The 144179-nt window shown below is 44.8% G+C and overlaps 1 long non-coding RNA gene across 1 annotated transcript; it reads right to left on the minus strand.

Annotated features, from left to right (window-relative positions):
- Positions 1 to 75918: 75918 nt before the first annotated feature.
- Positions 75919 to 79577, minus strand: LOC125522584 (uncharacterized). Its single transcript, XR_007289838.2, has 3 exons — positions 79426 to 79577; positions 78319 to 78364; positions 75919 to 78198 (listed from the first exon to the last, which is right to left on the minus strand). It is a non-coding gene; the product is annotated as an uncharacterized LOC125522584 (long non-coding RNA).
- Between the last annotated feature and the right edge of the window lie 64602 nt (positions 79578 to 144179).

A 144179-nucleotide genomic window follows, 5' to 3' on the forward strand; every position in this document is an offset into this window, starting at 1 on the left:
GATTTGCATAATGCGGGGAGTGCAACCACTTCAATATCGTGGGCACCCCTTGTGGTGTTTTAACGGGGTGGATGATGCCACCCGCTGCGGGCGTAAGGGTTCGGACAATGCTGCCGCTTTAGCAAGAATTCTGTCCGAATTGTTCAAGGGAGAGGAAGAGGAGTTCATCCGCATCAAGCCACGGGACAGATTCTCCATGTACAATCCTCCAAGCTGGGTAAGTTATATCTCCTTACTCCCATTTTTCCCGCATTATTTGTCGTAAATATTCACCTTGCCACTTTGCGGCAGGAACTGCGAAAAGCCATAAAGGAGGTCAGCAGCCCGTCTCCACAACCGGAGGACCCTGACCAGGCCCTCGACTCCGGACTTGAAGAAGATCCGGTTATATTCGTGGAGCTGATAGACCGGCAGTTCTATCAGTTAAGCTGCGATGATGCCATGGTGGCCATTACGGCCGACTATCCCGGACTGCTCCCTGCATCGCACGTAAGAAAAACCAAAAATCCCAACTCCAAAAACTAGGATCCCCTTTTAGACACTTCACCCACCATATACATATGGCATTTTTACAGTGAAGGCATCCAGGACGCCCTGCCGAACCCGGAGCAACTCGCCGACAAGAGGCACCGAGGCCGGGCCAGCCAAAAAGGAAGGCGGTCAGGACGGAGACGCCGGCGCAAAGGTATAACAAAAACCCCGCTCCATGGTTGTCGTCTTTCTCGAAATGTAATGACGCCCGTGTTTCTTTAACAGAAAAAAACGCTCGCCGGAATATGTTCGACGATGTTACTAATCACGCTTCCACCAGTCGGGTGCCAGGACCGGACATAGAGGTGGAAGCCGATATGGGGCGGGCGCCGGATAATCCCCCTACAGAGGATGCAGATAGATTATCCGCTACAAACTCAGAAGTGGAAAGCACCATGAATCATACGCGCCGCCGGGCCGTACTCCGTGACGCTTGTTTCTCACCAGAGGCATTGGATGCCTTCAATTCTGGAGAGGCGTACCTCGGTGCCGCTCAAGATGGTCTAGCCAGAGCCACGGATCAGTATGTGACGGTTGTACGGGTAAGTAAATCTGACGATTTATATGTATCAGTAGCCCCTGAGACTTGAAACAGTTAGCAGAACTGATTTAAGGATCATCTTTATTGTGCAGGTTCTTACAGAGAAGAATAATAGGCTATCACAAGAGCTAGAGGAATGCAAGACCCAACTGCGGGCCGCTGTTGCCGCATTGCAGGAACCGAAAAAGTCACCCGCTGGTAACATTTACTTTAAGGAATGATGGTTACCATATAGTGTGCGGCGTGGCTGCAGATCTAACAATAGATGTTGCAGATGAATCCGGAGAAAATCCGGAGGACCAGCATGTCGTGCGGCAGCTAGAGGCTAGCAAACGCGTGCTGACCGAGGTTAGGCGGGAGAAAAACAATCTCTAAGACGCCAATATCAAGCTGAGCGTGGAACTAAAAGACGTTCGAGCCCAGCTTGCAGACTCCGAGAAGGAGAATAAGCGGCTTCGGCGCGGCATTTCCAGTAAGTGCTTGAATGAATCCTTTTGAAGGAGTTCGGCGAAGAAGCCGACTGACAGCGTTATGTATGTAGGTATGCTGACGGGTCGTCCCGCGGAGGAAATGCCCGGGTCTGCGGGTGATCTTCTATCCGAGCTCTCACATCTGCACGAACAAGTTCGGCAGGTGATGCAAGGTGTTTCCCAGGCCTTGTGGCCATCCGTCTCCCTGCTAGAGGGCGTTGCAGAGCTTACGGAGAAGCTCATGGGAGCACGGCGGCGCTTCCGATTATGGAAGATATCGGCCTGTCGACAAGCTGCCAGAGAAGCCTGGGCCATGGTGAAGACGCAGTATACCAAGGCTGACCCAAATCACATGACCGAGGTCGGACCTGTGGGGCCCGACGGAAAAGAGATCCCCGTTAGCTTAGTTTATGGGCAAGTAGAATTAGCCACAAAGTATTCCCAACAGTATTGTAGGCTAGACTGCCTTTTGGATGGTATAGAAGAAGAATTTAGTCAGTCTGCATGACTATGTAATTAAATTGACATGTATAATGCCTTCTAGCTGGATTGTAGATCATTTGTCTTGGCGGACCTTTTCGCTTCAACCTCGGGACCCGATAGTCCGGAGTGTATCCGAATACCCGCTCAGTCATATAAGAACCTGGGTATGCGTGGATACCAGGCGTAGGGGTCATTAGTGCTTGAACGGACAAGTGCCCAACTAGTTATGTTATATTACATGGGTAGTAAGAAACATCTTCCAGGGAGAATAGTTCCGTTAAGGGTTCCTGTCCCTGGGTATGCATACCCTAAAGTGCATGTCCGGACTGCGATAAGAAACACAGGAAAAAAAACATATGGGGGCGGATATGGAAAATAAAAAATCATCTTTTGTTCACCGACCTAATATTCCCTTAAGAACGCTAGCTTTCGGCTTCACCCAGTCTGAGGTACACATCCGGCTGACTCGGCAGTAACAATCGCAGAGGTGCTCCCCTTTTCCCTAGACGAATTAACAGGAACATAGGTCATAAATACAAGAGCCAGGCAACCCAGCTTGGCCAAAACTTAAGTCATATCGATGCATATAATGGCGAAAAAAGGTACATGCGGAAGCATAACACATGTGCGGGGTATGAGGCCCAGATAAATAATTAAGCTTCTATGAAAGAAGGCCCCAGGTATGACGAGCGCGGCTAGTGCATCTATAGTGTGCAAGCGAGGCACAAGTTGGCCCTTGAAGGCCTAGAGAAAGAATAAAAGAAAGAAAGAAAGAAAAACAAGACAGATAATGTATATGCAAAAAATGGACAGAGGAAGGGGACGAACATAGAGTCTGGCCGCGTTCCATGGGTTCGGCTCGAGTCGATTAGTCGATGCATCCCACAGTCGGTACGCTCCACCGGTCAGAACTTGGTCAATAATGAAGGGACCTTCCCATTTGGGCTCGAGCTTGTTCTTTTTCTTATCCAGCAGGCATAGAACTAGTTCGCCAACGTTATAAGTTTTGGCCCATACTTCTCTGCTTTGGTATCTGTGAGCCTGTTGCTGATAAAATGCGGAACGGGCTTTTGCTACGTCGCGCTCCTCCTCCAGGGTGTCCAGACTCTCCTGCCGATTGAGCTCGGCTTCTCTTTCTTCGTACATGCGCACCCGAGGTGAGTCATGAATTATGTCGCAGGGCAGGACTGCCTCTGCGTTGCACACCATAAAGAAGGGTGTATATCCGGTACTACGGTTCGGCGTGGTCCGCAGCCCCTAGAGTACGGAGTCGAGGTCCTCTACCCACTGTGTGTTAAACTCCGTTAAGGAACGCACTAATCGGGGTTTAATGCCGCTCATTATAAGACCGTTTGCTCGCTCAACTTGGCCGTTGGTTTGCGGGTGATAGACTGAAGCATAATCGAGCTTGATGCCCATTTTGCTGCACCAGAGTTTTACCTCATCGGCAGTGAAGTTCGTGTCGTTATTAGTGATGATGCTGTGGGGGACGCCATAACGGTGTATGACCCCGGATATGAAGTCTATCACTGGTCCGGATTCAGCTGTTTTAACAGGTTTGGCCTCTATCCATTTGGTGAATTTATCCACCATGACCAGTAAGTATTTTTTCTTGTGGGTTCCCCCTTTAAGGGGTCCAACCATGTCAAGCCCCCAGACCGCGAAGGGCCACGTAATGGGGATTGTTTGGAGGGCGGTGGGTGGCATGTGGCTTTGATTTGCAAAGAGCTGGCAATCGGCGCAACGTTGGACCAAGTCCTTTGCATCTGCCCGGGCCGTTGGCCAATAGAATCCTGTACGGAAGGCCTTCCTTACAAGAGCCCGGGCTGCGGCGTGGTGACCGCCGAGTCCGGCGTGAATTTCTGCCAAAAGGTTCCGCCCTTCCTCTTCGAAGATGCACCTTTGAAGGACTCCGGTAGTGCTTTTTTATACAATTCTCCCTCATGGACCCTGTAGGCCTTAGATCGCCGCACTATGCAGCGTGCCTCGTTTTGGTCCTCCGAAAGTTCCCGCCTAGTTAGGTAGGCCAGGAATGGTTCTGTTCACGGGGCTATTTTGGCCATTATTACGTGGGCTGAAAGTGTTATTTCGGTGGCGGAGCCTCCGATTGTGTCAGAGTGTTCGGTATCCGGTGTTTTGGCCGGGTCGGGACTATTGTTACCGGTGTCCCCTTCCCATACTACGGATGGCTTGAACAGCCTCTCCAGAAATATGTTGGGGGGACCGCATCGTGTTTTGCACCGATGCGGGCGAAGATATCCGCCGCCTGATTGTTTTCCCGAGCCACATGGTGAAATTCGAGCCCCTTGAACCGAGCTGGCATTTTTAGGACGGCGTTTCGGTAGGCTGCCATTTTCGGATCCTTGGCAGCAAAGTCTCCATTTATTTGGGATATTGCGAGGTTTGAATCCCCACGCACCTCCAGACGTTGAATGCCCATGTAGACTGCCATCCGATGACCATGCAACAGAGCTTCGTATTCGGCTACGTTGTTGGAGTCTGTATACAATATTTGCAGTACGTACTGAAGGGTATCTCCGGTTGGGGACGTCAGGACGACGCCAGCCCCTAGACCAGCCAGCATTTTAGAACCGTCGAAGTGCATGATCCAATTGGAGTATGCGCCGTATTCTTTAGGGAGTTTGGCCTCCGTCCATTCAGCGACAAAGTCGGCCAATACTTGCGACTTAATGGATCGTCGAGGTTTGTATGTTATGTCAAACGGGAGGAGCTCAATGGCCCATTTAGCAATCCGGCCCGTAGCGTCGCGGTTATTTATAATATCATTAAGTGGCACTTCTGAGGCTACTGTAATCGAACACTCTTGAAAGTAGTGTCGCAGCTTCCGGGATGCCATGAATACCGCATAGGCTATCTTTTGATAATGTGGGTACCGTGATTTGCATGGAGTGAGGACAGTGGATACATAGTATACCGGCTTTTGAAGAGGGAATTTATGTCCGTCAGCTTCTCGTTCGACGACGAGCACTGCGCTTACAACTTGATGAGTTGCCGCAATGTACAACAACATTGGTTCGCCGATGTTTGGCGCGGCCAGGATTGGGTTGGTTGCCAAAATGGCCTTTATTTCTTCCAATCCGGCTGTGGCAGCATCCCTCCACTCGAAGTGTTCGGTGCGCCGAAGGAGGCGATAAAGGGGTAAAGCCTTTTCACCTAAGCGGGAGATAAAGCGGCTTAGAGCCGCCACGCATCCAGTTAAGTTCTGGATTTGTTTGAGGTCTGTTGTGGTAGCCAACTGTGACAAAGCTTGGATTTTGGCCGGATTAGCTTCAATACCTCTACTGGACACGATGAAACCCAGGAGCTTTCCGGCTGGTATGCCGAAAACGCATTTTTTCGGATTGAGCTTGATGTCGTATGTTCGGAGGTTGTCGAATGTGAGCCTCAAGTCGTCTATCAAAGAGTCGACGTGTTTGGTTTTGACGACCACATCGTCTATGTATGCATCTACTGTTTTGCCGATTTGTTTCTCCAGACATGTCTGAATCATGCGCTGATATGTTGCGCCGGCATTTTTGAGCCTAAAAGGCATTGTGTTGAAACAGAAGGGACCGTATGGTGTGATGAATGCTGTTGTGGCTTGGTTGGACTCTGCCATCTTGATTTTTTGGTAACTGGAGTATGCGTCGAGGAAACACAATGACTCGTGTCCTGCGGTAGCATCGATAATTTGATCGATGCGGGGGAGGGGGAAGGGATCCTTTGGGCAAGCTTTATTGAGGTCCTTGAAATCGACACAAAGGCGCTAGGATTTATCCTTCTTTGGTACCATCACCAGGTTTGCTAGCCAGTCCGGGTGTTTTATTTCTTTGATGAATCCGGCATCCAATAACTTGGCTAGTTCCTCTCCCATGGTCTGTCTCTTAGGTTCGGAGAAACACCGAAGAGCTTGCTTGACCGGCTTGAATCCCTTTAGGATATTGAGGCTATGCTCGGCTAGCCTGCGTGGGATTCCTGGCATGTCTGAGGGATGCCAGGCGAATATGTCCCAATTCTCGCGCAGGAATTCTCGTAGTGCGGCGTCCACGGCGGGGTTTAACTGTGCCCCGATGGAGGCTGTTTTTGTAGGGTCCGTTGGGTGGACTTGGAATTTGACTATTTCATCCGCTGGTTTAAAAGAGGTGGACTTGGATCTCTTATCGAGTATCACATCGTCCCTGTCCACTGTGGAGCGTAGCGTGGTTAATTCCTCGGCCGAGAGGGCTTCGGATAATGCCTCGAGGGCCAGTGCGGCTGTTTTGTTTTCGGCGCGGAGTGCTGTGTCGCGAGGGTGATGATTCCGTTGGGGCCGAGCATTTTGAGCTTCATGTACCCATAATGGGGTATAGCTTGGAAGATCGTGAATGCCTCACATCCTAAAAGGGCGTGGTATCCACTGCTGAACGGGGCCACTTGAAATGTAATTTCTTCGGACCTATAGTTCTCTGGCGTACCGAATACCACATCTAGTGTGATTTTCCCAGCGCATCGTGCCTCCCGACTGGGTATGATTCCCATGAAGGTTGTGCTACTTTGCTCAATGCGGTTCCAGTCTATTTCCATTTTTTGAAGAGTCTCCTCATAGATGAGGTTTAATCCGCTGCCGCCGTCCATGAGTACTTTGGTGAGTCGAAAGCCGTCCACAATTGGACTGAGGACCAGTGCGGCTGGTGCTCGGGCTGTTCGGAAGTTAGGTTCGTCACTGGCATTGAAGGTAATAGTCGTGTCACTCCATGGATTTATTGCTGCTACGTGGCAGATTTCGGCCATGCTGCGGAGTGTTCGCTTGCGCCTATTATTTGACGCGATGGTCTCAAAGACTGTTAACACCGTATTGTTATCCATGGGATGGTGCTCTGTGGCATTTGGGATAAGAAGATCCTCACCACTTTTGGCCACCTCCCGGAGTATCCAACATGCTCTAAGGCTGTGTGTTGGTATTGTATCCGCTGTACTATGAATTTTGCAGGGTCCGTTAAGCCATCCGTCTAGTACGGTTCCATGCCCTGTAGAGTGTTTTTGTTTCTTTGCAACTAGCTCGGGTGTCTTATGATAGTGCACCCTTTTATTTCGGACTGGGTGTATATTCGGGGCCGGATTATCCCAAAATTTCGTTTCGGTTTTCCAGGCGCTTTCCATCGCATAGTACTTTCGTACTATGGACGCCAAGTCAGCAAAGCGTGATATGTCACGGTGACTTAAGGCATTAAGGATTCCCTTGTCTGTGCAATTATTGCAGAAAAGTGAGACTGCATCTTCCTCGCGACAGTCCTTAACCTTGTTCATTACAAGGAGGAATCTGGCCCAATAATGATGTACTGTTTCATGGGGCTCTTGCCTGATGTGGGAAAGATCGTTATGTCTGGGTGGGTGGGTGGATTTGAGTCCGAACCCCTACCCGATCTGAGACCCAGGGGCCGAGGAGTTTCCAATCTTGGAAGTTCGCGTTTTGGAGTGTTGCCCGATAAGTCTGGCCTGCTGCCTGATTCTAGGTTCAGAGCTTGGGTGATGTCCTCCCGTAAGCGGGTATCTGGCTCGGAGAGCTCAGGAATCCAGACATAGTTAGTCCTCAAAATAGAGGAAGAGTTGCCGCATTGTTCCTCCACCACCGCAACATGATGGGTGACCGATGGAGAGTTAATCTCCCTTTGATCGGGTTTAAGCCCAATCCGATCATAGTCCGTAGCGACTCCCAAGGCGGCGATGTGATCCAAGAGTTCGTTCAGGGAAGAGAGCTCCATTGGATCCATCTGCTCGGTGAATTCCGAGCTGACATGGAGGCTGTTTTTTATGACCCGAGAAATCATCGTCGGTGCAGCGGCCGAACAGGCAGTCATGATGAAACTGCCTAGCCGGAGAGTTTGGCTGATAGCCAGAGCTCTCCCGGTGGTAATGTTGTTTTTAACAATGAGATGAGGCATCCTTCCTTACAGCGACGTCACAGAGGAACTCTCAATGAAAGCACCAATGTCGGTGTCAAAACCGGCGGATCTTGGGTAGGGGGTCCCGAACTGTGAGTCTAAGGCGGATGGTAACAAGAGGTAGGGGACACGATGTTTTATCCAGGTTCGGGCCCTCTTAATGGAGGTAAAACCCTACGTCCTGCTTGATTTATTCTTGATGATATGAGTATTACAAGAGTTGATCTACCACGAGATCGGAGAGGCTAAACCCTAGAAGCTAGCCTATGGTATGATTGTATGTTATCCTACGGACTAAAACCCTCCGGTTTATATAGACACCAGAGGGGCTAGGGTTACACAAGGTCGGTTACAAAGGAGGAGATATACATATCCGTATTGCCTAGCTTGCCTTCCACGCCAAGTAGAGTCCCATCCAGACACGAGACGAAGTATTCAATCTTGTATCTTCATAGTCCAACAGTACGGCCAAAGGATATAGTCCGGCTGTCCAGAGACCCCCTAATCCAGGACTCCCTCAATCCACCTGAGGCCGAGGGAGAGTTTCGTCAGCACGACGGCGTGGTGACGATGATGATGAATTTACTGACGCAGGGCTTCACCTAAGCACTACAACGACATGACCGAGGTGAAAATCTGTGGAGGGGGGCACCACACACGGTTAAGATCAACTTTGATGTGTTCTGGGTTGCCTCCCTCCCCATGTATATAAAGGAGGGGGGAGGCCTGCCGGCCCTCATATCCGCGCCAAAGGGGGAGGAATCCTCCTCCTAGTAGGAGTAGGACCCACCCCCTTTCCTAGTCCTACTAGTAGAAGGAGGAAGGAGGGGGGAAGAGAAGGAAGGAGGGGGCGCTTCCCCTCCCCCTAGTCCAATTAGGACTAGGTCCATGGGGGGGGGGGGGCGCAGCCAGCCCTTGGCAGCCCCTCTCTCTCTCTCCCCTAGGCCCAATAAGGCCCATTACTTCAATGGTGGTTCCGATAACCCTTCCGGCACTCCGATATATATCCGGTGACCCCCGGAACTCATCCAGTGTCCGAATATAGTCATCCAATATATCAATCTTTATGTCTTGACTATTTCGAGACTCCCCGTCATGTCCGTGATCACATCCGGGACTCCGAACAACCTTTGGTACATCAAAACATATAAACTCATAATACCGATCGTCATCGAATGTTTAAGCGTGTGGACCCTACCCGTTCGAGAACTATGTAGACATGACTGAGACTCATCTCCGGTCAATAACCAATAGTGGAACCTGGATGCTCATATTGGCTCCCACATATTCTTCGAAGATCTTTATCGGTCAAACCGCATAACAACATACGTTGTTCCCTTTGTCATCGGCATGTTACTTGCCCGAGATTCGATCATCGATATCATCATACCTAGTTCAATCTCGTTACTGGCAAGTCTCTTTACTCGTTCCTCAATGCAAAATCCCTCAACTAACTTATTAGTCACATTGCTTGCAAGGCTTATAGTGATGTGCATTACCGAGAGGGCCTAGAGATACCTCTCCGACAATTGGAGTGACAAATCCTAATCTTGATCTATGCCAACTGAACAAACACCATCGGAGACACCTATAGAGCATCTTTATAGTCACCCGGTTACATTGTGATGTTTGATAGCACACTAAGTGTTCCTCCAGTATTCGGGAGTTGCATAATCTCATAGTCATAGGAACATGTATAAGTTATGGAGAAAGCAATAGCAATAAACTAAACGAACATAGTGCTAAACTAACGGATGGGTCATGTCAATCACATCATTCTCTAATTATGTGATCCCGTTCAACAAATGACAACTCATGTCTATAGTTAGGAAACTTAACCATATTTGATTAACGAGCTAGTCAAGTAGAGGCATACTAGTGACACTCTGTTTGTCTATGTATCCACACATGTACTAAGTTTCCGGTTAATACAATTCTAGCATGAATAATAAACATTTATCATCATATAAGGAAATATAAATAACAACTTTATTATTGCCTCTAGGGCATATTTCCTTCAGTCTCCCACTTGCACTAGAGTTAATAATCTAGACTACATTGTAATGATTCTAACACCCATGGAGTCTTGGTGCTGATCATGTTTTTCTCATCAGAGAGGCTTAGTCAATGGGTCTGCAACATTCAGATCCGTATGTATCTTGCAAATCTCTATGTCTCCCTCCTTGACTTGGTCGCGGATGGAATTGAACCTTCTCTTGATGTGCTTGGTTCTCTTGTGAAATCTGGATTCCTTTGCCAAGGCAATTACACCAGTATTTTCACAAAAGATTTTCATTGGACCCAATGCACTAGGTATGATAGCTAGATTGGATATGAACTCCTTCATCCAAACTCCTTCATTTGTTGCTTCTGAAGCAGCTATGTACTCCGCTTCACATGTAGATCCTGCCACGACGCAACTGCACCAACTAATGGATCCACCAATCAATAAAAATATGTATCCGGTTTGTGACTTAGAGTCACCCGGATCAGTGTCAAATTTTGCATCGAAGTAACCGTTTACGACGAGCTCTTTGTCACCTCCATAAATGAGAAACATATCCTTAGTAATTTTTAGGTATTTTAGGATGTTCTTGACCGCTGTCCAGTGATCCACTCCTGGATTACTTTGGTACCTCCCTGCTAAACTAATAGTAAGGTACACATCAGGTCTGGTATACAACATTTCATACATGATAGAACCTATGGCTGAAGCATAGGGAATGACTTTCATTTTCTCTCTATCTTCTGCAGTGGTCGGGCATTGAGTCTGACTTAACTTCACACCTTGTAACACAGTCAAGAACCCTTTCTTTGCTTGATCCATTTTGAACTTCTTCAAAACTTTATCAAGGTAAGTGCTTTGTGAAAGTCCAATTAAGCATCTTGATCTTTGTCCCGATTAACCCCTTAAGCTTCCTAGTTGCGATGGCCCTACGACTAAGTCCTTTCGCTAGGACATCTGCTGTGACAATTCCACCACAGTTGGCGCCCAGCGTGGGGCCAGCGCACGGTGGATTTGAGTTCTTAAAGGGAAACTTCGAAGGGCTCAAGGGATGCGCTGTAGGCCGGATGACCAAGAGTCTCGCGGCAAGCTCTACATCGATGACGAAGGCTGGGGCCCCGAGGCCGGCTCAATTGAGTACGGGTACCGGGCCCCCTTCGGCGGAATCCACGTCTTCATCGGCCGGATCGGCGAGTCAGGCCCTGAGCTGGACGCCCACACCAACCTCATCGAAACGGCTCAGTGCGCGAGGACCGCCCGTGTTCAGTCTGTCGTGAAGCATGCCTTTGTAGGCTGCGTCCACGGTGGTGGATACTCTGAAGGATCGGTGGAGGGCGGTGAGACGGTCGTCTGTTCTGACACTGCATCATCAACGGGCGAGACTGGCTCTTTGTACCAGCTGCAGGATGGCATGCTCGGGGGTTGTTCCGATGGCAGCAGTATTCCAGGCCCCCTTGAGCCGCCGAATTGGGTCGGAGTCTTCATGGCAGGGACACAGCCCGGCCAGAACTCCACAGCAGTAGCGGCAACAGCTACCGGGTCGGCCGCAGCCGGGTCAGGAGATCCCGCGCGCCCCCCGGCTCAGATTCTAATGGACCTCATGGATAAACTGATGACTCTGTTGACTGTCGTGGTAGAGCTGGCGGATAAAGCCCAACATGATGCAGAGGTGGCACGCGTACGTGAAGAGATGGTGCAAGCCAAAGAAAATCTGGCCACAGAGGAAGTCAAGATGGCAGCGGAGCGGGCGGCTTTGGACGTTCGTGCTCAACAGCTTCAAGCAGAGACCTTCTGGCTCTCGGTGGATCTGAACGCGTCAAACAAGGTCATGAGGAGAAGTCATCAGAAAACTCAGTCATGTCTACCTCTGACGCTCGATCCTAGGAACCTTTTTCATACGCCCTGAGCTGGGGGAAGCAACCCGCCGGAGGCAAACCGGATCATGACACCCGGCGCGCCGGTCCAACCGCGTGCCATGGAACCACCTTGTGTAATTACCGCTCCACCTCATTATGTACCAACGCCGCCGGGTCACTTCTCCAATCCCTTGGAAAACCTCATTGCAGCATCGACTCGTTTGGCGGCTCTCCTGATGGAAGGTGACTCACTGGCGGCAGTCGAAACACGAAGGGTGAGAGAACTTCTTCAAACAGCTCTGGCACAACAGGATGCATACTCCTACAGTCGAGACCGGATCCATTCAACTCCTCGCCCGAGCCGGAGCCCAAGCTACAGTAGGCATATGGATTCAGCTGACATGTCAAGCAATGCTCAACGCCGCAACCGGCCGCACGGGTATGAGCCGGTGTAGGCTGGAGCCATTAACTTGGCGGATCAGGGGAGGATCCGACAAGAGGCGGAGCGAGTGGTTCAACTGGCAGCATAGCAGGCAGCTCACCAGACCTTTCCGGCTTATCCAGCAACCTCAGTTGAGGCAGGGGTGGCCACAAGAACCGGAGGTGTCCCTTGCCTAGTGCCGACCATACGTAATGAGTGTTTGCCAAAAGACTTCAAGGGGCCCCGTAAGGTGCCTAATTACACGGCCGACTTACAGCCTGGGGCTTGGATTGAGAGTTATGAGATGGCTATGGAGTTGTTGGAGGTCAGCGACGCGGCAATGGCCAAGTATTTCACTATGATGTTGGACGGAACAGCTCGTACTTGGTTGAAGGGGTTGCCACCCAATTCTATCGGCTCATGGGCAGAGTTGAAGGCCCGGTTCATCCAGAACTTCTAAGACACGTGTAAGCAGCCTATGTCGATTGTGGACCTGACTAATTGTAAGCAAGAGGAAGGTGACTCTACAACCCATTGGGTGCGCCGGGTCAAGGGGATAATACATTCGTCTGATAAGATGGATGCCGGCTCAGCAGTCTTGATGTTGGAGAAAAATTGTCGTTTTGAACCTCTGAAGCAGAAGTTGGGGCGGCTCAAGCGTGACTGCAATGACATGGGCCAGTTGATGGCGGCTCTCGTCAAGTATGCTGACTCTGATAGTACCAAAGACCCGGTGTCTGACGAAGAAAAGACTGCGAAGGGAAAGAAGAACGGCAACGGCAAGGGTCACCAGCATAACCTGGCAAATCAAGGAGGTAATAAATGTAAGGCTGATGAGTTTGTCGCTAACACCAATGCGCAGGGCGGAAATCAACGGCGCAAGGGCAGGCAACCCCCTCGGTCGGGCGGGTCAGGTCCCACCCTTGAGCAACTATTGAATGAGCCTTGTCCAAGGCACGGCACCCGGGAGAAGCCAGCCACCCACCTATGGAAAGATTGTACAATCATGAAGGCGTTTAAAAATTCAAATGTGTTTGATGGAGGTCACGGCCCAGGTGGCGGTTCAGATGGAGGCGGTTTCCATGGCCCGGGCGCCGGTTCAGGTGGAGGAGGATTTCACGGTCAGGGTCATCCTGGTAACCAAGGAGGATATAATCCACAACCCGTCCAAGGTAATCAGCAGCAACAGTCCGGATATCAGAGCAACCCAAAACAGCTGAATAGTGGGCAATACCATGTGTTCACCACTAGTTTATGTAAGAGGGACCAGAAGCTTCACAAGAGGGCCGTCAATGTCGTTGAGCAGGCGATTCCATGTTACTTACGTTGGTCAGAGCAGCCTATTGTGTGGAGCAGAGAGGATCACCCACCCCAGGGTGACAATCCGGGTCACTTGGCCTTGGTAGTGGCGCCTCAGGTTGGTGGATATAAATTCACTAAGACACTCATGGATGGAGGCAGCAGCATCAACATCCTCTACTATGAGACGTTCCGCCGGATGGGATTGACTGATAAGAATCTTAAACAATCCAACACTGTTTTTCACGGTGTGGTACCTAGCAAGTCGGCATACCCAGTTGGTAAGATTGAACTGGAAGTAGCCTTTGGAGATGAGTATGACTCCAGAGCAGAAAAATTAACCTTTGAGGTGGTTAAGATCAAAATCCCATATAATGCTTTGTTTGGACGGCCGGCTTATGCCAAGTTCATGGCCCGTCCGTGTTATGTATATTTGCAGCTCAAGATGCCGGGTTATAAGGGCACCATTACAGTACATGGGAGCCGGAAAATAGCCTTGGAGTGTGAAGAAGGTGATGCTGCCTATGCTGAGTCTGTTTGTGCAACAGAGGAGTTAAAGTTTTACAAGGATCACGTTGACCCAGCAGACATGACATCGTTAAAGAAACCAATAATAGAGCATGAGCCGGTGTTGAAGTTCAAATCAGCTGATGACACCAAGATGGTTGACTTTGTGCCTAGCGACTCATCCAGGCAGTTCATCATCAGTGCAAACTTGGATCCAAAATAGGAAAGCGCGCTCATCGAGTTCATCCATGAGAACCGGGACATCTTTGCATGGAAACCTTCCGACATGCCAGGTGTCCCGAGGGAACTCGCTGAGCACACTCTCAATATTGATCCAAAGTTTAAACCTGTTAGACAGTTTCTCCAACGGTTCAATGAAGAAAGGCACAAGGCCATTGGAGAAGAGGTGGCCCGGCTCTTGGCGGTCGGGTTCATTGTAGAAGTCTTTCACCCAGAGTGGTTAGCCAACCCGGTTCTTGTACTAAAAAAGAACGGCACCTAGCGTATGTGTGTGGATTACACCGATTTAAACAAGGCTTGTCCGGCTGACCCTTTTGCCCTCCCTCGTATTGATCAGATCATCGATGCTACGGCGGGTTACGCACGTTTGAGTTTCTTGGATGCTTATTCAGGTTATCATCAGATCAAGATGGCAGTCAAAGATCAGGAGAAGACAGCTTTTAGCACTCCTTTTGGAGCTTTTTGCTATGTGTCTATGCCTTTTGGGCTTAAGAGTGCCCAGGCGACTTACGAACGCAGTGTGCAGAATTGTCTTCATGATCAGATTGGGCGTAATGGTCATGCGTATGTGGATGATATAGTGGTAAAATCTAAGAAAGAGGAAACCTTGGTCGCAGATCTGAAAGAGACCTTCAATAATCTCCGGGTCTACAAAATGATGCTTAATCCGGCTAAGTGTGTTTTTGGAGTCCCAGACGGCAAGCTCTTGGGTTTTTTGGTGTCCAACCGAGGTATTGAAGCTAACCCGGAGAAAATCAAGGCAATTACATCCCTGGCCAAACCAACATGCATCAATGACGTTCAACGGCTGGCAGGTCGTGTTGCTGCTTTGAGCCGGTTCATAAGCTGGTTAGGGGAGAAGGCGATGCCTTTGTATCAGATGATGAAGAAAACAGATGATTTTGTTTGGAGCGATGCTGCAAACTCTACTTTTGAATATCTGAAGACACAGCTTGCTGAGCCGCCGGTCCTTGCTGCTCCAGTTGAGAAAGAGCCGCTGTAGTTATACGTAGCCGCCAACTCACGAGCTGTTAGTGTGGCGATTGTGGTGGAGCACAAGGAGGTTGGCAAGGAGCATCCGGTTCAACGGCCGGTTTACTATGTCAGTGAGGTGTTAATTGAATCCAAACAATGATATCCACATTGGCAGAAGCTCGTATATGGGGTGTTCATGGTGAGCCGGAAGCTTGAACATTATTTTTAGGGTCACCCAATCACTGTGGTTAGCTCTGCTCCTTTGGGAGACATCATTCAAAACAGAGAAGCCACTGGACGAGTCGCCAAGTGGGCCATTGAGCTTGGGTCTCATGGGTTGAAGTATGTACCACGTACTGCGATCAAGTCTCAAGCACTGGTTGATTTTATTAATGACTGGACAGAGAAGCAGATGCCGGAAGAGAAACCATACAACACATATTGGACTATTAACTTTGATGGGTCCAGACAACTGGAAGGCTTGGGGGCTGGAGTTGTTTTAACCTCCCCTTGAGGTGACAAATTTTGTTATGTGTTGCGGCTGATGTTTCCGTGTACTAACAACGCAGTGGAATATGAAGCTTTGCTCCATGGTCTTCGAGTGGCCAAAGAGATGAGCCTGAGCTGGGTCCGGTGTCTTGGCGACTCAGATTTAGTGGCTCAACAAGTCTCAGGTAAGTGGGATTCCAAAGATCCTCTCATGGCAGCTTATCACCGGGAAGTTGATGCTGTTGCAGGGCATTTTAAAGGTTATCAGGTGGAGCACATTGACCGTAGGAAGAACGAAGCGGCTAATTCTTTAAGCCGGTTGGGGTCTCAGCGAAAGCCGGTGCCACCTAACACCTTTTTGGATGTTTTGCATAACCCGTCTGTCAAGCTACCCACGGAAGAAGATCTAGCCGTTCCTGACCCGGAGGCGCAGTTGGTGGCGGCTCTTCATGTCATCCCAGATTGGACAGTGCCGTTCTTGGCTTACATGACCCGGGGAGAGTTGCCAGCGGATGAGACCCTGGCTCGACAGATAACCCGGCAGTCTAAGTCAATGCCGATTTCTGATGGAGAACTATACCATCGCAGCGTTTCTGGAGCATTTCAGCGGTGTGTTTCCCCTGAAGAAGGCCAAGAAATACTTCGTGAGATCCATGAAGGCAATTGTGGTCATCACGCCGGGTCAAAATCTCTGGTGGCCAAGGCTTTTCATCCCGGTTTTTACTGGTTGACGGCTTACGGTGATGCAGAGGATCTGGTCAGCAGATGTGATGGATGTCAAAAGTTCGCACGACGAGCACATGTGCCGGCTCAAGAGCTTTCGGATGATTCCAATCACTTGGCCGTTTGCGGTCTGGGGGCTTGACATGGTGGGACCTTTCAAAAGGTCTAAGGATAAAAACACACATCTTTTAGTGGCTATCGATAAATTCACAAAGTGGGTTGAGGAAGAGCCAGTGAGTAAGTGTGATGCGGCCACGGCGGTTCAGTTCATGAAAAAGGTGATCTTCCATTTTGGTTTTCCACACAGCATTATCACTGACAATGGCACTAATCTATCCCAAGGGGCCATGGAGGAGTTTTGTTAACGTGAGCATATTCGGCTTGATGTTTCTTCCATAGCTCATCCTCAATCTAATGGTCAAGCTGAGAGAGCAAATCAGGAAATTTTAAAAGGTCTTAAGCCCCGTCTTATGGTTCCCTTACAGCGAACGCTAGGTTGTTGGGTAGAGGAATTACCCTCGGTGCTGTGGAGTACCAACACCACACCTAACAGGTCTACAGGTTACACACCTTTCTTCATGGTGTATGGAGCAGAAGCAGTGTTGCCTAGTGACATCCGTCATGACTCGCCCCGTGTGGCAGCTTATGTTGAAGCTAATAATGAACAAGCCAGACAGGATGCACTAGACTTGTTAGATGAAGAAAGAGACTTAGCAGCGGCTCGATCAGCATTTTATCAACAGGACCTGCGCCGTTATCACAGCCGCAGGGTTAAGTCCAGGACTTTTCAGGAAGGCGACCTGGTGCTCCGGCTCATCCAGGATCTGTCAGATGCACACAAATTATCCCCACCTTGGGAAGGACCCTTTGTGGTCAGTAAGAACTTAAACAACGGGTCATATTACCTCATTGACGTTCGAGAGCACAAAGATTCACGTAAGTCGGAGGAGGAGACCCGCCGGCCGTGGAACATTGCTCAACTTCGGCCATACTACACCTGAGCCACCGGCTCTCATCATGTACATACTTTAACATTGTATGTACCATGATAAGTAATAAAGCAGGACCATCGGTCTCTTTTCTTTTCAAAAGATTACGCATCTTTGTTATTTCTTATTTTTAAATGACTATTAATGAGCTAATCATATTTGAATCAAGTCTAACCTTTTTTGGTCCGGCTTATGATCGTATTCAAATCTAGCTGCAACTATCATGGTCACTTGGGGGCTTCTTGTTCAAACATAGGTCGTATTCGAACCAAAGAGAACATAGCAGTCGTAACCCTCTTGATCGGCTCAAGGCCAAACTCACTAGGGGGCTTCTTGATCGTATCTGAATCATAGCTTAACCCCTTTTGGGTACGACTTGGATCGTATTCGAATTAGGGTCGTTAAAAACCTCTCAAGGTCATTTGGGGGCTTCCTGTTCAAACATAGGTCATATTCGAACCAAAGAGAACATAGCTGTCGGTACCCTCTTGATCGGCGCAACGCCAATGCCACTGGGGGCTATATGGTCGTATTCGAACCTTAGCTTAACCCATTTGGTCCGGTTTGCTGATCCTATTCGAATCAGAAACCCCCAACCTTTAAATACAGGGTTAAATCATACTTATTACCTGTTATTTGCCTTTTAGTTTTTTGTTGTCTTAATTTCACAAATAATTAGCATGATCTTCTTCGCCGGCTGGACTATTTGACAAAAAAGCCGCCAAGGTATGATGATCATTAAGTATTCAGAAGCATTGAATTCTCAAAAAGAATGAGTTATCAACTTCATCACCCGGGTTATTTAAACCGGTGGTCTAAGGATCAAAGGTACAAGTATGGCTATTGTTTATACGCAATTGCCTACTGCATTAACCAAAGGGTTAGTTTCAGCCTTGTTCCCTTTTTATATCTGTTTCTGTTTTCTATTATGGTAAACATATTGGCTATAAGCCGGGTGTTTTAACCCGTTCGGTACTAAGCGGCCAAGCCATTTTTTCTCTTGTATTTACATGAACAAAGCTGAAGTATTACAGGGACAACCATAAATATGATGCATATATTGACATCAGGAAACACACAATCACATACAAGTGTTTTATGCGCAATGGCATAAGCAAAGCATGCAGTGTTTTCACAGCTAAACTATTACAAGGCTTTTATAAACCCATGAAGATGGTTATTGCTCCTCCCTCGCTGGTTCACCGCCCTCTGTTGACTGGAAGCTAGGTTTTGACTAGTCAAAACCATTCACGGCGACAAATTCTGCTTCTTCGTCAATCAGGCCGGCCGGGTCAACTTCCGGGGCAAATGTATTTTCACGAACAGGCGAGATTAAGTCTGTCACCTTGTACGAGGGAGTTGCCATCTTCTTATTTTCAACATCAAAACCCGGCTGATACTTGTCGGTGTTGGTTCATCTCCAAGAATAGTCACCTGATGTCGGACTCCGTGCACGCAAGCCATGAAGTCATCCTGCTCAAAGGGAGATCCATCTTCCTTCATGGTGGGATATCCTCTGCCCACGTCCGCCGGGTCTAGATCTAGCAACCAAGCCTTGGAGCCGCTCAGGGCAGTCAAAGCTCCGGCTCTCGCACAGGAGCTCTTCACTTCTTGAAACCTGGCGGGTAGGATTGACAGTTTCGTCAAGACGTCGCTGAGCCGGTTGGGTCCTTGATTGGCAGGAGAGATGGCGGCAAGTGCCCGTTGTGCGCCAATATACAGTTGCTCCACTAAGGTATACACTGCCTTCAGCTTAATCGCATGATCTTGGCTCAGATTCTTGCTTCGTCGGCCTGCACATATTTTATAAACAAAGTCAGCTGGCGGCTTATATTCCGGATCATCATAAAGTACACAAGATTAAAGACAGACGGCTTATGAAAGATGGCGGCCACCATTTGAGACACCCGGCCCTTTAAACTGTTCAACTCTGTTGAAACCTCTTCAAGGGCTGCTTCGGCCTTCTCGGCGCATTGTGTCAGAAGTGTTTTTTCCTCTGCCCAGGTTTTCTTCTTGGCAGTGAAGCTGGTCTTTAAATTTTCCGTCTCAAAGAGACTTATTTGCAATTTGGAGTTAGCAGACTTGATTTCTGCCTCCTGGCCCGCTAGCCGGGTCTTCGCATCAGTCAATTGCGAGCTCAGTTCTGATAAGTCATTCTGCAAAAAACGTACCCAGATGAGTCAAGATTTCGCTTAAGGTTCAAAAATCAAGATTCAAGTTTCAAGTACTTTACAAAACCACTTGACACTTGGGGGCTAATGTATGCCAAAACAATTTCTTATGACTCTAAAGACATACTTTAAGTCCCAAGTACTTTACAAAGTAACAGCACTTGGCACTTGGGGGCTAATGTATACTATTCAGCAAGTTTCTCAAGGTTAAGCCGGATTATGAAGTTCTTTCAATACGGTACAAGACAATTTAAAGTACCGGCTCATTTTTGATCAAAATGAACCGGCCCTTGGGGACTACAGGTGAAGCTTTGTTCTATTTTATTGAATTCAAGAAAAGTTTCAAAGGTAAAAGTCTTGGCCTATATTATAAAGTCTACAGATCATTCCGGTTCTCTCATAATCTGAAGACTTGGGGCCTGGTGGAATATAGATAAGCCGGAAGAACATACCTCGTATTTTAGCTGCAACTGTTTGACCATTTCGATCTCTGAGTCACGACTGGAGTGCACATGGCTGACATAGCCGGATAAAATATCGTTGGCATTCAGATGATCATAACGTGCAACATCAAAGCACACTTTCTGTCTCTCCAATGCCTCTTGTTTCGCCGTGTGGCGAGACAACACGGTTGGATTCCCCGGCTCAACAAAGCGGTTCCCGGTGATCAAAATGTCTTGCGCAGACGGTGATGGCGGGTTGGCTGAGCTTGATGGTCCAGTTGTGGAAGGATTCACGGTGGTGTCATCAAACGACGACTCAGGAGGATTTGCTTCTGCATTGACAGGCAGGTCTTCTGGAGTTTCAATTGATGCAGGAGAAGGTGGCCTTGCCGGTTCAGGAGCAAGGACTGGCAGGTCTTCCACCGGTTTAGTCACCTTGGCCTTCTTAGACTTAGCTTGGCCACTAAGTGAAAGATTATAGTGTTGGGGAACGTAGTAATTTCAAAATTTTCCTACACACACGCAAGATCATGGTGATGCATAGCAATGAGAGAGGAGAGTGTTTTCTACGTACCCTCGTAGACCGAAAGCGGAAGCGTTAGCACAACACGGTTGATGTAGTCGTACGTCTTCACGGCCGGACCGATCAAGCACCGAAACTACGGCACCTCCGAGTTCTAGCACACGTTCAGCTCGATGACGATCCCCGGACTCCGATCCAGCAGAATGTAGGGGAAGAGTTCCGTCAGCACGACGGCGTGGTGACGATCTTGATGTTCTACCATCGCAGGGCTTCGCCTAAGCACTGCTACAATATTATCGAGGATTATGGTGGAAGGGGGCACCGCACACGGCTAAGAGATCAATGATCAATTGTTGTGTCTTTGGGGTGCCCCCTTGCACCCGTATATAAAGGAGCAAGGGAGGAGGAGGCCGGCCCTAGGAGGGGGCGCGCCAAGTGTGGAGTCCTACTAGGACTCCCTAGTCCTAGTAGGAGTCCACCTCCCATATGGAATAGGAAAAGAGGAAGGGAAAAGGAGAAGGAAGGAAGGGGGCGCCCCCCTTCCCAAGTCCAATTCAGACCGGACCAAGGGGAGGGGTGCGGCCACCCTTGAGGCCCTTGCCAAACTCAGGGTAGGGTATACAATAGGTCTGGTACACAGCATGGCATACTTTATAGAACCTATGGCTGAGGCATAGGGAATGACTTTCATTCTCTCTCTATCTTCTGCCGTGGTCGGCCTTTGAGTCTTACTCAGTTTCACACCTTGTAACACAGGCAAGAACTCTTTCTTTGACTGTTCCATTTTGAACTACTTCAAAATCTTGTCAAGGTATGTACTCATTGAAAAACTTATCAAACGTCTTGATCTATCTCTATAGATCTTGATGCTCAATATGTAAGCAACTTCACCGAGGTCTTTCTTTGAAAAAACTCCTTTCAAACACTCCTTTATGCTTTGCAGAATAATTCTACATTATCTCCGATCAACAATATGTCATTCACATATACTTATCAGAAATGATGTAGTGCTCCCACTCACTTTCTTGTAAATACAAGCTTCACCGCAAGTCTGTATAAAACTATATGCTTTGATCAACTTATCAAAGCGTATATTCCAACTCCGAGATGCTTGCACCAGTCCATAGATGGATCGCTGGAGCTTGCATATTTTGTTAGCACCTTTAGGATTGACAAAATCTTCTGGTTGCATCATATACAAATCTTCTTTAATAAATCCATTAAGGAATGCAGTTTTTTTTATCCATTTGCCAAATTTCATAAAATGTGGCAATTGCTAACATGATTTGGATAGACTTAAGCATAGATGCGAGTGAGAAACTCTCATCGTAGTCAACACCTTGAACTTGTCGAAAATCTTTTGCGACAATTCTAGCTTTGTGGATAGTAACACTACTATCAACGTCCGTCTTCCTCTTGAAGATCCATTTAATCTCAATGGCTTGCCGATCATTGGGCAAGTCAATCAAAGTCCATACTTTGTTCTCATACATGGATCTCATCTCAGATTTCATGGCCTCAAGCCATTTCGCGGAATCTGGGATCATCATCGCTTCCTCATAGTTCGTAGGCTCGTCAGGGTCAAGTAACATGACCTCCAGAACAGGATTACTGTACCACTCTGGTGCGGATCTCACTCTGGTTTACCTACGAGGTTCGGTAGTAACTTGATCTGAAGTTACATGATCATCATCATTAGCTTCCTCACTAATCGGTGTAGTAGTCACAGGAACAGATTTCTGTGATGAACTACTTTCCAATAAGGGAGCAGGTACAGTTACCTCATCAAGTTCTACTTTCCACCCACTCACTTCTTTCGAGAGAAACTCCTTTTCTAGAAAGGATCCTGTAACACCCTCGATGCGACTATATCTCCCACGTGTCGAGGCACGACTTAGAGGCATAATCGCATTGAAGGCATATGTCGCAAGTTAGGCAATCTTCACAACATCCCATGTAATATAAATCATAAAGGGGAGATAACATAGTTGGCTTACACTCGCCACATCAATCAAGTACATAAATAACATTACATCATCCAAACACTCATGGCCCGACTACGGTGCCAAAATAAAAGATAACCCAACATGCGACAACGGTCCCGTTCACCCCAACTGGGCACCACTACTGATCATCAGGAAAGGAAACATAGTAACGTTGAGAGTCCTCGTCGAACTCCCACTTGAGCTCATACGCGTCACCTGGAGCGGAATCATCAGGCCCTGCATCTGGTGTAATAGTAAACTGTGAGCCACAGGGGACTCAGCAATCTCGCACCCTCGCGATCAAGACTATTTAAGCTTAATAGGTATGGCAAGGTAATTATAAGTGGAGCTGCAGCAAGCGACTAGCAAATATGGTGGCTAACTTATTCGCAAAAGAGAGCGAGAAGAGGAGGCAAAGCGCGAGCGAGAAACTAGAGAGCAACCTGCACAAACATTACTCCAACACCGTGTCCACTTCCCGGACTCTGCCGAGAAGAGGCCATCACGGTAACACACTCAGTTGATTCATTTTAATTAAGTTAAGGTTTCAAGTTATCTACAACCGGACATTAACAAATTCCCATCTGCCCATAACCGCGGGCACGGCTTTCGAAAGTTCAAATCCCTGCAGGGGAGTCCCAACTTAGCCCATGACAAGCTCTCACGGTCAATGAAGGAATAGACCTCCTCCCAAGACGTTCCGATCAGACTCGGTATCTCGGTTCTTCAAGACACTTCGACAGGTTAAAACAAGACCAGCAACACCGCCCGAATGTGCCGACAAATCCCGATAGGAGCTGCACATATCTCGTTCTCAGGGCACACTCAGATGAGCTCTCCATACAACTAAAACCAAACCTCGAGTTTCCCGAGGGGGCGCTGCACAGGACTCTAGTTTGGACCAACACTCAGAGGAGCACTGGCCCGGGGGGGTTAAAATAAGATGACCCTCGGGCTCCGGAAACCCAAGGGAAAATAGGCTAGCTGGCAAATGGTAAAACCAAGGTTGGGCATTGCTGGAAAAGCTTTAATCAAGGCGAACTATCAAGGGGTTCCCATTATAACCCAACCGCGTAAGGAACGCAAAATCCGGGAACATAACACCGATATGACGGAAACTAGGGCGGCAAGAGTGGAACAAAACACTAGGCGAGAGGCCGAGCCTTCCACCCTTTACCAAGTATATAGATGCATTAAGATAACATGGCAATATAATGATATCCCAACAAGTAAATAAATGTTCCAACAAGGAACGACCTTCAATCTTCACCTGCAACTAGCAACGCTATAAGAGGGGCTGAGCAAAGCGGTAACATAGCCAATCAACGGTTTGCTAGGACAAGGTGGGTTAGAGGTTTGACATGGCAATTTGGGAGGCTTTAAAGCAAGTGGTAGGCATCGTAGCAATGGCATAGCAAAAGAGCGAGCAATCTAGCATAGGAAAGATAGTAGTGATTTCGAGGGTATGATCATCTTGCCTGCACAGTTGTCAGAGTTGACTGGATCCTCGAAAGCAAACTCAATAGGCTCCTCGTTAGCGAACTCGTCACCCGGATCTACCAAAACAAGACAAACAAGCAACAAGGATATAATCAACCACGTGCAAGGATCAAACAAGATGGTGCAAAGATGATATGCTATGCGGGATGCATATGCAAGATGTGACAAGGAAATGCAAGAACCTGGCCTAAACTTGGAAATCCAAGTGTGCCACTGGAAAGATGAGATGAAATCGCTTGAAAACGATATAAAGAACGCCGGAATCGGAGTTACGGTTTGGAAATGGCAAGCGATTCAAATATGACACCGGTCTGCGATTTAGAGTAAGTAGCCATCTAAATGCAATGAGATGAACATGTTACAGCACCCAAACATGACAACAAAATACATGGCAGGGATGCATTCAATATGCTTAACAAAAGTCTATCACTGAGCTACGACCAATTCATCCATTAACAGGTTCAAACAAGCATGGCAAAAATGCATATGGCAAACAGATCTCAGACTTTGTGAAATTAACACTTGTTTGGAATTTCAGATCAGGTAGCCCTCTTCGGAGCAACAAAACTATATGCTACAGGACCTGAACATGGCAAAGTAAAGCATGGCATGGAGCTACTCAAAGAGTTTAACAAAAGTCCCTTAGTGACCTTGAGCCAAAAGGGATCAGAAAATACAATTGCAAGCATGTGAACATAGCAAAAACATAATCAGTTTTCAGACTTTGTGAAAACTGGCACATGCTGAAACAGAACTCAAGTAGGCATGTTTACGAGCTCGATGCACTCACTACGGTGCAAGTCATGATAAGCTAAGCATACATCTATCAAGAACACACAAAATTCAAGCTAGACATGGCAAGAACAATAGCATAGCATGCACGGATCAACTACAACATCATCGGCAAAATTGCAAACAAGTTGACAATCTGCCCAGATTCATAAAGTAGCAAAAGTAGAGCTCGGTTGACTCAAGCTAGGGTGCTCCATAATTGCAAACAAAGACATGGATGAATAGAGCACTACAAGATTAACAAAACATCCTTACTGATCATCCTCAAAAGAGGCACGGATCACTAGGAAACAACATGAACATATGGCCATATGAGATAAACAGCTCAAGGACTTAGTAGAAATGCTAAGTCCCTGAAAACAGAATTAGCAAGTGCACCACTTTGCAAGCTTGCACAAGTCACCACACACATCACAAAAATACATGGGTTGCACCTCTAGAAAGATGACAAAACCCTTAACAAAACATATGTAGAGCATCCGGGCATATCATGCACACATTAATCATGGCAAAAATGACAAAAACCTAAATGGAGCAGCAGATCTGACAATTATCTCAAGTAGCCCTCTTCTAACAGCATTTCGGGCATCAAGATGAACTCAAATGAAAATGATGCAATGGAATGAAATGATGAACTCTCTGAGATGAACATTTTGATATGCTATAAGCATGAATCGGAGCTACGGATGCAAAGTTACGGAGCTACGAACAAGAGCACTTGGATCTAGAATTTCGGGACTTGGACGAAAAAATCACCCCGAGATCTAGGGTTTGACCCGGCACGGAAATCGAGGCGGGGTCGGGGCACTGTTCACCGGCGGGCTCGGTCGGCGGGAGAGGAAGAAGAGGCGAGGCCGGCCGAGGAGGCGGCGCGGGGCGGCGGCGCTCGTCGGCGACGAGGCGGCGCGGGGATGAGGCGGCGGGGTGCGGCGAAGGCGGCGCGAGGAGGCGGCGAGGCGGCGGCTTCACCGGAGATGGCGCACGGCGGTGGGGCGGCCGGCGACGGGTAATGCGCGGGCGGGCGAGGAAGACGAGGCCCAGGCGGCGGCGGCGGATGTCCGGGCCGCGGGGGCCGGCCACGTGCCAAGCGGGCCCGCGCGGGGTGCGGCGGCGATGTGGTCCGAGGGCGCCACGTGGCGGCTCCCGGTTGGCGGCGGCGGATGTCCGGCGCGGGGCGGACAATGCCCGTCGGCGGCGGGGTGGAAATTTAGGGTTTCGGGGAGAGGAGATCCGCGAATTTGGAGGGGGGTGTTTAAATAGGCATAGGAGGAGCTAGGAGAGTCCAAATGAGGTGCGGTTTTCAGCCACGCGATCGTGATTGAACGATCTAGATGATGGAGCAGGTTTAGGTGGGTTTTGGGCCAAATTGGAGGGGTGTTGGGCTGCAACACACACGAGGCCTTTTTGGTCCCTCAGTTAACCGTTGGAGTATCAAACGAAGTCCAAATGATACGAAACTTGACAGGCGGTCTACCGATAGTAAACCAAGGCCGCTTGGCAAGTTTCGGTCCAATCCGGAAACGTTTAATCCCCACACACGAAAGAAAGCTAGAAATGACCACCGGAGGAGAACGAAGCACCGGAATGCAAAACGGACAACGGGGAAAATGCTCGAATGCATGAGACGAACACGTATGCAAATGCAATGCACATGATGACATGATATGAGATGCATGACAACGACAACAACACACGGAGACAAAAACCCGAACCCGAGAAAATAAATTAACTTAACGCCGGAAACGGCAAGAGTTGGAAGTACAAATTGGGAAAGTTACATCCGGGGTGTTACAGATCCATTCAAAGCAACGAATATATTGCCTTCGGATCTGTGATAGAAGGTGTACCCAACATTCTCTTTTGGGTATCCTATGAAGATGCACTTTTCCGATTTGGGTTAGAGCTTATCAGGTTGAAATTTTTTCACATAAGCATTGCAACCTCAAACTTTAAGAAACGACAGCTTAGGTTTCTTGCCAAACCATAGTTCATACGGTGTCGTCTCAATGGATTTAGATGGTGCCCTATTTAACGTGAATGCAATTGTCTCTAATGCATAACCCGAAAACGATAGTGGTAGATCGGTAAGAGACATCATAGATCGCACCATATCTAATAAAGTACAGTTATGACGTTCGGACACACCATTATGCTGTGGTGTTCCAGGTGGCGTGAGTAGTGAAACTATTTCACATTGTTTTTAACTGAAGCCCAAACTCGTAACTCAAATATTTTACTTCTGCGATCATATCGTAGAAACTTTTATTTTTGTTACGATGATTCTCCACTTCACTTTGAAATTCTTTGAACTTTTCAAATGTTTCAGACTTGTGTTTCATCAAGTAGATATACTCATATCTGCTCAAATCATCTATGAAGATCAGAAAATAATGATACCTGCCACGAGCCTCAATATTCATCGGACCACATACATCAGTATTTATGATTTCCAACAAATCTGTTGCTCGCTCCATTGTTCCGGAGAACGGAGTCTTAGTCATCTTGCCCATGAGGCATGGTTCGCAAGCATCAACTGATTCATAATCAAGTGATTCCAAAAGCCCATCAGTATGGATTTTCTTCATGCACTTTACACCAATATGACCTAAACGGAAGTGCCACAAATAAATTGCACCATCATTATTAACTTTGCATCTTTTGGTTTCAATATTATGAATATGAGTATCACTACGATCGAGATCCAACGAACCATTTTCGTTGGGTGTGTAACCATATAAGGTTTTATTCATGTAAACAGAACAACAATTTATTCTCTTACTTAAATGAATAACTGTATTGCAATAAACATTATCAAATCATATTCATGCTCAACGCAAACATCAAATAACACTTATTCAGGTTCAACACTAATCCCAAAAGTATAGGGAGTGTGCGATGATGATCATATCAATCTTGGAACCACTTCCAACACACATCGTCACTTCACCCTTAACTAGTCTATGTTCATTCTGCAATTCCCGTTTCGAGTTACTACTCTTAGCAACTGAACCAGTATCAAATACTGAGGGGTTGCTACGAACACTAGTAAAATACAAATCAATAATCTATATATCAAATATACCTTTGTTCACTTTGCCATCCTTCTTATCCACTAAATACTTGGGGCAATTCCGCTTCCAGTGATCAGTCCCTTTGCAGTAGAAGCACTTAGTCTCAGGCTTAGGACCAGACTTGGGCTTCTTCACTTGAGCAGCAACTTGCTTGTCGTTCTTATTGAAGTTCCCCTTCTTCCCTTTGCCCTTTTCTTGAAACTAGTGGTCTTGTCTACCATCAAAAGTTGATATTTTTCTTGATTTCTACCTTCGTCGATTTCAGCATTACGAAGAGCTTGCGAATCGTTTCCGTTATCCCTTGCATATCATAGTTCATCATGAAGTTCTACTAACTTGGTGATGGTGACTAGAGAATTCTGTCAATCACTATTTTATCTGGAAGATTAACTCCCACTTGATTCAAGCGATTGTAGTACCCAGACAATCTGAGCACATGCTCACTGCTTGAGCTATTCTCCTCCATCTTTTAGCTATAGAACTTGTTGGAGACTTCATATCTCTTAACTCGGGTATTTGCTTAAAATATTAACTTCAACTCCTGGAACATCTCATATGGTCCATGACGTTCAAAACGTCTTTGAAGTCCCGATTCTAAGTCGTTTAAGCATGGTGCACTAAACTATCAAGTAGTCATCATATTGAGCTAGCCAAATGTTCATAACATCTGCATCTGCTCCTGCAATAGGTTTGTCACCTAGCGGTGCATCAAAGACATAATTCTTCTGCGCAGCAATGAGGATAAACCTCAGATCACGGATCCAATCCACATCATTGCTAGTAACATCTTTCAACTTAGTTTTCTCTAGGAACATATCAAAAATAAAACAGGGGGGCTAAACACGAGCTATTGATCTACAACATAGATATGCTAATATTACCAGGACTAAGTTCATGATAAATTAAAGTTCAATTAATCATATTACTTAAGAACTCCCACTTAGATAGACATCCCTCTAATCCTCTAAGTGATCACGTGATCCAAATCAACTAAACCATGTCCGATCATCACGTGAGATGGAGTAGTTTCAATGGTGAACATCACTATGTTGATCATATCTACTATATGATTCACGCTCGACCTTTCGGTCTCCGTGTTCCGAGGCCATATATGTTATATGCTAGGCTCGTGAAGTTTAACCTGAGTATTCCGCGTGTGCAACTGTTTTGCACCCGTTGTATTTGAACGTAGAGCCTATCACACCCGATCATCACGTGGTGTCTCAGCACGAAGAACTTTCGCAATAGTGCATACTCAAGGAGAACACTTATACTTTGATAATTTAGTGAGGGATCATCTTATAATGCTACCGTCAATCAAAGCAAGACAAGATGCATAAAAGATAAAAATCGCATGCAATCAATATAAGTGATATGATATGGCCATCATCATCTTGTCCTTGTGATCTCCATCTCTGAAGTACCATCATGATCACCATCGTCACCGGCACGACACCTTGATCTCCATCGTAGCATCGTTATCGTCTCGCCAATCTTATGCTTCCACGACTATCGCTACCGCTTAGTGATAAAGTAAAGCATTACAACGCGATTGCATTGCATACAATAAAGCGACAACCATATGGCTCCTGCCAGTTGCCAATAACTCGGTTACAAAACATGATCATCTCATACAATAAAATTTAGCATCATGTATTGACCATATCACATCACAACATGCCCTGCAAAAACAAGTTAGACGTCCTCTACTTTGTTGTTGCAAGTTTTACGTGGCTGCTACGGGCTTAGCAAGAACCGTTCTTACCTACGCATCAAAACCACAACGATAGTTTGTCAAGTTGGTGTTGTTTTAACCTTCGCAAGGACCGGGCGTAGCCACACTCGGTTCAACTAAAGTTGGAGAAACTGACACCCGCCAGCCACCTGTGTGCAAAGGACGTCGGTAGAACCAGTCTCGCGTAAGCGTACGCGTAATGTCGGTCTGGGCCGCTTCATCCAACAATACCGCCGAACCAAAGTATGACATGCTGGTTAGCAGTATGACTTATATCGCCCACAACTCACTTGTGTTCTACTCGTGCATAACATCAACGCATAAAACCTAGGCTCGGATGCCACTGTTGGGGAACATAGTAATTTCAAAATTTTCCTACGCACATGCAAGATCATGGTGATGCATAGCAACGAGAGAGGAGAGTGTTGTCTACGTATCCTCATAGACCGAAAGTGGAAGTGTTAGCACAACGCGGTTGATGTAGTCGTACGTCTTCACGGCCCGACCGATCAAGCACCGAAACTACGTCACCTCCGAGTTCTAGCACACGTTCAGCTCGATGACGATCTCCGGACTCCGATCCAGCAGAATGTCGGGGAAGAGTTCCGTCAGCACGACGGCGTGGTGACGATCTTGATGTTCTACCATCGCAGGGCTTCGCCTAAGCACTGCTACAATATTATCGAGGATTATGGTGGAAGGGGGCACCGCACACAGCTAAGAGATCAATGATAAATTGTTGTGTCTTTGGGGTGCCCCCTTGCACCCGTATATAAAGGAGCAAGGGAGGAGGAGGCCGGCCCTAGGAGGGGGCGCGCCAAGTGTGGAGTCCTACTAGGACTCCCTAGTCCTAGTAGGAGTCCACCTCCCATATGGAATAGGAAAAGAGGAAGGGAAAAGGAGAAGGAAGGAAGGGGGCGCCCCCCTTCCCTAGTCCAATTCGGACCGGACCAAGGGGAGGGGTGCGGCCACCCTTGAGGCCCTTTTCCTTCTTTCCCGTATGGCCCAATAAGGCCCAATACGTATTCCCGTAACTCTCCGGTACTCCAAAAAATACCAAACTCACTCGGAACCTTTCCGATGTCCGAATATAGTCGTCCAATATATCGATCTTTACGTCTCGACCATTTCGAGACTCCTCATTATGTCCCCGATCTCATCCGGGACTCCGAACTCCTTCGGTACATCAAAACTCATAAACTCATAATATAACTGTCATCGAAACCTTAAGCGTGCGGACCCTACGGGTTCGAGAACAATGTAGACATGACCGAGACACGTCTCCGGTCAATAACCAATAGCGGAACCTGGATGCTCATATTGGCTCCCACATATTCTACGAAGATCTTTATCGGTCAGACCGCATAACAACATACGTTGTTCCCTTTGTCATCGGTATGTTACTTGCCCGAGATTCGATCGTCGGTATCTCAATACCTAGTTCAATCTCGTTACCGGCAAGTCTCTTTACTCGTTCCGTAATACATCATCCTGTAACTAACTCATTAGTTGCAATGCTTGCAAGGCTTAAGTGATGTGCATTACCGAGAGGGCCCAGAGATACCTCTCCGACAATCGAAGTGACAAATCCTAATCTCGGAATACGCCAACCCAACAAGTACCTTCGGAGACACATGTAGAGCACCTTTATAATCACCCAGTTACGTTGTGATGTTTGGTGGCACACAAAGTGTTCCTCCGGTAAACGGGAGTTGCATAATCTCATAGTCATAGGAACATGTATAAGTCATGAAGAAAGCAATAGCAACAAACTAAACGATCAAGTGCTATGCTAACGGAATGGGTCAAGTCAATCACATCATTCTCCTAATGATGTAATCCCGTTAATCAAATGACAACTCATGTCTATGGTTAGGAAACGTAACCATCTTTGATCAACGAGCTAGTCAAGTAGAGGCATACTAGTGACACTCTGTTTGTCTATGTATTCACACATGTATTATGTTTCCGGTTAATAAAATTCTAGCATGAATAATAAACATTTATCATGATATAAGGAAATAAATAATAACTTTATTATTGCCTCTAGGGCATATTTCCTTCATATAGGACTGTCAGTATAAAGAGACAATTTGAAAAACACGGAAGACAAAGCATTTTTCCTTACCCAAGGGCAGTCTTGAAGGCCGGAAACTGGGTTTGAGATGAATCGCCAGAAGAGCGAGATACCTCCTGCAAAGATAATGCAAAGTAAGTAATACAAGGAAGGACATCCATTACCAGAAAGTCGAAGACAAAGAAATAAACCTCATTCTGGCGTTTTGGGGGAGTTCGTTGAAGAACAACAGCCGGTTCGTCTTCAGTCCGGGCTTGGCGGCGGCTCTCATGTTGCTGCTTTTTCAAAAGAAAGTGAGGATCCAGATATGCCAAAGGGTGTGAAAACCTTTCTTTCCGGGTTACGACTCGAAGTTTCTGTGTTGGCAAATGGGCTGAAAAGTCGGAGGAAATAGTTACCTCTTCTTCCACTGCCTGACTGGCCCCAGTGTCATCCTGGTAATGATCAGTGTTAATAAGATTATTAAAAGTTGGCCAAGGGAGTCAAGGGCTACCTCCGACTCAGAAGTATCGTCGAGTTTCATCACATCTTCCGCGGTGCTCTTCTTCTTCTTTTTTGACCTCTGGGTCATTTTCTTGGCGTTTATGGCGGCGACTCTTGCTTTCTTGGCAGCTTCACGGTCATATTTAACTTTCCAGAAATCAGATCTGGCCTGCAGACAGGAAAAAACAAGATGAAAGGTCAGACAAGTATTAAACAATACGGCTGGGAAAAATACAAAGGAGGGAGATCAGAGTGTCCTTACTTCTGGCATAAGGTTAAGCTTGCAGAAGGGGTTTAACCCGACGATACTGCAGTCTTCGTATTTTCTGTTCACCAGAAGGGTTGACATTGAAACAATATCTTCTTCCATTAGTTGAACAGAGCTATGACGAAGAGAGTCATCTGGGCCTCCACCATACTCGTACATCAATTTTGACCGACGGCTTTGAGGGATAACCCACCATGAGATCCAGCAGCGGGTCATATCAACTCCGGTTAAGCCGTTTCCTAATAAGGCATTAATCCTCTTTATTGATGGGATCAGCTTCTTGCGTTCGACATCAGTAAGCTTGTCAAGGAGCGCGAACTTGGAATCAAGACGTTCGGGGCGATAACCCGGCAGTGGCTTCTCGTTTGCTGGTGAAATGTCTTGACAATAGAACCAGGTCTGATTCCAGTCTTTTGGATGACTCAGCAAGACTATGAGGGGGAAGACGGCGCCCTGCCGGCGCTAAATTGAGATGCCTCCAAGCTCCAAGCTAAGGCTGTTGGTGCACTCGTTCTGCCGGTTCAGATAAAAATATTCTCTAAACAGCTCCATGGTCGGATCTTCTTGAAGATACACCTCACAAAGCACTTGGAAGTTACAGATGTTAGAAATGGAATTGGGCCTGATATCTTCAGGGTGGAGTTTGAAAAAGTGGAGGACCTCTCTGAAGAACTTTGAGCCGGGCGGTGAGAAGCCACGGTTCATATGGTCAGTAAAAACAATCACTTCGCCATCTCTTGGATTGGGTCGTTCTTCGTCTGGGTTAGGGGCATGGTAAGACATGACGTCTTTTCCTGGCAAAAATCCTATGGTGAAGAACTCCTTCAAACGTTCCTCGGTTACGGTTGAGGGAACCCAGTTGCAGATGGTTGGCGCTTTGTATGGCATGATGTTCAAAAACAAACTGAAAGAAAGGCAACATGCCGGTTCAATTCAATGGTGAAATTAACAGTTAAATGATGATAATACAGGGAAGTAATGGCGGCTTAGTTAAGGGCTAATGTCATATAAGGAAAAGTAAGCCGACATAGTAAGCCGCCATGACTACAGATATTTGAGAAAAGCAAATTCAGCTAAGTGTTCAGACAAACAAGTTTCCTAACGGCTTGGTATTATTCCAGATCAAATCGTTATTCAAAATGGGAAAAATTCAAGACCTAAAAAGTTAAGCGCAAATGAGTCTGTGAGTACTAATGAGGTCGTTGAACCAGAGAAAGGGATCTGTGGGTATCAAGAGTAGGCACAAAACCACTACCGCACAAGCATATATATCTTTTTGGATCAAGAAGAGGCCTGCGGTGGAAGAATTACGAAGAACTGCGATGAACTATGAAGAACATGCAGAAGTCTGGAAACCCTAATGCAGATCTGAGAGGTGAAAAGGAGAACACTTACCACCACAGATCTTCTACGGAGGTCGCCGTTGTTTTCTCTGGACCGATTCGAGTTGATGCAGCGGCCTAGGTCGACGGAGACGGAGGTGAAGCGCGACGGCGGCGAGGCTCGAGCAGCAGAAGGGTTGTGAGAGGAAGAAGACGGAGAGACAGAGAAGAATGAGGAAGGCCGAGGCGTGCCTATTTATAAGGCAAAAGGTGAACAAACGGGCGCGAAAATCGAGGAAGAGCCGAATAAATATTATCCAACTACACAGACGCCTCGATTCTCGGAAGACATTAAAGGTGAAGATCTGTTGGGAGATGACGTCATAAAAGTTTTTTGCGTTTTCAAGAGATGACGTCATGGCGGGTTACAAAAACTTCTGCGAGGATAAGAAGATGGATTTTGTCTAAGTGTTGAATATTGACAAAGAACGAAGTTCAAAGTCAACCTGGGGCCTAATGTTGGGGATATAGCTATCAGTTATGACCCGCCCAGGAGGGGTCAAGTCAGCCGCAATGGCGGGTTACACAAGAAGCCCAGTAAACATTAAGATGATAGTTTATCAAATCTTATAGAAGGCCCAAAGGCCTAGAGGCGGCTTAAGGCCCAATATTGCAAACCGCCGTATGTAAGGAAAGACTTGTAAAGAAAGGCATGTAAAGGAAGTCACCGAGCCGGACACGATTATGAGCCGGCCGGGACTCTGTTGGCCACCAGGCGTCAACCCGTGTATATAAGGGGACGACCCGGTGGCGGCTTAGGGCAAGAAAGAAGAGATCGATAACCAAGTCGGCGAGTTAAGCCTCTTGGTGATCGAAACCCCAGCAATACCAACACAACTAGACGTAGGCTTTTACCTTCATCGTAAGGGGACGAACTAGTATAAAACCTCTCGTGTCCTTTATCCCGATTAACCCCTTTAAGCTTCCTAGTTGCGATGGCCCTACGACTAAGTCCTTTCGCTAGGACACCTACTGTGACAATTCCACGACAGTCCTGTTTTTGACACATTCTGTTTTCTATGGGTTGATCGCTTATTTTTGATGAATCTATGGGTAGTATCGGGGGGTATGAACCATGGTGAAGTTGGAATATAGTAGATATAGTTCTAATATGAAAATGGAATGAGTTTGCAACAGTACCTAAAGGTAGTGATTTGCTTTATTATACTAACGGATCTCACAAAGTTTTTGTTAAAGTTTTGTGTGGATGAAGCGTTCGAAGAACGAGGAGTTGCCAATGTGAGAAGAATAAAGAGAGGAAAGAGCTCAAGCTTGGGGATGCCCAAGGCACACCTATAAGTGCATCTAGTGCCACCCCTAATTGGTTTTAGAGTATCGACGACAAACCTAGTTGAGGGACTAATGTGTTTGTGAGAATTGCAGGATAACACAGGTAGAAGTCCCTCATTGATTCGGTTTTCCTACCAGAGATGACCCCTAAAAATGTATGAAGACATTGAAGTCAAAGGTGGTATGTGAAGACATTCACATTGAAGACTATGACAAGAGAAGACATCGCATGAAGACTATGGAGCTCGAAGACTTAGATCTTTCGTAGTTCTTTTTCTTCTTTGTTGAGTCATAGGAACCACCGTACTGTTAAGTGGGGTCCAAGAGAACCAGTCAGAATGACTGAAGTGATGCTTAACCAAAATCCTATGTCTTCGAGTGAAGACTATGAGAGCGAATCTTGTCCAGAGTTGGACAAGTCAGCTTTGCTTGTAGCCCAAGTAAAGTTGCCGTGTGTGTTTGAAATCTGACCGTTGGAACACGTGTCAGTTCCTTAGTGACCCAGGGTCATTTCGGACAAATCAGGTCGGGTTGCCTAGTGGCTATAAATAGCCCACCCCCTACAACCATAAACGGTTGGCTGCTCAGAGTTAAAGTACGGCCGTTGTCGTTTGAGAGCAACCCACCTCGAAGCCTTTGAGAGAGAATTCCTTGCGAGGATAAAGTCCTAACCACCCAGAGCCAAAGAGTGTTAGGCATCACTTAAGTCGTCCTGTCTGTGTGATCTGAAGACTTATTACACTTGAGGACTGTGAATCCTCCAGCCGGTTAGGCGTCGCGTTCTGAGCATCCAAGAGTCATTGTGGATCGCCGGTGAACGAAGTCTGTGAAGGTTTGGGAGTCTACCTTGAAGACTTACCAAAGTGATTGGGCGAGGTCTGCGTGACCTTAGCTCAAGGGGAATACGGTGAGGACTAAGGGTTCTGAGCTGCGTGTTCAGGACTGTGTGTCCGGGACTGTGTGTCCTCAGGTTTAAATACCTAGCCGCCCTAACTAGACGTACAGTTGTCATAGCAACTGGAACTGGTCCAACAAATCATTGTCTTCAATGAGTCACTGGTTTCATCCTTCCCTTCCTTTTACTTACTGTTGGTCCTCGTGAAGTCATTGCATGATTGCATTATCTTTTGTCTTCACCGAGTGACTGCTTGTTCTGATTGGTTTCACAATATCTTCCTACCTGATCCTTACTGCCTAGCTGCTATTAGTCATTGTGCTTTCACTTCTTTGGTTACTTGACTAAGGTTGCCTAGTGTAGTCTACCTTCCGCTGCGTGGTAATAGGTTTACTTCTATCGTTTGTCTTCGAAACGTCCATGTTTTGAAGACTTTCGTAAAAATCGCCAATTCACCCCCCCTCTAGTCGATCACTAGCACTTTCAATTGGTATCAGAGCAAGGTACTCCCTTGTTCTGTGTGATTCGGTTTAACCACCTGGAGTTTTAGCTATGTCGACTTCAGGGATAATTAAAGTCTCTGCTGCGTGCCCCGTCTTCGATGGAACTGAATATCCCTACTGGAAGAATAAGATGCGCATGCATCTTGAAGCCATTGATGTCGACCTATGGTATGTCATCAAGAACGGTGTTCCCAAGGCTGGAGAAGGTGTCACTGCTGCTGATGTCAAGAAGTTCCTTCAACTGGACTCTACTGCCAAGAATATCATCTGTGGTCACCTGACCAAAGGACAGTATGGCCGTGTGAGTGCGTTGGAGACTTCCAAGCTAGTCTGGGACTGGCTCTCCAAGGTCAACGAAGGCGTCTCCACCCAGAGAGATCAGAGAATCAGTGTCCTTCGCAACCTCTTCAACCGCTTCAAGAGAAATGACAATGAGAATGTCCAGCTCACGTTTGATCGACTCACTGACATCACAAATGAGCTTCAAGCCCTCAGCGCCACTGAGATCACCAAGCATGAAGTCGTCAAGACACTCCTGAGATCACTTGACAGTTCATTTGACACCCTAGCCCTGATGATTCAAGAACGCCCTGATTTCAAGACACTCGATCCGTCTGACATACTTGAGAGGCTCAACACACACGAGTTTCAGCTTTCTGAGAAAAGAGACATCTACGGTCCCAGCTATGGGCGAACTCGTGCCTTGAAGGCAAAAGTTGTCTCCTCATCCGAAGAAGAATCTGACAGCAGTTCTGATGATCCTGAAGACATTGGAAAGGAGCTTGCTATGCTTGTGAAGAAGTTCCAAAAATTCACCAAGAAGAAATGGTTCAGAAAGTCTTCACGATCAAGCTCAAGGAATGATGAAGCTTCTGCTCATGACTACAAGAAGAGAACATGTCACAAGTGCAAGAAACCTGGCCACTACATCTCTGAGTGTCCACAGTGGGACAATGAGAACAACAAGAAGAAGAAGAGCAAGGAGTATGACTCTGACGACAAGAAGAAGAAGAAATACTCAAAGTCTTCTTCCAAGTCTTCCTCAAAGTCTTCATCACACAAGAAGAGCTCATATGGCAAGGCACGTGCGTTTGTTGGCAAGGAAATGGATTCTGAGGAGGAGTCTGCTTCTGAGGAGGCGGAGGTGGAGTCTGAGAAGGAGTCCGATTCTGGCGTTGCGAGTCTGGCTACAGCATGCGTTGCCAAGTCCATCTTCAACATTAAAGACAATGACTTCGTCACCGACACCGATGCAAATGACAAGGACTACTCCGCTCCTTACTATTGCTTCATGGCACGTGGTGCCAAGGTAAACACACGCACTACTCACTATCAAACATCCAGTGACAATGAATCTGATTGTGATTCCAAGCCAAGCTACAAAACACTTGCTAAAATTGCAACTAAACAATAGAAAGCTATGGAACACATTCAAAAACTGTTAGACAAAAGCGATGATCTGTTAGACGCTGAAATGACTCGATCTCAGTCCTTAATTGAAGACATAAAAAATCTTCACGTTAAGTATGAGGAACTTGAAAGTCATCATGAAACGCTCTCAACAACTCTTGAAAGGCTGTCCTACGATTATCTTCAGAGGAAGCAAGACCTTGAGAAATTGAGAGCGGCTAATGAAGATCTTCAAAAGGAAAACGAGTCACTTCGCGCCAAACAGATCAGTTCAGCTCAGGAAGGATTTGAACCGCCATGTCTTAAATGCATTGATCATGATAACGCTACTTCTGTTGCTGAATGTTCTACTGCTGCTACTGTTGCAATATCTTCACCTGTTGATGTGGTAACTAACCCCTTTGCTGAGGATACCACTGCCATTGTTGATGAGAATGCTAGGTTGAAGACACTGCTTGAAACAGGGATGTACAAAAGTCTCAAAGGGCATCAGACACTATGTGATGTCCTCAAAAGGCAGATTCTGAACCGAAACCCTAGGAAAGAGGGTGTTGGGTTCGAAAGGAAAATGAATGCCGATGGCTCTTACTGGAAACCTGAGCAGTACCCCAAAACCACGTGGGTTGCTGCAAAGGAACCTTTGGCGGATCCATCCACCCTATCTGGCTTCACTTGTGCTAATCCCATTATTATTGATGAATCCTTTGATGCAAACTACAAACTGTTTAAGAATTAGAATGGTGAAGTGTTTGCCAGGTATATTGGTACTAACTGCAGGAATGGACCGCCTATGAAGAAGATCTGGGTGCCAAAAAGGTGTTTGAAGAATCTTCCTGTGAATGTCATCATGACACCACAGGTGAAGAAGACAAACCCTAGACCACAGACTTCATACGGTCCAAAGGCTTCATACAGACAGAGGTCTCACCGGAGTCGCGCTAACGCAAATGTTATGCAGGGAAGCCATACTCAGGCCTATGAATATGAGCGCGGTTCATCAAACCGCCATGTTCATAAGACCAAGAACTATTCTGCCTATTCTTATGAGTACTATTGTCCACCTGCTAGACTTTTTGCTAGGGCTCCAAAGCCAAAGTTCTCAGATGCTGCACTTAGACTCATTGCTTCAAAGCCACCCTTGAAGATGTGGGTGGCTAAGAAAGCTTAACTCTCTTTTGCAGGGAAAGGTCTCCAGCAGAAAACCAAAATCGTCTGACGCCATTGCTGGGGACCTTAAACATCTTGTAGGGCGCAAGATCAAATGCCTAAATGGTCTTATTATGTACTTTGTTCCTGAATCGCTTGCTACTCGCCCTATCAGTCCAAATCTCGATTTAAGCTTTCATAACCCACTGGTTCGTCAAATGTTTTTGCTTCACAACTCTCTTCGTGAAGCCTATCCCTCTAACTGCATTGTAGGGTACGACACCAGCTGCTTTAGAATGGATTATTGATAGTGGGTGTACCAATCACATGACTGGCAAGCGAAGCCTTCTTATGGACTCAACCTTACGTCCATCCGACAAAAGTCACATCACATTTGCTGACACTGGTAAAAGTAAGGTATTGGGTCTAGGTAGAGTTGCAATCTCAAAGGATCAACACATGGATAAAGTCATGCTTGTTGAATCCCTTGATTTCAACTTAATGTCTGTCTCAATGCTCTGCGATTTAAACATGATTGTGATGTTTGGAAAATATCGTTGCCTTGTTCTAATGGAATCTGACAAGTCTCTAGTGTTTGAAGGGTATCGGAAAGATGATTTGTACGTGGTAGATTTCTCAGCAGGACCACAGCTAGCCGTATGTCTTCTAGCAAAAGCTTCAGAATGCTGGCTCTGGCATCGGAGGCTAGGGCATGCTGGCATGAGGAACCTGCACACCCTTGCAAAGAAGAAGCATGTCATAGGCATCGAGGGCGTCAAGTTCAAGAAAGATCACTTATGCGGTGCCTGTGAAGCAGGAAAGATGACGAGGGCCAAGCATCCCTCGAAGACAATCATGACAACGACTCGACCCTTCGAACTGCTCCACATGGATCTTTTCGGTCCCACTCATTACTCAACTCTTACTACTACTGCTTGTCTCTATGGCTTTGTCATTGTTGATGATTATTCTAGATATACTTGGGTGCATATAATCCTCTACAAGACTAAAGTGCAGGATGTCTTCAGACGCTTCGCCGATCGAGCAATGAACAACTATGGCGCCAAGATAAAACACATCAGAAGTGACAATGGCACTGAATTCAAGAACACTGGCCTGGATACATATCTTGATACTTTGGGCATCACACATGAATTCTCAGCTCCATACACGCCACAGCAGAATGGCGTCGTCGAACGCAAGAACAGAACACTTATTGAGATGGCCCGGACGATGCTTGATGAATACAAGACTCCAAGAAAGTTCTGGCCTGAAGCCATTGATACTGCATGCCATACAATCAACCGTGTTTATCTTCACAAGCTTCTAAACAAGACATCCTATGAGCTCCTTACTGGCAAGAAGCCAAATGTCAGTTACTTCAGAGTATTTGGCGCCAGGTGCTGGATCGAGGATCCACATCACACTTCAAAATTTGCACCAAAAGCACATGAGGGTTTTATGCTCGGATATGGAAAGGATTCGCACTCCTACAGAGTCTTCAATCTCTTTCATTATAAAGTGGTTGAAACAGTGGATGTGCGGTTCGATGAGACTAACGGCTCACAAAGAGAGCACCTGCCAAATGTGCTAGATGAAGTTCCATCCAGTGAATAAATCAAACTCATGGGAACTGGAGAAATCATACCTTCTGAAACTCAGCCTGAAGAGGAACTTATCATCTCCGCACCTGATCAACCTGAAGACAATGCTCAGCCTGAAGACAATCTCTCTAACAATGACAATGTTCAGCAAGAGCAAAATCTTCGTCCTGTACATCCTCGTGTTGCCAATGAAGTGCAGATTGAGAGAATAATTGATAGCATCAATGCACCCGGTCCACTCACTCGTTCAAGAGCAACACAGCTAGCAAATTTCTGTGGGCACCTCGCATTCGTCTCAATAACAGAACCCAAGAAAGTTGAAGAAGCCTTCATGGAACCTGAATGGATTCAAGCTATGCAAGAAGAGTTTCAATAGTTTGAGCTGAATAATGTATGTGAACTGGTTAAGCGTCCTGATCCTCGGAAGCACAATATAATAGGCACCAAATGGATATATCGCAACAAGCAAGATGAGCATGGTCAAGTTGTCAGAAACAAAGCTCGTCTCGTTGCTCAAGGATACACTCAAGTTGAAGGGATTGACTTCGATGAAACATTTGCTCCTGTGGCTAGGCTTGAGGCTATCCGCATACTGCTGGCCTATGCAAATCATCATAATATTCTTCTGTATCAAATGGATGTGAAGAGTGCCTTTCTCAATGGCAAGATTGAAGAAGAGGTGTATGTTGCACAACCGCCTGGTTTTGAAGATCCAAAACATCCTGACATGGTGTACAAGCTCAACAAGGCACTGTATGGCCTCAAACAAGCCCCTCGGGCTTGGTATGACAAACTCAAATACTTCTTGAAGAGCAAAGGCTTCACACCTAGTTCCCTCGACCCCACTCTCTTCATGAAGACATATGATGGTGAACTGTTTGTGTGCCAAATATATGTGGATGACATTATCTTCGGCTGCACCAATCAGAAATACAGTGAAGAGTTTGGATATATGATGCAAGAGCAATATCAGATGTCCATGATGGGTGAGCTGAAGTTCTTCCTTGGTCTTCAAATACGTCAGCAACGCAACGACATCTTTATATCTCAAGAGAAGTATCTCAAAGATTGCCTGAAGAAGTTTGGTATGCAAGACTACAAAGGCTTCACGACACCAATGCCTGCCAAACATCATCTGGATCCCGACGACAATGGTAAAGAGTTCGATCAAAAGGTATACTGCTCCATGATTGGTTCTTTACTTTATCTATGTGAATCTAGGCCAGATATTATGCTTAGTGTTTGCATGTGTGCTCGATTCCAAGCGGCACCAAAGGAATCGCATCACTTAGCTGTGAAGCGAATTCTTCGATATTTGGCTTACACCCCAACTCTAGGATTATGGTATCCAAAGGGCTCAGAGTTTGATCTGGTTGGATTCTCGGATGCTGATTATGCTGGTGACAAGGTGGATCGCAAGTCTAGATCAGGCACATGTCATTTTCTGGGACGATCACTTGTATGTTGGTCTTCAAAGAAGCAGAACTGTGTATCTCTCTCCACTGCTGAATCTGAATACATTGCTGCTGGATCTTGCTGCGCTCAGCTTCTGTGGATGAAGCAAACACTCAAATACTATGGCATTCAACTGAAGCAAGTGCCACTCTACTGCGACAACGAAAGCGCCATCAAGATTGCCAACAACCCAGTTCAGCACTCGAAGACAAAGCACATTGAAATTCGTCATCACTTTCTTAGAGATCATGTTGTGAAAGGAAGATATTGATATCATACACGTCAACACTGAAGAACAATTGGCAGATATTTTCACCAAGCCCTTGGATGAGAAGAGATTTTGCAAGTTACGGTGTGAGCTAAATATCTTGGAATCCTCAAATGTCCTGTGATCAGGCACACATCCTAACACTTATGCATATTGATGACTTAGATGTGCAACACATGAAGTGAAGTATATCTTCAATCAATAAAGACATACATTCTAAGTGTGAATACATTAATGTGGAATTTGACTTCGGAGCGCCACGATAATGGTGCACCGTGTTTGGGTCTAATACTTCCTATACGGTGGGTAACGCCACCACCAAATTCTTCTGTTTGAAGTGTTTTACCCATGGCGTTACATTTGCTATGTCTTCACATTTGTTTTGGCTTAAATCTCAACATGTCTTCATGATTATCTTCACCATGCTGATTATATATATATATATATATACTAGTGTTCTGTCCTCTACAGCATTCACTTATAGCTATGTCTTCTTGTTGAATATTTTGAACTAAGTGAATGTGATCGGATCCTAACCGCTCTATGCTTTCTATCTCAAACTCTATCTCTCCAAATCATATGCATTCTCTTGAAAATGTCAAATGTCTTCTCTGCGTCCTTGTCAGCAGAAGATACAGAGACAAACATTAAGTCCGCTTTCAATGCTAATTCCTTCACCTGAAACCCGGAGAAGTGGGAACGACCACCTAACAATCTAGGCGTGCGTGGGAACGTGGAACATCCTTCAATACGTTGCATGATGGCCACGTGTCCTTCAGATGTGAATCGCCAGGGGCACCTGTGTAATAACACTGTGTCGTCCATGTCCCTATAAATACACGCCTCACCACAGTCATTATCCTTTCTTCCACTCTCGCACGAACCCTAGCGCCACCGCTAGCCCTCGACGACGCCGGCGACGAAGCGCTTAACTGCCGCGACCTCTCCGACGCCGTCTTCACGCCGACCACGGACATCGTCTTCTCCGCCGTTGCGGTAGGTGTCCTCCATCGCCAAGTTAGGGCACGGACGATCGAACTGCTCGGCCTCCTCTTCCACCCTGTCTAGCAGTTCTTCGTGTGGTAAATAAAACTTCCTTTTTACGGCCCCTTTGATCCTATAGATTCGTCACTTTCTACCACAAGCAGTTTCTGTTCACACCAGTTGGATCTATTTCATACTGCATCTCATAATATGCCTAGTATGTTCACTTATGCTTCACAAAGTAGTTAGATTCCTCACTTGTACTGATCCGTGGATTCGTACAAATCTGGAACCAACTCCTTATCTATGAGTGAATGTCTTCGCACGATGAGGTCAATGTCTTCTAAACTGATTTATCTTCAAAATCTTCTGAGAATGCATATGACCTCTTCCCCTTCCCTCTCACCTTAATGCTGTCATAGGTACATGTCCGTGGGAGAATCCCTTGGTTCTCATAGTCTGCATTCATTTGCATAATTCTTACAGCATCATATAAATTCTCCCGAAGCCAGTTCCTGTTTGTCCAGCAAGCGAAAGCCTTTGAAGCCTTTGAACGTATTGAAGCCATTCAGTTTAAAGTTCATGGCTGGAGAGAAATCAGCAAGGAAGGGTGGCAGAAAGCATCGAGGAGAAACATCAAGAGATCTGCCCGATGACCTCTCAGAGCTGTACAAGACAGATTCTGAAGAGGATTACAATTAGCACAAGACACGAATCCAATGGATTCAACGATATTGGGCAGAACAGTGGTTCAAGTACAGGTTTGTGACAAAGGAATATGCTGAGAAGAATGCCATCAAGCGACCATGGGGAGACATCCTATACAGAAATCTTCAACCCAGGTCCAGAGATGAAGCCATTGAACAAGGCTTCTATCCCTGCATGGTCTGTGGACCACAGCCTGCGGATGCTGACCCATCGTCACTGCTATGGTGTCGTGATGGCAATCTGTTCAAGCGCAACTTCCAGTTTGCCCAGAATTCGGTGAAGCAGAACAAGAAGTCATTGGGACTAGACTTCAACCCTGGTCCCTCTGCTCCCCGTGCCGATGGCACCCGTGAAGCTGAACCCAATCTTGTTGGGCCCTTCTACAACCTGGAAGGTCTCATCACTCATATCATGGTTCAAGGGACAGCCGTGGATGAGCCTGCAGATGACGCTGAATCTGATGAAGCGCCTGCAGTGCCGAAACCAAAGAAACTGAAGCAGCCCAAAGCTTCAAAGCCTGCCTCAGCACCAAAAATCTCACGGGCGAAGCCACTGGCTACTGCACCTCCTGAAGACAGTGTGCAGTCTGAAGATTTGTCACGCATCTCCAAGCCCTTGAAAGTCAAGATGCCTTTGCAACACACTAGCCAAGAACTGACTGTTGCTGCTATTCTGCGCAACGACGCTATTGATCTGTCCAGCGACGAAGGTCTTGCAGATGACGCTCTTGAGCAACTGATCAAGAGCAAAGAAGAAGCAGAAATCTTCAATGATCTGCCTCTCTTTGACGTGGCAATCATCCACAACTTCATTGATGAATGGTTTGACACGCCCAACCTCAGCTTTGAAGATCTGCAACTTCCAGTTGGCCTCAGTGTCGCCTTCCATGGCGCCATTGCTTCAGAGCTAGCTCTAGCTCAGCGCATCGTCGAACTGAAGCAAAAGATTGACTTTGAGAAAACTCAGTTCAAGAAGCACATGGCCAAGCTCAGCGTGCAAGAGGTGAAAAACTTCAAGACTATGCTGCACGAGCTCAAGGAAGCCTTTCTTAAGAAACGTGCAGAAGCTCAAGGTTCTCGTGAGCGCATGAAGATCCTGGCTGACAAGAGTGTGCAAGCCTACAATGAGGCTGAGAAGCGCAAGGCCCTTGGTCGTCCTAGCATCGACCCCGGGATGGCTGCTAAGCAGAAGAAGAAGCCAGCTGTGGCCGCACCCGATGCACCGAGGCAGGAAGCACATCCCATTGTCTTCCCAGCCAGCATGGCTGGCTCGAAGCCAAAGGCCAGGTCAACCGCTTCAGAACTGAAGAAGACGAGGACTGCTGAGGCTGAAGCTAGAAAGAGGAAACATTCTGAAGCCTCTGATGCTGCTCCCTCCAAGAAGAAGCGGAAGACCAAGAAGAAACGGGATGCTCCCACAAAGCCCCTGGTTGTTGAACATATCTCAATGGTTCGCCCTGCATCTACATACCAAGAGCGCCAACTGATTGTCCATGAGCCTGCTTCCACAGAGGCTCATACAGCTGAAGACATTCCAGCAGTTGATCCCACCGCTGCTGAAGACATTGGTCACCATGACAATGTTGAAGATGATGTAGTTCTTCCTTAGATCGAGCACCAACAGGTATCATCGCCTGTGCTTACGCGCAGCGAACTCATCAGCATTGGTCGTCCTCTGACGCCAATTGCTCAGGATGCATAATGGGCTGATCACCCACAACAACAAGTCACACCACCTCGGCAAGAAGAAGAAGATGACTTTGAGGCCCAGCCAACTCCATCTCCAAAGGCGTCGCCAACGTTACGCAGGCTTCGCAAAGGACCAAGGTCTCAAGTCTCCGCGTCTGAGGCTCAAACTGCTGAAGACATTCCGGCTGCATCAGCTGATATCACCCAAGAAGAAGAACGTGTCCCTACTCCCCCAACTACTGAAGAAGCTGTTCTCGAGGAGAACGTGCTCCAGCTCATCAAGTGGAGGTAGAAAATCTTGAGGCTGCCACCACCAACACGAATGAAGCCACTGACGTTGTCATGGCTGAAGCAAATGTGGAGCCTACACCAACCCATGAACCAGAAGTCAGCGAAGCCAATGATGCTACTACTCCTATTCCTGCGCCTGCTGTTGGTCCTCAGTTTGACTATCATATTGAGCATAGGCCTCAGGTACAGAAGCCAGTGCCAAGGTTGCCCAGGTTTCCAGGTCCTGCATCAGCACCTAGATCCTTCAATGTCAACGGCTTCAAAGCAGACAACACCTTCTTCAATAGCTCCAAGAACCCCTACTCAAGGGAATGAATATCTTCTGATCGGTTCTGGAGCTATCCGCAGCGAAGCTATTACTCCTGCATTCTGTACAATCAAGGTCGCATCTTCCCGCATATGCGTCTTGACACCGAAGCAATAGCTGGTCTACCCTGCTTGGAAGAAGCTCTGGATTACTTCAAAGAGGTTGGATTGTTGCCTTTCATCACCGACCAAGAGCACTAGAACGAAGAGTTGTTGCTCCAATTTTATGCCACTCTTCACATACGTGGTTACAACAGAGATCCGAAGACTTGGGTCCTTGAGTGGATGATAGGAAATGTTCATCACGAAGCCAAAGCCTTTGATATCATTGAGTTCACTGGTCTGCCCACTCCTGGAGATCTCTATGAACCTGGATGTCAACTTCACAGTGAAGCTATGGAGAGCATCTTTCAGAAGTCTGAACCAAACATGAGTCAGATGCTCAGTATGATGAAGCCTTTGCCACAAGACGCTGCATATCCTAAGGAGTTCTTTGTTGAAGACCTTGAGTATCTGCCAAGGACTATCTATCACATTATAAGGCGAACTCTCTGGCCCATCAAAGGACATTCTCCACATGCAAAGCTGGAAGGTGCAATGAAGACTTTGGTCTTCTATATTCTTCATGGCAAATGTTTCAATGCACAAGACTTCTTCATCCGCCAACTTGCAGCATTAGGATCTAATCTTTTTGGCTTGAAGTTCTATGCTCCATGGATCATGCAGCTGATCAAACTCCACTCAGCTATCTCATATCAGCCCTCTGCTCGCAATCATTGGATCTTCCTACCTAATGTGGATATGTCCGTTGAAGCCATCTATCCAGAGCCTGCCAAGGAGCCTCTTAGTCTTCAAAATGCGGAGCATCAAAGTTTCTCTCAGAACATTGAAGGAGTTGAAGAGGTCACTCGTGTTTATCCTCTGGCTGGTACTACACGTGCACCTCATCGTGCCCTTACTGAAGCCACTGAAAGCACTATTGCCCAACGACCCAAGAAGCGATCTCGTGTTCTCAATGACCGAGAGCTTCTGGTTGCTCTTCATCAGAAACAGGATAGGCATCATGACTGGCTGAAGCGCCAAATGCACAGCCTCTTGGTGGATGTTAACCGCATTCGCAATCTTGCCACCAAGAATGCCTTTGTTGCACATGAAACCTGTCAGCATACATGGAAAGGGCTGATGCTTATGTGCTCTGAGGATGATCTTCAAGAGGATGGCTTCTCTAAACGTTTCAAGTTTGACTCCACACCTCCCCGAAGGGCTGTGCTGCGATGAACTCCCTCTCTTGAAGACTCTGAGTTCTCTTCCTCTACGGCAACTGTGAATGCCAGAGTGATCGAGGACGAAGACGATGCTACTTCACCGCCCCCTTCTTCAGCACGCATCGACACTGCCCCGAGCTCGTATGCACCGCCTAACAACACCGACGACCTTGCTACTTCACCTACTCCTCATGGGAACGAGTAGGTGCTCTATGTCTTCAAACCTTTTTGGTCCTTACTGACAAAAGAGGGAGAAGCATATGAGCTTGATAGTCTTCAAGCGGGTCCATATGGGCGGTTACTTTATGTTTTGTCTAGTGTTTACAACTCTCGTTTTGATACATTTGGTTCTTTGAGTTGTAACACTTAAACTCGATGGTCGTCTGCTACTTATATGCTATTTTGTGATGCGATGATAAATTCCGCATGTGCGACGATAAATTCCGCACTTAGATCATTTTGCAGACGTCCATTTTTCATTATGCATGTCATTATTTTCACATACTTTTCATGCATAATGAATTGTCATCATAAGTTGAAGAGGATCTCCACAAGTACAACCTGCCATGTGCACTTGCATTCCAAAAGCAAATTACTTATATGCACATCTTCAGGGGGAGCCCTTGTAACTTATGAAGACAATTCCTTATCCTTTACAATCTCACATGATATATTCCCCATTGAAAACTTCAACTAGTTTGTCATCAATCACCAAAAAGGGGGAGATTGTAAGTGCATCTAGTGCCACCCCTAGTTGGTTTTGGAGTATTGACGACAAACCTAGTTGAGGGACTAATGTGTTTGTGAGAATTGCAAGATAACACAGGTAGAAGTCCCTCATTGATTCGGTTTTCCTACCAGAGATGACCCCTAAAAATGTATGAAGACATTGAAGTCAAAGGTGGTATGTGAAGACATTCACATTGAAGACTATGACAAGAGAAGACATCGCATGAAGACTATGGAGCTCGAAGACTTAGATCTTTCGTAGTTCTTTTTCTTCTTTGTTGAGTCATAGGAACCACCGTACTGTTAAGTGGGGTCCAAGAGAACCAGTCAGAATAACTGAAGTGATGCTTAACCAAAATCCTATGTCTTCGAGTGAAGACTATGAGAGCGAATCTTGTCCAGAGTTGGACAAGTCAGCTTTGCTTGTAGCCCAAGTAAAGTTGCCGTGTGTGTTTGAAATCTGACCATTGGAACACGTGTCAGTTCCTTAGTGACCCAGGGTCATTTCGAACAAATTAGGTCGGGTTGCCTAGTGGCTATAAATAGCCCACCCCCTACAACCATAAACGGTTGGCTGCTCAGAGTTAAAGTACGGCTGTTGTCGTTTGAGAGCAACCCACCTCGAAGCCTTTGAGAGAGAATTCCTTGCGAGGATAAAGTCCTAACCACCCAGAGCCAAAGAGTGTTAGGCATCACTTAAGTTGTCCTATCTGTGTGATCTGAAGACTTATTACACTTGAGGACTGTGAATCCTCCAGCCGGTTAGGCGTCGCGTTCTGAGCATCCAAGAGTCATTGTGGATCGCCGGTGAACGAAGTCTGTGAAGGTTTGGGAGTCTACCTTGAAGACTTACCAGAGTGATTGGGCGAGGTCTGTGTGACCTTAGCTCAAGGGGAATACGGTGAGGACTAAGGGTTCTGAGCTGCGTGTTCAGGACTGGGTGTCCGGGACTATGTGTCCTCAGGTTTAAATACCTAGCCGCCCTAACCAGACGTACAGTTGTCACAGCAACTGGAACTGGTCCAACAAATCATTGTCTTCAACGAGTCACTGGTTTCATCCTTCCCTTCCTTTTACTTACTGTTGGTCCTCGTGAAGTCATTGCATGATTGCATTATCTTTTGTCTTCACCGAGTGACTGCTTGTTCTGATTGGTTTCACAATATCTTCCTACCTGATCCTTACTGCCTAGCTGCTATTAGTCATTGTGCTTTCACTTCTTTGGTTACTTGACTAAGGTTGCCTAGTGTAGTCTACCTTCCGCTGCGTGGTAATAGGTTTACTTCTATCGTTTGTCTTCGAAACTTACATGTTTTGAAGACTTTCGTAAAAATCGCCTATTCACCCCCCCCCCCCTCTAGTCGATCACTAGCACTTTCAACACCAAGTAAATATTCTAAGAATACTCAAGCATCTAAGCTTGGGGATGCCCCGGTTGGCATCCCATCTTTCTTCTTCAACAATTATTGGTATACCTCGGTTTTTGTTTTGTTCACATGATTTGTGTCCTTTGTGTTTTTTGTTTTTCCTTTAATAACCATGCTAGTATGAGATAGCCCTTCATTGGTTTATTGAATAGTTCATGTGCTTCACTTATATCTTATAAGTATGGTCTTATAGAATTGCTCTTTGTGCTTCACTTAAATCTTTTGAGTATGGTTTTATAGAATGCTTCGTGTGCTTCACTTATATATTTTGAGCTTGGATATTGGTTAGTCTATATTAATTGTAGAATGCTCCATGAACTTCACTTATATCTTTTGGAGTATTAATAATACTATCATCTAAAGTGGATTTAGAAGAACTTTGCTCCCACTATTCCGAATGAGGAAAATTTTGCTTATGTGGAGAGTAGTAAAATTTCTATGCTCGTAGATCATGAAAAGAATGTTTTATGTGATGGTTATATTGTTGAACTCATTCATGATGCTACTGAAAATTATTATTAGGGAGGAATACATGTTTGTAGGAGTTGCAATAATATCAAGTTTCCTCTCTATATGCTTAAAGTTTTGAAGTTATACTTGTTTTTCCTTCCTATGCTAGTTGATTCTTGTTCCTATAAATTATGTGCTCACAAAATCCCTAGGCATAGGAAGTGGGTTAGATTTAAATATGCTAGTCATATTCTTCATGATGCTCTCTTTATGTTTCAATTCTTATCTTTTATGTGAGCATCACTGAAATCATGATGCCTAGCTAAAAGGCATTAAAGAAAAGCGCTTGTTGGGAGACAACCCAATATTCACCCTTACAGTTTTTGTGTGTTTACATGATTAAGCTACTGTAGTAATCATGTTTTATAGCTTTTGTTTCAATAAAGTGCCAAGTAAGACCTTTGGGAAGACTTGGGTGAAAGTTAATGTGATCTTGCTGTAAAAAACAGAAACTTTGCGCTCACAAGATTAGCTGCCATTTTTTACAGAAGAGTGCGATTGAGTTTATTATTTTTTTAGAAGAATAATAGACAAATTCCTCACGTCCACCAATTTATTTCAGAATTTTTGGAGTAGCAGAAGTATGGTTGGTGTTCAGATCATTACAAACTATTCTGTTTCTGATAGATTATGTTTTCATTGTTTCTAATTTATATGGCTTATATTTCTCAATATAAATTGTAGAAATGATATGGTACAGTAGGAATTGTGTGAGAACAATTATGAGCCTTGTCTTTGACGGTACCAAAGTGAATGGTTTACTCTTTATCATACTAACCTATCTCACGAAGTTCCGTTAAATTTTGTGTGATTTAAGTTTTCAAGCTTTGGGTGAGATATCGATATGAGGAGAATAAGGAGTGGAAAGACCCTAAGCTTGGGGATGCCCAAGGCACCCAAGGTAATATTCAAGGAAGACTCAAGTGCCTAAGCCTGGGGATGCCCCGGAAGGCATCCACTCTTTCGTCTTCAAAACTATCGGTACACCTTACTCGGAGCTATATTTTTACTCGTCACATGATATGTGTTTTGCTTGGAGCGTATTTTAAATTTTACTTGTTGTTTGAATAAAATCATTGGATCTGAAATCTTGAATGAAAAAGAAACCTCCCATGGCTATTTAATTATTTGACTACTCAGTATTCTTCACTTGTATCTTTTTGGAGTAGTTTGACATTTACTCACGTGCTTCACATATATCCTATGAGTAAATGGTTGAATGAATTGTATATCGTAAATCTGAATTTATATACGTCTCATATGCTTACAACATGGGGAGTAATGACTTCACACATAATAAGTATAGGTAGTAAACTTATTGGAAGTTAGCAAACGCAGAATTGGTCACTTGAACAATTCATGAAAGAATATTGAAGGAAGAGAGATTTCACATATAAATATACTATCCGGGAAATCTTTTGCAATTGTGAGCACTCATTAAAATATGACATGCTAAAAGGTTGATGTTGGACAAGGAAGACAACTTAATGGGTTATGTTTTCCTATATCCGAAACGTTATATTGTCTTGGATCATCCAACATGTTGAGCTTGCCTTTCCCTCTCATGCTAGCCAAATTATTTGCACCAAGTAGAGATACTACTTGTGCTTCCAAATATCCTTAAACCCAGTTTTGCCATGAGAGTCCACCATATCTACCTATGGATTGAGTAAGATCCTTCAAGTAAGTTGTCATTGTTGCAAGCAATAAAAATTGCTCTCTAAATATGTATGATTTATTAGTGTGGAGAAAATAAGCTTTATACGATCTTGTGACGTGGAAGAAATAAAAGCGACGGACTACATAATAAAGGTCCATATCACTAGTGGCAATATAAAGTGACATTCTTTTGCATTAAGATTTTGTGCATCCAACCATAAAAACGCATGACAACCTCTGCTTCCCTCTGCGAAGGGCCTATCTTTTACTTTTATCTTCTACCATTAGACAAGAGTCATGGTGGTCATCACCTTTCCTTTTTACACTTTTTCCTTTGGCAAGCACTTTGTGTTGGATCGATCCGGATATATATATCCACTTGGATGTAGGTTCTCATAAATTATTATTTTTGACATTACCCTTGAGGTAAAAGGTTGGGAGGCGAAACAATAAGCCCCTATCTTTCTCTGTGTCCGATTAAAACTTTGAACCCATAAATATCACATGAGTGTTAGCAATTGTGAAAGATTAAATGATAGTTGAGTATGTGGAGTTTGTTGAATCAAAGCTCTTACATAGACCCTTCTCGAAAATAAGATGAATTGCAATTGTTTGATGACTAAGAGCACGGTTTGTTAGTTTTCAAGAAAGTTTATGATCTATACTTTAACATGTGAATAACTTGTTACTTGATCATGAGAAGTTTCATGAGTTGAGCTACTATTATCATATATAATGATGCTAGAAAAAGTGATTGGAACTATCATTGATGAAACTTGTGCACTTGCTAGCATTCACACTTCATAAATTATTTATTTATCATTTACCTACTCAAGAACGAGCAGGAATTAAGCTTGGGGATGCTGATACGTCTCCAACGCATCTATAATTTATGAAGTATTCCTGCTATTACATTATCCATCTTAGATGTTTTATATGCATTTATATGCTATTTTATATGATTTTTGGGACTAACCTATTAACCTAGAGCCCAGTGCCAGTTTCTGTTTTTCCCTTGTTTTTGAGTATTGCAGAAAAGAAATACCAAACGGAGTCCAATTGACGTGCCAATTTTTGATGATTTTTATGGGCCAAAAGAAGCCCCTGGAGTAAAAGAGTTGGGCCAGAAGAGTCCCGAGCCGTCCACAAGGGTGGGGGCGCGCCCCACCCCCCTAAATGTGGGCCCCTATCTCGTGGACAACTCGGAGACCCCCCCTGACGTGAAACCGACGCCAAAGATTCCTATAAATACAGAAACCCTAGAAAATAATCTAGATCGGAAGTTCCGCCGCGGCAAGCCTCTGTAGCCATGAGAAATCAATCTAGGCTCTCTCTGGCACCCTGCCGGAGGAGGCCATCATCACCGGAGGCTATGGAGGAGGATCCCGGAGGGGCCATCATCACCATGAAGGCCAAGGACCAGAGGGAGAACCTCTCCCCATCCAGGGGGAGGCCATGGAGGAGGAAGCATAAGGGGAGAACCTCTCCTCCTCTCTTTCGGTGGCACCGGAGTGCCATCGGGAGGGGAATCATCGCCGCGGTGATCGTCTTCATCAACATCACCATCATAATCACCATCCTCATCTCTTTTACGCGGTCCACTCTCCCGCACCCAGCTGTAATACCTACTTGAACATGGTTCTTTATGCCACATATTATGATCCAATGATGTGTTGCCATCCTATGATGTTTTGAGTAGATATCCTTTGTCTTTGGGTTGATTGATGATCTAGATTGGTATGAGTTGTATTTTTTATTTTGGTACTGTCCTATTGTGCCCTCCGTGTCGCGCAAGCGTGAGGGATTCCTGCTGTAGGGTGTTGCAATACGTTCATGATTCGCTTATAGTGGGTTGCTTGCGTGACAGAAGCATAAACCCGAGTAAGGGGGTTGTTGTGTATGGGATAAAGGGGACTTGATGCTTTAATGCAATGGTTGGGTTTTACCTTAATGATCTTTAGTAGTTGCGGATGCTTGCTAGAGTTCCAATCATAAGTGCATATGATCCAAGAAGAGAAAGTATGTTAGCTTATGCCTCTCCCTCATATGAAATTGCAATGATGACTATCGGTCTTGTTAACAATTGCCTAGGACAATTCCGCACACCGATCCATCATTATTCCACACTCGCTATTTATAATATTTAGTAATATATTCTAACTTTATGATAACAGCACCTACTTTCATATTTTAGTTCCCCGATATCATGCAAAGTTATCCTCTTCATACCCACAATGTAGTTTTATTTCTCGTTTCTAGTTGGAAGCAAACGTTCGGTGTACGTAGAGTCGTATCAATGGCAGATAGGACTTGAGAGAATATTGATCTTACCTTTAGCTCCTTGTGGGTTCGACACTCCATGCTTATCACTTCCACCATTGGTAATTTCTACGATGATTCCCTGCACTTGGGGATTATCAATGACTTAAACGGCAATGCCACAAATAAGTTGCACTATCATTATTAAACTTATATTTTTTTATTTCAATACTATGAACATGTGTATCACTACTATCAAGATTTAGTAAAAATAGACCACTCATCAAGTGTGCATGACCATAAAAGATATTATTCATATAAATAGAACAACCATTATTCTCTGATTTAAATGAATAACTGTCTCGCATCAAACAAGATCCAGATATAATGTTTATGCTCAACGCTGGCACCAAATAACAATTATTCAGGTCTAAAACTAATCCCGAAGATAGATGTAGAGGTAGTGTGTCGACGGCGATCACATCGACTTTGGAACCATTTCCCACACGCACTGTCACCTCGTCCTTAGCCAATCTTCGCTTAATCGGTAGCCCCTGTTTCGAGTTGCAAATATTAGCAATAGAACCAGTATCAAACACCCAGGCGCTACTGCGAGCATTAGTAAGGTACACATCAATAACATGTATATCAAATATAACTTTCACTTTGCCATCCTTCTTTTCCGCCAAATACTTGGGGCAGTTCCGCTTCCAGTGACCAGTCCCTTTGTAGTAGAAGCACTCAGTCTCAGGCTTAGGTCCGGACTTGGGCTTCTTCACTTGAGCAGCAACTTGTTTGCCGTTCTTCCTGAAGTTGACCCTTTTTCTTGAAACTAGTGGTCTTGTTGACCATCAACACTTGATGCTCCTTCTTGATTTCTACCTCCGCAGCCTTTAGCATTGCGAAGAGCTCGGGAATTGTCTTATCCATCTCTTGCATATTATAGTTCATCACAAAGCTTTTGTAGCTTGGTGGCAGTGATCGAAGAACTCTGTCAATGACACTATCAACTAGAAGATTAACTCCGAGCTGAGTCAAGTGATTGTGGTACCCAGAAATTCTGAGTATATGCTCACTGACAGAACTATTCTCCTCCATTTTGCATCTATAGAACTTACTGGCGACTTCATATCTCTCAATCTTGGCATTTGCTTGAAATATTAACTTCAACTCCTGGAACATCTCATATGCTCCATGACGTTCAAAACTTCGTTGAAGTCCCGGTTCTAAGCCGTAAAGCATGACACAATGAACTATCGAGTAGTCATCAGCTTTGCTCTGCCAGGTGTTCATAACATCTGGCGTTGCTCCTGCAGCGGGTTTGGCACCTAGCGGTGCTTCCACGACGTAATTCTTCTGTGCAGCAATGAGGATAATCCTCAAGTTATGGACGCAGTCCATGTAATTGCTACCATCATCTTTCAACTTAGCTTTCTCTAGGAACGCATTAAAATTCAACGGAACAACAGAAGGGCCATTTATCTACGACAACATAGACATGCCAAATACTATCAGGTACTAAGTTTATGATAAATTAAAGTTCAATTAATCATATTACTTAAGAACTCCCACTTAGATAGACATCCCTTTAATCATCTAAGTGATCACGTGATCCATATCAACTAAACCATGTCCGATCATCACATGGGATGGAGTACTTTTCAATGGTGAACATCACTATGTTGATCATATCTACTATATGATTCACGCTCGACCTTTCGGTCTCAATGTTCCGAGGCCATATCTGCATATGCTAGGCTCGTCAAGTTTAACCTGAGTATTCTGCTTGTGCAAAACTGGTTGCACCCGATGTATGTGAACGTAGAGCTTATCACACATGATCATCATGTGGTGTCTCGGCACGACGAACTGTAGCAACGGTGCATACTTAGGGAGAACACTTATACCTTGAAATTTAGTGAGAGATCATCTTATAATGCTACCGCCATACTAAGCAAAATAAGATGCATAAAGGATAAACATCACATGCAATCAATATAAGTGATATGATATGGCCATCATCATCTTGTGCCTTTGATCTCCATCTCCAAAGCACCGTCATGATCACCATCGTCACCGGCTTGACACCTTGATCTCCATTGTAGCAGCGTTGTCGTCTCGCCAACTATTGCTTCTATGACTATCGGTACCGCTTAGTGATAAAGTAAAGCAATTAAATGGCGATTGCATTTCATACAATAAAGCGACAACCATATGGCTCCTGCCAGTTGCCGATAACTGTGTTACAAAACATGATCATCTCATACAACAATTTATATAATCACGTCTTGACCATATCATATCACAATATGTCCTCCAAAAACAAGTTAGACGTCCTCTACTTTGTTGTTGCAAGTTTTACGTGGCTGCTACAGGCTTAGCAAGAATCGTTCTTACCTACACATCAAAAACCACAACGTGCTATAGTGATTGATTTTTGATCTTCAGAAAGAACCCTCTTCATTGAATCTGATTCAACTAAAGTTGGAGAAATAGACACCCACTAACCACGTGTGTGCGAAGCACGTCGGTAGAACCAGTCTCGTGTAAGCGTACGCGTAATGTTGGTCTGAGCTGCTTCATCCAACAATACCGCCGAATCAAGAATCAACTAGTGACGTCAAGCAATATGTATATACACACGCCCACAGCTCCTTTGTGTTCTACTCATGCATATAACATCTACGCATAGACCTGACTCGGATGCCACTGTTGGGGAACACAGTAATTTCAAATTTTTCCTACGCACACGCAAGATCCATCTAGGTGATGCATAGCAACGAGCGGGAGAGTGTGTCCACGTACCCTCGTAGACCGGAAGCGGAAGCGTTAAGTAACGCGGTTGATGTAGTCGAACGTCTTCGCGATCCAATCGATCAAGTACCGAACGCACGGCACCTCCGCGATCTGCACACGTTCAGCTCGGTGGCGTCCCTCGTACTCTTGATCCAGCTGAGGCCGAGGGAGAGTTTCGTCAGCATGACGGCATGGTGACGGTGATGAAGTTACCGACGCAAGGCTTCGCCTAAGCACTACAATGATATGACCGAGGTGGAAATCTGTGGAGGGGGGCACCGCACACGGTTAAGATCAACTTTGATATGTTCTAGGATGCCCCCCTCCCGACGTCTATAAAGGAGGGAGGGGGAGGCCGACCGGCCCTCATAGGCACGCCAAGGGGGGAGGAATCCTCCTCCTAGTAGGAGTAGGACCACCCCCTTTCCTAGTCCTACTAGGAGAAGAAGGAAGGAGGGAGGAAGAGAAGGAGGGGGCGCCGCCCCTCCCCCTAGTGCAATTCGGACTAGGTCCATGGGGGGCGCGCAGCCAGACCTTGGAAGCCCCTCTCTCTCTCTACCCTAGGCCCAATAAGGCCCATTACTTCTTCGATGGTTCTGATAACCCTTCCGGCACTCCGATATATATCCGGTGGCCCCCGGAACTCATCCGGTGTCCGAATATAGTCATCCAATATATCAATATTTATGTCTCGACTATTTCGAGACTCCTCGTCATGTCCGTGATCACATCCGGGACTCTGAACAACCTTCGGTACATCAAAACACATAAACTCATAATACCGATCGTCATCGAACGTTTAAGCGTGCGGACCCTACGGGTTCGAGAACTATGTAGACATGACCGAGACTCATCTCTAGTAAATAACCAATAGCGAAACCTCGATGCTCATATTGGCTCCCACATATTCTACGAATATCTTTATCGGTCAAACCGCATAACAACATATGTTGTTCCCTTTGTCATCGGTATGTTACTTGCCCGAGATTCGATCATCGGTATCATCATACCTAGTTCAATCTCGTTACCGACAAGTCTCTTTACTCGTTCTGTAATGCAACATCCCGCAACTAACTTATTAGTCACATCGCTTGCAAGGCTTATAGTGATGTGCATTACCGAGAGGGCCCAGAGATACCTCTCCGACAAATCGGAGTGACAAATCCTAATCTTGATCTATGTCAACTCAACAAACACCATCGGAGACACCTGTAGAGCATCTTTATAGTCACCTAGTTACGTTGTGACGTTTGATAGCACACTAAGTGTTCCTCCGGTATTCGGGAGTTGCATAATCTCATAGTCATAGGAACATGTATAAGTTATGGAGAAAGCAATAGCAATAAACTAAACAATCATAGTGCTAAGCTAATGGATGGGTCAAGTCAATCACATCATTCTCTAATAATGTGATCCCGTTCATCAAATGACAACTCATGTCTATGGTTAGGAAACTTAACCATCTTTGATTAACGAGCTAGTCAAGTAGAGGCATACTAGTGACACTCTGTTGTCTATGTATTCACACATGTACTAAGTTTCCGGTTAATACAATTCTAGCATGAATAATAAACATTTATCATGATATAAGGAAATATAAATAATAACTTTATTATTGCCTCTAGGGCATGTTTCCTTCAAAAGTTTGTCAAAAACATGCTCATGACCTTTAGCCCCATCTTGCAAGGCCACCGGAACCTTGGTAGAAGCCAGAGTGGTGACCACCGCCATGGCCTCGCCCGATAAATCCGAGGGCTGGACCAACTCCGCCGTCTCTGACGACTGGCCCGCAACAGCAAGGGCCTCAGTCTCGGCCGTGTTGGCAGTGGCCTGCAGCGGCAGAGGAGGGGGACGCTGCCGGTACTGGGACGACCGCCTAGGCCCGCCCCTACCACCACGAAAACCTCGGTATCCTTCACGGGACCTGTAATCTGGGCCTGAAGCCCCCTCCACAAAATTTCCCGGTGGCGCATAGAACGGACGCTCCTCTGATCCGTCACTTTGCCAGGCGTAACCGCGACCGCCACCAGTCGACGACGACCCACGATGCTGTCCATCCCCATACACATTGACCCCATCATCGCCCCAACGGCCACGAGGAGGGCCGCGACCTCCATGCGCCACGGCCGCGAAACCTCTGCCTGTCGCCATCCCATGGGCAGCCGGGTACGGGCCATCGGATGCACGGCCATCCCGTGCAGCCTGCCCGCCCACTGGAGCTTGCACCGTCGGGCGCGGCGGTGGCACCGCCGACGGCAGCGTCACAGGCCTGTGCTGCTGCGCCCCGACCCGTTGCTGCAATGGCGCCGGCTTGGGCTGCGGCGCCGCCTTAGGCGGTGGGGGCGCGGTCCGGGCGGGCGGGGGTGCGGTCTTCGGCGGCGGCGGAGCGGTTTTGTGCGGCGGCGGCAAGCCCCTCCCACGTCCGGCCATGGCCTCAGAGGACGATCGAACTAAGGGCAGAATCCTCACCACGCGACCGGGCGGCAACTTAGGAAACCCTTGCCGGGTGATTCTGCGCTATGTGATCACCGTACGTGCATGCGACACATAATCCAATGCGTCCCCATGCAGCCTGCCCGGAGAAGGAAGGTCCGCTACCCGTTCCTGGGCCACGCACTGGGCCACATACCCAGACGCCTTGGGCCCAGGCCAGAAGTTTCCTCCACCGGCCCACCAATTCCTAGCAGTTGATTCAAATGAACCAGCCGCGCCGCCCGGATTGCCCCTGGACCGACGGCCGCCGGCGGTGGATGAACTGCTGCCGGAGCTACCTTTTTCTTCTTCTTGCGAGTGATTTTCGTCCAACCATCCAATGGAAAAATCTGATAAAGTGGGTTGCGACAAATTTACCTTGGGGAGGGGTCCCTTCCATCGTTTGATCTTCATCGACGAGGTCTTGCCGAGAGCCGCCGATCTTGGCTCCGCAACCCTCCTGTCTTTGCGCCCCTCGCCAGGCGCGAGCTTCATGAAGGATTCAGCAATTGGTGTCGTGAACTTAGTTAGCATCTCGGGCGACTTTGGCTTCATGACTCCAGGAGAATTAAGCTCGGGATCATCGTCTTCTTCGTCTTCATCGTCGGCTAGGACCCAAAACCTTCCTCCGATCTTTGGCTTAGGTATCGGGGCATCTGGTTCCGATGTTAGATCGACGACCTCGATCTGATCCTCGCCGCCCAAAGTCTCCTGCAAGCATTCATCAACAAATTTTTTGAATTCATCGATATTCAAACGCGTACCTGTGTGGACATGCTCATCAACGTCCAAGTACCGGCCGGCAAGAATATCGTGATCGCTATCTCGTATCGTCGTCCATCGTGACAGTGAATGTGCATAGAGAAATCCATCTCTCCCTGTCCCGGCCATCCGGCAATCTTCGAAACGGATCAGCCATCTGGCCGGGGGTAAATGCTCTACCTCCTGATCCAGATCCGTCTCGGAGTCGGATCCGGAGGCCAACAATTGGGCTGATCACGTAGACACCGGCGCCGGCTGCGGCTGCGGCTGTGGTTCCGGCGTGGCCCCCAGCGCTGGTGACGGCCGCGGCAGTGGTTCCGGTGGAGGTGACAAGGTCGCCCCCCCACCTCTCCCTCACGTGTGGTCATCGGTTGGAAGAGAGGCTCTCCCACCCTGCAAAAGGAGTATGTGGATCCGTATCCTATCGTGACCACCCGCAATGTGGCATCTCTCCAACATCGTTGGGGGGTCATTCAAGGGGAAGTGAACAAGTACGTCGACTACTACTCACAAGTGACCAAACACTCTCAAAGTAGGATGGGAGTCGCAACTCACGTAAGCTTGATTGCCTCATCTTGTCGTCCATTGCATATGCGTTTTGTGTTCGCATTCTCGTACTCATACATATGTTGTTTGCTAGACGGCGGTGGCGGCCACTTTATATCATGAGGTGGAGAAGAAGGCACTTGCTTTTAGCCATTGTTGGGTCATATTGAATGACAAGTCGAAGTGGAACCAACTTGTGGCCGACCTCAAGTCCGGCAAGAAGAGGAATTATGGCTCAAACTCGAACCAATCAATTGGGTTGGACAATGAAGATGACATGTTATCGTGACAAATGGAAAAACCAGCGTGCCAGAGGACAACCGCCAACTCATGGGAAACAAGTGGGAGAAGGCACGTGCCGTGCGTGATGCCGCGGCTACCAAAATGCCGTCCACATGGGCGGGCATTTTTTCGGTGAGGGAGAATAAGGAGGAGAGGTACAAGCTCATGTTGAATGCGCAAAAGGAAAGGATGGAGTGGGACCGGAAAAGGGCGGAGAAGAGGCTTAAAATTAAGAGGGAGAAGATCGAGTTGGAGAAGCAACAAGCGGCGATCAAATGAGTACTCGAGAAGGTCAAGACGTTTGGCGACATAGAGATTGAGAAGGAGAGGTTGCAATTCGCAAGGGACGCGGAAAATGCGAGGATCGTGTTGGCGAACGAGATCCTCTGGAATGAGTTTGTGGAGAAGTGGTTTGCGGACAAAGAAGATGGAGATCAACAATCATAGGAAGTACGAGGCGGCGAGGGCGGTTGCGGCCCAGATGCAGGCGGAAGAGGCAACCCAGATGCAGGCGGAGCAGCCAGCTTGGACGCAGGCGGAGGATGCTGCGCGGATGCAGGCGGAGGAGGACGAGCAGGACGCATTCCACCTGAAGCACGACACATTCCGTTCGGAGCACGCGTCCAACCAGTGATCCGAGGCCATCCGACACGCTCGGACATTGATTTCATTTTGTCATGTCCGGTTGTTTGAACTATGATTTGATTTGCTTTGGTTCAAACTTTGGCATTCAGACAGTTTGTATCGTATGATCGACGTGCATGAATTGCATGAATTTGAGGATTGAAATTTGTGATATGTGTATGTGCGGCGTAACATTTGAGAAGTGCCCGGTCAGTGCCCGTGTGCGTTTGAGGAGCTGGATTTGCCAAGTCAGGCTGTAGATGCTCTAAGCTATTTAAAATTTGAACTGCGCCCTTGATATTCGTGTGAGTAGCCATGTCGAGCGCGCAACCTAACCTCAACGAGGATCACCATGGTTGCGTCAGATCAAAATGGTCGACGATGTGCATGCTCCCTCCGACGTGGTCAGCATAGTTCACCAGAGTAGCTCAGTACTCCTACTCTCCTAGTACTAGCTAATAGTATTTCACACAGAGATTAAGCAGGACCAAACTGCTACAGTAGATATCATGCGACGCCTGATACTTGCATCTGAATGGTTCTGTGAATCGCCAGCCAGGGCGGTGAATGATCGCCGTAACCGCTGACCAGTGGGGCTGGAGACGAAAGATGGAGCTAGAGCGAGGTAAAAGACGCACGCGGCGCGCATGCGCCGAATCTTTGACCCCTGCCGGCCTGAGGGCCTGATGCACGCGGCCCCCGCCGGCTCCTTTTAGCGCCATTCGGTATGAAGCCTTTGGCGCCAAAATTCGGCGCGGGGACGCGACGAGACGGAGATGATTTTGGCGCCAAGAGCGGGTCGAGCCAGCCGGCAAGGACAAAGGGGCCCTGCTGGATGGCGCTAGCTTCAGATCCAAAAGAAGAGATAAACGCAGGGCCAAGTACTGCTAGTAGTGCTAGGTGGAGTAGCCGCACCGCACGGCGAGCACGACGACTCTACGAGCTGTAACGTCGTTGGTAACTGTTGAAAAGCTAGCTACTCCTGGAGATGATCAGTGGCTACTTGCTAATACTGTGGCGAGGTCAGCTCCACTTACTGCAGTTGTACATTCCAAAATCTAATGATCTGTTCGAATAAAAGAGGGAGATAGTCGTCCAGCTCATGACCGAAATGCAAGATGTACCACATATCACCTTGAAACCAACACATTTTTTTGAAGCAAAATAAGAATTGAATGGTTTCAACATTTTCTTTGAAACAAAATAAGAATTGAATGGTTTCTTGTTAGTTACCGATGGCTACTAGTACTCCCCTGGAACATTGATTAACCAGCTAGGGTACGATGTTGTTACGAGGTAGGAGTACCCCTGCCCACAGTGCCCCAACCACTTTCTTGAACACAATCCCCAACTGCTCCTACGACCACTACCGGTGCCTATCGCCATGGCGGTGTACCGGTGTCGTCCAGATTGCTTTCCGGAGCAAAAGCGGTACGGTGTCCCCCCAAAGCGGGGAAGGGTAGGAGCAAAAGCAGGGGCCGAGGAAGGACGACGCACAGCATGCCGCCTGTCCCGGCAGGAGCCAGTGTGGCTAGCGTAGGCGTAGCGCATGGTCTGGTCCGGCGGGCGTCATCGTGTTTCCTAGGTGTCGTGGCGCCGGCACCGATGCGGTGGAGACCCATCAATTCCCGGGCCTCGCCGGTGGTTGGGCGCTGCTGCGGCAGCGGCAGCGGAACACGTTTTCTTCGGACCCGGTGTCGCTGCCTCGCCGCGGTGCGGTGGAGGCAGGCGCACGCCGACGGCATGTGCCCGGCCCGGTCGCCAGACTGACACTGCAGCTACAGGGCAGGCACGCACCCCTCTCCTCTCCAGCAGAGCGAGGTCCGAGGCTCGAGACGGACCGGGGCGCGCTTCTCCACCCCAGTTCCATGGCGCGGGCTCCGACGTGTCGTGTCGCGCTGCGACGACTGTGTTTGCATGGGGCCCGTGCCACGAGGCATTCCGTCACTGCCGTTCAAGGGCCGCATTCAACATGTTCTGCCCTTTTGGCATTTCTTTTCAAATCCGTCGGCGCAGACTAATTCCTCTTGTGAGCAAATACGTATATTCTTGAGAGGATGGAACGGCATTGAGTACGTAGCAGAGAGAGATGACAAGGGAAAGGTAGCAACGTCGTATGTTAGTGGTAATGATGATGAACGGAAACATTCTCCGGCCGTCCAAGAGCAAGAAGGCTTCAGGCGGACGTATCTTGGCGTTTAAGCGGAAGGAAGCAAGCATGTGACCGACCGACGGAACGGCCGGCCGGTACCCCTTTGTGCGTTTGTACGGACATGGATTTCCCAGATTTGGACAGGGTCATATGAACGGACGGACGGACGGCGAGCCTGGCTGTCATGGCCCCACCCGCAGCTGCACACAGACATCCATTAATGGAGACGGAGCTCGCAACATTCGATCCAGCCCGCCATCATAAATGCGGAATCCACCGGTCCGTCCGTCCGTCCGTCCTTCGACTCGATCGTGGCTGGCTAGATCGGTCGCGCCGTGCCACCCCACTGCAATGCAACGTGCATTGATGATGTACCTGCTGCCACGATCCACGGACCGATCCATCGGTCGGGTCGGTCGATTTGAATGCGCCGGGCGTGAAACTGTTTGTATCACAGGGTAGGCAGACACATGCGTGGTCTGCGCTACACTGTTGGCAGAGCAGTGTGTGCGCAGGCGGAGTCGTCCGAGCCTCGCACGGAGTGATCAGGCATGGCATGGCATGCGTGCAGGCGGCTGTCATCTCATCTCATCTCATCTGATCGATCACGAGACAACTTAAATCACGAATCACGAGTTGCCCGCCCTGCGTTTGTTTGCGCTGATGCATTCATTGATAGCGACCATCGGTCGATCGATCGTTGCCGGGCCAGGCCAGGCCAGGTCACGAATCGCTATCCTCTGACAGAGTTTTTGTTTTGCCGAGTTGCTAAGCAAAGCGAAAGCCCAAGGGCCAAGGCAAAGCCAGTCGCTGCTGTTTCTGGAACCAGCACGTTGTTAGGGATAGGTCCACAGACTCCGCCAGCGCGGGCCGACAACAATTCTCAGCTGGACGTCACCTTTCCTTTTCATCGAAATTACTAGTTTTTTTTAGCATCGATACAGACACAAGCGCTCATATACACACGCATAGACTCATCTTTATAAACGCACACACGCAGACCCTATCCGTATGAGCACCTCCGAAAGACTGAGCCGGCATATCATCTTGAGATTTACGAAGTCACCATAGTCGCCTCGCCGTTGACGGAAACGTCTCCTCTCACTGAAAGCGTATTGCCGGAAATCCTGAAATAAATCCAGGAATAATGCGAGCACCAGGATTTGAACCCTGATGGGTTGGGGATACCACTGTCCACCTAACCATCTCAACCATAGGTTGGTCGAAATTACTAATCGAGGAGTACTCATCGTAAAGATTACTCCAACTACTCAAGTTGTGACAAGTGACGTACATATAACATGCCATTGTCGCAATATGAGAGTTTTCTTTTTTTTCTAGATTCATTTATTTAAAACGTTTTATCTCTCAAACCGCACGTCCAAAACTCAAACAGTTTTCACCGTTCGATTTCTCGCGTCGAGATCTTCAAAACTAGGTACCATGTTGATAGGTCTTGACGAACTTTTTTTCATGAAAAACCGGCCGAAAAAACCGACGAAAAAACCAAACTGGGAGCATGGTTTTTTCCCTCTCCGAAAGAGGCACGCCGTGCCTTTCACGAAATTACAACCGTGCCTCTCGCGGAAGCAAAATCGTGACTCTCGTGGAAGAAAAAAAAATGTTTTTCCCGTTTTCGAGGAGGCATGGCCGTGACTCTCGCGGAAGCAAAATCATGACTCTCGCGAAAGGGAAAAAACAGATTTTTTTTTTCGTTTCCGAAAGGCACGGCCGTGACTCTCGCGAATGCACAATCGTGCCTCTCGCAAAAGGAAAAAAAACCAAAAAAAACACGATTTTTTTCGTTTTCGAGAGGCACGGCCATGACTCTCGCAAAAGTACAACCGTGCCTTTCGCGGAAGCAAAACCGTGACTCTCGCGAAAGAAAAAAAAACAGAAAACACGTTTTTTTTCGTTTCCGAGAGGCACGACCGTGACTCTCGCGAAAGCAAAACCGTGCCTCTCGCAAAAGCAAAACCATGACTCTCATGAAAGAAAAAAAAACACATTTATTCGCGCAATTTTTTTATGGAAAAGCTAAGGAAGACCGGTGGAAAACCAAAAAGTCAAAATAACCCAGAAAAAATCTTTTAAATAGCCGAAAACGCGTGCGGAAAATAAATAAAAAACAAAATCCGGAGGGAAGGCCCATAGCGTGACGCATAGCAAATGGCTGAAAGCGCGCCAAGTGGCGCTGATCGTTTCGAGGCTTTCGAAGGAACGCTCGTCAACTAATGGCTTCCCTTTTTCGTTGGTTGAAGCTGGACGTCACCTAGGGGGTCCACCACCGTTATGGGCCTGCTATTGTATGAACTGTGTACGGTTCGGGCTGCCCCATCTACTGGAGTGCCGACTATATCTCGCTTCACGCGAGACGGAAGGATCTGTCATGTGAAGATTGTACACTACCAGGCTAACCCACTAGCCACTGAGCCAAGATCTAGTTCATGTTAAATAATTTATGACACGACAGATTAGACAAAAGAGTCGGTTTCTACACTGGTTTTCATTATTTCTTCTTTTCTTTTTTCACCCGTTTTCCTTCGTTTATTTCTTTGCTTTCGGTTTTCTCTAGTTTTTTGTACTCCTTTGGTTTTCCTATTTCATCTCTGTTTTTTTTTCTTTTAGTTTCTTTGTGTCTTTCATTGTTTTACGGGTTTTTCTTTTCTTACTCATTTCCCTTATCGTCTGCTTTGGTTATTTGTGTCTTTCTTGATTTTTACTTTTTTGTTTCTTTGTATTTTTAATGATTTTCGCTGTTTTTCCATTCCTTTAGCATTTATTTCTTCTGTTTAATTTTTCATTTTACTTTTCATTTGTTTCTTTTTTGTTTCATTCCACATTTTTCATATATGTCAAGAACATTTTTCTAATACACATTTAACATCTTTCCAATACAAATTTATTATTTTTCCAATAAATGGTCAACATTTATTCTATACTTTTTTTTACATTTTTAGATGTTTGATTACCATTTTTGAAATACAAGATTAACTTTTTTTAATACATGGTCAACATTTTTCTATCCACTCTTAAACTTTCTCAAATGCTCGATTAACATTTTTCAAATTCAAGATTAGATTTTCCTTATACAAAGTCAATATATTTTCTGTACATATTTCCATTTTAAAAATGCTTAATTAACATTTTTAAATGGAAGATTAATATTATTTTTATTACATGGTCAACATGTTTCCTAAACACACTTTTAAACTTCAAGAAATGCTTGGTTAACATATTTAAAAAACAAGATTAACATTTTAAATACATGGTTAACTTATATATATATATATATTTAACATTTTTCAAATGTTTAATTGTTTTTTTATATGTAATATAATGGTTTTTTAATATATGGTCAAGATTTTTTTGTATATACATTTAAGATTTTTTTTCAAATTCTTGGTTAACATTTTACAAATAAAGTTTAGTCTTTTAAATCCAATTCAGAATTATTGTTTTGAATACATTCTTGACATTTTCTCCATACACAATTAACTTTTTTTTTCAAATGCTTGATTAACATTTTTTAAATACAAAATCAGATTTTTTCACGCACATCGTAAAAAACTATACATTTCCTACATATGTGACACATTTTCTCTATACATATTCACCATTATTCAAATGCCTGGTTTATTTTTTTCAAATGTGTTTATGTAAAGTATTTCTTTAATATATTTATTTAGAATATTTGAAAGTATAAACAAAAGTTAAAAAACATGAAAAAAAATAAAGAAATGAGGCCGTGGCCTCCTGCGCGGACGGTCCGGCCCATCTGGCGCACCCTTGACACGAGACTGAGGGAAGGCTCTCCAAGGAACAACTAGTTAACGAGCGCTCCTTCGAAAGCCTCGCAACGATCAGCGCCACTTGGCGTGCTCTCAGCCATTCGTCACGTGTCGCGCTTTGAGCGCTCCCTTCGATTTTTTTTAATTTTTCAGCACGCGTTTTCGGCTTTTTATACGGCTTTTTTCCCGGATTTTCTCGACGTTTTGGTCTTTCACCGGTCTTCTTTAGCTTTTCAAAAAAAATGCGCGAAAAAACACGTTTTTTTTTCTTTCGTGAGAGTCACGGTTTTGCTTTCGCGAGCGGCACGGTTTTACTTTCGCGAGAGTCATGGTCGTGCCTCTCGAAAAAAAAACACGTCTTCTGTTTTTTTGCTTTCGCGAGAGTCACGGTTTTGCTTCCGTGAGAGGTACGGGTGTGCTCACGCAAGAGGCATGGCCGTGCCTCTTGGAAACGAAAAAAATGCATTTTCTGTTTTTTTTCTTTCGCGAGAGTCACGGTTTTACTTCTGTTGAGTATGTGTTTTGTATTGCACGTGTATTGGAGTTGTGGCCCACCTCCTAGTCCTTCTAGTCTTGCATAGTTGAGGTAGAGACCTTCCGTTATAATATATATACGTGCACCAGCACCCTATCAATACAACGATTATTGTATTGCAAGTAATCTTTCTATATGGTATGAGTTTTTAGGTTTTAATCCTCGCCTTCCGCTGCCGCCGCCGCCGCACGACTCCTCCCGAACCGCCGCCGCCGCCGCCACCCCACCGTCGCCGCCGCCACCCCACCGTCGCCGCCGCCGCGACCCAGCGCCGCCGCCGCCGCTAACCCGCCGCCGCGCGACTCTTCCGCGTCGCCGCCGCCGCTACCCTGCCGCCGCGCGCCTCTTTCGCGCCGCCGCCGTCGCTACCCCGCCGCCGCGTGACTCCTCCGCGCCGTCGCCGATGGCGTTCACCGGCCTGTCCGCCGCCGCCTCTGCTGTCCCGTCACCAGCGCCCTCCGGTGCGGCCCCGGCGCCATACGGCGCGGTCGCCGCCTACGGCGCATCCGGCGTCACCCACATGCAGCCGTCCCCGCCAATGGCCGGCGGTCCTGCTCCGCCCGCCCCGACGATGGCCTGTCTGGGCTGGTGTTACCCGTCGACCAGCGCCGGCTACGACACCCTCCTTGTGCCGCCGCCGGCTGGGCCCCGCACTACCCGCAGGCTCTCCCCGCGGACCAGCGGGGGTTCATCGGCGCGCCTTACCAGTCGACCGGCACCGGCTACGGCACCCTTCTTGTGCCGCCGCCCCTCGGTGGTTATGGCCCGCCCGCTTCGGCGCCGCCCTACGGGGGCCTCTCACCGCCGCGGGTACCTGCGCCATGGGACCCCGCCCTCCTCGCCGCCCAGCACTCCGCGCCGTCGCCGAGTAGCTCTATCGGCGAAGGCGACTGGTACATGGACTCAGGTGCTACCGCACACATGACAGCTCATCCCGGTAACCTAACCTCTTCCACTCCCGTTCACACACCCACTCGTATCACCGTCGGTAACGGCTTTTCCTTACCTATTACTCATATCGGTAGCGCTAGTTTTCCCTCCACTTCTACACCCATCAATATGTCTAATGTTCTTGTTTCACTAGACTTAGTCACGAACCTAGTTTCCGTTCGTCGTCTTACTCATGAGAACCCACTCACTGTTGAATTTGACGGCGTTGGCTTTTCTGTGAAAGACGCCCGTACCCGGATGGTTCTTCACCGTTGTGACAGTCCCGATGAGCTCTACCCCGTGCACGCCGGCGCCTCCACCTCCACACCTGTCAGCTTTGCCGTCGGCGTCGACCTTTGGCACGCTCGCTTGGGTCACCCCAACCACACCGTGTTACGTCAAATTCTTAGGAGTTTCTCTTTCTCATGTATTAAGCTCGACGAGCACTCTTGTGAGGCATGTCGCTTAGGCAAGCATGTTCATCTTCCCTTTAGTGCGTCCTCCTCAGTTTCCACTTTTCCGTTCCAATTACTTCATAGTGATGTTTGGACATCTCCCGTTGCGAGTAACATGGGCTATCTCTACTACTTGGTGATTTTAGATGATTATTCTCATTATGTGTGGACTTTTCCTCTTCGTCGTAAATCCGATGCTTTAGCCACTCACCGCCTTTTATTCCTATGTCACCACCCAGTTCAGTCGCCCCATACTTGCACTCCAAACTGATAACGGAAAAGAGTTTGACAACATTGGACTTCGCACACTTCTCGCCTCTCACGGCACCATCTTCCGTCTGACTTGCCCCTACACTTCACAGCAGAACGGCCGCGCCGAGCGCATTCTCCGCACTCTTAATGACTGTGTTCGCACGTTACTCTTTCACTCAAACGTGCCCGCTCGGTTTTGGCCCGATGCCCTCGCCACCGCCACCCTCTTAGTTAACATTCGTCCGTGTCGTCCTCGGTGGAACTACGCTCCTCACCACCTTCTCTTCGGTACACCACCGTCCTATGATGGTCTCCACATCTTTGGGTGTCTCTGTTATCCCAGCACCGCGTCCACCATGCCACACAAGCTCGCACCCCGATCTGTCACATGCATCTTCCTTGGCTACCCTTCCAATACCAAAGGTTACCGGTACTATGATCCTGTCACTCATCGTGTGTACACCTTGAGGCACGTGTATTTTGTCGAGACGGTGTTCCCTTTTTTCAGGTCCCTCCGGCTGCGGATTCTTCGGCGTCGGCCCCCGCGCCCCCTAACTGGAGCGATGCACGGCGGCACCCCCCGACCCGGCACCTTCTGCCGCCACCTCCCGGGTTCTCGACTCCCTCTTACGAGGTCGAGTCGGTGGGCACACCGCCCGCCACCCCTGTGACGAGCTCGACCTCGACCTTACCCGTCACTCCAGCCGCCGCGGGATTGGCTGCCGCGGCCCCCGCCGCCACCCCTGCGACGGGCTCGACCTCGCCCGTCGCTTCAGCCGCTGCGGCCCCTGCCGCCGCCGCCGCTGCGATCTCCGCCGCCACTGCGGCCTCCGCCGCCGTCGCGGCCTCCACCGCCGCCGCCGCGGCCTCTGCTGTCGCCGCGGCCGCCGCGGCCCCCGCCACCGCAACGGGTGCCCCCACCACCGCGGCCCCCGCCGTCGCACCGAGTGTCGCCGCACCGGGTGCCACCGCCGCCGTGCCCCCTTCCGCCACGGCACTCGCCGGCCCTGCTGCCCCGTCACTTGGCGTGACTACCCGTGCCCGAGCAGGAGTGCTTCGGCCCAGTACGCGCTACTCCGCCGACGAGTATGTGTGCACCGCCTCGACGTCGACGCCATCACCCGTCCCCACCTCCGCTCGTGCTGCCCTTCGGGATCCCCACTGGCTAGCTGCGATGCAGGAGGAGTTCGATGCCTTACAGCGCAACCGCACGTGGCAGCTTGTTCCGCGACCCCCTCGTGCCAACATCATCTCTGGCAAGTGGGTGTTTCACCACAAGACTCGCCCAGACGGTTCTCTCGAGCGCTACAAGGCTCGCCGGGTGGTTCGTGGTTTTCGGCAGCGCGCGGGCGTGGACTTCACCGACACTTTCGCCCCGGTTGTGAAACCAGGCACGATCCGCGCCGTCCTTCAGCTGGCCGTCTCACGCGCCTGGCCTGTGCATCAGTTGGATGTTTCCAACGCCCTCTTGCATGGTCATCTCGCCGAGCAGGTGTTCTATGAGCAGCCTACTGGTTTCGTCGACACCGAGCACCCCGATTTCGTGTGCTTGCTCTCCAGCTCTCTGTACGGGTTGAAGCAGGCGCCTCGGGCTTGGTACCAGCGTATCGCCGCCTTCCTGCAGTCTTTGGGCTTTCGGTCCACTGGCTTCGATGCCTCACTTTTTGTGTATCATCAGGGAGCTGCCACTGCATATCTGCTGCTCTACGTCGACGACATCATCCTCATGGCATCCACCCCCGATCTCCTTCAGCGGCTGACTGCTCGTCTTCGTGATGAGTTCGCCCTCAAGGACTTGGGGCCCCTGCACTACTTTCTCGGCATCGAGGTGATCCGCCGGGCTGACGGTTTCTTTCTGCATCAGCAGAAGTACGCCCACGAGCTCCTTGAGCGTGCCGGTATGCTTAACTGCAAGCCGGCGCCCACTCCCGTCGACATGAAGGCGAAGGTCTCTGCTCTAGAGGGGTCTCTCGTGTCCGATGGAGCTTTTTATCGCTCTATTGTCGGTGCTTTACAGTACTTGACACTGACTCGCCCCGACCTGCAGTACGCTGTTCAGCAGGTGTGCCTCCATATGCACGCCCCGCGTGACTCTCATTGGACTCTGGTGAAGCGTATTCTCCGTTACATACGCGGCACCATGTCCTTGGGACTCACCCTGGCGGCCTCCGCCTCCACCGACCTCGTGGCCTACTCGGATGCTGACTGGGCTGGCTGCCCCTTCATGCGACGCTCTACGTCAGGCTACTGCATCTACCTTGGGCCCTCGTTGATCTCTTGGTCCTCGAAGCGGCAGCCCACGGTCTCCCGCTCCAGCGCCGAGGCAGAGTATCGCGCCGTGGCCAACGCCGTGGCCGAGTGCTCTTGGATACGTCAGCTGCTCCAAGAGTTGCTTTGTGATGTTCACAAGGCCACTCTTGTCTATTGCGATAACGTCAGCGCGGTCTACCTCTCCGCCAACCCGGTGCACCATCGACGGACGAAGCATATTGAGCTCGACATTCACTTCGTGCGCGAGCAGGTTGCCCTTGGTCGTGTTCGAGTTCTCCATGTGCCGACGTAGCAACAGTTTGTTGATGTGATGACTAAGGGATTGCCTACTCCCGTCTTCGAGGAGTTTCGGTCCAGTCTCTGTGTCTCCAGCGACGCTTCGACTGCGGGGGGGTGTTGAGTATGTGTTTTGTATTGCACGTGTATTGGAGTTGTGGCCCACATCCTAGTCCTCCTAGTCTTGTATAGTTGAGGTAGAGGCCTTCCCTTGTAATATATATACATGCACCAGCACCCCATCAATACAACGATTATTGTATTGCAAATCATCTCTCTATAGCTTCCGCGAGAGGCACGATTGTGCTTTCGCGAGAGCCATGCCCGTGCCTCTCGGAAAGGAAAAAATGCGTTTTCTGTTTTTTTTTCTTTCACGAGAGTCATGGTTTTGCTTCCGCAAGAGGCACGGTTATGCCTTCACGAGAGTCACGGCCGTGCCTCCTCGGAAATGAAAAAACGCGTTTTTTTATTCCTTCCGCAAGAGTGACGGTTTTGCTTCCGCGAGAGACACGGTTGTGATTTCGTGAGAGGCATGGATGTGCCTCTTTCGGAAAGGGAAAAAACCCGTGCTCCCGGTTCGGTTTTTTCGTCAGTTTTTTTCATGAGAAAAAGTTCGTCAAAACCTATCAACATGGTATCTAGTTTTGAATATCTCAACGCGAGGAATCCCACGGTGAAAGCGGTTCGGGATTTGGACGCACGGTTTGAGAGATAAAACGTTTTGAATAAACGGGTCTACGAAAAAAGGAAAAACTCTCAGGTTGCGACAAGTGGCATGCTGCATGTGCGCCACTTGTCTCAACCAGGAAAATTGTAATGATCTTTGCAACAAGTCCTCCTTAATTAGTGATCTCAGGCTCTCCAATGGGAGACCTCATGTTTGACGTTCTGTGCGCCATTTTGATATTTTGTTGATTTTGAAAAAAAAAAACTTAATCAATTTTGGGAAAAAATTAGGGATTTTAAAATAGTTCATCGATTTTCATAAAAAGATTGAAGAATTAGAAGAAAGTTCTATTATTTTGTCAATAGTCATGAAATTGAAAAAAGTTTGAATTTTGAAAAAAGTTAACAAAAACATCAGGAAGATTTCACGAACTGGAAGAGTAAGTTTGCGAATTAAGAAAACAAAAAGAAGGAAAAAAAACCAAAAAACAATTATAGAAAAAATGGCCTAAAATAAAACAAAAATCTAGAAAGAAAATGAAAAGAAAAGGAATGAACTGGGCACAACAAAGTGTGCTGCCGCGGTGGTTATCTCCGTCTTGACTAATCAAGGAGGTTTGGAGTTTGAATCTCCACAACACAATCCTATTTTTTTTAAGTTAGAAGGAAGAAAATAAAAGATAATGGGCCGATGTCAGAACGGTGGGTGGGTGTGAGCCAAATTGTATCGGGCGCTGAAGGGTGAAGGCACCGAATAGGAATCACCAATTCACCACCTCCGATAGTGCGCTGGTTGTCGCATAATGTACACCCCGCTTTTGACTATGTGGCCTATGCTAATTTTTGCCTCGCTTTTTGAAACACAATTCAACAGGTTTTTTGTACTTTCGGCCCTTTCCTCTTAATATACTTTTTTACGTTCTTCAAAAATATATCAGAAATGCAAAAATTGTTGGAAAATTTGAAAATAAATTCAAAAAATATACACCAATTAAAAAAATCTTCGCAAGATTTGGCAATTCAAATCGTTTTTTTGGATTCACAGAAGTTTTGAAGATTCCAAAAATGTTCAAAAATCTGAAAAAATATACTTGAGTATGAAAAATGTTTGTCAGCTGCAAAAATTCTTGCAATCTAAATTTGTTTTTGCAAATAAAAAATGTTCATGAATCTGAAGATAATATCAATAGTTCTAAAAACGTTCCCAAGTTTTTTAAAAAATCACGCACGTAAAAAAATATTCTAAATTTATATAACGTCCCTGAATAGTTTTTCATCGCAAATTAAAAAAATGCTTACGAATTTTAAAACATCATGGATTCCCAAATTGTTCATGAATTTCAGAATATTACACAATTTAATAATATTCTTGAATTTTCAAAATGGTCTAGATTTTAATAACGTTTAGAAATTAAAATATGACTGTGAATGTGAAAAAATAGAAAAATAAAATAAATTAGCAAAAGGACAAAAGTAAAAGAAAATGAAAAAAACCATAAGAAGCCAACGGAGTGGCGCGCACGGGCCAGAAGGTTCTTGAAACAAAAAACAGGCTCACTAAAGTTATAGAACCTTCATCAAACAAAAAACAGGAAGCACACAAATGTGCCACCCCATGTAGTGTCAGCATCGTTGAGGAGGTGCGCGTGTGCGCACTACTTGGGGCATTATGTGTGGAATGGGAATCATGAAAAGGAACAGAGCTCCTAATCAAAGCCATACATGGTAAAAAGTGAGCAAACACGCACCCACTCAACGCTTATGTGGGATGTTCCATAAGTAGACAGCTAGCAGTGCACCTGCTAATTGTAGACTTCTTTGTAAAAAAAGAACTTATAGGCTATCGAAATTTGTTTTTCAAATTTGCTAAAACATTCAAAACTTTTTTACAAATTAAATTCACAAGTGCTCGGGATTTCGAAAAAGGTTTGTGAATTTTAAAATAAGAAAAGGAAAAGGGAAAATTGAAAATTGTATTATTATGGAAAAACAGGAAGAAAACCGAATGGAAGTCATGAAAAAGAAAGAAAAAACCGGTAATAGAAGGTTAACCTTCCCAAAACACGTGCAAAGCACACTAAGAAAAAAAGGGTTAATGTGCCAGCCATATAACTCTCCAGCGCGCGATGAGGGTATGTGTTCCGTTGCTATCAAGGGACCTAGGCGGTAAATAGGAATCATTAGAAGGAACGGACAAAGGTTCTTGATAGTGACCAAAGCGAGTGACTCTTTCTATATGAGTGTCCAAATGGGCTAGCCAGCGAGCAGCCCATTAACATGTCATTTCCTTAAAAAGAATATGAAACATAATACAATGCATCATTAATATACTTATAAAATGAAACTTCACATTTTCTAAAAAATATACATATAATTTTGAAATTTGCTCTACGTATACAAATATTCAGGTAACATATACAATGTTCATGTGTTGAAGAAAATTCTTCATATTGAAAAGTGTATAAATAGCTTTTAAATGTTTGTCTAATTTAAAAAGTACCAACTTTTAAAAATGTTTCTCACAACTTGAAAGAACTGCCAATTTGTTGAAACGTTGTGCTAACTTAAAAGGTGTTCTTAATTTTTAAAATCACATAAACTGAAAAGGTTAACATACCCTTTTGTTTTTCTAAAATCATGTGATTCAAAATAATGTTCATGTGTTTATCAGAAAATATATTTATATCACTTTTAAAGTAAATGAAAACCAAGGAAAAAAATAGTAAGGATAAGTGAAAAGATAAAAGAAGGAAAAATAGGCCAAAACAGGGGGGGGGGGGGGAAGAGGAAGAAACAAAATAGTGACATTTTCAACACCAAGTGGTATATAGCAATATGGCTTTAAACTTGACATTTACAATATTGCCAGGGAACTCTTAAATCTGAAGCATTTTTAAAATTTCTTCCTCAGTATGCAGACAAAGTTCTGCGAGGCATTCACATTGTTGTGGGCCAGTTTGGACCGTTTCCAGCCTATTTGCAATAGGAGGGGAAACCCTGATATTTTTTGGACGCGTCTAGGGAGCGGCTGACTGCTCCCTAGTGTTCCCGAACGGCTGCCAGAAAAGAAAAAGATTTGGTCCTCACCGTTCCAGAAAAGGAAAGTGCTCCACGAGTAGCAACATATGCGTTCTAACCCAATAAACCACGCGTCGTACGCGGCCTCCAAGCCATCATGTGCCCTCCCATGCCCTCCTGGCCACCAACTTCTTCTCCCCATGCCCTACTTGCTCCCACCTTCCTCCCCATTAAACTAGGGGTTTTCAGGTCTGGATCTCCATCGCCAGAGCTGCCATGGCAGATGAATCAATGTGTAATAACAATTGCTACAAAAAAGAAAGAAAGAGCGAGCACAAACATATCAGAAAGTACCCGACAGAACCAAAATAGGGTGAAAAAAAGAAGTGATCACTTCTGCCTCCTGTTCAGATCCTCCCCCTCCTTAACTTTCCCTTTCCCCTCTCACCAAATTTCTCCTTGCAAAAATAACTTCTTCATAGTTGAAGAGAGCATAAACAGAGATAAAAAAATAGGGAGATCTGGTACATGTGCAACTGATTTTCATGCAACTTCATCATGGGACTAGCCAACTTTTGCAACAATGTGTGCAACAAAACACAGAAAATGTGCCAACATATAGGAGAGAGGACATAGAGAGTCTTATTTCACACATAATTCAGAAGAACCAATGTAAATGTAGCAAAAAAAAGAAAAGAAAAGAAAAGTATATTGTAGGTACTATGAAAACATAGCCACCAACTAGACAAGAATCTGGTTTGCATTTGTTTTTACCTTTGATCTTTCCACACACTAGTATACATGACTTTGTAGCTTAGAATTGTGAGCAAAAATCTACAGCAGCTCATCCACCCCCATACCCTGTAAAACCTACATATGATACAAAAAAGAATCCTGGGAAGAAATGAACCAACTCTCGCTTGTGTTTGTGCAACTTAAAGTACAAGTGTGCAAATTGACAACACTCCCATATCCATCTACTTGTGGTGTTTGGATTTCAGTAGTTGGCATCTTCAACTCGTATAGAAGTAGAAGATGCCAACTCATATAATTTCATATTCATTTTGGTTTTAGCTAAACTTCTGTATGCAGAATTTGAAAAACACTTTATGCTGGTTGTTGTACAACTTCATCATCTATTTTGCATAATTGTAAGTACTCCTGGATGCAATTCATGTTGCAGGTTTCTACAACTATGCAATGAATTTTGAACTGATGAACATGAATTTAGCATGTCTGAACACAAAATGAAAAATATTGAATTTTAAAAGATTATAATCTACCAAATAAGTAGTGCAACTACATTCAAGTGCATCTGGAAACCTAGAAAATCATATTCATGTGAACACATGAGGATGCCAACTACAAAATGGTTCTTGTGCAACTAAAGAAGTTGAAGATGTCAACTCATGTGGCATTGCCGTGCAACTATTAAAAAAGGTTGGGGATGCCAACTATCGATTGGTTCTTGTGCAACTAAAATTGTTGTGGATGCCAACTCATGTGATATTGTTGTGGGACTATTTAAAAAGTTGAGACTGCCAACTCCCAAATGGTTCTGGTGCATCTATGAAAGTCTAGGGTGCCAACTCGTACGATATTGTTATGCAACTATTTGAAAAGTTGAGGATACCAACTCCTAATTCATTCTTCTGCAACTATAAAAGTTCAGGATGCCAACCCAACACCTAGCTGGTTCTTGTGCAACTGTGTAAAATACCACATCCTAGGTTTCTTTGTGTAGAAAAAAATAAAAGAAAAAAGCCTAATGCCATTTCATGTTACCTCAGCAGCTACTTCAGGCGATGTGCCGGCTCCATCTACAACTCGAACCTGTGTGGTCGCCTTCCGTTTACACCATTTCACAAAGCGGAATTGGTAAGCAACCTAAAGGATGCATGAAAAAAGTTACTTATCTCTCTCTCTCTCTGTGTGTGTGTGTGTGTGTGCGCGCGCAAAAAAGTGACATGCACCCACACTGGTTGCTCGATACTTGCCTCATCATCCTCTGCCACCCCGTCGATATCAACACGACGCGTCTGCCGCTCGATGGGTCGTTTCGAGTTCTATCTAGAAGAATGGTTTGCAGATCCCTGCATAGAACAAACAAAACCCAGAACATGGTCAGGAAAACCCTCCAAAAAATAGTTATTATAATTGCAAAACAAAACTTCTACAAGGATAAATGAAAAACGATGAAAAAGCAAACATACCTCTCCTTCACTAGGAGCCGCATCTCCTTCTACAACCATTTTTGGTCTGTTAAAAAAAGCAAACGAACAAATTAGTCAAAGAAACCATATGCATAAAAGAGAAAAATGAGGGGAAAATTGATATCAAAGTAATGCCATAATTTAAACAAGTAATGTTGATTTTTCAAAGCACACCTACAAAATAAAACAAAATGTGTGCAACTTGATGCACTGTATGGCCAACAGGGCACACATGAGTGTGCAACCAAAAAATCTACATACACACTAACTAATCATGATTTAGTCATCTGAGCCATAACTAAACTAGCCTCCAGCCATGCAACTACATAGCCCTTTCATGTACAACTGCATAAGTATGACTAAGCCAACTAGGATATGTACTGCTTTGATTTTGCAAACTCCTATATGAACGCATACCCTTAACAACAGAGCACCCATGAGTGTGCAACCAAAAACACACACATACTGTTTAAACATGGTTTACACAGTGTATCCATCTGAGGCAATTGGTTAGCCATCACCGTGCAACTCCATAAGTTGGCTAGCCAACTGAGATATTTATATGTGTGATCCAACTACATTTGTGTTTCTGTGCAACCACAAGAACAAACTAGCCAACTGGTTACATATATGCATGCACTTATGAGAAAATAGAGAAACCACACGGATGTATTTTGAGAGGGTTGAGCAAAAACATCAGAACTATCCTCTCAGTACTCTTATGTACTCCCTTCCTTCTATTCCAACTCAAATCGCTGCTAAAAAAATCAAAAAATCACCATGCCAGATCAGACGGTTTGGCCGGAGGCAACACGCCGGAATACCTCGCTGAATCTGCGTGATATGGAGGTGAATCGCCATGAAACCCGTATCCCCTAGAACACGCACCCTCGACTCCCCCTGACGAAATAGGAACTCCCCAAATCACCGGAGTTGACCAGGTAGTCGCGGGCGACGTCTTTCGCGAAAGCTACCTCGTACTCACTGGACATCCACTGGAAATCCTAGAACCCCTCTTCGGCGAGCCAATTACGGAGGATCCCGACCACGGCAGGGGAAAAATGGGGAAGCAGGAGATGCGAGGCAAAAAAGGCGGGTGTACTGTACCTGCGCCGGTGACGAGATGCGGATCCCGCGCTCCCGCCCTTCGCCTTCGGCTGCAATCGCGGCAGCGGTGGCCTATCCCTGCCAGATTTGGGGAAGAAATGAGACGAACATGGCTAGAAGAAAGGAAAATGGATAAGGGAAGGAGAAAGAGGCGTGGCTCACCCTTAATGCTATCCTGTGCGATGGGAACCGGCTGGACCTGGAAAGCGGTGCTTGTGGACGGGCCCAGCCACGTGCACGTGAGGCCGATGACCGCATGATCTGGGCTGATCGAGTGGCTCGTGCTCGGCCGCTCGTTTCACCAAGATAGTGCGCGTGCGCTCTGAAGTACTTAGGATATTTTTTTGGTTTACCATTTGCTGTGTGAGGTCCTGTTCGACGGAATTTACAACTGGATGCAAGTTGCGTCAAAGTGTCAACCATTCGCACAGAGACTTGGCAATCGATCGATCACCTGGGCCGCGTCCATTAACCTTGTTGTAGCGTTTTTCGGTTTTCCTGTTTCTTTTTGGTTTTTGGTTTTTTCTTTCTTCATTTTTCAGTTTATTTTTCTTCTTCCTTTCTTTTCTTTTCCTTTTGTTGTTCCTTTTTTTTGTTTCTTCTTTATTTTTCAAGTTTATTTTTCTTTTTTAAGAGTGCATGTTTTGAAAATTGTCCAAAAACTTAAAAAAATGTTTGTTTCTTAAAAAGGTTAATATTTTTTAAAATGGTCATGTTTTCCAAAATTGTTCGTAAATTTAGAAAATGTTTGCATTTAGGAAAAGCAAGAAGTTCAGAAAATGTCTCTGTCTTTAGAACTTGTTTGGAATGTTTTTGTTTGAATTTACCAAAACTTTTCAAATTATGACCGGCATTTAAAAAATATTCTTGTTTTGAAAATTTATTCACAAATTCAAAAAATGTTCTTATTTTGAAATTTTCATTCATGTATTCAATATTGTTCATGTTCGAAATTTGTTTAGGATTTTCAAAATTGTTCTCCATTCCGGAATTTGTTCTAAAAATTCAAAATATGTTCGTTATTTGGAAATTTTGTTCACAATTCGAAAAATGTTCACACGTACAAAAAAAATCGAAAATTCATCTTTTTAAAAAAAATTCAAAAACCAAAAACACAAATTTTTCAAAAAAAATCGCATTAGCAAAAATTGTTCACAAATTCAAAAAAAATGTCCACATGATTACATTTTGTTTACAAATCGATTTTTTTTTGGGAATTTCGAAAAATAATCCTGTTTACAAATTTTGTTCACAAATTCTACAAATATTTTCCTTTTCAAAATTTGTTCAATATTAAAAAAATATTCAAGTTTCAATTTTTTTTACATATTGAAAAAATGTTGGCATGTTTAGTTTTTATTCACATATTGAAAATTTTCTGCGGATTTCAAAAAATGTTTCAGTTTTGGAAATTTGGCCACATATGCAAAAAATGCTATAATTTCAAAAACAATTCACAAATTTGAAAAATGTTCATTTTTTCAAAATAAATTTTAAAATAGTATGTAATTCTGAAAAATGTTAACTTCTTCAATTTTGTTATACTTTTTCTGAAAGTGTTTGCATTTACAAGAAGTAGTTCATAATCTTGAAAAATGGCCTTGTATTCTATTTTTGTTCCTATTTGTTTTTTATTATTTTCCGCAATAACATTTGCATTTAATTTTTTTTCCTTTTTAAAAATCTTGTTTGATTATTTTAAGTTTTAATCTGCCCCGTATTGTAGTTCATATGTACATGGCTGCCCATTTAGACACATAGCCTCAGTTAGTACATTGGTTATGGACACAGTTCCTAGGCGGGAGGTCTTGTGTTTGATCCTTCGTCATAATGTTTTATGAAATTTCGCGAGCTGGTTTTATGTTTTGAGCTGCTGGTAGTTTGTTTCAGATTTGCGCCGCAGATCTTTCGTAACCGTGGCTGGCACTTCGCGAGCCTCTGTAGGAGGTCGCGAGTTCGATTCGATGGAGCCTTTCTTATTTTTGCGATATTTCATCCCGCGAAGGACAACTAATGGGGCAAAAAATGCAGCAGAGATTCGATCTCCGACCTCGTGTATCCAAACATTCGAACACAACCACTGGGCCGAACTCCCTTAGTTGTTTATTTTGAGGACAAATAGCCCTTATTATATACCAAGCCTATTATGCGTATTAATATGATAAATTGAAAATCAAAATGCATGCACAATGTAAAAACAAAAAATTCAAGAAAGTTCGTAAAATTGAAAATGTTTGTGCAAATTGAAAAATATCGTGAATATGAGGAAACTTCATGAATTTGGAAAATGTTCGCAAAATTTAGGATAAAGTTCATGATCTATGGAATTTCGCGAACTATGTTTTTGTGCTGTCGGTAGTTCCTTTCAAATTTGAGCTGCAGATCTTTCGTAATAGGTCGCGTGTCATTGTGGCTAGTGCGTGGCGAGCCTCTGTAGCAGGTCGCGGGGTCGATTTGATAGAGCATTTCTTATTTTTTGATATTTCATCCCAGGTAAGCCGAGTTCCTATACGAAACCACGACTACTTGCCGCAATATAGGTGCGAGGGAGGTTGTTACAGATCGCAAAAAAATGCGATAGAGCTAGGATTCGATCTCTGAGGGCCTATACCCAAACATTCAAACACAGCCACTAGGCTGAACTCCCTTAGCTATTTATTTTGAGGACAAATAACCTTTTGTATATACCCAGCCTATTATGCGTATTATTTTTATGACAAATTCAAAAACAAAGTAGATGCACAATATAAAAATGTGAATTTGAAGAAAGTTCATAACATTGAAAAGGTTCGTACAAACTGATTTTTTTTGTTAATTTGAAAAAAGTTTGCAAAATTTATAAAGTTCATGAAATTTCGATTTTTTTCACAAATTTCAACAAAAGTTCATTGATTTAAAAATAGTCACCGATTTTGAACAAAAAGTTCACCATTAAAAAAATTCATCGATTTTGAATAAAAAAGTTCATCAAATTTTAAAAACACAGTTCACTGATTATGAAAAAAGTCACCAATTTAGAAAAAATCATCAAAATTGAAAGAAAGTTCATCGATTTGGAAAAGTTCATCGAAATGAAAAAAGCTCATCAAATTTGGAAACAAATCCATCGATTCAAAAAAAGCACATCGAAATTGAAAAAGAATCATCAAATTTGAAAAAGTTAATAGAATTTTAAATTGTTCATCAAATTTGAAAAAAATTCAACAAACTCTAAAAATAGTTCATTGGTTTGAAGAAAAAGTACATTGAATTTTAAAAGTTTGTGCATTAAAAAAATATAAAGAAAAATAAAGAAAATACAAACACGAAAGAGAAAAAAATGAGAACAAAAAGGGGAAATGGGAGTAAGTGAACACACGATGTGTGTTGTCCCAGGTGGTTGTGGAGCTCGCAGTGAGTGAAGAGATCGTTGGTTCAATTCCTTACCGGAGCAATTATTTTTTTTCCAGTTTTAGCAGAAACAGAAAAAAAAAACAAGTGGGCCAGCCCAGCTCAGAGGAACCTCAGGCGCCCGTTAGCAAATGAGCGCTGAAGCGCCAAATAGGATCCACCCTTTGGTGTGTTGGTTCGGCCCGGCATGGAAAGCACACGCTTTGCTCTAGTTGCAGTTTGTGCTCTGAAGCTGGACATGATCAAAGCATATGAGTTCTCAGTCGTCTTTGACCAGCAGGCGTGGCGCACCTTGACAGACAGCACCTCGTGAAAGATCGTGGATGTCGTCTAGAAGGGGATGAATAGGCGCTTTAAAATAATTACGGTTTAGGCTTGAACAAATGCGGAATAAACCTAGCGGTTAATTTGACAAGCACAAAACCTACAACAACTAGGCTCACCTATGTGCACCAACAACTTATGCTAAGCAAGATAAACGACTAAGTGATAGCAAGATATATGACAAGAAACAATATGGCTATTACAAAATAAAGTGCATAAGTAAAGGGCTCGGGTAAGAGATAACCGAGGCACGTGGAGACGACGATGTATCCCGAAGTTCACACCCTTGCGGATGCTAATCTCCGTTTGGAGCAGTGTGGAGGCACAATGCTCCCCAAGAAGCCACTATGGCCACCATAATCTCCTACGCCCTCGCACAATGCAAGATGCCGTAATTCCACTAAGGGACCCTTGAGGACGGTCACTGAACCCGTACAAATGGCAACCCTTAGGGGCGGTCACCGAACCCGTACACTTTGGAAACCCTTGGGGGCGGTCACCGGTACCCGTCAAATTGCTCGGGGCGATCTCCACAACCTAATTGGAGACCCCGACGCTTGCCCGGAATTTTACACCACAATGATTGAGCTCTGAACACCACCAACCGTCTAGGGCGCCAAGGCACCCAAGAGGAACAAGCTCTAGGGTGCCCAAAAACCTAAGAGTAATAAGCTTCTCAAACTTCACTTCCACGTATCATCATGGAGAACTCAAACCGATGCACCTTGACAGACAGCAGGCGTGGCGCACCTTGACAGACAGCACCTCGTGAAATATCGTGGATGTCGTCTAGAGGGGGGTGAATAGGCGCTTTAAAATAATTACGGTTTAGGCTTAAACAAATGCGGAATAAACCTAGCGGTTAATTTGACAAGCACAAAACCTACAACAACTAGACTCACCTATGTGCACCAATAACTTATGCTAAGCAAGATAAACGACTAAGTGATAGCAAGATATATGACAAGAAACAATATAACTATCACAAAGTAAAGTGCATAAGTAAAGGGCTCGGGTAAGAGATAACCGAGGCACGCGGAGACGATGATGTATCCCGAAGTTCACACCCTTGCGGATGCTAATCTCCATTTGGAACGGTGTGGAGGCACAATGCTCCCCAAGAAGCCACTAGGGCCATCGTAATCTCCTCACGTCCTCGCACAATGCAAGATGCCGTGATTCCACTAAGGTACCCTTGAGGACGGTCACTGAACCCGTACAAATGGCAACCCTTGGGGGCGATCACCGAACCCGTACACTTTGGAAACCCTTGGGGGCGGTCACTGGTACCCGTCAAATTGCTGGGGGCGATCTCCACAACCTAATTGGAGACCCCGACGCTTGCTCGGAGTTTTACACCATAATGATTGAGCTCTGAACACCACCAACCGTCTAGGCCGCCAATGCACCCAAGAGGAACAAGCTCTAGGGTGCCCAAACACCCAAGAGGAACAAGCTTCACAAACTTCACTTCCACGTATCACCGTGAAGAACTCAAACCACCAAATGCAATGGCAAGGGCACACGTAGTGCCCAAGTCCTTCTCTCTCAAATCCCACCGAAGCAACTAATGCTAGGGAGGAAAATGAGAGGAAGAACAAGAAGGAGAACACCAAAAACTAGATCCAAGGGGTTCCCCTCACATAGAGGAGAAAGTGATTGGTGGAAATGTGGATCTAGATCTCCTCTCTCTTTTCCCTCAAAAACTAGCAAGAAACCATGTAGGGATTGAGAGTTAGCAAGCTCGAAGAAGGTCAACAATGGGGGAAGAACACGAGCTTAAAGGATGAGGTTGAATGGGGAAGAAGACCCCCCTTTTATAGGAGCTCCCGAATCCAACCGTTATGTGCTCAGTCCGCGCATGAGCGGTACTACCGCTCAGGGGAGCGGTACTACTGCCCGGGCGGTAGAACATGGAGAGTGGAGCGAAATAGAGTGCAAGGCGGAGCCGTATGAGCGGCACTACCGCTGGAGCCAGCGGTACTACCGTTGGCTGCAGCGGTAATGCCGCTTGGCCCAGCGGTACTACCGTTGGGACCGCGCACAACGCCTACCACGAGCACAGGGAGAAGGAACAGGGAGGAGGGCCATTGAGCGGCACTAGGGGCGGTGGTAGCCGCGGTACTACCGCACATGAACGGTACTACCGCTCCTACTGCCGCTCCTACTGCCGCTGAACCGGACACGAGAAAACCACGTCTCGAGTCGAGGCGGTACCAGCGCGGAACCGGAGCTGTACTACCGCTTATGGCCATGGGCGGTACTACCACTGTGGGACAACGGTACTACGTTTGTGGCGATAAGCGGTACTACCGCTCCGGCCCAGCGGTACTACTGTTGGCGCCATCCTTATGCCACTTCCACGAAAGCAAGTAAACTCCACGAAAAATCAGAACTGCCATAACTTCTGCAAATGAGCTCTGAATTGAGAAAACTCAAGCTTGTTGGAAACAAGACAACGAGTAGCATCAAAACAGTGACTGGTTATAGTAAGAAGAGGCAGGGGGTACGCCTAACAAATAGAGGAGTGAAACCTCCAACCGAGAAGAACCGGCAAAACCTCCAACAACGAAAACGTCATAGAAGATGCATGTGAACTCCATTTTCGATGAACTCGAGCTTGTCACCAAGATGACCATAAGCTCTAAGACTCACAAAGAGAACCAAACAAGAACCAAGAAAGATGATGCAAGGATGCAATGGTTTGAGCTCTCTACGAACGATACGATCAAACTACTCATCGAGAGCCCCCCCTTGATAGTACGGCAATCAATCCTATAACCCGGTCTCCCAACCACCACTATAAGACCGGTAAAATAGAAAACCCATTAAGGGCAAACCTTTGTCTTGCACATAGTCCGCTTGAGCTAGATGATGACGATCTTGACTTCCTCAAGTTGGACCACCTTTCTTGATTGTGTTGGCTCGATGAAGACTAGTTGATTGCTCCCCCATAATCCACTATGGGTGAGCCACTCTTCCGCACATCTTCACAGGTCCATTGTCACCACAATGAACGGAAAGCTTCAAGCATTTGATCTCTTCATGATGCTCCACTTGAACTCGCACACCGCAATCTAACCCCACAAAGAACTCTCACAAAGACCATGGGTTAGTACACAAAACGTAATTGGCAATGCTTACCATATCATGGGATCACTTGATCCCTCTCGGTACATCTTCTACGCTTTGTGGGTTGATCAACTTGATTCACTCTTTGACTTAGTCTCGATCAACCTCTCACAAGACCAATCTTTAGGTAATTCCTTGAATAGCACCTTGGTCGACACAAACTTTCCTTGAAACCAACACATGTACTCCAAGAAAAGCCTATGGACAAAACCTTCAAATATAACTCAAGGCAACCATTAGTCCATAGAGATTGTCATCAATTACCAAAACCAAACATGGGGGCACCACATGTTCTTTCACCTCGCTCAGTTCTCGTATCCTCAAGGCAGTTTACTTCCCGCATTGCTCTCTCCTTCAAGCCGAACTGGGATCGCACCCATCCCAGATATGGCGGGCGATTTTGGATGGTCGTGACATCTTAGCACAAGGGGTTATTAGGCGCATTGGAGATGGGGAGACAACAGATATCTGGCGGCATAATTGGATCCCACGTGATGGCCTCAAGCGACCCATATGCTCACTTGTTCAGAACCCTCCGGCGAGGGTGGCGCAGCTCATAGATCCAACGCCGGCAATGTGGAATGAGAGTCTGGTGCGTTCAGTGTTCACTCACTTTGATGCCGAAGAGATCCTACGGATTCCTCTATGTACACACCGGGTGGGAGATTTCTGGGCCTAGCATGAGGAACCTCGAGGAACTTTCAGTGTTCATTCTGCTTACCGAATGATACTAAAAACGAAACATAGCAAGTAGGCATGGTTAGTAGAGGAGGATGGTACATCATATGAGCGTCAAGAGACCAAGAAGTGGTCTATGATCTGGCACATGCAAGTTCCATCTAAACTCAAGGTCTTTGTTTGACGGCTAGCTCGTCACTCCATACCAACGGGCTCGGTCCTCAAACACCGTCACATGGCAACACAGGATACTTGCTCGTTATGCGGGGCTGTTGACACATGGAAACATGTGCTTATTTCATGTCCGATGGCAGCAAGTGTTTGGGCGTTGGCTCCAGATGAGTTGGTCCAACATATGGTTGAGCGCCAGGAAGATGGTCCGAAGGAGTGGCTGTTTTCATTGCATGAAATATTGATGAAGGATCTCTTTGATCGATTGGTGGTGACGCTCTGGGCTCTTTGGTACGCGAGACGTAAGGCAATTCATGAGAATATATTTCAGCCACCATACTCTGTCAATAGCTTCATATCAAAATATTTGGACGAGCTACAAGTGACCCACAACAGACAACCATCGAAGCCACCTCCAACGAGCGCCCGACCAGTAAGATGGCTCGCCCCGCCATCAGGCAACGCGAAGTTCAACGTTGACGCAGCGGTAACCAGAAACGGTGGGGCAGTTGGGGTCATATGCAGAGATGACAGAGGTATGTTTATGGGAGCTTCGACTCTTTCTTTCAGATACATTGTGGATCCCCTGACTTTGGAAGCCCTTGCCATCAGAGAAGCACTCGCTTTGGTGGATGATCTCTACTTGAGACGAATCCAAGTTGCATCGGATTGCAAGACGGTGGTGCAGGACATACATAAGAAGAATTTGGCAAGTTATGGAGCAGTTATTCATGAGATAGTAGAACATTCTTTAGCCTTTGATTTATGTAATTTCAGCCATGAGTTTAGGAGCTCAAATTTTGAAGCTCACAACTTAGCGAAGCATAGTTTATCTCTCGGTGGTGGTCGCCATGTTTGGTTAGGGCATCCCGGGAATTTACCTTTCGTCCCTGTAAACATTGTGACGATTTAATAAAAGCTTCGTGATGTTGCCTTAAAAAAAGTTGCAGTTTGTGGCACCGGATGAGAGCTCCTAATCGACGCCAATTCGCGTCAAATAGGGGAGGGTCCGCCTGAAGCTAGGAAAATAGGCCAGCCCACTCTGCCCACAAGCAGTTTCTATTATTCTTTCTATGGGCGTTTAGTCGGATTTTAAAAAACGGATTTTGCTTCTTAGGAGCTAGATATTGAAAAACCTATTATAAAAGAAGTTTTAGAAAACTATTCCTCATGTGTTTTTAAAATTCACAGATTAAAAAAAATCTTCAGTGTGTATTAAAAATATTCTCCATATATTTAAAAGAAGTTCATTGTATATTAAAAATTGCTTATTGCAGATTCGATTTTTCTTGTATTTGAATGTAATTACCCGTGTATATTAAAAAAACCAGTGTGTACTTGAAAAATATTCACCATACATTACAATCACTATAAAAGAAATGTGAAAAAAACCAAAAAAAAACAAACCAAAGAAAAACTATATATGAACAGAGAAAAGGAACAAAAAAGTAAAAACTAAAACAATAAACCACACAAGAAAGAAACAACTTCCAATGGACGGATGAAGAAAAGCGAAGATAGGAACACAGCGCGCGGGCCAGCCCACCTCCCCTTGCTGTTTGCAAAGCCTCATCTATTTGCCGCCCAGAAAGGATCTACCACATGTGGCTGCAATGTTGAATATATTTGCGAACTGAGCATAGTTCAGATGGCTAGATTCCTTACGGTGGAACCAATCCATCAAGTTTAAGTCCTAAACTTAGCACATGTGCTCGCATTTAAAAAAAAATCTTATGTTTTTTCAGTGATGTTCGTTCAGTGCCAGGAGAAATTCCAGTCAACTACGAGGCGTCTGTGGTTTCTTCGTTCATCTTAAGATGTTGATACGACACGGTGTACATGCGTACATCCATAGGAATGAGTATATGTGCGTATATGTGAGCATTTATGATTGTACGAAGTTAAAAAAACTGAATACCGTTTTCTGAGGCGACAACGTTGAATACCCAGGAGCCTCGTCCCTCACAATTGCTAAATCTTGCTCTTTGCGAGACAGCAGTGGAGACCACCCAAGCAAGTGATTTTCCTTTCCGTCTTTCTTGCTATCTCACACACTTGTGGAGGGCGCTTCACATCTCGTGCTCGTACCCCCGCACACCTCGGCCTCCGTATGGGCTGGCCCTTTACCATTTTAGTCCATTTTCAAATCCATCAACTTTATCAAACTCGTTAACATTTTTGAAATCATGAAAATTTTCAAATCTATGAACATTTTCCCAAATTCATGAACATTTTGGAAAGTCATGAATAAATTTCAAATACACAAACAATTTTCGAAATTGTTAACTTATTTTGAAATACAGAAAATTTCTAATTTATAGAATTTTTTAAATGCAAGATTTTTTACACAAATTCTTGAACATTGTTTAAATCGAGGAGCATTTTTAAATTGTGATCATTTTATGGTTTGATGAAGATTTTCTAAAATTTAGTAAAAAATTGTAAATTGCGGAAAAAATAAAGTTGTGAACATTTTTCAGAATCTATGAACATTTTATGGAACCAGTGAACTTTTTTGGATTTGTAAAATATTTTTTCGAGTTTGCAGACATGTGTTGTAATTCAGGAACATTTTTATATTATGAAATTTAGATGATACGAACATTTTGGATTTGTGAACATATTACGAAATTTAGAATACTTTAATAGTTGTGACATTTTTTCAAATTCCATAATATTTTTTTAATCCGTGAGGAATATTTATGTACCTTTTTTAAATGATGAGAACATTTTCTAATATTGATAATTTATCAGAATTGTGAACAGTTTGTTGTAATTCATGAAAGCATAGGGAACGTTTCATTGAATTTGTAACTTTTAAAAAATGTAGGAACATTTTTCTATTTTATATGGCATTAAATAATAAAAGCGAAAACAAAAAGGATAATGAAAAAACGTAAAAGGCGCACGCACCTCGTAATGGGCCAGCCTAGATCGCGTAGGAGGGTGCACGCTTGCAGGGCTATTTTCCCTTTTCTTTTTCCTTTTTCCATCTCTTCTTTTGTTTCTTCTTCCAAAACAGGTGACATTTAAAAATTTGTGAATTTTCTCAAATTTGTCAACAGTTTACAGAATTTTATGAACTTTTTTCAAAATTGATGAACTTTTTTTAAACTAGATGAACTTTTTTCAAATTCAATGAACTTTTTTTTTTCAAAATTGCTGATTTTGTTTTTCAAATTTGATGATTTTTTTCTTCAAATTAATGAACTTTATTTCAGTTTCATGAAGTTTATTTCAAGTTCATGAAGTTTTTTCTAAATGCATCATTTTTTTGAATTGACGATTTGTTTCCTTTTCTTTTTCTCGAATGTGAATGTGGACATGGGCCAGCCCACCAGCGCCGGCGCGTGGGCGCCAGGGAGCTTCCCCGGCACCTATTGTGCCGAATAGGGGCTCTTGGATTAAGATGTCTCCCTTTGGAGTTGCCCTATTTATTTACTGAACCGCTGGTATGCTTTTCTTCTTCTTCTTCTTCTTCTTCTTCTTCTTCTTATGAGTATGTTACTTTTATCATGTTTAAAGATATCTATTTATCTTTTAAATATTCATCAATGGGTTTTTAAAGGTTCAAAGTGTATTTGGAATAAGCATCCAACAATGTTCAAAAATATTCATCATGTTTTAAATATGTTGTTTGTCGGGTATCTAGAAATTGTTTATCGTGTAATAAAGACGGTTCATTTTCTCAAAAATATTCATAGTATTTATAAAAAGTATCAACCTTGTAATTTAAAAATGTTGATGGTGTATTTTAAAATAATTCATACTTTCGTGTATCAAGAAACTATTCATCATGTATTTCAAAAGTGTTAATCCTTTTTGAAACACTGTTGACCATGTATTCAAACATTGTTTCTACTAGATCTAGAGTTTTTTCATCGTGTACTTCAAAATGTCCCATTTCAAATTTACTAGTATGTATACACGTGCAAGGCACGTCTTAATTGAAGGGAGTGATTTTGGTAAAAGAGAAGAAGCCATAGATTTGCTAATAGATTAAAGGCAAAAAGAAAATATAACAGTGTGCAAGTGCAAATATTAATTAATTATGGTTAATAAGTATTATAAAGGTATGAATTATTATTCATACAAGAAACTGTACGTTCACGTCTAAAAAGACCGCACTTTACTTTTTGCTCCCCGTTTTACTCCCAAACAATCTCGCCTGGGCTCAAACTGCCATGAACTCAAGCGGTAATACGACCCGTGAGGCAGCAGACAAGGGCTTTTTTTCTTGAAAGGTAATGTGATTGTTCCAGAACATAGTTGAGGCAGTATCAATCTAGTGTTCATGGCGAATTCTGATGATCTCAGCCATTGGATTTAGGTGACCAACGACTATGATTGATGCTCTAGGTCAAGTTCAAAATTGATACACTATACAATAGTATCGATATAGATATACATGTTCACAATGATTCAAAAAGAATGTTCATAGTGTTTTCAAATATGGGGTGTACTTTAAGAAGTTGATCATCCATTTAAATAATGTTTCATAATTTTTCAATACAATGTTGATTAATTTGAAAAAGTATTCATGGGAGCTTCCTTCTATGCTAATATCACCCTCTTTATGCATAGAAGGTTTACTTCCTTCTTCAAAGTGATTTTTAGGGGTTATCCAACCAAAGTTCCTTTCAATTTCATTAGAAATTTCCAATAGTTTAAGAAGGAGGTGAGAGGCCAACTTCCTTTTCGGTCTCAACTTTCCCTATATATTCCATTCTATCTATATTTCCTCACAATATGAAAAATATTAGTGGATCCAGGGTAAATATCATAATGAGCAAAAATCTGCCTAGCCTCTTTAGCAATATCTTCAAATTTTAGAGTTAAGTTTTGTAAGACAAAATTCCTACCATCTCCCTTATCCATGTTATCTAATTGAAAGAACATATGTTGAATAATGGGATCCAAGTTAACAAACATAGCCTCCAATTTCTGAACTAACATGATCGTGGCATTATCATAACTGGAAGTTAATTCAACTATTCATTTATCAGGGACGTCTCTTAAACCACTAATATGACCCCCCCCCCCCAAATTATCTCTTCCAATAAGATCTCCATATCCTACTCTGACTTTTATCAAAGCCATCTAGGGAATAAGAAATGCCATAAGGAAGGGTTTTCAACAAAGAGTTTAATTTTTATATGTTTTTAGAAATGCGAAAAAGTAAAATAACAAGCAATAATAAGTAACTAAGCAAAATAGATAACAAGATATAATAAGATAAAGGTGTGTAGGACCTATAACTGTGAAGTAAACCTCCCAATAACTCAGCAGAAAAAGTGTTACCTTCAACAGCAAATTGATGGGATATTACCTTTTCAAAATCCCCATCAATGATGCCAAAAAAGGTTTGCTTCCTCTCAACGAGGAAGTTGTCGGGCCTCCAAGTGCAAGGGTTTGCAACAAGCACCCGTTTCCCTCAAGTGACCCCAAGGTTTATCGAACCAATATGAGTCTGTGTACACAACGAATGATCAACACTTGCACACACAAATAGAATATTACCTTGGCCCCTAATGAAACTAGAGAGGTCATCAATCTCCCTAGCTTTTCTAGTTACAAAGAAATTAAAAACACAAGTGTATGAAAGATTTCATTGGAGTAAGAAAGTAAAATAAAGCGTAAATTATGATCGAATGGTTATAGGAATAAGATGTGTTGGGGGACGTAGTAATTTCAAAAAAATTCCTAAGCACACGCAAGATCATGGTGATGCATAGCAACGAGAGGGGAGAGTTTCATCCACGTACCCTCGTAGACCGTAAGCAGAAGCGTTATGAGAACACAGTTGATGTAGTCGTATGTCTTCACGATCCGACCGATCCAAGTACCGAACGTACGACACCTCCGAGTTCAGTACACGTTCAGCTTGGTGATGTCTCACGAACTCCTATCCAGCAGAGCTTCGAGGGAGAGTTCCGTCAGCACGACGACGTGATGACGGTGATGATGATGCTACCGACGCAGGGCTTCGCCTAAGCACCGCTACGATATAACCGAGGTGGAATATGGTGGAGGGGGGGCACCGCACACGGCTAAAAGATCAACCAATCAACTTGTGTGTCTATGGGGTGCCCCCTCCCTATATATAAAGGAGTGGAGGAGGGGGAGAGGCCGGCCTTACTAGGCGCGCCCCAAGGGGAGTCCTACTCCCACTGGGAGTAGGACTCCAACCCTTCCAAGAGTAGGAGTAGGAGAGAGGGAAGGAGGAGAGAGGGGGAAGGAAAGGGGGGCGCCGCCCCCTCCTTGTCCAATTCGGACTAGAGGGAGAGGGGGCGCGCAGCCTACCCTGGCCGCCCCTCCTCTTCTCCACTAAGGCCCAATAGGCCCATTACACTCCCCGGGGGGTTCCGGTAACCCCCGGTACTCCGGTATTTATCCGAACTTGCCCAGAACCCTTCCGAAGTCCAAATATAGTCATCCAATATATCAATCTTTATGTATCGACCATTCCGAGACTCCTCGTCATGTCCGTGATCAAATCCGGGACTCCGAACTACCTTCGGTACATCAAAACACATAAACTCATATTACCGATCGTCATCGAACGTTAAGCGTGCGGACCCTACGGGTTCGAGAACTATGTAGACATGACCGACACTCGTCTCCGGTCAATAACCAATAGCGGAACCTGGATGCTCATATTGGTTCCTACATATTCTACGAAGATCTTTATCGGTCAAAATGCATAACAACATATGTTGTTCCCTTTGTCATTGGTATGTTACTTGCCCGAGATTCGATCGCCGGTATCTCAATACCTAGTTCAATCTCGTTACCGGCAAGTCTCTTTACTCGTTCCATAATGCTACATCCCATAACTAACTCATTAGCTACATTGCTTGCAAGGCTTATTGTGATGTGCATTACCGAGAGGGCCCGGAGATACCTCTCCGACAATCGGAGTGACAAATCGTAATCTTGATCTATGCCAACTCAAAAAGCACCATCGGAGACACCTGTAGAGCACCTTTATCATCACCCGGTTACGTTGTGATGTTTGGTAGCACACAAAGTGTTCCTCCGGTACTCGGGAGTTGCATAATCCCATAGTCATAGGAACATGTATAAGTCATGAAGAAAGCAATAGCAACAAACTAAACGATCACCGTGCTAAGCTAACGGATGGGTCAAGTCAATCACACCATTCTCTAATGATGTGATCCCGTTAATCAAATGACAACTCATGTCTATGGTTAGGAAACATAACCATCATTGATTCAACGAGCTAGTCAAGTAGAGGCAAACTAGTGACACTGTGTTTGTCTATGTATTCACACATGTACTAAGTTTCCGGTTAATACAATTCTAGCATGAATAATAAACATTTATCATGATATAAGGAAATATAAATAACAACTTTATTATTGCCTCTAGGGCATATTTCCTTGAGTCTCCCACTTGCACTAGAGTTAATAATCTAGATTACACAGTAATGATTCTAACACCCATGGAGTCTTGGTGCTGATCATGTTTTGCTCGTGAGAGAGGCTTAGTCAACGGGTCTGCAACATTCAGATCCGTATGTATCTTGCAAATATATATGCCTCCCTCCTTGACTTGATCGCGGATGGAATTGAAGCGTCTCTTGATGTGCTTGGTTCTTTTATGAAATCTGGATTCCTTTGCCAAGGCAATTACACCAGTATTGTCACAAAAGATTTTCATTGGACCCGATGCACTAGGTATGACACCTAGATCGGATATGAACTCCTTCATCCAGACTCCTTCATTTGCTGCTTCCGAAGCAGCTACGTACTCTGCTTCACACGTAGATCCCGCCACGACGCTTTGCTTAGAACTGCACCAACCGACAGCTCCACCATTTAATAAAAACACATATCCGATCTGTGACTTCGAGTCATCCGGATCAGTGTCAAAGCTTGCATCGACATAACCGTTTACGACGAGCTCTTTGTCACCTCCATATACGAGAAACATATCCTTAGTCCTTTTCAGGTATTTCAGGATGTTCTTGACCGTTGTCCAGTGATCCACTCCTGGATTACTTTGGTACCTCGCTGCTAAACTTATAGCAAGGCACACATCATGTCTGGTACACATCATTGCATACATGATAGAGCCTATGGTTGAAGCATATGGAACACCTTTCATTTTCTCTCTATGTTCTGCAGTGCTCGGGCATTGAGTCTGACTCAACTTCACACCTTGTAATACAGGCAAGAACCCTTTCTTTGCCTGATCCATTTTGAACTTCTTCAAAACTTTATCAAGGTATGTGCTTTGTGAAATTCCAATTAAGCGTCTTGATCTATATCTATAGATCTTGATGCCAATATATAAGTAGCTTCACCGAGGTCTTTCATTGAAAAACTCTTATTCAAGTATCCTTTTATGCTATCCAGAAATTCTATATCATTTCTAATCAACAATATGTCATCCACATATAATATTAGAAATGCTACATAGCTCCCACTCACTTTCTTGTAAATACATGCTTCTCCAAAAGTCTGTATAAAACCATATGCTTTGATTACACTATCAAAATGTTTATTCCAACTCCGAGATGCTTGCACCAGTCCGTAGATGGATCGCTAGAGCTTGCACACTTTGTTAGCACCCTTTGGATTGATAAAACCTTCAGGTTGCATCATATACAACTCTTCTTCCAGAAATCCATTCAGGAATGCAGTCTTTACATCCATTTGCCAAATTTCATAATCATAAAATGCAGCAATTGCTAACATGATTTGGACGGACTTAAGCATCGTTACGGGTGAGAAGGTCTCATCGTAGTCAACTCCTTGAACTTGTCGAAAACCTTTTGCAACAAGTCGAGCTTTGTAGACAGTAACATTACCGTCAACGTCAGTCTTCTTCTTGAAGATCCATTTATTCTCGATGGCTTGCCGATCATCGGGCAAGTCAACCAAAGTCCATACTTTGTTCTCATACATGGATCCCATCTCAGATTTCATGGCCTCAAGCCATTTTGCGGAATCTGGGCTCATCATCGCTTCCTCATAGTTCGTAGGTTCGTCATGGTCAATTAACATGACCTCCAGAACAGGATTACCGTACCACTCTGGTGCGGATCTTACTCTGGTTGACCTACGAGGTTCAGTAGTAACTTGATCAGAAGTTTTATGATCATCATCATTAGCTTCCTCACTTACTGGTGTAGGAATCACTGGAACCGATTTCAGTGATGAACTACTTTCCAATAAGGGAGAAGATACAATTACCTCGTCAAGTTCTACTTTCCTCCCACTCACTTCTTTCGAGAGAAACTCTTTCTCTAGAAAGGATCCATTCTTAGCAACAAATGTCTTGCCTTCGGATTTGTGATAGAAGGTGTACCCAACAGTCTCCTTCGGGTATCCTATGAAGACACATTTCTCTGATTTGGGTTCGAGCTTATTAGGTTGAAGCTTTTTCACATAAGCATCGCAGCCCCAAACTTTAAGACAACTTTGGTTTCTTGCCAAACCATAGTTCATAAGGCGTCGTCTCAACGGATTTAGATGGTGCCCTATTTAACGTGAATGCAGCCGTCTCTAAATCATAACCCCAAAACGATAGCGGTAAATCAGTAAGAGACATCACAGATCGCACCATATCTAGTAAAGTACGATTACGACGTTCAGACACACCATTACGCTGTGGTGTTCCGGGTGGCGTGAGTTGCGAAACTATTCCGCATTGTTTCAAATGAAGACCAAACTCGTAACTCAAATATTCTCCTCCACGATCAGATCGTAGAAACTTTATTTTCTTATTACGATGATTTTCCACTTCACTCTGAAATTCTTTGAACTTTTCAAATGTTTCAGACTTATGTTTCATCAAGTAGATATACCCATATCTGCTCAAATCATCTGTGAAGGTGAGAAAATAATGATACCCGCCGCGAGCCTCTATATTCATCGGACCACATACATCAGCATGTATGATTTCCAACAAATCTGTTGCTCGCTCCATTGTTCCGGAGAACGACATTTTAGTCATCTTGCCCATGAGGCATGGTTCACAAGTACCAAGTGATTCATAATCAAGTGATTCCAAAAGTCCATCAGAATGGAGTTTCTTCATGCGCTTTACACCAATATGACCTAAACGGTAGTGCCACAAATAAGTTGCACTATCATTATCAACTCTGCATCTTTTGGCTTCAATATTATGAATATGTGTATCAATACTATCGAGATTCATAAAAAATAGACCACTCTTCAAGGGTGCATGACCATAGAAGATATTACTCATATAAATAGAACAACCATTATTCTCAGATTTAAATGAATAACCGTCTCGCATCAAACAAGATCCAGATATAATGTTCATGCTCAACGCTGGCACCAAATAACAATTATTCAGGTCTAAAACTAATTCCGAAGGTAGATGTAGAGGTAGCGTGCCGACTGCGATCACATCGACTTTGGAACCATTTCCCACGCGCATCGTCACCTCGTCCTTAGCCAATCTTCACTTAATCCGTAGCCCTTGTTTCGAGCTGCAAATATTAGCAACAGAACTAGTATCAAATACCCAGGTGCTACTGCGAGCATTAGTAAGGTACACATCAATAATATGTATATCACATATACCTTTGTTCACCTTGCCATCCTTCTTATCCGCCAAATACTTGGGGCAGTTCTGCTTCCAGTGACCAGTCCCTTTGCAGTAGAAGCACTCAGTCTCAGGCTTAGGTCCAGACTTGGGCTTCTTCACTTGAGCAGCAAATGGTTTGCTGTTCTTCTTGAAGTTCCCCTTCTTCCCTTCACCCTTTTTCTTGAAACAGGTGGTCTTGTTGACCATCAACACTTGATGCTCCTTCTTGATTTCTACCTCCGCAGCCTTTAGCATTGCGAAGAGCTCAGGAATTGTCTTATCCATCCCTTGCATATTATAGTTCATCACGAAGCTCTTGTAGCTTGGTGGCAGTGATTGAAGAATTATGTCAATGACACTATCATCTAGAAGATTAACTCCCAGCTGAATCAAGTGATTGTTATACCCAGACATTTTGACTATATGCTCACTGACAGAACTATTCTCCTCCATCTTGCAGCTATAGAACTTACTGGAGACTTCATATCTCTCAATCCGGGCATTTGCTTGAAATATTAACTTCAACTCCTGGAACATCTCATATGCTCCATGATGTTCAAAACATCGTTGAAGTCCCGGTTCTAAGCCGTAAAGCATAGCACACTGAACTATCGAGTAGTCATCAGCTTTGCTCTGCCAGACGTTCATAACATCTGGCGTTGCTCCTGCAGCGATTGGGCACCTAGCGGTGCTTCCAAGACGTAATTCTTCTATGCAGCAATGAGGATAATCCTCAAGTTACGGACCCAGTCCGTGTAATTGCTACCATCATCTTTCAACTTTGCTTTCTCAAAGAATGCATTAAAATTCAATGGAACAACAACACGGGCCATCTATCTACAACAACATAGACATGGAAAATACTATCAAGTACTAAGTTCATGATAAATTAAAGTTCAATTAATCATATTACTTAAGAACTCCCACTTAGACAGACATCCCTCTAATCGTCTAAGTGATCACGTGATCCATATCAACTAAACCATGTCCGATCATCACGTGAGATGGAGTAGTTTTCAATGGTGAACATCACTATGTTGATCATATCTACTATATGATTCACGCTCGACCTTTCGGTCTCAGTGTTCCGAGGCCATACCTGCATATGCTAGGCTCGTCAAGTTTAACCCAAGTATTCTGCGTGTGTAAAAACTGGCTTGCACCCGTTGTATGTGAACGTAGAGCTTATCACACCCGATCATCACGTGGTGTCTCGGCACAGCGAACTTTCACAATGGTGCATACTCAGGGAGAACACTTATACCTTGAAATTTAGTGAGAGATCATCTTATAATGCTACCGTCAATCTAAGCAAAATAAGATGCATAAATGATAAACATCACATGCAATCAATATAAGTGATATGATATGGTCATCATCATCTTGTGCCTGTGATCTCCATCTCCAAAGCACAGTCATGATCACCATCGTCACCGGCTTGACACCTTGATCTCCGTCGAAGCATCATTGTCGTCACGCCAACTATTATTTCCACGACTATCGCTACCGCTTAGTGATAAAGTAAAGCAATTACATGGCGATTGCATTTCATACAATAAAGCGACAACCATATGGCTCCTGCCAGTTGCCGATAACTGTGTTACAAAACATGATCATCTCATACAATAAAATTTAGCATCATGTCTTGACCATATCACATCACAACATGCCCTGCAAAAACAAGTTAGACGTCCTCTACTTTGTTGTTGCAAGTTTTACGTGGCTGCTACGGGCTGAGCAAGAACCGTTCTTACCTATGCATCAAAAACCACAACGCGGTATAGTGATTTCTTTTTTATCTTCAGAAAGAACCCTGTTCATTGAATCCGATTCAACTAAAGCTGGAGAAACAGACACCCACTAGCCACCTGTGTGCGAAGCACGTCGGTAGAACCAGTCTCGCGTAAGCGTACGCATAATGTCGGTCTGGGCCGCTTCATCCAACAATGCCGCTGAATCAAGAATCAACTAGTGACGGCAAGCAATATGTATATACCCACGCCCACAACTCCTTTGTGTTCTACTCGTGCATATAACATCTACGCATAAACCTGGCTCTGATGCCACTGTTGGGGAACGTAGTAATTTCAAAACTTTTCTACGCACACGCAAGATCATGGTGATGCATAGCAACGAGAGGGGAGAGTTTCATCCACGTACCCTCGTAGACCGTAAGCGGAAGCTTTATGAGAACGCGGTTGATGTAGTCGTACGTCTTCACACGATCCGACCGATCCAAGTACCGAACGTACGACACCTCCGAGTTCAGCACACGTTCAGCTCGGTGACGTCTCACGAACTCCTATCCAGCAGAGCTTCGAGGGAGAGTTCCGTCAGCACGACGGCGTGATGACGGTGATGATGATGCTACCGACGCAGGGCTTCGCCTAAGCACCGCTATGATATGACGGAGGTGGAATATGGTGGAGGGGAGCACCGCACATGGCTAAAAGATCAACTAATCAGTGTCTATGGGGTGCCCGCCCTCCCCGTATATAAAGGAGTGGAGGAGGGGGAGCGGCCGACCCTCCTAGGCGCGCCCAAGGGGAGTCCTACTCCCACCGGGAGTAGGACTCCAACCCTTCCAAGAGTAGGAGTAGGAGAGAGGGAAGGAGGAGGGAGGGGGAAGGAAAGGGGGGCGCCCCCCCTGTCCAATTCGGACTAGAGGGAGAGGGGGCGCGCGGCCTGCCCTGTCAGCCCCTCCTCTTCTCCACTAAGGCCCAATAGGCCCATTACACTCCCCGGGGGGTTCCGGTAACTCCCCGGTACTCCGGTATTTATCCGAAGTTGCCCGGAACCCTTCCGAAGTCCAAATATAGTCATCCAATATATCAATCTTTATGTCTCGACCATTTCGAGACTCCTCGTCATGTCCGTGATCAAATCCGGGACTCCGAACTACCTTCGGTACATCAAAACACATAAACTCATATTACCGATCGTCACCGAACGTTAAGCGTGCGGACCCTACGGGTTCGAGAACTATGTAGACATGACCGAGACTCGTCTTCGGTCGATAACCAATAGCGGAACCTGTATGCTCTTATTGGTTCCTACATATTCTACGAAGATCTTTCCTGGTCAAACTGCATAACAACATACGTTGTTCCCTTTGTCATCGGTATGTTACTTGCCCGAGATTCAATCGTCGGTATCTCAATACCTAGTTCAATCTCGTTACCGACAAGTCTCTTTACTCATTCCATAGCTACATCCCATAACTAACTCATTAGCTACATTGCTTGCAAGGCTTATTGTGATGTGCATTACCGAGAGGGCCCAGAGATACCTCTCCGACAATCAGAGTGACAAATCCTAATCTTGATCTATGCCAACTCAACAAGCACCATCAGAGACACTTTTAGAGCACCTTTATAATCACCCAGTTACGTTGTGACATTTGGTAGCACACAAAGTGTTCCTCCGATACTCGGGAGTTGCATAATCTCATAGTCATAGGAACATGTATAAGTCATGAAGAAAGCAATAGCAACAAACTAAACGACCATCGTGCTAAGCTAACAGATGGGTCAAGTCAATCACATCATTCTCTAATGATGTGATCCCGTTAATCAAATGACAACTCATGTCTATGGTTAGGAAACATAACCATCATTGATTCAACGAGCTAGTCAAGTAGAGGCAAACTAGTGACACTCTGTTTGTCTATGTATTCACACATGTACTAAGTTTCCGGTTAATGCCATTCTAGCATGAATAATAAACATTTATCATGATATAAGGAAATATAAATAACAACTTTATTATTGCCTCTAGGGCATATTTCCTTCAAGATGGACTAGGATCCGTAGGTTCACTCCAAAGATAGGATGGTGTGGTGAACAAAATACAGTTGATCATCGATTAAATTGCAATATTTCTGAGTATGACCATCCGTGGCTTAACTAAAACATGAGCATCACATCACACTATCTATAGACCGTTATCCAATTGCATCTATAACTAATACTCCAGCCCAAGACCGGTATCCAGCATGCATATCAAAGTATTAAGTAAAACCGAGTATTGCATTAAGTACTAACATGAAGTAGATGATATATTGTCTTCACCCAGTGTTCAAAGGACATTACACAATCATATTTTTATACCTAGCGACAACAACACAATGCAGCCTTTTCCACTTTTTGTCATTGTGGTAGATTATTTGCAAGATTGAACACACAACCCTAACTCCGCTAGAGATAGAATAATATATTGGAGAGCATATATGAATAAGAATTATGCAAACAAAAAACCAAATAGATCTCAAAGAAATTCATGGAAAACTCTGATCATAAAATGACAATTCATGATATCACAACAAACACACCAACGAATTACATCAGATGGATCACACTCATGTAGTGCAACTATGTGATCTTTGTATTGGAAACATGAGAGAGAAAACCAACCAGTTACTGCTACAGACCCATTGTCCAAAGGAAACTACTCACGTGAGATCATGGTGGCCTTCAAGTTGATAGAGATGGCCATCGTGATGATTTCCCCCTTCGCCTGAGTACCAGAAATGGCCTCCAGAGTACATAGCTTTGGCCGACGGTGAAATTGGGCATCTGGCTACACTCTCCCTGCTTGGTGCTGCTAATCTACAGCAAAGGATGCATGGCGTGCCAGTGCTAGCCGTCCCCACGTAGGATGCAAAGTTGACCAATACCTTGCCCCAACTAATGACTGACCCTAATTCTGAGATCCCTACTCCCTTGAATGATAGACCGCGCCTTACTCTTGCGCCCCTTGCTCTGTTGGCTGACATGTCTATGCTGGGCCAGCATGAAGCTGATGTGGGGTAGTCTGATGGTGACTAGTAAACCAACCGCTCACCCCAAGCTGATGGTGATGATCCCAGTCGCACCTTTCTGGAGGGTGCCATTACGACCCCTTTTCCACTCTCTGGTGGGTTGTGGACTTCTTGGAGAATGGCCCATCATTCGTGTCCCTGACATGATGGTCTAGGGAACCCCACCACACGCATGATCTAGGCTCTCTGGGATCACCACCGCTTCCCCTGGTGCTAGTGGTTTTGGAAACAGACGATGCCACATTCTCCACTCAACAGCCGCCCCAAATTTTGGGTCTCCTACAACACCTTGATACTTACATTTTGCATCATGTTTTCCTACTATTATTTATAATGTTTTTGGTCATTATTTCACTTTATGATGCAATTCTAATGCCTTTTATCTCTTAATTTGCAAGATTTACATGGAGAGGGAAATTATCGGCAGCTGGAATTCTGGACCTAAAAGAGATATCTATTCTAGGGAGCTCCAAATGACCTGAAACTTCATGAAGATTTTTTTATTGAATATATCAAAAATACCAGAACAAAGAAATACCAGAGGGGGGGGGTCACCTGCTGCTCACAAGGCAATAGGGCACGCCCACCCCCAGGGCATGCCCTGACGCCTTGTGGGGCCCAAAGCTGGCCTCTGATGCCCATCTTCTGCTATATGAAGGATTTTACCCTAGAAAATAAATAAGAGGAAGACTTTCAAGATGAAGCGTTGCCATCTCGAGGCGTAACCTGGGCAGGAGCACTTTTGCTCTCCGGTAGAGCGATTCCGTTGGGGATACTCTCACCGTGGGAAGACCAATATTCATCAACATCTTCACTAGCACCATCTCCTCTCAAACCCTAGGCCATCTCTTGTATTCAATCTTTGTCCCAAAACCTCAGATTGGTACCTGTGGGTTGGTAGTAGTGTTGATTACATCTTGTAGTTGATGCTAGTTGGTTTATTTGGTGGAAGACTATATGTTCAAATCCTTAAGCATATTCAATACACCTCTGATCTTGAACATAAATGTGATTTGTGAGTAGTTACTTTTGTTCTTGAGGACATGGGAGAAGTCTTGTTATGAGTAATCATGTGAAGTTGGTATTCGTTCGATATTTTGATAATATGTATGTTGTTCTTCCTTTAGTGGTGTCATGTGAACGCCGACTACATGACACTTCACCATATTTGGGCCTAAGGGAAGGAATTGGGGAGTAATAAGTAGATGATGGGTTGCGAGAGTGACAAAAGCTTAAACCCTAGTTTATGCGTTATTCTGTAAGGGGTTGATGTGTTGATTTGGATCCATATGTTTAATACTATGGTTAAATTTATATTAATTATTCTTTCGTAGTTGAGGATGCTTGCTAGAGGGGGTAATCATAAGAGGGTTGTTTGTTCAAGTAAGAACAATACCCTAGCACTGGTCCACCCACATATCAAATTATCAAAGTAGCAAACGTGAACCAACCAAACATGATGAACGTGGCTAGATGAGAATTCCCATGTGTCCTCAAGAACACTTTGCTTTGCTATGAAAAGGATTGAGCCACCTTGCTACACCATTTTTACTATTGCTACTTGTTACTTGTTACGAATTATATTGCTACAAAACTACATGTTACCACTACTTTCAGTACTTGCAAAGAATACCTTGCTGAAAACCGCTTATCATTTTCTTTTGCTCCTCATTGGGTTCGACACTCCTACTTATCGAAAGGACTATGATTGATCCTCTATAGTTGTGGGTCATTAACACTCTTTTCTAGCACCGTTGTCGGGGAGTGAAGCGCCTTTGGTAAGTGAAATTTGGTAAGGAAACATTTATATTACGTGGTGAAATTTATTATCACTTGTTGCTATGGAAAATAATCCTTTGAGGGTCTTGTTCAGGGTATCTTCACCTCGACCGAAGGCAATAAGAGTTGCCCTCAACCTACTGAACCTACTGAAAATATTTATTATGAGATTCCTTCGGGTATGTTAGAGAAATTGCTAGCTAATCCTTATGTAGGAGATGGAACAATACATCCTAATATGCACTTGATATATATAGATGATATTTGTGGATTGTTTAAGCTTGCAGGAATATCCAAGGATGGAGTTAAATACCCTATTAGAGATGTTGAAGTATTATGTGGTAAGATTAAATACCCTACTAATTTCTTAGTACTTGGACCACAACGAGAGAAATTTTCTCCCATTATATTTGGTAGACCCTTCTTGAATAGTGTTAATGCTGAAATTGATTGTGTTAAAGAGAAGGTTAGAATTTGGTGATGTATCTCACGAGTTCAATTTATAAAAGTTAAGTAAACAACCACATGAGAAAGAATTGTCTAGTAAAGATGAAATTATTGGTCCTGCTTCTATTGCCGTACCTCCTACTAATCCATTAGAACAATATTTGCTAGACCATGAAAATGATATGCATATGAATGAAAGAAATGAAATAGATAAGATATTATTTAAACAAGCACCTATTCTTAAGCATAATATGCATGTTGAAACTCTGGGAGACCCTCTCCCACCTAAGTGTGACCATGTGTTTGAATTAAAGAAAACTACCTGATATACTAAAATATGCATACCTTGATGAAAATAAGATATATCATGTATTATCAATGCTAACCTTTCAAAGCATGAAGAAAAGAGATTACTTAAAACTCTATGGAATCACCGTGCAGCTATTGGATATACTCTTGATGAACTTAAGGGCATCAACCCCACTTTGTGTCAACACAAGATTAATATGGAACCGGACGCTAAACCAGTTGTTGACCATCAACATCATCCGAATCATAAAATGAAGGATGTGGCAAAGAACTGAAATATTAAAGCTTCTGGAAGCAGGAAGGATGTGGTAAGTCCTGTTCATTGTGTCCCTAAGAAAGGAGGCATTACTATTGTTCCTATTTAATAATAAAAATGAACTTATCCCACAAAGAATTGTAACTGGTTATAGGATGGATTTTAGGAAATTAAATAAAGCTACTAGAAAAGATCATTACCCCTTGCCTTTTATTGATCAAATGTTAGAAAGATTGTCTAAGCATACACACTTTTGTTTCCTTGATGGATATTCTGGTTTTCTCAAATACCTGTATCGAAAGAAGATCAAGAGAAAACTACTTTTACTTGTCCTTTTGGAACTTATGCTTATAGACGTACGCCTTTTGGTTTATGTAATGCACCCACTACTTTTCAAAGATGTATGACTGCTATAGTCTCCAATTTTTGTGAAAAGATTATTGAGGTATTCATGGATGATTTATCCGTTTACGGAACTTCTTTTGATGATTGCTTAAGCAATCTTAACCAAGTCCTGCAGAGATTTGAATAAACCAGTCTTATCTTGAACTGGGAGAAGTGCCACTTCGTGGTGAAAGAATGTATAGTACTTGGGCATAAAATTTCTGAACGAGCTATTGAAGTAGATAAAGCTAAAGTTGATGCAATTGAGAAAATTCCATGTCCCAAAGATACTAAAGGTATAAGCAGTTTCCTTGGTCAGGCTAGTTTCTATAGGAGGTTCATCAAATACTTCTATAAAATTTCTAGGCCTCTTACTAATCTTCTACAAAAAGATGTTTCATTTGTTTTCGATGATGATTCTGTAGAAGCCTTTGAAATAGTTAAGAAAGCCTTAATTTCCGCACCTATTGTTCAACCACCTGATTGGAATCTACCTTTTGAAATTATGTGTGATGCTAGTGATTATGCTATTGGTGTTTTCCTAGGTCAAAGACTTGACAAAAAATTGAATGTTATTCAATATGCTAGTAAGACTCTAGACAATCCTCAAAACAATTACGCTACTACTGAGAAATAAATTTTAGCAATTGTGTTTGCATGTGATAAATTCAGACCTTATATTATTGATTCTAATGTTACTATTCACACTGATCATACTGCTATTAAATATCTTATGTAAAAGTAAGATGCTAAACCTAGACTAATCAGGTGGGTTCTACTATTACAAGAGTTTGATTTGCATATTGTTGATAGAAAAGGAGCTAAAAATCCTGTAGCAGATAATTTATCTAGGATGGAAAATTTTCTTGATGACGCACTGCCTATTGCTGATAGTTTTCCCGATGAGCAATTAGCTTTTATAAATGCTTCTACTTCTCGTAATAATCCTTAGTATGCAGACTATGCCAATTACATTGTTGCTAAATATATACCACCTAGTTACACATACCAACAAAAGAAAAAATTCTTTGATTTAAGACATTACTTTTGGGATGGCCCACATTTGTATGAAGGAGTAGAAGATGGTGTTATTAGACGATGTGTACCTGAGCACAAACAAGAACAAATCCTATGAAAGTGTCATTCCAAGGCATACAGAGGACACCATGCAGGAGACAGAACTGCACATTAGGTACTACAGTCTGGTTTTTACTGGCCTACTCGCTTCAAAGATGCACATAAGTTCATCCTTTCTTGTGATGAATGTCAAAGAATTGGTAATATTGGTAGACGCCATGAAATGCCTATGAATTATTCACTCATTATTGAACCATTTGATGTTTGGGGCTTTGATTATATGGGACCTTTTCCTTCCTCTAATGGCTATACTCATATTTTAGTTGTTGTTGATTACATGACTAAGAGGGTAGAATCTATTCCAACTAGTAGTGTTGGTCATGCTAGTTTCTATAGGAGGTTCATCAAATACTTCTATAAAATTTCTAGGCCTCTTACTAATCTTCTACAAAAGATGTTTCATTTGTTTTCGATGATGATTCGTAGAAGCCTTTGAAATAGTTAAGAAAGCCTTAATTTCTGCACCTATTGTTCAACCACCTGATTGGAAGCTACCTTTTGAAATTATGTGTGATGCTAGTGATTATGCTATTGGTGTTGTCCTAGGTCAAAGTGTTGACAAGAAATTGAATGTTATTCATTATGCTAGTAAGACTCTAGACAATGCTCAAAATAATTATGCTACTATTGAGAAATAAATGTTAGCAGTTGTGTTTGCATGTGATAAATTTAGACCTTATATTATTGATTCTAATGTTACTATTCACACTGATCATACTGCTATTAAATATCTTATGGAAAAGTAAGATGCTAAACCTAGACTAATCAATTGGGTTCTACTATTACAAGAGTTTGATTTGCATATTGTTGATAGAAAAGGAGCTAAAAATCATGTGGCGGAAAATTTATCTAGGATGGAAAATGTTCTTGATGACGCACTGCCTATTGATGATAGTTTTCCTGATGAGCAATTAACTGTTATAAATGCTTCTACTTCTCATAATAATCCTTAGTATGCAGACTATGCCAATTACATTGTTGCTAAATATATACCACCTAGTTACACATACCAACAAAAGGAAAAGTTCTTTGATTTAAGACATTACTTTTGGGATGGCCCACATTTGTATGAAGGAGTAGAAGATGGTGTTATTAGACGATGTGTACCTGAGCACAAACAAGAACAAATCCTATGAAAGTGTCATTCCGAGGCATACAGAGGACACCATGCAGGAGACAGAACTGCACATTAGGTACTACATTCTGGTTTTTACTGGCCTACTCTCTTCAAAGATGCACATAATTTCATCCTTTCTTGTGATGAATGTCAAATAATTGGTAATATTGGTAGACGCCAGGAAATGCCTATGAATTATTCACTCATTATTGAGCCATTTGATGTTTGGGGCTTTGATTGTATGGGACCTTTTCCTTCCTCTAATGGCTATACTCATATTTTAGTTGTTGTTGGTTACGTTACTAAGAGGGTAGAAGTTATTCCAACTAGTAGTGTTGATCACAACACCTCTATTAAAATGCTTAAAGAAGTTATCTTCGTGAGGTTTGGAGTCCCGAGATATTTAATGACTGATGGTGGTTCACATTTTATTCATGGTGCATTTCATAAACTCCTAGCTAAATATGATGTTAACCATAGAATTGCATCACCTTATCATCCTAAGTCTAGTGGTTAAGTTGAATTGAGCAATAGGGAAATAAAATTAATTTTTCAAAAGACAGTTAATAGATCTAAAAAGAATCGGTCTAAGAAACTTGATGATGCATTATGGGCTTATAGAGCTGCTTATAAAATCCTATGGGCATGTCTCCATATAAAATGGTCTATGGAAAAGCATGTCATTGGCCTCTTGAACTAGAACATAAAGCCTATTTGGCACTTAAAGAACTTAACTATGATGTCAAACTTGCCGGTGAAAAGAGGTTATTTGATATTAACTCTTTATATGAATGGAGGACCCATGCTTATGAAAATGCCAAGTTGTTTAAAGAAAAAGTTCAAAGATGGCATGATAAGTGAATATAAAAATGGGAATTTAAAGTAGGTGATCAAGTTCTATTGTACAATTCTCGTTTTAGATTTGTTTGCAGGAAAACTTCTCTCTAAATGGGAAGGGCCATATATCATCGAAAAAGTTAACCGCTTCGGAGCTATTAAGATCAACAATGTTGAGGGCACTAATCCAGGGGTGGTTAATGGGAAAATAATAAAACACTATATCTCAGGTACGCCCACTAATATTGATACCAATATTATTCAAACAATGACACCAGAGGAACACATAAAAGAGACCTTCCAGAATGCCCCACAACCCTAAAAAGGAGTAGGTATGTGATATGGTAAATACACCGACTCAGAAAATTCCATAAAAATTATTTCCATCTATTTTGGAATATTTACAAAATTACAAAAATAAGAACCAACGGAGGAGACCCATGAGGAGGTCACAAGGCAACATGGCGTGCCCTACCCCCTTGGTGCGCCGGGTTGCCTTGTGGGCCCCTCATGTGCCTTCCTAACTCCGTTTTCTTCCCGAATACTTGTTTTGCAAGATAAAAATTCATTATATATACTCCGTGATGTTTTGACCACCCTATCACAAGTTTCTCCTTTATTCTTGTTTTGGGCTGTTTTTCTGACAGATCTAGATCCCCATGGCTCCACGAAGTCTTCGCACCAAGCACCGGATCGTATGACCTTCTCCAGGAAAATGCCCTTTTAGGTAGGTTTATTAGGAGTGGTCATCAGGAGAGGAGGACGCGGCCGAACAAGAAGGGGCTGAGGAGGCTACCGGTGACAAGGTCAGTGGAGAAGCGGACAAACCATCGTCTCCTTTTAAGGCTAACGAAGAAGAGGGAGACTCCTTTTACTCTCACCTTGCCAATCTTACTATATCTGAAATTAATGCACTAAAGGCTGTTGAGGCAGTTTGCGCTCAAAACACGTCACTCACCCAGGAGGTTATCTTATTCATGCTTGGGTATGGGCACCACTCTTGGCTTGTTCCAAGCTTGGGGGAGGTTCCCCAGTATCGTATCACCATCACTTTTACCATCATTATCTATCTTAGTCCAGTCCTTACTTATTTTTTGATTTAGAAGAATAAAAGCTTAGTATGATCTAGTTTCGAGTGCTTGGTTCGTGATCTACCTATCTATGTAATCGTGTGTGATAGTTATATTTTAAAGAGTAGTTGGAGTTTTGCTTCTTTACCTTCTTGTTTCAATCTTAGCAATAAAAACGAATAAAATATCATATGCTAACCCTATGTGAAGTAATAACTTTAGATAGAAAGAGTATGGTTGATAAAACTTATTGGAAATTAACAAACATAGTATTGGTCATTGATGCAATTCATGCAAGATTAATAAAGGGAGAGAGGATTAACATATAAATATACTATCTTGGACATCTTTTATGATTGTGATCCCCCATCAAATATCTCCTGCTTGGTCAAATAGTTGATGTTGCACAAGGAAGACAACGTAATGAGTTATGTTTGCTTATATTCATATAGAAGTTATATTGTGATGGAAATATGCCCTAGAAGCAATAATAAAATGGTTATTATTATATTTCCTTAATCATGATAAAGTTTTGTTATTCATGTTAGAATTTTATTGACCAGAAACTTAAATACATGTGTGAATATGTAGGATCGAAAGTATGTCTAGAGGGGGGGGGTGATTAAACTACTTGACCAAATAAAAATCTTGCCTTTTCCCAATTTTAAGTCTTGACAGATTTTAACAACTTAGCACAAGTCAAGCAATCAACCTACACATGCAAGTCTAAGAGTAAAGCAGCGGAATGTAAAACATTGCACATGAAGGTAAAGGGAGGAGTTTGGAGGGAGCAAACGCAATGTAGACACGGAGATTTTAGGCGTGGTTTCGATAGGTGGTGCTATCGTACATCCATGTTGATGGAGACTTCAACCCACGAAGGGTAATGGTTGTGCGAGTCCACGGAGGGCTCCACCCATGAAGGGTCCACGAAGAAGCAACTTTTTCTATCCCACCATGGCCATCGCCCACGAAGGACTTGCCTCACTAGGGTAGATCTTCATGAAATAGGCGATCACCTTGCCCGTACAAACTCCTTGGTTCAACTCCACAATCTTGACGGAGGCTCCCAAGTGACACCTAACCAATCTAGGAGACACTACTCTCCAAAAGGTAATAGATGGTATGTTGATGATGAACTCCTTGCTCTTGTGCTTCAAATGATAGTCTCCCCAACACTCAACTCTCTCTCACAGATTTGGATTTGGTGGAAAGATTATTTGAGTGGAAATCAACTTGGGGAAGGCTAGAGATCAAGATTCAAATGGTTGGAATGGAATATCTTGATCTCAACACATGAGTAGGTGGTTCTCTCTCTCAGAAAATGAATGCTGAAGTGTAGGCATGTTCTGATGGCTCTTCTCCACAATGAAGGAAGGGTGGAGGGGTATATATAGCTTCCACACAAAATCTATCTGTTACACACAATTTACCAAACTCGGTGGGACCGGATCAGAAAACTCGGTTGGACCTATACAGTTCAAAATATGAACGTTAGGCTTTTTGGTGGGACCGACATGTCAACTGGGTGGGACCGATTTCATTAGGGTTAGGGCATAATGTAATCTCGGTGAGACCGATTACACAAACTCGGTGGACCGATTTTGGTAATAAGCTAACCAGAGAGTTGGTCAGGCCAACTCGGTGGGACCGAATCGCTTATTTCGGTGAGACCAAAACGTTATGAAAGGGAAACAGAGAGTTTGCATTGCGAACTCGGTGGGACCAATCGCTCATCTCGGTTGGACCGAAACTTTACGAAGGGAAATAGAGAGTTTGCAATCCCATCTCGGTGAGACCGAGATCCCTATCGGTGAGACTGAAGTTACTAGGGTTTGTGGCAGTGGCTATGTCAAGTGAGCTCGGTGGCGCCAGATAGAACATTTCGGTGGGGCCGAGTTTGACTTTTTGAAAGGATCGAGAAGAGGTGTCTAGAGGGGGGTGAAGAGACACTTAGTAAGAAAAGTTGTAGTTTTTAATTTCTTTAAGTTGAAGTGGAGTTTTGGCACAAGTTTAAACATTCACAATACATATCAAGCAAGCATGACAAGAGTATATGAGCAGCAGAAAATAAATCATGCAAGTTGCAAGAATGTAAAGGGATGGGATTTGAGTGTGCAAACACAATTGGAGACACGGAGATTTTTGGTGTGGTTCCGATAGGTGGCGCTATCGTATGTCCACGTTGATGGAGACTTCAACCCAGGAAGGGTAATGGTTGCGCGAGTCCATGGAGGGCTCCACCCACGAAGGGTCCACGAAGAAGCAACCTTGTCTATCCCACCATGGCCATCGCCCACGAAGGACTTGCCTCACTAGGGGTAGATCTTCACGAAGTAGGCAATCTCCTTGCCCGTACAAACTCCTTGGTTCAACTCCACAATCTTGACGGAGGCTCCCAAGTGACACCTAACCAATCTAGGAGACACCACTCCCAAAAGGTAAATAGATGGTGTGTTGATGATGAACTCCTTGCTCTTGCGCTTCAAATGATAGTCTCCCCAACACTCAGCTCTCTCTCATAGGATTGGATTTGGTGGAAGAGGGTTTGAGTGAAAAGCAACTTGGGGAAGGGTAGAGATCAAGATTTATGTGGTTGGAATGGAATATCTTGACCTCAACACAAGTGTAGGTGGTTCTCTCTCAGAAAATGTATGTTGGAAGTGTAGGCATGTTCTGATGGATCTCTCCATTGATGAAGGGTGTGTGGAGGGGTATATATAGCCTCCACACAAAATCTAACCGTTACACACAAATCACCAAACTCGGTGGGACCGAATCAGACAACTCGGTCGGACCGATTTAGTTCATAATGTGACCGTTAGACATTTCGGTGGGACCGACATGTCAACTCGGTGGGACCGATTCCATTAGGGTTAGGGCATAACGTAGTCTCGGTGAGACCGATTACACAAACTCGATGGGACCGATTTTGGTAATAGGCAAACAGAGAGTTGGTCAGGCAAACTCGATGGGACCAATTCTCTCATCTCGGTTAGACCGAAACGTTACGAAGGGGAAACAGAGAGTTTGCATTGCGAACTCGGTGGGACCGATCGCTCATCACGGTTAGACCGAAAAGTTGTGAAGGGAAACAAAGAGTTTGCAATCCCATCTCGGTGAGACCGATTTTACTAGGGTTTCTGGCAGTGGCTATGTCAAGTGAACTCGGTGGCGCCGGGTAGGAAATTTCGGTGGGGCCGAGTTTGACTTTTGGTTTGGGACATATGTGGATATGGGAAAGTGGTTGAGGTCTTTGGAGCATATCACAAAGCACTTTGAGCAAGCAAACCATTAAGCAACACCTCATCCCCTTTTAATAGTATTGGCTTTCCTATGGACTCAATGTGATCTTGGATCACTAAAAGCAAAATGTAGAGTCTTGTGCTTTGAGCTTGAGCCAATCCTTTGTCCTCATCATCTTGGAAGGGTTCCACATCCTCTAGTCCATGCCACTCCATTGTTGAACTTATCTGAAACATACTAGATGAGAACACTAGTCCAACAAGAGATGTGTTGGCATTAATTACCAAAACCACCCAGGGAGCACTTGTGCTTTCAATCTCCCCCTTTTTGGTAATTGATGACAACATACATCAAAGCTTTAGATAAAGATATAGAGAATAACAAGTAAAGCTTTGGAAAGACATGCAACGTGCATGGGCTCCCCCTACATGTATGCAATCATGTCAATATGGAATGTAAGAGCATGTGAATGCATAATCATGACAGAGCAAGCAATGTGTTACATGTATCTTGGCTATGTGCATCAGAGCAAATGATGTGAATATGGGAATTGTAACTTCATGTTCATGATTCCTCCTTGCAAACAATACATACATTAGCAAGAAATCTTCATACACATGAGTGTGATGCATATACTTACCTTGTGGTCTTGAGCTGGCTTAGGAACAGATGAACCTGAGTAAACAAGGTTAGATAACACAGATACATCTACTAGACAGAGCAAACAAAAGAAGCCACAAGAGTATCAAGATTGGGATGACATGTAGACAGTGAGTACTGGGTACTCTATAGGATATAGACATGTCCCCAAAGGATAAAGATATGCAATGAATTCAAGGATTTCCTTCCCTAGCAGTTTTTCTCCCCGTGAATCTTGTATTGGATAATGGGAGAACATAGGGAAACAAAATCAGAGCAAAACAGATCATGAACATAACATAACATAGACATGTCTTTCCCCTCTTAAAGACATGTGACTTCTCTCCTCTTGAACACCAAGCATCTGGGCCTTCTCTCTCCCTTTCTCTCTCTCTCTCTCCCCCCTTTGAAGAGAATAAGCTTTGATGTGATCTCTCTCTCCCCCTTTGACATCAATTTCCAAGAAGGGATCTTCTGGAGTGTGAGACAAAATAGGTTTGGTCCTTGAGTCACAGAGCAAAGTAGCATAGAGATTGTGATGCTGGTAGAGGATAAGAATCATTGAGTGGAGCTGGAACAAAAGTGCAGGAACAAGTGGCAAATTGTTTTCTCTGCAGTGAAATCGGCGACACCGAGTTATATTTTTCGGTTGCACCGAAATGGTTCGGCTTGACTGAAAGAGACGAATCAGTATGATCGAGTTTCAGACAGAGAGAACATTTGTCACCTCAGCTCACTAGGCAAATAAGCTCTCACAAAGATTTGCAAGGAATTAACCGAAGGATTTGCAATGAATTGGATGCTGGGAATGTAGAACAAAAACAAAGAAAAGAAATCTAGATGAAGGGAAACAAATATGCAAGAGACAAATGCAAGAATACATAGAAACACTAGGGAACTTCATCTAGAATTGGTCGGCGACAGAGTCACCTATGTTAGAGCATATTGACTGAGGAGTCAAGTGAGAACACTTGATCGTAGGTCATGATCATCGTTTAAGCTCAAAATGGGGTTACCATTTTTCATTTACGCTTTTGATGTATTCGCATCTTGTTGAGCTGCTTTGACCCATGACTTGGAGTAAAGCTTCTCTAAGATGGAATAGCATACCTTGGGTGGTGGTGTTGAACTTGATCATGTAGTTGAACTTGTGTGGATTGCTCAAGGTTGATGTAGCTCATCAAGAGTTGGGAGCACCACTTGTAATTGAAGTTCATCTACCTACATGGGTTATTCTTGCAAGGAAGAGCACTTGTGTATCCAACATGACAATCATGAAATTTAATACCAATGAAATTTGATATATGGAATTTGTCAAAGGATATGATGATGGGTTTCATGCTTCCTTATCTTCAACCACCATTGTGTAGGGACTTGGAGATGTAGAGATTGCTCAAGATGTGAGTGAGTTGAAATCTCATGTATTTAGATTTATCCAAGTACCTACAAGGGTTAGATAGCATGCAAGGGTGCAAATATATCCAAGACATATGATCATCATCATAAGAGAAGTATCAAGGATTAGTCATCGGCTCATGCCTTGCATGTATTCAAATGGAGTTCCTATTCCAAGTTTGAAGCATCAATGATGTTAAATTGACCTATCAAATGGCAGAAAACTTTCTCATCAAGTGGTTTGGTGAATATATCCGCTAATTGCTTATCGGTACGAACATGCTTAAGATCAATGTCCCCTTTAGCAACATCATCTCGAATGAAATGATGACGTACTTCAATATGCTTAGTTCGAGAATGTTGCACGAGATTGTGAGCAATCTTAATAGCACTCTCATTGTCAGAAAGCAATGGAACATGTTTCACGTTGATCCCATAATCTCTAAGAGTTTGGGTAATCCAAAGTAATTGAGCACAACATGAACCGGCGGCAATGTATTCCGCTTCAGCGATGGATAAGGATACCGAGTTTTGTTTCTTGGAGGACCAAGACACAAGTGATCTACCAAGAAATTGACAAGTACTCGAAGTGGACTTTCTATCAACCTTGTCTCCGGCATAGTCCGAGTCGGAATAGCCAACAAGATCAAAAGAGGACCTCTTAGGATACCAAATGCCAAAATTTGGTGTATGTATTAAGTATATCACTATCCTTTTCACAACCTTAAGATGACATTCTTTGGGGGCCGCTTGATATCGTGCACACATGCACACACTTAGCATAATATGGGGACGGGAGGCACATATATATAATAACGAACCAATCATAGAGCGATAAACCTTTTGGTCAACCAGTTTGCCATCCTTGGTCAAATCCAGATGTCCACTAGTTGGCATGGGAGTTTTCATACCTTTGCTTTCTTGCATGTTGAACTTCTTAAATAAGTCCTTGGTGTACTTTGTTTGAGAAACAAAGGTGCCTTCCTTAGTTTGCTTGATTTGCAAACCAAGAAATAATTTGAGTTCACTCATCATAGACATCTCAAACTTCTCCGACATTAGCTTCCCAAACTTTTCACTAAAATGAGGGTTAGTTGAACCGAATATGATATCATCAACATAAATTTGGCATACAAATAATTCACCATTAACCCTTTTAGTGAAAAGGGTAGAATCTATCTTTCCAATCTCAAAGCCTTTCTCAATAAGGAACTTGGTCAAGCATTTATACCACGCTCTAGGAGCTTGTTTAAGACCATAAAGAGCTTTGTGAAGTTTGTAAATGTGATCGAGTTTCTTAGGATTGACAAAGCCGGGAGGTTGTTTAACATAAACTTCTTCCTCAATTTCACCATTTAGAAAAGCACCTTTAATGTCCATTTGGTACAAAGTGATATCATGGTGATTAGCATAGGCAAGTAAGATGCGGATGGACTCAAGTCTAGCAACAGGGGAATATGTCTCACCGTAGTCCATACCTTCGACTTGAGTGTAGCCTTGGGCGACGAGACGAGCTTTGTTGCGGACGACTTGACCATCTTCGTCTTGCTTGTTGCGAAACACCCATTTGGTACCAATGACGTTGTGGTTGTTGTCGGGCTTCTCGACCAATGTCCACACTTGATTTCTCTCGAAGTTGTGTAGCTCTTCATGCATGGCATTTATCCAATCCGGATCTTCCAATGCTTCTTCAACCTTCATAGGTTCAATGCTAGAGATGAATGAATAATGTTCACAAAATTAACCAAACGCGTTTTAGAGCGAGTGATTCTCCCGGTTTGAATATCATTGAATATTTGTTCGATGGGGTGGTCTCTTGAGACTCTTGCTCGAACTCGTGAAAGCTTTTGCTTGGGCCGGGGTGGAACATCTTCTTCATCATCTTGTCCTTCTTCATTATCGGCGTTGTTGTTCTCTTGTCTTGGTGGAGAAGGAGGTTGATGAGGTTCATCTTGGTGTACTTCCTCGTTTTGTTCATCTTGGTGCGTCCCACTTGTGGATGCTTCCGTATCAACTCTTGGTTCACGTTGTCGTGAGGTAGAAGCTTCCACTTGGACGGACGATGTACTCTCCTTTACCTCCGTTGGACGAATCTTGCCAATAGACAAGTCTTGGATTGCTTCCGAAGGATCCTTATCTCCTACATCAATTGGCAATTGCTCTACAGCCGTTAGATTCATCAAACTTCACATCTACCATCTCTTCAACATTTCGGGTGAAATTGTTGTAGACACAGTAAGTGTGAGAGTTTGAGCCATAACCAAGTAGGAAACCTTCATGAGATTTAGGAGCAAATTTAGAATGACGATGCTTATCAAGAATGTAGCAATTTGAGCCGGATACTCGAAAGTATCCAACTTGGGGTTTGTTACCGGTGAGAAGCTCGTATGCCATCTTGCCGAGCAGCTTGTGAAGATACAATCGATTTGTTGCATGCCAAGCTGTCTCAACCGCTTCCGCCCAAAATTGTTTTGGAGTCTTGTACTCATCAAGCATCATTCTCGCCATCTCAATAAGAGTTCGGTTCTTCCTCTCAACAACTCCATTTTGTTGAGGTGTGTACGTAACCGAGAACTCATGTGAAATCCCTTCTTCGTCAAGAAAGGTGTCCACATTTGCGTTCTTGAACTCCCTTCCATTGTCGCTACAAACCTTCTTGATCTTCATTTCAAATTGATTTTGCGCCTTCCTAGCGAAGCTCTTGAAGATCTTTTGGACCTGCGATTTGTCATCAAGAAAGAACACCCACGTAAATCTTGAAAAATCATCAAGTATGACTAGACCAAATGAGTTACCACCCAGACTCTTGTAGGCATTGGGACCAAAGAGATCCATATGAAGTAGCTCAAGCAGTCTTCTCGTGGTCATAATGTTCTTCACGGGGTGACTTACTCCAACTTGTTTTCCTGCTTGACAAGCACTACAAAGTCTATCCTTGTCAAATATAACATCTTTTACTCCAAGGATATGATCACCTTTAATAAGCTTATCAAGATTTCACATGCCCACATGACCTAACCTTCTATTCCACAACCAACCTTTCGAGGATTTATAATTAGGCAAGTTTTAGGTTGAGCCTTTTTAGTGAAATCAACAATGTAAAGATCACCTCTACGTGTACCGGTAAAGACCATTTTATGATTATCTCTACGAAACACTTGGCAATCTACTTTAGTAAATAGGACATTGAAACCAATGTCAGCAAGTCTAGATACGGAAAGTAAATTGTAGCCAAGAGATTCAACGAACATACATTTTGTATGGAGCTATCATGTGAGATGGTCACCTTACCAAGGCCAATCACCTTACCCTTTGATTTATCACCAAAAGTGACATACTTTCGAGGGCCGTTGTTTTCAGCAAGCTCACGAAACATATCTTTGTCTCCAGTCATATGATCGGTACACCCACTATCTAGAACCCATTCCTTTCCTCCAGCCATGTAGCCGCGAAGAATAGCCATAAGATCAAAGTGTCTCATTGCATCATCAAGATCACAGTCACTATCCTCATCCTCATCATAGTATCCATGTTCAACATCGTCATGTGGTGGATAAATTCCTAGAGAGAGTGATTCATTAGAAGTATGACCGTAACAATGTTCATCTCTATGAATTCTAATGACTTTGGAAATGATATTGCTAATGATTCCAACATCTCCTTTGGCACTCGTAAGATTAGTAAGCTCAAATAAACAATCACCAAATTTGGGATCATTGGAACTCATCTTACTCAAGGCAATAGACTTATGAAGAATCTCATCTAAGTTTTTCAAGGAATAGTTTGGAAATTGTTCCTCAAGGAATCTCCATATGGTGTAGGCACAATCAAGAGCAGGAAAGCTAGCAAGCAAGTTTCTGGGCAAACCTCTAGTGATTAAATTGACAGTTCTAAGATTATGGATCATGTCAATAGACTCATCAAGGGTAGGATGTAAAGGACCAACATGAGGTGCACAAGGGCTAGTAATGTACTTGTTCAACTGATATTCATTGAAAATCTCAAGCATCTCATTTTTCCATTCATGAAAGTACTCTCCATCAAGTATAGGCACTCTATGTCTAAGACTCCCCAACGTAGACTCATCCATCTTCCTCCAAAGGTGTTTAAACCAAAGCAATGGAGACCAAAGCTCTAATACCAATTGAAAGGATCAAGAAGAGGTGTCTAGAGGGGGGGGTGAATAGACACTTAGTAAGAAAAGTTGCAGTTTTTCATTTCTTTAAGTTGAAGTGGAGTTTTGGCACAAGTTTAAACATTCACAATACATATCAAGCAAGCATGACAAGAGTATATAAGCAGCAGAAAGTAATTCATGCAAGTTGCAAGAATGTAAAGGGATGGGATTTGAGTGTGCAAACGCAATTGGAGACACGGAGATTTTTGGCATGGTTCCGATAGGTGGTGCTATCATACGTCCACGTTGATGGAGACTTCGACCCACGAAGGGTAACGGTTGCACAAGTCCATGGAGGGCTCCACCCACGAAGGGTCCACGAAGAAGCAACCTTGTCTATCCCACCATGGCCATCGCCCATGAAGGACTTGCCTCACTACGGTAGATCTTCACGAAGTAGGCGATCTCCTTGCCCGTACAAACTCCTTGGTTCAACTCCACAATCTTGACGGAGGCTCCCAAGTGACACCTAACCAATCTAGGAGACACAACTCTCCAAAAGGTAATAGATGGTGTGTTGATGATGAACTCCTTGCTCTTGTGCTTCAAATGATAGTCTCCCCAACACTCAGCTCTCTTTCATAGGATTGGATTTGGAGGAAAGAGGGTTTGAGTGGAAAGCAACTTGGGGAAGGGTAAAGATCAAGATTTATGTGGTTGGAATGGAATATCTTGACCTCAACACAAGTGTAGGTGGTTCTCTCTCAGAAAATGTATGTTGGAAGTGTAGGCATGTTCTGATGGATCTATCCATTGATGAAGAGTGGGTGGAGGGGTATATATAGCCTCCACACAAAATCTAACCATTACACACAAATCACCAAACTCGGTGGGACTGAATCAGACAACTCGATCGAACCGATTTAGTTCATAATGTGACCGTTAGACATTTCGGTGGGACCGGCATGTCAACTCGGTGGGACCGATTCCATTAGGGTTAGGGCATAATGTAGTCTCGGTGAGACCAATTACACAAACTCGGTGGGACCGATTTTGGTAATAGGCAAACAGAGAGTTGGTCAGGCAAACTCGGTGGGACCGATTCGCTCATCTCTGTTAGACCGAAACGTTACGAAGGGGAAACAGAGAGTTTGCATTGCCAACTTGGTGGGACCGATCACTCATCTCAGTTAGACCAAAACGTTGCGAAGAGAAACAGAGAGTTTTCAATCCCATCTCGGTGAGACCGAGATCCCATCGGTGAGACCGATTTGACTAGGGTTTCTGGCAGTGGCTATGTCAAGTGAACTCGGTGGCGTCGGGTAGGAAATTTTGGTCGGGCCGAGTTTGACTTTTGGTTTGGGACATATGTGGATATGGGAAAGTGGTTGAGGGCTTTGGAGCATATCACTAAGCACTTTGAGCAAGCAAGCCATTAAGCAACACCTCATCTCCTTTTAATAGTGTTAGCTTTCCTATGGACTCAATGTGATCTTGGAGCACTAAAAGCAAAATGTAGAGTCCTGAGCTTTGAGCTTGAGCCAATCCTTTGTCCTCATCATCTTGGAAGGGTTCCACATCCTCTAGTCCATGCCACTCCATTGTTGGACTTATCTAAAACATACTAGATGAGAACATTAGTCCAACAAGAGATATGTTGGAATTAATTACCAAAACCACCCAGGGAGCACCTGTGCTTTCACTTTTGGTTTGGGAAATATGTGGTATGAGAAAGTGGTTGAGGGTTTTTGGAGCATATCACTAAGTATTTTGAGAAAGTAAGCCATTAAGCAACACCTCATCCCCTTTTAATAGTATTGGCTTTTCCTATGGACTCAATGTGATATTGGATCACTAAAAGTAAAATGTAGAGTCTTGAGCTTGAGCCAATATGTGTCCTTAGCATTTTGAGGGGTCCACATTCCTAATCCATGCCATGCCAATCATTGAACTTTTTGAAATGATCATCGTTAAATAGTATTAGTTCAATGAGCTATATGTTGTTAATAATTACCAAAACCACCTAGGGATAGTTGCACTTTCAGAATACATAAACAAGTGTCGTGTCCCTAGTGAGCCTCTACTAGACTATCTTGTTGATCAAAGATGGTTAAGGTTTCCTAACCATAGACATGATTTGTCATTTTATAACAGGATCACATCATTAGAAGAATGATGTGATGGACAAGACCCATCCGTTAGCTTAGCATATGATTGTTCAGTTTATTGCTACTGCTTTCTTAATGTCGAATACATATTTCTTCAACTATGAGATCATGTAGCTCCCGGATATCGGAGGAATACCTTGTGTGCTATCAAACATCACCACATAACTGGGTGATCATAAAGATGCTCTACAGGTATCTCCGAAGGTGTCTGTTGAGTTGGCATGGATCAAGATTAGGATTTGTCACTCCGTGTATCAAAAAAGTATCTTTGGGCCCTCTCGATAATACACATCACAAGAAGCTTGCAAGCAAAATGAATACGGAGTTAGTTACGAGATGATGTTTTACGAAATGAGTAAAGAGACTTGCCGATAACGAGATTGAACTAGGTATGAAGATACCGATGATCGAATCTCGGGCAAGTAACATACTGATAGACAAAGGGAATTACGTATGTTGTCATAAGATTTGACCGATAAATATCTTTGTAGAATATGTAGGAACCAATATGGGCATCTAGGTCCCAGTATTGGTTATTGACCGGAGAGGCGTCTTAGTCATGTCTACATCATTCTCGAACCCGCAGGGTTCGCACGCTTAATGCTCGCTGACGATATAGTATTATATGAGTTGATGACTGAATGTTGTTTGGAGTCCTGGATGAGATCACGAACATGACGAGGAGCTCCAGAATGGTCCGAAGGTAAAGATTGATATATAGGACGATGCTATTTGGTCATCGAAAAGGTTTCGGGATGTACCGGGTATTCATCGGAGTGTTGGAAGGGGTTCTAGGAGGCCACCGATAAGTGGTGGGCCTTATTGGCCAAAGGGGGGAGCACACCAGCCCATAAGGGGGCTGGCGTGCCCCTCCACCCCCTGCCCACGCACCAAGAAGGGAGGGAAGGAAAGGGGAGGCGCCCTAAGGCAGCTAGTCATCCTTTCCTTCCCCCATACACAAACAGCTAGGGCAGGCGCCAACTGAGGGAGTCCTGGACTAAGGGGTCCTCGGACGTCCGGCCTGTTATCTATGGGCCGGACTGATGGGTTGTGAAGATATGAAAACCGAAGATTGTACCCGTGTTTGGATGGGACTCTCCTTGGCGTGGAAGGCAAGCTTGGCGAACAACTATGAAGATTCCGTCTTATGTAACCAACTCTGTGTAACCCTAGACCCCCCCGGTGTCTATACAAACCGGAGGATGTAGTCCGGAAAGGATAGATACTCAATACCGTAGTCATACATGCTAGACTTCTAGGGTTTAGCCATTACGATCTCATGGTAGATCAAATCTTGTAATACTCATATTCATCAAGATCAATCAAGCAGGAAGTAGGGTATTACCTCCATAGAGAGGGCCCGAACCTGGGTAAACATCGTGTCCCCTGTCTCCTGTTATCATCAACCTTAGACGCACAATTCAGGACCCCCTACCCGAGAGCCGCCGGTTTTGACACTGGCATTGGTGCTTTCATTGAGAGTTCCTGTGTGCTGTCGCTGAAAGGTTCGATGGCCCCTTCAATCGTCAATAATAACGCTGTCTGCAGAGAAAATTTCCTCCCCGGACAGATCTTCGTGTTCGGTGGCTTCGCATTGCGGGCCAACTCGTTTAGCCATCTGGAACAGATCAAAAGCTATGCCCCTGACCATCAGGTCAGATTCGGGAGCTTGAACTACGTCGCGGACATCCATGGAGACTTGATCTTCGTCGGATTCGAGACCGCAGTAGCCGCTCCCGGTCACCCCGATGATCAAGACCTTAATCTGTCATCGGGCCGCATCCAGGAGATCGCTCCTGTAAACGCTCTGGCCCTAGATCCGGAGCAAGCGACGCCATCCAAGGACGGGAGGATCAACCCCACCATGGAGGCCGCAGATTCCTCGACGTCAGAGCCACACACAAACTTAACCTCTCACGGCGTCTTTGTCATCAGAACTCTGGACTCATCTTCGGCCATAAGTTCTGAACCACGTGAGCCAGTGGACGCCGAGCTTGATCGTTTATCGATCTTTGAATTCAGTGCCACAGACATCTTCCAGCACTCGCCTTTGGGTGATGTGTTAAATTCCTTAAAAAACCTGTCCTCGGCGGAGGACTTACAGCCGAACTATATCCGGCTCGAACCAGGGGTTGACGGTGGAGAATTGTGCTCCCCACCCACCACCCACTTCATAGCCACAGTCGAGTATTCGACCGATACACTTGATTACGACTCCGAGAATATTGAAGGCATGGGCAATGATGTCGATGACAACGAAGACCCTGTTGATACAACTAATGAACAAGATGAACGGGAAGATGGGCAGGTTAGCCCTACTAAACAGGCCACACACGAAGATTCAGAGGACGACAATTACCTTCCGCTCTCTGAGGATGAGGTGGGCCTCGGCACTGAGGATTTCATCGTGCCCGAGGAACCTCGTGAGCAGGAGCGCTTTAAGCGCCAACTAATAGCCACAGCAAGGAGCTTGAAAAAGAAGCATCATCAGCTTCAAGCTGACCAAGATCTGCTCAATGATAGATGGACCGAAGTCCTAGAGGCTGAAGAATACGGCTTTAGTGGACCAGCCAAAAGCTATCCGAAGCATAGATTGCTACCCCAGGGTGACAATAAGGCGCTGGAGCCCATACCATCATTGCACAATGCGGCAGGTCGACCACAACTGGGCCCAGGTAAAGCGGCAACTCAAGCCGAACACCAGACCGCCCCACCTCATAGTAAAAGCAAGAACAAAACAGCTCGGGGTTATACATACGACCATCAACAAGACTTGGGTAGCAAAGCAGGACACTCAAGAGCGATCTACATATCGCAAGAACATACCCCAACACATGACGACGACCACCTATTCGGACGTGACAAACCCAGCCACACTCGGGCTGAAAACCGCAAATGGACTCTATTGGAGATACGCCGCAGTGTGGCCCAACATAGAGGCGCCGCACACCCTCTTTGCTTCACAAATGAAGTAACGGAGCATGAATTCCCAGACGGGTTCAAACCCATGAATATCGAATCATATGATGGAACAACGGATCCTGTGGTATGGATCGAGGACTTCCTCCTCCATATCCACATGGCCCGCGGAGACGACCTTCACGCCATCAAATACCTACCACTAAAACTCAAAGGACCAGCTCGGTACTGGTTAAACAGTCTGTCGGAAAATTCCATCGGCAGCTGGGAGGATTTGGAGGACGCCTTTCGCAACAACTTCCAAGGAACATATGTCCGGCTACCGGACGCCGATGACTTAAGTAACATTGTCCAGCAGCCTGGAGAGTCAGCCAGGAAGCTCTGGACCAGGTTCCTAGTTAAAAAGAACCAAATCATCGACTGTCCGGACGCGGAGGCCCTTGCGGCCTTTAAACATAGCGTCCGGGATGAATGGCTTGCACACCACCTCGGTCAAGAAGGACCTAGATCCATGACAGCCCTTACCGCTCTAATGACCCGCTTTTGCGCGGGAGAAGACAACTGGCTCGCTCGTAGAAGCAACAACGCCAGCGACTCAGGCACTTCTAAAATCCGAGACGGCAATGGCAAGCCACGACGAAGCATACACAACCGTCGCAATGATAATGAAAGATCACGCAATGCCGGAGGGAGGAAGCAATTTCCCCCTGAAGATCGATCAAATCCGGAATAGAAATAGCAGTTCGGCTTCCGCGGCCCATCTCGTATACACGTTAAAACTATACCGCATACATAATTACACATTCAAGATACCATGGGCATTGACGGAAGCCCAATACGGACAAGTCTGCAGGCACTTCGGTAACATTCTTTAACCACTTTCCTATTTCCTTTTGTTTCATTATCTCTTAAAAGCAGGTGGCGCAAAGGGGAAACACCTATGACCGACCCCATAGGAGTTCGGATCCGTACACTCACCTACGGGGCTACTCCCTTCAAGGATTCCCCTCGCTAAGGACAGGCGGCGCAGACGTGCGACAAGAGGTCCAAAATAACTTTTTGTAGACCGCACTCTCTTTTTGAGCCTGTAACATGACTTTTTCCTCTGCCTTCGACCCAGGGCATATCAAATTGCAGGGGTCGTGGCCTTTATGTATATCAAGTAACCATTGGCATATTACTCAGGTCCCAATTCAAATTATCCGAATTAATCACTCGCGTCTTTTCGCAAAATGAATACGCCTCCTATAGTTGTTTCATAGATATACCCCGGCTTAAACTTGCCAGGGGCTCGGTACGAGAACGAATGAGTTACCAACAAAGTCCGAACAGCTTTTACAGTGTACTTCAGCATCGCGAGTTTGGCCTTATAAGCATCAGCTCTGAATCATGTCCTGGGTCAATAGTTGGGTTTCCCGGCTCCTGTGCTTGCTATCCTACGTTCCGCTCTATCGGCTAGGGTAGTAAAGGGAGAACTACTACGATTGTGCTACCGGTTCACCCGATGACGCACCTCAGTAGAGAAAGCCGAAAAATGACTGTCATGATGCGGCGAGAGCTGGTCAACCACTCGATGACTTATCGGAATCTCTAGCGATTCCTCCATGTCACACGAAGGACCTCTTTTCCGGTCAATTATGTAAACGCATCGTATGAGTAAGCCGCATACATAACAGGGGCTATGTCGTAGACCCACCGTAAAACTCCTATGGCTAAGTGAAAGTGTTAATGCCCTATAGTATGGTTGCCTAGTTCGCCACATTGACACCTCCTTCACGGACCAAGATGTTGGGTCAAGAGTGATCAGATGATTTTTCGAACACCCCTGTACTTCCTACAAGGGGGCTGAAGCCGACGACTGGAAAACTTTCAGATTATATTAAAACGGCCGCATAGGAGGAACACAAGCTTTCGAGCAAAATATACAAATAGATTTACTATAAAATTGTCTCGTACAATTCTCATACACTTCACTCGAACATTATGTCTTTCGAGCATTGACCCTCTATCAAGCGGGCGACTATAAGGACGTCTTCAAAATAATGCTCCGGTTCGTGGCGGTCCTTGCCCTTGGGTGGACTCTTCACTGCAACGTCGATGGCCTTCATATTCCCCCAGAACGCCTTGACTCGGGCAAAAGCCATCCGTGCACTCTCGATGCACACCGATCGCTTCACAGTGTCGATACGCGGCACTGCGTCAACAAGCTACTTCACCAAGCCGAAGTAACTGTTCGGAACAGGCTCAGTTGGCCATAACCGGATTATGACGTTCTTCATGGCACCACCAGATATCCTATGAAGCTCGGCCCACTGTGATATCTGCTCATTCAGCAACAGGGGGCGCTTCGAGGCGCCGAATTGTGACCAGAAAAGCTTCTCCGTTGCGTACCCATATTGTGCCTGATAATACTGTGCCACATCGGAAGAACTCTTTGGCAAGTCTAAAAACTCATCCAGAGAACTCCACGATTGGTTAAGCTGAGCATAGTTCAGATCGCTGAACTTAGCCTGTAGCAAAAATGGCTTACCAGCTGCAATCTCCCCAGCTTGCCGGATCTCCTCACGGGCTGCTCTGGGTTCAGACCGCGCTTCTCTTGCCTCTCATAGGGCCTTGTCAATTTCAACCGTTTTGGCTTCATTCTCCTTCTCAACGAGTTCACACCGGCTAACAGCACTTTTTAGCTCAAGCGCCATCGTGGATATCTTCTCCTCGTCTTGACGCCGAGCAGCTCATTCGGCTTTTAACTCAGCCGATGCCTTCTCGGCAGTCGCATTACTACACTGGTCCTGCTCCTTGGCCCGGGCTAGCTCCGCCCGAAAAATTTCAACGGCGGCAGCACCATCTGCAGCCAGGCACAACTTTCAGCGTCATGCTTATATCACAAAAATGTATGTGCAGGGACTGCTCCGAATACATACCTTGCGACTCGTCAAGACGCATACTGATCGATGTAATGTCATCCCCGGCTACATCAAGCTTCTGTTGCAGCTCGGCAATATCCGCAGTCTCGGAAGTAGCCACGGGGGAAGCAGCCTGTGTTCAAAGTTAATCAGATTAGTCCTCGGATATTTCTTTTGATCCTCCGTTCGCTTCCTATGGGAAGCCAACCTGAGTCTCAGGGGCTACTGTCTATACACAGGTGTATTTTCTGAATAAAACACAATTGCACATATTACAGTACAAACCTCGAAGCCTCTCAGCAGACTCGCAAAGGCCTCATTCAATTCGCTCTTTGCGGATAGGACCTTTTTAACCACCGTACCCATCAAGGTACCATGTTCCTCTGAAACGGACGCCTGCCACAACATGTTAGTCAAGATATCTGGCGCCTCTGGGTCTCCGGAGGCAGCCGCGGGAGTACGGTCACCCTTTGAATGGATCCATTTATTTGTATCCGGCCGCATTCCAGATTGTTCGGGGTCTTCATTGTTGTTCCTCGGACCCTGGGCCGCCGAAGTATCACCTTCGTGTAGCATCTTCGTCATCCCTTGCACCACTTGTAGGTCGGGGGAGACCCTCCACGATGACACCTCAAGGTCGTTTGCCCTATTGGACGGAGAAGCCGGTGGGGGCGTCTCGCTTTCCATCATCTCCGGGAGAAGGTCCCCCGAAGAAGAGGATTGTTGAAGGGGACTGTGCGCTGAGCTGCAAAAAATATATATTCCAGGCATCATAAGAAAAGAACGGATAGGTTTAAAACAGCCTTGTTCACTTACGATTTGGTCGGAGGCTTGTCCTCGTCATGAGACTGCGCTTCGACTTCCTCCAGGCCCGGGCCGCCCCCAAGAGGCATCTTGCCTCGCTTAGGAGCCTGCTTCTCCCAATATTCGGAGGCGGCCCTCTTCTTCCTGGGAGGGAAGGAGATAGCAAACCCCCCTTCACTTTTGTCTTCGGATGAGGGGATTTTTATTCCTCCGGACACAAAGTCCGAGGTTCCCTAGGAATAGAGGCCATCCTTGGTCCTCTTGCCCTCTGCCTCGTCCTCCTTCTCCGGCATCTGGTATGGTGCTGGGGCCAGCATCCTTGTTAGGACATGATTCGCTGGACCCTCGGGCAGAGGGGTCGAACACATAATCAGTTCCGCCTTCTTTATCCAGCCCTGAAAAAAGATAGCTTGCTCAGTACCATATTACTGTATGCATGACCACAAAGTATTCACAAGCCAAGTGCTTACCGAGGTATCCGGACGATTATAGTTAAGGCCAGCGTCCTCAGCAGTATCCGACCAATGTTTTCGCTTCCCAAAAAATAACTTCCACATCCCTTCGTGTGTGGCGCTGAAGAAGTGTTGGAGGGTTTGTGGTCCTTCTGGATTAAACTCCCACATGCGGCAAGGCCTGCACTGGCAGGGCAGGATTCGGCGAACTAACATCACTTGGATCACACTGACGAGATCGATATCTCTCTCGAGGAGGGTTCAGATGCGGCTTTGTAAGGTCCGCACTTCATCCACTAATCCCCAGTCTAGCCCCTTGTTGACCCATGACGCGAGCTGTAATGGTGAGCCGGGACGGAAGGTGGGGGCAACTACCCATTTAGCCCTGCGAGGCTCTGTAATATAAAACCACTCCCGCTGCCAGTAATTGGAAGCCTCGGTAAAAGAACCTTTTGGCTAGGGAGTGTTGGTGAGTTGGCTGATTGTAGCACCGCCGCACTCCGCCTATTCCCCATCGACTACCTTCGGCTTCACACTAAAGGTCTTTAGCCATAAGCCGAAGTGTGGGGGGATTCGAAGGAAGGCCTCGCATGTAATGATAAACGCCGAGACATGGAGGATAGAGTCCAGGGCAAGATCATGAAAATCTAGTCCGTAATAAAACATTAGCCCTCGGACAAACGGTGAAGAGAAAACCCTAACCCCTGAAGGAAGTGGGAGATGAATACCACCCTTTTGCCGGATCTGGGGGTCAGAATAACTTGTCCTTGAGCAGGAAGCCGGTGGTGGATCTCTACGGTCAGATATCTGGCCACCCGAAGCTTTGTGATATCCTCCTCTGTAATGGAGGAAGCCACCCATCGGCCTTGGGAGCTAGATCCGGACATGATGGGAAGGCTGAAAGCAATGGAGTCGAACCTTGGGTGCTGGAACTCAGGGTTAGGGAGGCTTAGGAGAGGTTTGGCATAAAAAGACAGCCCTTGGTTACTTTATAAACACCTCCGATATTGAACGTCTCCTCCTAAGCCTAAGAACCTGCCTATTCCTAAGGAATCTTTCTCGCAGGACAGTTGGGTTACCCACGCTCATATTGATGAAAATCCCGTAATAAGGGGACACGATCTCTGCTTTGACAAGACGTGCCAATGACAACCACGTCTTGAAACATGGGGGCGAAAAACAGTTCAAAATTATGACCGGACAGGCGTGACATCACATTACTAAAGTTGTCAGCAGATTGGACTTGTGTGTTATTATATTCTCTCTGCGGTTGTGTGCGGTGTGTGTTATAGGTCCGGAGATGATCAATTTGTCTAGGGACTATTCGGGAGTTTGGAAGGAGGAACCCGCCTTGCAATGCCGAAGACACTATCACGCGCCGGATACCTTGTCATTGAAGCCAGGTTCAGGGGCTACTGAGGGAGTCCTGGACTAAGGGGTCCTCGGGCGTCCGACCTGTTATCTATGGGCCGGACTGATGGATTGCGAAGATATGAAAACCGAAGACTGTACCCGTGTCCGGATGGGACTCTCCTTGGCGTGGAAGGCAAGCTTGGCAAACAACTATGAAGATTCCATCTTATGTAACTAACTCTATGTAACCCTAGATCCCCCGGTGTCTATATAAACCGGAGGGTGTAGTTCGGAAAGGATAGATACTCAATACCATAGCCATACAGGCTAGACTTCTAGGGTTTAGCCATTACGATCTCGTGGTAGATCAACTCTTGTAATACTAATATTCATCAAGATCAATCAAGCAGGAAGTAGGGTATTACCTTCATAGAGAGGGCCCGAACCTGGGTAAACATCGTGTCCCCTGTCTCCTGTTACCATCAACCTTAGACGCACAGTTCAGGACCCCCTACCCGAGATCCGCCGGTTTTGACACTGACACCAGCCCCTTGGGGGCGCGCCCAGGGCTTCCTCCCCTCCCCCTACACCTATATATATGTGAGGAGGGAGAGGGGAAACACACACAACGATTCCCTAGACGTGTGCGGCGCCCCTCTCCCTCTAGTTCATCCTCGGTCATATTTTCGTAGTGCTCGGCAAAGCCCTGCGGAGATAGTTGCATCACCACTGTCACCACGCCGTTGTGCTGCTGGAACTCATCTACCACTTTGCCCGTCTTGCTGGATCAAGAAGGTGAGGACGTCATCGAGCTGAATATGTGCTGAATGCGGAGGTGCCGTACTTTCGGTACTTGATCAGGCGGATCGTGAAGGTGTACGACTACATCAACCGCGTTGATAAACACTTCTGCTTAACGGTCTACGAGCGTATGTTGACACACTCTTCCCTCTCATAGCGTATAGAAATTTTTTGTTTTCCATGCAACGTTTCCCAACATATTTTCATGGATCCTCTAACATGTGGTGCTTGCTCACAATCTTTTGTTAGCCAAAACTTCGTACTAAGTAGAGATACTACTTGTACATACCCCTTAAACCCAGCTTCTTGTCATGAGAGTCCACCATATCTACCTATGGATTAAATAAGATCCTTCAAGTAAGTTGTCATTGGTGCAAAAGCAATAAAAATTGCTCCTAAATATGTATGATCTTTTATTGTAAGGGAAAATAAGCTTTGTAAGATCTTATGATGGCAAAGAAATAAAAGCGACATGCTGCATAATAAAGGTTGTTATCATAAGGGGCAATATAAAGTGACGTTCCTTTACATTAAGAGCTTGCACATCCAAAACTAAAAATGCACGCCAATCTCTGCTTCCCTCTGCGAAGGGCCTATCTTTTATTTTTCTGTATTTAATTTTACGCAAGAGTCAATAGTGATTACCCCTACTCCATTCTTATTTATTCTCTACTTGACAAGCATCATGTGGTGGGGAATTAAAGATCCAGGCATACATATCCAGTTGGATGTAGGTAATCATGAGTTATTGTTGTTGACATTATCCTTGAGGTAAACGAGTTGGGAGGTGAAAACAATGAACCCCCATCTTCCTATGTGTCCAACGAAATGTTTGTTCCCAAAAATATGCATTGAGAGTTAGCAATCATAGAATATTATTTGAAAATTGAGTATGTGGACTTGCAAAACAAAAGCTCTTACATAGCCTCTTCCTAGAAATATGATGAATTGTGATTGTTTCAATGATCGAGCACATAGTTTGTTTGTTTCCAAGAAAGTTTATACTTCATACTTCAATGTTGTGAATGAATTGTTACTTGATTATGCGAAGTTATATAATAAATATTTTGTTGCTATGATAATGATCATGATGCTACCATGTCTGTATTTTATTTTGTTGACACCTCTCTCTCTAACATGTGGTCGTGATTATCAAGTTCGGTTTTCCCTTCAGGACAAGCGAGATCTAAGCTTGGGGGAGTTGATATGTCCATTTTGCATCATGTTTTCCTACTATTATTTAGAATGTTTTTGGTCATTATTTCACTTTATGATGCAATTCTAATGCCTTTTCTCTCTTAATTTTCAAGACTTACATGGAGAGGAAAATTACCAACAACTGTAATTCTGGACCTAAAAGATCTATAATGGACATAACTATTCTACGGAGCTCCAAATGACCTGAAAATTCATGATGATTTTTATTGAATATAAAAAAAAATACTGAAACAAAGAATACCAGAGGGGGGCCACCTTCTGCTCACAAGGCAACATGGCATGCCCTGATGCCTTATGGGGCCCACAGTTGGCCTCCAGAGCCCATCTTCTGCTATATGAAGGATTTTACCCTAGAAAAAATAAGAGTAAGAATTTCGGGACGAAGCGCTGCCGTCTTGATGCGGAACCTGGGCAGGAGCACTTTTGCTTTCCGATGGAGCGATTTCGCCGGCGATACTTCCCTTCGGGAGGGGGAAATCGGTGCCATCGACAAGGCAACAGGGCGCGTCCACCCCTAGGGCGTTCCCTGGCGCCTTGTGGGGCCCATAGCTGGCCTCCGATGCCCATCTTCTGCTATATGAAGGATTTTACCCTAGAGACAAAAATAAGAGGAAGACTTTTGGAATGAAGCGCCGCCATCTCGAGGCGTAACCTGGGCAGGAGCACTTTTGCTCTCCGACAGAGCAATTCCATTGGGGATACTTCCCTCCGGGAGGGGGAAATCAGAACAATCGACATCATCGACGATCCTCTCATCGTGGGAGGACTAATATTCATCAACTTCTTCACCGGCACCATCTCCTCTCAAACCCTAGTTCATCTCTTGTATTCAATCTTTGTCCCAAAACCTCAGATTGGTACATGTGGGTTGGTAGTAGTGTTGATTACATCGTGTAGTTGATGCTAGTTGGTTTATTTGGTGGAAGACTATATGTTCAGATCCTTAAGAATATTCAATACACCTATGATCTTGAATGTAAATGTGATTTGTGAGCAGTTACTTTTGCGCTTGAGGACATGGGAGAAGTCTTGTTATAAGTAATCATGTGAAGTTGGTATTCATTCGATATTTTGATGATGTGTATGTTGTTCTTCCTTTAGTGGTGTCATGCGAACGTCGACTACATGTCACTTCACCATATTTGGGCCTAAGGGAAGGCATTGGGGAGTAATAAGTAGATGATGGGTTGCGAGAGTGACAAAAGCTTAAACTCTAGTTTATGCGTTATTCCGTAAGGGGTTGATGGGTTGATTTGGATCCATATGTTTAATGCTATGGTTAGATTTATCTTAATTCTTCTTTCATAGTTGAGGATGCTTGCTAGAGGGGGTAATCATAAGAGGGTTGTTTGTTCAAGTAAGAACAACACCCTAGCACTGGTCCTCCCACATATCAAATTATCGAAGTAGCAAACACGAATCAACCAAACATGATGAACATGACTAGATGAGAATTCCTATGTGTCCTCGAGAACACTTTGCTTTATATAAGAGAACTTTATGGCTTGTCCTTTGCTATAAAAAGGATTGGGCTAGCTTACTGCACAGTTGTTACTATTACTACTTGTTACTTGTCATGAATTATCTTTCTACAGAACTACATGTTACCACTACTTTCAGTACTTGCAGAGAATACCTTGCTGAAAAACGCTTATCATTTCCTTCTGCTCCTCATTGGGTTCGACACTCTTACTTATCGAAAGGACTACGATTGATACCTATACTTGTGGATCATCATGCCTACCTCACCGATCTCTGCTCCACTGCTTGTCGGACCTGCCTATGCAAAGTTGAGGGAGAAGCGAGGACGCTGCCGTCCTACCACTGCCACCAGAAGAAGCCACCAACTCCAAAACAGAAATGAAGGGATCATCTCCTATGGGGAAAATATCTCCCTCGGTCTTGCCCGATGCCTCATGTCAGCAAGAGAGGCCTCATCACCACCGAGTGATAATAAGAATACAAGAGCATACTTGAGATGTCAAAGCTCACGTTCAATAAACCCCTCTTCACTGGTCAGATTGAGGATCTCTCGACACTTGCGAAAATGGCCACTATTAAGGGAGGTGTAAGGCGCGTCATGTGTAACTACTCTATTCTGCTACATGTGTTTATTTAGTTTCCTATGTCAAGTTACATTATCCTTGTTTTGGAATGTGAGAGGACTAAAAATCTCTACTTGTCGTCGTGTTGTCAAAGCTGTTGTGTTAATGCATGAACCCATAATTATCTATTTGCAAGAACCCAAGTTAGTTGTGTTGATCTCGCTGTTGTCTGACAGTGTTGCGACCCTCCTTACTCCAAGTTGTTCTCTCCCTTGCCATTGGAACCAGCGGTGGCATCATATTGACATGGAACAAGGACCTTTTGGATGTTATAACCCATGATTCAAATCGATATTTCCTCGCTGCTGACCATCGTGGCTACTGTCTGGCATAGAGTTTAGATTGATTATGGTGAACAACCATCAAATTGATGCCGAGAAGCTCCCATTTATGGATTGCCTCCGATCGCACTGTCCAAGTTCCATGCCCTGCATTATAGGTGGATATTTGAATCTCATTGCGCAAGCTTCTGATAAAAATAATTGGAACTTCAACAAGGAACCATGGCTGCCTTACAAAGATTCATCAATCAGTTAGAACTTAAGGAGTTGTACCTGCATGGAAGAAAGTATACCTGGACCAACGAACACTAGTTTGCACTGAAGGCGAAGCTTGATCGCATGATTTATGATGAGGGATGGATGATGGATCACCCCAATTGCATCCTTGCGGCCTTACCCTCTGATTTTTCTGACCACTACCCGCTACTGTTAACCATGGATGCAAACTTCAAACCACACATGCATTTTAGATTCGATAACTACTAGACTAAATTTGAAGGTTTTTCTCAAGTGGTTGTAGATTCCTGGAGCAATCCTATACCATATATTGATTCTTATTTGAGATTGTATTGCAAGTTGACTAATGCCACTAGAGATCTAGAAAGCTGGAGCTCTTCTTTCATCAGTGACCTCAAGCTCCGTGCAACCATCTCCGGTGAGCTGTTTAGCATGTTGGATGTAGCACTTGATGAGAGGGATTTATCTGACAATGAAAGAAGACTACATGCAAGATGAACCTCCTTGGCATTTCGGCACTCCAGCGTGCCCATTGGAGGTAGCGGTCAAGGATCACTGTCTAAGAGGGTAATGCCAAGACTACATTAAAAAAATCAAAGGTCCATGCTGCCAAGATGATAATTGATTCCTTTGGCGAGGCCACGAGACTAACTACAAATTTCACCAAGAACAACCTTTGTCATAGCAGGTGCGATGAGAGTAATGTGTAATCCCTGTCCAATTTCCTCAATTCCTTTATTTAAAAATTACCCTTCACCTACCTCGGGAGGCCTCTCAGCTTCACTAGGCTGCGAAGGATATACTATGAGCCTATCTTCAATATAGGCTGGTAGGTAAAACTTCCAAATGGTCCAAACTTCAATTGCCCACTCTGGGTAGGCTGGCCCTGGTAACATCGGTGCTCTATGCCCTCCCAATATTTCAACTCCTTGTGACCGAGCCTACGACCTGGCTTGTTAAGAGATCTAACTAATATTGTCGAGCCTTCCTTTGGGTTAACAAGAACGAGGCCACATGAGGAAAATGCATTGTTAACTGGAAGCAAGTCTGCATGTCGTGCAAATTTAGTGGCCTTCGAATCCCAAACCTTTGCATGAAGAGTTTGTCCATGAGATGTCGATGGCTTTGTTTGTCCTACATGGATAGGGGCGAATCCTTTGATTGGCCTTCCAGCCCCTATTGATTGTGGTCAGGACTCTATTACATGCCTTAGTGCATTTTAGTGTCAGAGGTGGAGCTCTCACCAAATTCTAGTTGGAACCTTGGATATCTAAGATGATTTTTTGTGCCAAATTCCTTGACCTTCTCAAGCATTGCACCATGTGGAGAATTACCATCCAGGCAGCTATGCAGGGCAACAAATGGCTGCAACACTCATACGTCTTAAACATATCTATAATTTATGAAGTATTCATGCCATCTTTACAACAATTTTATATGGTTTTGGTGCACATTTATATAACTTTTATATGATTTTTATGGACTAACATATCGACCTAGTGCCGAGTGCCAGTTGTTGTTTTCTGCTTGTTTTTGGTTTCCAAGAAAATCCATATTAAATGAAGTCCAAATGCAGTGCAACTTTTTGACGATTTTTTTGGAACAAAAGAGACCCCCGAAGCTTCGTGGGAGGACCAGAAGAACCACGGGCCCCCCAGAAGCCACCATGGCGCTCCCAGGGGGTGGCCGTGGGCTAGTGCCCCATGGGCCCATCTTAGCTCCTTTTTGCATGATTCCAACTCTGAAAATTCTTATAAATAGGGAAACCCCTAGAAATAACCCTAGAACTTCGACTCTGCCGCCGCAAGCCTCTGTACCAAAGAGATCCCATTAGGAGCCCTATTCCGGCACCCTGTAGGTGGGGAAATCATTACCAAAGGCCATCTTCATCATCCCGACGGTAACCATGATAACAAGGGAGTAGTGCACCCTCGGGGCTGAGGGTATCACTACTGCAGGATGCTGCTAACGCGACACTACGATCAGAGACCCTTTGACGAAACTGTGTGTGATGCATTAATCGCAAGCGGTGATGTAAAAAACCCGTCAAAAAAGACGCAAAACGTTTGTGATGAGTGATACATCAAACACGGTTCAGATTTTAGTTGTGTGTGCGATGATGGGCATACAGTTGATCCACACGAACCATTTGCGATGAGACAGAACAACAGAAACGGGCAGCCAGATCAAGGTGTGTGTTTGGCATATAGTTCGCTCCGATGAACCGTTTGTGATGATCGAGGTAAACACAAACGATTTGGCGTAGCAAGATGCGTGTGATACCCGGCAAACAGGTCGGTAATCAGAATTGTGTGCGATCATTATAGATAACCATATGGTCTTTTTTTGTGAATTGTGTGCTCTTTAGGGCACATAGTTCAACAAACCAACCTATGGGCGATAATGTAGAAGATCTCTGTCAAATATGTATTACTAACTGTCTGCGATGGGATTGACAGGATAATCAGAGATAACAAATTAATATGAGCGAACGGAAATAGAGATATATATAGTCTGCTTAATTTAGTCCTTGTTGTTGTTGTTGTTGTTGGATGGCCCCGTGACATCGTCTTGGCGAGGACGCTTCTTGCCGCTGACCGTTGGCTTTTCATCGCCTCCGTCGTCATCATCATCATTGTTGTTGTCGTCGTCCTCCTCGCTCGACCATTCCTCCCCATCATCATCGTCGTCCTCTTCTTCGTCCTCCGACGGCTCCTCGTTCATATGGTTGTCGTCTGACGACTCCGGAGGTGGCAACCCTTCCATGATCCGGATATAATCGAGGTCTGGGCTCAACGCCGGACTCATGGAAGACGAGCGGGATGATTCTGATGTTGACCTATCATCGAGCGCCAGACTGCTGGCCGAACTGTCGTCCTCACTGTCGCTCGACATGGCTGCAGAGTGTGTGCCAGTGTGTAGCGTGGCCTACCGGGCTGATGAAGATGGTGGACACTTAAGCGGGGTATGTAGAGAAGAGGAAATGCCAATTAAAGTGGGGGTTGACATATTACCGCTGATATAATCAACCACAATTATTTGTACCTAGTCGCTCCAAATTCCCGGGGTTGTGCAAGACTCCTATTGGCTGGTTTCTTTTTACAGGATAAAAACAAGGAACGAGTTTTGGGATTATGCACCGGTACCGGTACGAACGGAGTATTGTAGTTGGCAAGCAATACACTGAGCTCTTCTTATTGATAAAGCCAGTAATAATCAAACTACAAAGGAAAAGAAAAAAAGACAAAGGAAAATATCTGCACGAATCTTCGCGTAACATCAATGGCATAGGACCTAGATGTGCATTACTTAGAGCACATCTAGATGTGCTTTAGCAATACTGTCAAACAAAACCCCTAATCATCATTGCAAACAACGCATAGAACATGGCTAATGGGACAACCAAAACTACACATGCTAGTTCCTTCTTGTCTCTTGCTTTCATCTGTTGCCTGTGATTGAGTCTTTCTTGCTTCATCGTACTGATTGTACATTCCAGGTCAGCCAGTTTCTTCTTCAGCTTTACGTTATCTTCTGCGAGCTTGGTGATAACACTCCAGGCCCTGCCATGCCATTCTTCATCCAGCCAGTTAACAAAGGCACAAGCCTCATATCCCTGCCAATGTTAAATAGCATTCAAGATGAACTTGGCACTAACCTCTAAGGGGCAACTGAGAACCTACCTGCCAATGTCGAATCCCTCCGTGCATACACGTCGAGCGGGAGTGTGCCCATGCACACAACTCATCTTTTGGTACTTCATGGTGGTGCAAAACTCAGATTCGAACTTGTGTTGCGGGAGTCTGGAGTCATGCTCCGATCCGGCGGCAGATCGCTTTCCTGGGGGGGGGGGTTCATTCAGGACTGATTCAGTAAGGAGCTACTTTGGACATGCTAAAAAGATCAGGATAGCTTGGAACCTAACAGGATGATTCAGATCTGTAGTACACCTGCCTTCTGATGACCTTAGGCAAGTGCTCAACGGCGACTGCCATCGTGGCGGCGATGCGAGTAGGAGCAGCCGCACGAAAATCATCAGCACCACTCGTCCGCATTCCCCCAATGTCAGCGCCACACGAGGGAATTTGGAGGCTATGTAGGGATTTGGGGGAAATGGGGAAACTGTGGGGATAAGCTAACAGTCGGGAACTACTTATGGCACTATATGTTGTATATGGCACACTGTTTATACATGTCGTTTATGTTAGGTATTAGAACGTCACACATGATTTTTGCACCAAACCGTGTGAGAAGATAACGTAGGTGAGACACGGTTGCCGTTACATAACCGTATGTGATGTACTACCATGTACATATAATTGAGTTACAATGATACCATGTAAACAGCCGCTCTGTGGATATCCGTAAAAAAACCAGCCACTCTGCACATAGAGATGGCGGCGATGGCCTAGGCAGCGGCTACTGGAGAAGAGGTCAATCCTCAGTTGGTGGGCGGTGGCAGCGTCATAGGAGGTCAATCCTCGGTCTACGGTGGGAGATAGGAGGAGCTCAACCATCAAGGTTGGCGGCGGCATGATTCGAGCACATCCATCATAGTCGATGGCGGGATAGTGGAGGTCGAACTTCAGGCGGCAGCCACACTAAGCTTTGCTCCTCGACCCTGCTGTCTCGGCGTGCCGCCGCATCATGCTTCTCTTTCTGCTGGGTGGAGGTCGCCGCACGGCTAATTAATTAAGGTATTCTTTTCTTGAGTGACTTAATTAAGGTATTCAATTGCTAGGGGTAGTGCTGTACTAGTACTCTGCGTGTAAATTGACTGGCCATTAATTTTTGTCATTGCATGTATGGATAACAACATGGAGCGCCCTCAGTAATTATGAGAATAAAACCTTGTGATTTATGCACACATCTTTGGGCAACAGTTAATCTGTGTATTAATGTTGTTGTTTTATTTTTAATTACCATTCATGTGGTGCAGATGGAACGATCTCGATGGACGAAGGATCAGAAAACTATAGATTTTATCACTGGCATGACAGAGTTCATGAATTTGGCTGAAAGTACAAAGAGGAGAACTGGTGATGCGGATTACATCCTGTGTCCATGTACTGATTAGGCCAATACAGAGTCACATGAAGTTGCAGATGTCCAGTGGCACTTAGTCTCTCGAGGATTCATGGATGGATATACACATTGGACCCGACACGGTGAAGAGGAGGTCATGGATGAAGATACCCAGGGCTGCGAGATGCCAAACCCCGATCGGTGTCACATGGATGTTGAATCTAACATCGGGGCAGAGGCGTCAAGCTACCAATGGAACACCAGAAAGCCGAAACGCTCACTAGAAAACCAAGACGTCGACGCAGATGATGATGATCTTGATATGCCAGATTTTGCTGCTATGATTGCAGATATCGAGGGCCTAAATAGGATATGATTGGGTACAAGGATCTGCCAACCATTGATGCGGACTCCAAGAAATAATTGTATCCAGGTTGCAAAAAGAAATATTCCAGGTTGAGTGCCACCCTGGCGCTTCTTAGATTTAAAGCAGCAAACGGTCTATCAAACAAGGGCTTCACAGATATGTTAGGTCTTTTCAAAGAAATTCTTCCAGAATATAGTGTGCTCCCAAGAAGCACGAATGAAGCGAAGAAAATTGTTTGCCCATTGAAACTTGAAGTACAAAAGATACAGGCTTGTGTGAATGATTGTATATTGTACCGTGGTGAGTACAAAGATTTGCGTGCATGTCCCACATGCAAGCATGCACGATACAAGCGTAGGAGAGCAAAGGACAAGTACAAATTGGACGACGAGATCAAGACAAGAATCCTGTTCAAGGTTGTTTGGTACTTGCCTTTAATTCCAAGGTTGAGGCGATTGTTTGCAAACCCTAGAGAGGCAAAGAGGTTGCGGTGGCATCATGATGAGCGAATTGTGGATAAGTATATGAGGCACCCGAAAGATGGGGCTCATTGGGAATTAATCGACAACAAGTTTGAAGACTTTGCCAAGGATCCTAGAAGTATAAGGCTCGGGGAGTGTACTGACGGGATGAATCCTTTTGGCGATATGAGCACCAATTATAGCACATGGCTGGTGCTTCTGTGCATATATAACCTAGCTCCTTGGTTGTGTATGCAGAAAAAATACATTATGATGTCAATGATTATGCAAGGCCCAAAGTAACCTGGAAATGACATCGACATTTACTTTCAGCTACTGGTAGAAGAACCGCTGACAGTGTGGATAGATGCGCCTGCTGTAAAATGTTATGATGCTTACAAAAAGGAGATTTTTGATCTACATGCGATGCTGGTGCACACCATTCAAGATATGTCGGCATTAGGCAACACATCAGGGCGGAAAACAAAGGGAGATGTAGGGTGTGTCACATGCATGGATAGGACATCTAGCAGAAGACTTCCCAACTCGCGCAAAACCATGTATTTGCGTCATCGTAGGTTCTTACGAAAAAATCACACATACCGAAAGATCAAAGCTGAATTTGATGGTACGACAGAGGTAGGTGTGGGCCCAAGACCCTATGATTGGGAGGTGGTCCACAACATGGCTAACAAATTAATGTTGTGCTTGGCAAGAACTGAAGGAAATGTGCCCTAGAGGCAATAAGAAAGTTGTTATTTATATTTCCTTATATCATGATAAATGTTTATTATTCATGCTAGAATTGTATTAACAGGAAACTTGATACATGTCTAGATACATAGACAAAACATAGTGTCCCTAGTAAGCCTCTACTAAACTAGCTCGTTAATCAAAGATGGTTAAGTTTCCTAACCATAGACATGTGTTGTCATTTGATGAACGGGATCACATCATTAGGAGAATGATGTGATGGACAAGACCCATCCATTATCTTAGCATAATGATCATTAAGTTTTATTGCTATTGCTTTCTTCATGACTTATACATAGTTCCTTTGACTATGAGATTATGCAACTCCCGAATACCGGAGGAATACCTTGTGCGCTATCAAACGTCACAACGTAACTGGGTGATTATAAAGATGCTCCACATGTATCTCCCAAGGTGTTTGTTGGGTTGGCATAGATCGAGATTAGGATTTGTCACTCCGAGTATCGGAGAGGTATCTCTGGGCCCTCTCGGTAATGCACATCATAATAAGCCTTGCAAGCAATGTGACTAATGAGTTAGTTGAGGGATGATGCATTATGGAACGAGTAAAGAGACTTGCCGGTAATGAGATTGAACTAGGTATGAAGATACCGACGATCGAATCTCGGGCAAGTAACATACCGATGACAAAGGGAATAACATATGTTGTCATTATGGTATGACCGATAAAGATCTTCGTAGAATATGTGGGAACCAATATGAGAATCTAGGTTCCGCTGTTGGTTATTGACCAGAGAGGTGTCTTGGTCATGTCTACATAGTTCTCGAACCCGTAGGGTCCGCACGCTTAACGTTTGATGACGATTTTGTATTATATGAGTTATGTGATTTGGTGACCGAATGTTCTTAGGAGTCCCGGATGAGATCACGAACATGACGAGGAGTCTAGAAATGGTCGAGAGGTAAAGATTCATATATAGGACGATAGTATTCGGACACTGGAAGTGTTCTGGGGGTACCGGGTACGTATCGGGTCACCAAAAGGGGTTCCGGGCAACCCCCGGCAAGCTATATGGGCCTAATGGGCCAAGAGTTGGACAAACCAGTCCCAAATGGGGCTGGTGCGCCCCCTATAGGCTGAATAGGAGGGGAAGGAAAGGAAGGGAAGGGAGAAGGAAAGGGGAGGATTCGGCCTCCCCCTTTCCTTCCCCTCCTCCCTCTCTTTCCTTCCCCCTCCGATGGATATGGAAGGGGGAGGCCGACTTGGAGGAGGCGCCCAAGTAGGATTACTCCTACTTGGGGTGCCCCTTGCAGCCCCTCTCCCTCTCCCCCCCATATATATATATATGCGGGGGGGGGACCACTAGAACACACAACATTGATTCCTAGCCGTGTGCGGCGCCCCCTCCACAGTTTACGCCGCCGGTCATATTGTCGTAGTGCTTAGGCGAAGCCCTGCGCGAAACACTTCACCATCACCATAAACACGCCGTCATGCTGACAAAACTTTCCCTCGACACTTTGCTGGAGAGTTCGAGGGATGTCATCGAGCTGAACGTGTGCATAACTCAGAGGTGCCGTACGTTCGGTCCTTGATCGGTCGGAACGAGAAGAAGTTCGACTACATCAGCCGTGTTGTCAAACGCTTCCGGTTTCGGTCTACGAGGGTACGTGGACACACTCTCCCCTCTCGTTGCTATGCATCTCCTAGATAGATCTTACGTGAGGATAGGATTTTTTTTGAAATTGCATGCTATGTTCCCCAACAGTGGCATCCGAGCCAGGTCCATGCGTAGAGGATATGCACGAGTAGAACACAAAGAGTTGTGGGCGATCATAGCCATACTGCTTACCACCAACATCTTATTTTGATTCGACGGTATTGTTGGATGAAGCGGCCCAGACCAACCTTAAATGACCATGTTCATGAGACCGGTTCCACCGACAGACATGCAACTTGTTTTGAATAAAGGTGACTGGCGGGTGTCTGTTTCTCCAACTTTAGTTGAATCGAATTTGACTACGACCGGTCCTTGTTGAAGGTTAAAACAGCACACTTGATGAAAAATCGTTGTGGTTTTGATGCGTAGGTAAGAATGGTTCTTACTAGAAGCCCGTAGAAACCATGTAAAACTTGCAACAACAAAGTAGAGGACGTCTAACTTGTTTTTGCAGGGCTTGCTGTGATGTGATATGGTCAAGACATGATGTGATATACGTTATTGTATGAGATGATCATGTTTTTTAAAAGTTGTCGGCAATTGGCAGGAGCCTTATGGTTGTCGCTTTATTGTATGAAATCCAAACGCCATGTAATTACTTTACTTTATCAGTATGCGTTAGCGATAGTTGTAGAAGCAATAGTTGGCGAGACGACCACGATGCTACGATGGAGATCAAGGTGTCAAGCCGCTGACGATGGAAATCATGACGATGCTTTGGAGATGGAGATCAAAGGCACTAAATGATGATGGCCATATCATGTCACATATTTTGATTGCATGTGATGTTTATCTTTGATGCATCTTATTTTGCTTAGTACAGCGGTAGCATTATAAGATGATCCCTCACTAAAATTTGAAGGTATAAGTGTTCTCCCTGAGTATGCACCGTTGCGACAGTTCTTCCTGCTGAGACACCACATGATGATCGGGTGTGATAGGCTCTATGTTCACATACAATAGGTGCAAGACAGTTTTGCACATGCGGAATACTCGGGTTAAACTTGACGAGCCTAGCATGTACAAACATGGCCTCGGAACACTGGAGACCAAAAGGCCGAACATGAATCATATAGTAGATATGATCAACATAGAGATGTTCACCATTGGTGACTACTCCATCTCACGTGATGATTGGACATGGTTTAGTTGATTTGGATCACGTATCATTTAGATGACTCGAGGGGTGTCTATCTAAGTGAGAGTTCTTAAGTAATTTGATTAATTGTACTTAATTTATCATGAACTTAGTCCTGATAGTATTTGCATATCTATGTTGTAGATCAATAGCTCGCGTATAGCTCCCCTGTTTTATTTTTGATGTGTTCCTAGAGAAAAACTATGTTGAAAGATGATAGTAGCAATGATGCGGACTGGGTCCGTGATCTGAGGAT

Source organism: Triticum urartu, chromosome 7A (assembly GCF_056163025.1).
Source record: "Triticum urartu cultivar PI428250 chromosome 7A, HENAU_Tu73, whole genome shotgun sequence".
Lineage (NCBI taxonomy): Eukaryota > Viridiplantae > Streptophyta > Magnoliopsida > Poales > Poaceae > Triticum > Triticum urartu.